This window comes from Mytilus trossulus, chromosome 14, assembly GCF_036588685.1.
Source record: "Mytilus trossulus isolate FHL-02 chromosome 14, PNRI_Mtr1.1.1.hap1, whole genome shotgun sequence".
NCBI classification, from domain to species: domain Eukaryota; kingdom Metazoa; phylum Mollusca; class Bivalvia; order Mytilida; family Mytilidae; genus Mytilus; species Mytilus trossulus.
The window spans coordinates 69,117,570-69,261,748 of record NC_086386.1 but is presented as its reverse complement, the minus strand read 5'-3'; the positions used below and the strand labels follow the sequence as shown (position 1 = coordinate 69,261,748).

General features: G+C 31.8%; 4 protein-coding genes across 4 annotated transcripts; 2 read left to right on the top strand and 2 right to left on the bottom strand.

Annotated features, from left to right (window-relative positions):
• Positions 1-20,197: 20,197 nt before the first annotated feature.
• On the top strand, positions 20,198-24,677 carry LOC134698015 (collectin-12-like). The gene is made up of 2 exons (XM_063560303.1): positions 20,198-20,390; positions 24,427-24,677. Exons 1-2 carry the CDS (start codon positions 20,198-20,200, stop codon positions 24,675-24,677), a joined length of 444 nt encoding a protein of 147 aa, XP_063416373.1.
• Positions 24,678-34,475: 9,798 nt separating this feature from the next.
• LOC134697427 (RB-associated KRAB zinc finger protein-like) lies at positions 34,476-48,786 on the top strand. Its single transcript, XM_063559705.1, has 3 exons — positions 34,476-34,584; positions 39,852-39,955; positions 45,270-48,786. The coding sequence occupies exons 2-3, from the start codon at positions 39,881-39,883 to the stop codon at positions 48,561-48,563; spliced, it is 3,369 nt and encodes a 1,122-aa protein (XP_063415775.1). The 5' UTR covers positions 34,476-34,584; positions 39,852-39,880; the 3' UTR covers positions 48,564-48,786.
• Positions 48,787-67,423: 18,637 nt separating this feature from the next.
• LOC134698013 (uncharacterized) lies at positions 67,424-69,102 on the bottom strand. The gene is made up of 2 exons (XM_063560302.1): positions 69,081-69,102; positions 67,424-68,097 (listed from the first exon to the last, which is right to left on the bottom strand). The coding sequence occupies exons 1-2, from the start codon at positions 69,100-69,102 to the stop codon at positions 67,424-67,426; spliced, it is 696 nt and encodes a 231-aa protein (XP_063416372.1).
• LOC134696313 (cyclic nucleotide-gated cation channel alpha-3-like) lies at positions 68,037-134,164 on the bottom strand. The gene is made up of 5 exons (XM_063558037.1): positions 133,851-134,164; positions 110,324-110,560; positions 80,294-80,439; positions 75,709-75,920; positions 68,037-70,627 (listed from the first exon to the last, which is right to left on the bottom strand). Exons 2-5 carry the CDS (start codon positions 110,534-110,536, stop codon positions 69,243-69,245), a joined length of 1,956 nt encoding a protein of 651 aa, XP_063414107.1. The 5' UTR covers positions 110,537-110,560; positions 133,851-134,164; the 3' UTR covers positions 68,037-69,242.
• Between the last annotated feature and the right edge of the window lie 10,015 nt (positions 134,165-144,179).

Sequence of the window (144,179 nt, the reverse complement as noted above, 5' to 3'; positions counted from 1 at the left end):
CAAAACTCCAAAACATATGACTGAACTTAAATATGAAATCATAAGAGACTAACGAGGGCAATCTTGCCAAAGTAGAAAAACTAACACCTAGCTACACTCACTTTAAAATTCGTATTGTTCTACACAAATTGTATTGCCCTCGGACGCTGTAGAAAAAGACAAATGGTATAGACAACATTTCAGTAGAATTTAGACTATTTAAAAATGCACATTGGACATAAGAAATAAATTGATAACGTGCTATATTCATTATGATTTATCGATTTCATATTGACTATATTTGTTGTTGCAGGTTGCTGTCTCATTTGACATTAACCTGTATATTTTTATTAATTGTTAATACATTAGTAAATAGTTATCAGAGGTACCAGGATTATAATTTAGTACGCCAGGCACACGTTTCGTCTACATAAGACTCATCAGTGACGTGCATATCAAAATATGTATTAAGCCAAACAAGTAAAAAGTTTGGTCTTTTGTGGACAGTTGGTAAACCAAAGTGTTGACTACTGGGCTTGTAAGCCTCCACATATTTTTTCTTGTCCAATCATTAAGATTTACAACTACTAATTTATAATTTATAACTGCTATAAAAAAAAAGATACGTTATGAAAGCCAATAAAACAACTGTCTACAAAAGACCAAATGACACAGACATTTACAACTATAGGTCACCATACGGCCTTCAACATACCGCATATTCAGCTATTAAAGGCCCCGATTGACATTGTTCAACAATTCAAAGGAGAAAACTTACGGCCTTATTTATATATAAAAAAATGAACGAAAAACAAATATGTTATACATAAACAAACGACAACTACTGAATTACAGTCTTCTGACTGGGGACAGGCACATACATACATAATGTGACTCGGTTCAACATATTAGCGTGATCCCAACCCATCCCCTAACCTGGGACAGTGGTTTAACAGTACAACATAAGAACGAACTATTAAAATTCAGTTGAAAAAGTCTTAACTCATCAGATAGACAAACATACAAATGGACGTGGTGGTGATCATTTGTTCAAAGAAATTTTAAGTACATGTAATTAACTCGTCATGTCATCGATGAACCTTTCTTATCTTATTGTAGAAATGTCTATGTGCTATCCTAATGTTTCATTTTATTTTTATTCTAAATTTGCTTTGCTTTATGTTTGGTTTTCTTTTAAGAAAGGTTTGTTTTTGGCTTTTTATATATATGTTACAGTGAATTTGTATAATCAGGGATTATGTAGAATCCCTGATTTTTCAGGGAATATGTAGAATCACTAAAATCATTAGTAATTATATATAATCCTTGAAAATGACCAGTGATTTTACATAATCACTGAACATTTTAATAATTATTCTACAAATTCCCTAATATGATTACAGGGATTATGAATAATTTAATGGTCGCTTGTTTGATAAACAAAATGAATATAGACAAATAATAATTTAAAGTTTCTTTCATTCTTTGCCAGATGAAATATTATCGTCAAATTGATATTCATGCTCTATTTGTAAATCCACAAGCATGTTATTTGTGATACAAGTAAAGCAAATGGTGAAGTAGATTATGGAACAACTGTTTTGTGTGTTTCTTTTTTGTTCAAAGGACAGTTTGCATGAAATTTAAACTGTGAGAACTTAGGCATCTAAATGTATAGAAAAACAGGCAGAACTTGGGATTGACAAATAGAACAAACTTTAAGAGGAAGCTTGCATATTCTCATAGCAATTCGGCAGGATAAAAAGAAAAGGAAAACCCAAAAAAACATAATGGCAATTCTTAAAAAAGGTATAAAAAAAGGATATTGCCTGACCACAAAACAATGGTATCTTTATCTTTCTTTTCGAACCAGTTCAAGGTTGCAAAATCCCATTTATTTATTTATTTATTTACAAGATTGATCGTTTATATAAATATACAGCGTTAATTTCCATTGTTAACGGGAGCGTACATTTCAAATGAATAAAATGAATGAAAACTACGGTTCCTAGTTTGTGCATTGTGATAAAAAGCTCGTATGTATAATTACTTTCATTTGTTTCTTACTCTTTCTTCTATTGTTCTCATCGTACTTTTGCAAATATTCAATTTCATGACTGTATCAAGTGTTTCTATCAGTTTACCATAGTGATATCACATGGTAAGGTTAGAAATTAATCAAGTTAACAAATTCTATCATTTTTATTTTAGACTCCCATACCACCTTAAGTGTTTTAATGTCTTATCTTACCGTTTTAGTTTATTGACATAACTACGGTGCGCCGAATGGGACTCTTATGGTTTTGTACAAAATTCAATTTTGTCTTACAAAACTATGTGCTACAGACTTGTTTTGTGAGAACTTCAATTTTGTGATGACAAAATTCATTTGTGTAGAAAAAAATCATTTTTGTCATGGCAAAAGTCAATTTAGTCCAGTCATTCTAGCCAAAATATGACCAAACCTCAAACTAATTGCAACAGAATGTTCTTCTAGTTTTTCTAGCTGAATTAGGTCTACTGTTGAACATAAAAAAAATCGAAAATGGTTGGATGAAGGGAAATTGTTAATTTTGGGTGAAAACCTTGATTTTTGGTGAAAAATCGCTCAAAACTGGTAATTTGCCGTGACTCAAAAACAAAAATAGCAACTTGCACAATTTTTAATCAAGTCGATAGATCTTATAACAGTAATGATTTTTAAAAACTATGATGAACTTCAAAGTACAGGAAGTTGAAAATTTTGGGTGAAAACCTTGGATTTTGATGAAAAATCGCCGAAAACTGGAGATTTGCCGTGACTAAAAAATTAAAACAGCAATGTACACAGTTTTTAAGCAAGTCAATAGATCTTATAACAGTCATTATTTTTTTAAACTTTGATGAACTGCAAAGTTCTGGAAATCGAAAATTTTGGGTTAAAACCTTGGATTTTTATGAAAAAAATTGCTGAAAACTGGAAATTTGTTGTGAATAAAAAACGAAGATAGCAACATACATAATTTTTGATCAAGTCAATAGATCTTATAACAGTAATGATTTTTTAAAACTATGATAAATTTTAAAGTTTAGGAAGTGAAAATTTTGGGTGAAAATGTTAGTATTTTAGTAAAAAATCATGAAAAACTGGGAATTTATGTTTTCTTAATAAATATCAAATTACTAGTATATCATGGGTCTTCAAATTAATTTTATATTTGTTTTAAGTGTTTAGATGGATCAAATAATGATCAATTCGTTATTTAAATAGATCTTATAACAACAATAAAAACCGATTGACAGATATGATGCTTTTTTTTTAAACCAAAATATTTACTCTATAGGATAACCAAAAAAAATGCAATAGTTTGACTAAAACCCCTTAATTGTGCTTTTAATGTTTTTTGCGTATTCTTCATAAATCTTTTGAAGTTGATTATCACTTAATCGTCCATGTTTTGCTCGAATTTGTACAACCAGTTCCTTTACATTCCCCACAAGCTACTGAACATTCAAGTCCGTTTTTCCTACAAGTACATCATTTAGATTTGAAAAGAGTTCTATCTGTGAATGAAACTTTTGTGCCTATGATTCCTTTGGTGCGCCGCTGGTGAGTGGCATCTTTATTATCTTGACCCGAAGTATATCCATCAAATACAACTATTGTATTACTGTATTTCCGTTCAACGCTGTCAACGTACCTTTGACAAATTTCACCGAAAGAAAGCCCGCTTTGCCAGTGTATACGACGGAGAAGAGAGCCGCCATCAATAACATACTGAGTTTCGTCGTTTTCGTTCATTTCAAATGCGCAACAATCGCCCTTTCCCCAAATAGCATCTGCAAGACTAGACTTTTGTGCTGTTCGCATGAGAACATTTGGATCAAACATTGAGCTGGGATGACTACAGAGTTCAAAGGTGAATATTTCGGACTGCTCTTCATATATACCATTTGATGCAGCAAGAAAGCGTCAACAATAATGACAGCATCATCAACTTTGATTGTGCACTCAAGATAATTGCCTGTTCTTTCCTTTTAAATGAAAATTCATCTATTTTTTTTCCGTCCATGGACTTCAATATTTGAATACCTAATTCCTTCGAATTATCGACATTGACAAATTTTGTCCGCCGAGACCCCCGTTTCTATGTTTCGCAAACTCATTTCCTGTTCAAAAGGATTTCTGCTAATAAGAAACTATAAAAATGTTTTCAAATCTTGACAGTCTCTTGACGTGCCCTCAAATGTGACTGGGGAATAGAAATATGGTCACTTGGTCTTCTCCCGACTGGCTACAAAACGCTTGCCGAAGTGGGGCGTCCGTTTGGCTGTGCGGGATGCATTAAGTTCACAGTCACTTTTCGGTCCGAATTGGGACGTTAAATCCGACGTCTCGTGTAAAGAGAGTGCCACGCTCTTTGCACGTTAAGAATCCTTACAACAACTCTTTGAGGGCCCATAGGTGGTCTGTTGTAAGGCAAAATTGTCCCTATCCAATATACTCTCATTTTCCAGTGGCAGTCGAAATTTCCCCGACTATCATCCCTTATGACCTCTATTATGACAAGACCTACCTAATTTATTGTGAACTTGTTCTTGTTCTAAATATACATGAAATATTTGCCACTGGACGTTAAACAACCAACAATCAATCAATCAATCTTGACGTAAGAGCTGTAATTATCAGAAAATGTGCCCTATTGCTCGTGCAATAGCCTTTCCGCTAGTCATATGAGTTACTGTATTTGGTGCATACACTGTTTCAAGTAGCTCAATAATTCCTGATCCTTCCCTCAAGTGACCAATGGCGCCTACAAAACTCATTTCTAAATGAAAGCCTTCAAGTCGTAAGATAACTGACTTTGAAGGAATGTTCGATGGTTCATCTTTAATAATGGTCATTGTCTTCCAATAGAGGGGTTGATCAAATGTCAAAATAGGAACACAATGTTGAGCCTTTGCTTGCTTGCCTATGAAGGTAAGTGTTGAATTTATCAGTACATGTGAGATCACTAGGATTCATGTCTATCATTGGCAAAAAATACAACAGATGATTTTCCTGGGTAGTCACGGACCATCACTTTGTGCATAATTGCTGACCAACTGGGTCGGTTGCATGTCAAAGGCAAGCATACTTTTGACAGAAGGTCTTACTTCCACCGTCGTTGTATCTATCATATTTGGCTCATAATTCATGGTTGCGAACTTTGACTGTAACGATTGTTTAGATTGCATCTTATGACATTCTATGTTAATTTTTGCAAGGTCACAGACTTCCTTTAGTGTGCGAGACAGCCTAGGGACAGCTTTGTCAAGTCTGAATCCCGGAGTGACAGCTGCAATAATACCCATACCAGGAAATGTTCCATGACCACCATCTTGAGTTCGCAGATTATGGTCTATATTATCAGCTATGTACTGGACGAAAGTGCCATTCCCAAACTGCGTGTCGGTTCTGTCATGAGCAGCAGCAGCATTAAGTTCAAAACGTTGAACCTCTGTGTAGGAAGAAGCCAAACCAAGAGTGTTCAAAGTGTCCAATAAAAATCTTGATCCAAAGTGATGTTGCGTTTGTACACTGAGGGTAATTTGAAGCGGTGCATTAAGTGTTCTAGGTCGGGAAGCCTGAATAATAGCCTGGCCAACAGATGCATCTTTAACAGTCGAGTCGTTTTGACTAAATAATGCACGTAGTAATGTTTGTAACGAATCCGGGACAAAGGCAATGTTTTGCTCTGAGTTTATATCAACAAAAGACGGATACACAGCTTTTGAATCGATTGGTTTGGCTGGCCCTATTAACAGTGTTGCATCCTTTTTCTCTTAGTTGTGTTATTTCTTCACAGTTTTTTAGAGACACCCAACAAAAAACACAAGCATCCATCAGTACCTAAAAAATGATCAAACTGTTAAGTTGAGATTAAATTATTTTGATTTTGCTTTCATATTTTTTTTATCATATAAAATTTGTTTTGAATACAATATTAAAAAAGATATATGTTGATTTATAAACAATAAATTATTCCGATGTAGTGTCTTTTCTCAGTTGAATTGTATAATGGTATTTTTGTTGAATTTTAATTCCCCCCTATTGGTTGATTAATAATATTCAATTTTTATTATTTGATTTTTATGGAAATTGTCTCATTCTGTCCTCCCTATTTTTATTTTATTTTATCCCAGCCTCCATACAAATATGAAAAATTAAAAAGCAGCTCCCTAACACAATTTGTCTGCATCTATTTTGTATCTAACTATCGGTACAACTTCATTTTTCAATGAATTAATTTAGTTAGATTGTAACCTTTTTGGTAGTAACGGCGTTCCATACTTTTTTTTCGTCAGCAATAAGAATAAAATTTCCTTTTTACGGGGCTATTGAATTTGTGTAATGTATATACTGAAGTTCAAATATAAAAAAAAAAACAGAGCTGTTTTATATGTAATTTCTGGTTTAGAGACCTCGGCAAACCGAAATGAACTCATTTTTGTCGTGTACTACATTTTGACGTTTCCCGTGTATCTGCACCTTTCAAAAAACATCCAAAATTCCTTGCATGGTAGCTTTCACTCTGAAGAATGTTAAATGCGTATAAAACTTTAATATATAAGTTTTATATTAACTTACCGGAATGAAAAGGATGAAACATAGATGCGTCGTCTGCAGTTGACCATTACGAGTTGTCTCCCATATCGTCATTCTCAATCTACGAGCGCCATATCTTTCCATAATATTTGAGGTAAAATCTAGATTTTTTGGGGGGCAAAATTGACGACTTTCCCCTATTTCGATTTTTCTCGATTTTTGATATGTTTCTTACACGTTGTGTTTCTCACGAATTCCGCAAAAAACATTTCTGTTGCAATTAGTTTGAGGTATAACCATAGAATGACTGGACTAATTTTGTCTAAAAGGTATGCAAATATAAACATATTTGTATGCATATATAAACATATTTGCCAAAAAAGATTGACTTTTGTTACCTGATATGGAAATTAAATCACAAAAGTCAATTGTGTGAGGTAAGATTCAATTTTGTGAGACAAAATTAACTATTGTGAGACATAATTCAATTTTGTCAATTTTGTTGAGGCAAAAGTGAATTTTGTCAATTTTGTTGAGACAAAAGTCAATTTTGTTAATTTTGTTGAGACAAAAGTTAATTTTGTTAATTTTGTTGAGACAAAAATCAATTTTGTCAATTTTGTTGAGACAAAAGTCAATTTTGTTAATTTTGTTGAGACAAAAGTCAATTTTGTCAATTTTGTTGAGACAAAAGTCAATTTTGTGACGACAAAATTAATTTTTGTGACGACAAAGTTCAATTTTGTGTAACAAAATTGACTTTTATGAGACAAAATTGACTTTCGTGAGACAAAAAATCAATTTTGTCAATTTTGTTAAGACAAAATTCAATTTTGTCAATTTTGTTGAGACAAAAGTCAATTTTGTCTCACATTGGTCAATTTTGTCTCACAAAAGTCAATTTTGTTGAGACAAAAGTCAATTTTGTCAATTTTGTTGAGCCAAAAGGCAATATTTGTCAATTTTGTTGAGACAAAAGTCAATTTTGTGTAACAAAAGTCAATTTTGTGTAACAAAAGTCAATTTTGTGTAACAAAAGTCAATTTTGTGTAACAAAAGTCAATTTTGTGTAACAAAAGTCAATTTTGTGTAACAAAAGTCAATTTTGTATGCAAATTAGTTCACATAAACCAAACTTAAATAATTTGAATACAAAATTCATTTTTGTCGCCCAATTTTCAAATTAGGTAACAAAATTCAAGTCTGTGTAACAAAAATGAATTTTGTCATTACAAAAGTGACTTTTGTCCGCTGATAGATAATTTTGTATGCCAAAATTTTAAATAAGTAGTAGTATACAAATTTTGTTAAACTGAACTCATTTTTGTTGAACAAAAGTCACTTTTGTCCGGAAAAAATTGAATTTTGAGTACAAAACCACAAGAGTCCCATTCGGCGCCCCGTAATAACTGCACGATCCGATTTTCAATTAACAGAGGCAAGGTAAACGTTGCAAAAAATCCTGCTCAAACTTTTGTGAAAGACGGTTTTAACTTTGAATTGTTGCGAGAATTTATGTTCTATGTTGAAGGAACTTGCATATAGTGACCTGAAATACAAGTACTGTTCCATTGAGTTTAGATACATGTCTTCTGTTTCTGTCCCTAACCCATGTTTTCTGTATTCGGCATGTGTAGTGCATCATGCCACGAGACATTGGTGACCTTTGACTGCTTTTTGCTTTTTTGTCATGTTACTGTCTCTTAAATACATTTCACATTTCCATTCTCAATTTTTGATATGAAGAATGTTTTGATCAAATGAAAACTAAATCTTTTAATTGCCGTGAAAATTAGAAAGAATATTTACTGCTCTAGTAGCACCATGTACTGCAAGTTGTGTTAGAGTGATAATTCAAAATGGTTCAATCATTTTACCTTGGATTTCATTTGATGGACATGTTGATATGGATAGTCTGTTTAAGCATCTTAAAACTTACATGAAGGTAATACGCATATCAATAAACTGAACTCAGTGCGAAGAACCTTTAAAGTACACTTAGACAAAGAGCTCAATCTAGTGAAACACTTTTTTATGCTGGTCACTGTCTGTTATCAAACTGCACCGCAATCCTAAAAAAATATGCAAGTTAATTCTAATAGAAGAAGAATCCAAAGGAAGTAAATAAACCGTTTACATATTAATGAAATAAATGTACAATATGTCTATGGGCCACAGATGCCCCTGCTTGTGAAAAGAAAACACAAGTAAACTACACATATAGAAACAGGATTCACGTAATTTTGACTGTTAAGTGACCATAATCATTGTGTATAAGTTTCAAAACATTTGGTTGAGGCAAACTAAAGTTAAAGAACAGAAACAACAGATTAAGCATCTTTCCTATCTTTAGTCTACGTGTTGATATTTGTATCATTAGTACTAGTACCAACTTCTTATATCTAATAACTCTTGAACAGAAACACCACCAAATATCGAACTTGATAGACCTGTGTTATGTGGTAATACGCATTACGTATAAGGTTTATAAAATTTGAATGAGTCAAACTTATTTAAATTACGAAAACGCAAATTCAGCATTTTCTATGTTTTTAAAGGAACATGATAACTCTTGAACGGTAAAAGTGACGCTACCAAATTTTAAGTTCATTTTTTTGTATGTGAAAGTAACCATTGTCCCAGGTTAGGGAGATGGTGAAGACCCCGCTAACATGTTCAACCCCGCCCTATTTAGTATGCAGGTGCCTGTCGCAAGTCAGTGGCCTATACATTTGTCCATTTCTTTCCTCGTTTGAATTTCGTTTTATCGTGTGTTTTTTTCTATGTTGTGATGTTATAATATTGTTTCATCTGGCTGCAAATGTTTGCACCTGTCATAAGTCAGGAATCTGATGTACAGTAGTTATCGTGTGTTTGTGTAATTTATACGTTTTTCTCGTTTCTCGTTTTTTTATTTAGATTGGACCGTTGGTTTTCTCGATTGAATTGTTTTACACTAGTACATTTTTTAGTTTTGGGGCCCTTTATAGCCTGTGGTTCGGTGAAAGCCAAGGCTCCGTATGAAGGCCGTACATTGACCCATAATGGTTTACTTTTATAAATTGTTATTTGGATAGAGATTTGTCTCATTGGCACTCATACAACATCTTCTATACCTATTTGCTCAATGTTGAAGGCCGTATGGTGACATAAAGTTTTAATTTCTGTGTTACCTGGTCTCTTGTGGATAGTTCTTCTTTGGCGCTCATGCCGCATGAGGTGGAGGGTTGGGATACTGCTAGCATGTTTAATCCGCCGCATTCTGTTTGTATGTACCTGTCCCAAATCAGGAGACTCTAATTCATGAATTGTCGTTTGTTTATGTGTTACATATTTGTTTTTGTTCATTTTTTGTACATAATTTGTCCGTTTCTTTTCTCGGTGCTTTTTATAACTGACTATGCGGTACGGACTTTGCTCATTGTCGAAGGCCGTAGGGTAACTTATAGCTGTTAATTTCTGTGTCATTTAGTCTTTTGTTGAGTGTTCTTATTGGCACTCATGACACATCTTCTTTTTATTATGTGTAAGTTTTGTAGTATTTGGTTGAGGCAACTTAAGTTAAAACAACGGAACCCTTTTTTTTTTTACATTCGGGACGAACGGACTAGAGTAACTCCGAAGTTTATGCCCCTTTTCTATGGTACCAACACAGAAGTTCTGACTAGTGTGCTGGTGCTACGCATTCCACCAGCACTGTCATTAACGCACACACACGCAATTTTATTATAAAAATATTCAATCTTCATTTTGATTTGATTCTTTATGACCTATAATGATTATATGCATGCCTTAATTTCACAAGTAGTATAAAATTTGACAAATTTATTGTACATATACATTTTTGTTATATTTTATAACTTATTTTTCAATTAAACTTAAATTGATCATCACTTTCTTTTTATATGTCTTTTAAGATTCCGTTTTGAACAAAACGATTTGTTACATATATACTTCACACGTATTTCTATCAAATCTGACATTATTACAAAGCAGCTATTAAATAAAATGCATTCGAACTTTAAATGTGCATTTAAATATATATGCAAGTCGTCAACTGGTGAAGTGGCTACATGCATATATCGTTGGCCAATTGAACGACAGGTCTCCAAATTTTGTTGTTTTAAAAAGTCTAGAAATATTAACGGAAATAAATAAAACAGAACGACTGAATTAAATAAAATAATGTTCGATATAATGTACCATTTCGATTTATTTTTAAAATCTAAGCGATGCTTTATTTTTATCTAGTTTCCTAATCATAAGAATGAGAAAATAAATACCTTACAGCTTCTTTTACCGTCGATCCTGAAATGTTTAATGTTATAAAACAATTTTAGCGTCTTTGACATACTTTACCTTTTTATTCGGATACTTGTGGTTATCTTCTTCAAGTTCAACGGGAACATTAGAATAATCTAGAAAAGAACCCAGATGGAACCAGGAATTCGGGTTGCTATAACCAAACAACCCGGATGTTGAACCAGTTACTATGGTTTCGAACCAAAGAACCAAGGTTCAGAACCAAACAACCCAGATGGAACCAGGGTTTAGAACCAGAGTGCCCGGATAGAACCTTATTGCATTCGGAATTCTCATGACTTTTTATACCTTCAACGTATTTTCCAAATCATTTATTTATTTAGTATATTTATATATAATTTTTTTATTTATTTTATTTTTTTTTGGGGGGGGGGGGGGGGGTACCTTCTAATGTTTTTACTGAACTTTTTATTTCTCTTAGGCGTGTTGTTATGTAGAATCCCCGATGTTTTTTCTAGTGATTATACATAATCTCTGAAAATTTCAGGGATTCTACATAATCACTAAACTAGCTAGTGATTCTACATAATCCCTGAAAATTTTAGGGATTCTACATAATCACTGATTATACAAATTCACTGTAACATATATATACATTTGTATTATTTATTTGTTGACTGATCTGAGCGTCACTGATGAATCTTATGTAGACTAAACGCACGTTCAGCATATCAAATTATAAGCTTGGTATCTTTGATAGGTATTAACATCAATGGGTCGATGCCACTGCCTGTGGGCGTTTCGTCCCCGAAGGTATCAGCCAGTAGTCATCAATTCGGTTTTGAAATGAATATCAATTATAAGGTCCATTTTTTTATACATTTATTGTTCGCAAAAGCGCGCGTCTGGCATATCAAATTATAAACTTGGAACTTTTAATAATTATTTATACTGTTATATTTACTATTATGAATAAAAACAAGTTTCGTTTTACAAATGGGAATCGAAATGATGAAAATCTGTACAGTTTCTATGCAAATACGCTGTTCTCTTTATTCAAACTTGTATGTGTGTTTACATGAGGTCGACGTCATGCCGCATGTTGATCGGCATCTGTAAACCCTTCTGGAGTACCTGAGATTACCCCCAGTTTTTGGTGAGGCTCGTGTTAAGTAGTCTTAGGTTTTTCAGGTTGTGTCTTTTGTACATATATTAGTCTTTTTCATTTTTAGCCATTGTCAGTTTATTTTCGATGTATAAGTTTGACTGTCCATCTGGTATCTTTTACCTTTCTTTCGTGCATGCACACCCCAACAAAAAGGTAACTCTATTTATCCATTATTCTTGCAAGGACGCTATTAAACTATTACTTTCTAGTGTAAAACTTGAATTAATCACGTCGAATGTTTCACGGAAATATTCCTTACTAGTATTTAGTTTTTTTCCAAGGTGGTCTAGTGGTCTAAGAAGTCGAAATGATGTTTCACTAGAATGTCAACACTGGTGTTGTGAGTTTGAACTCCGCACGTGGAACATTTAATTCTTAAATGTCATGTGTACTATTGCTTTTCTGTTTTTCTTTTTCATTATTACCCATGGCGTTGTCAGCTGGTTTTAGATTTATGAGTTTGACTGTCCCTTTGGTATTTTTCGTCCCTCTTTTTTTAATTCTTAAACTCGAATACTAGTATAACCGCTACCAAATAGCACAATACTAATTAAATATATAAACACTAATAAATCATTGTTTGTTTAAACATGTTAAACATAGTTATGTTACAAAATATTGCAAAAAAACACGTTTAATAAATAATTGTATGCGTCAAAGGCGCTTTTCTGGATTTTTTATTTATCAGGAACGCTCAAAGCCATTAATATTAAAAGCCGAGTATGTAAAAGTTCCGAGAGATTTAAAGAGCTATAAGACAAAACATACCTGAATAATCTTTTATTTCATTATGAAATTACCGAATTAGACTTATCACAAAATTTACAGTTAAAATGACATTAAAGCTAATGACAGTTGTAACATGATGGTAATGACGGGTTTTTTTTCTTTGCTGGTATTCTATAGATAAATCCCAGTTTATGGTATTGCATTGGAACTTCTTCGATCTGTAGAGTGATTTTGACTGTTCCTTTTTATATTGTTCGAGTTCATTTTGCAAAATAATGCTTGAAAAAAAATATCAAAACAAATGCAAAATGTAAGTCGAACATGTTATTTCTCAATAAACATATCATTAAACGTTACAAAAACATTTTGTTTTCGCATATGAATGCCAAATGTATGCTACAACCAGTATCAAACCATTTTGCTTTAGGGTAAAAGCCATATCTCATGCAGTCAGCGCCTGGTATCACGTTGTTCATCAGATTATCTGGCTGATTATAACCCCAGTTGGTGTATGTAACATGTGCTCCGTCCATCCAATGAAAAATTCCCTCTTGGTATACATCAGTTCCACCTATCCACCACCCAATTAATCCTGTTATTTCTGTTAATTACAATACTTTGCTTTAAAAAATAATGATTAAGATAACTATTTTGATCTGACTTCACTGATGAGTCTTATGTAGACGAAACGCGCGTCTGGCGTATTAAATTATAACCCTGGTACCTTTGATAACTAATTATAGAAAAAATATTGTTGGTCGTATCCCAAATTGTGACATTTGTAACATTTTTGTCTGTATGTTTTGTACAAACATTACTGTCAATATAATCAGATGCGACTTTCAAGTGAGACTATTGGCTAGCTATAAAACTAGGTTTTATCAATCATTTTGTGATTTGCCTGTACCAATAATAATGTGTTACCCCACATGTGTTTCGGCTACAAAATACTCATCAGAGACACTCAAATGAAAAATGATTTCAAAGCCAAACAACTTCAAGGCAGATGAGAATTGAGGACCCTAAATTTCAAAACGTTGTGCCAAATAGAGCTAAGGTAATCTATGATAGGGATAGGAAAATCCTTTGTATAAGAGTTATCATACTTTGGCAAACTGTAAATTTATCAAAGACAATGACCATGTAATTAAAATTCATGTCAACACCGAAGTGCTGATTATAGGGCTGTTTATACTCTCGAATACAACACGTCCGACAGCAGTGGCATCGAGTTATGGATATGACAGCTGTTTTCCATTCATTTTCACTGTTTGAGCTTTTGATTTGTCAATTGATATTTTTTTTGTTTTAAATTAAACTTAGTACTCGGTATCTTTGTTATTTTTTTTTTTTTAGACACCATCTAACAAAATGCTTATTTTGATAGTTTCTAACTAAACTGTAACTCTTAGTTTCACTTTAAATTTTCACTGCCATAAATGTTTGAACAAAACAAATCATGACGATATGTATGGACATTAGAGTGAAAACCTACCAGTTTTTGCCAACAAATATGGTAAAAAGAAATATTCTTTTCTTTCGTTTTGTATACCTAGCAGATTCCCGCCATCATCAGCGCATCTTTGCTGTGACGCATTCCATGATAATTTTGTGGCGTGAAATGTGATACAAATGTCCAACTGCCATATGTATATATAACTAGAATCAAGGCAATCTACAAAAAGATGAAGAATATCAATTTTCAATTACCTAATCTGGTATGCAGAACTTATCACAAGAAAGGCATGAATGAGTTACACTAAGTATTAAAAATAATTAAATGTCAAGAATATAAAAAAAAACAATTACAAGCGTTCTGAATCTGACATTCATGCTCATAAGGATATCAATCATATGTATCTCTTATATAACAAGTTTTTATTATATAACAGTAGGTAAATGATACCATATCAGTCTTTAGTCGGAATATACATGTGTATTATACACTGGAGAAGTTATAAACTTTTCTTGATCATATATTGGGTTTATACATTGTAACAGTGTTACATAATTTAGCTTGTATATCAAACTTCTTGAACTCGATAAACTGATATTAACCTGAGTACTGAAGGATTGTATTTTTGTAAACTGTTTTTAACGTCATTTTTAAGCACTGCATTTGACTATTTCGTGATGGCCAGTTTTTATTGGTGAAGGGAGCAGGAGTGCTAGTAGAAACCAACCGAACTTCGAGAGGAAAACTAACAGTCCTAGTCAATTAAAATTGAAGTCGAGTGCACCCGCACGAGCGGGGATCTAACTCACAACCTCAGTGTTGACTGGCTATCACTTAAACCACTTGGCAAGGACTGAAAGATAAGGATTGTTATCTATTGACACCTGTTCCATTCGATGTATCGTTCATTCTATGAAAACATAAAGATTATGATAATGAGTTTATATCATTTCCTAAACAAGTGTCAAAATCAATATCTCAAAAAGTAAAATCACAAAAATAACTCTGAGGAACATTTAAAAAAGTCACTAATCAAATGGCAAAATTAAATGGTAAAACACATCAAACGAAAAGAAAATAACTGTCATTTACATTTTTTTTTGGTCTCCTTTTATATTTGATGTGTTTCCCTCAGTTTTAGTTTTTAACCCGGATTTATTTTGTATTTTCTCAATCGATTTGTGAGTTTCGAACAACGGTATACTACTGTTGCCATTACTTATAGCACTTAACCTCTCAATTGTACGACAATCGCATCAACTTTTATTATATTGACATCGATGAGTGAAAAAAAAAAAACACACAATAGGGATACAACAGCAAAACGAACCCCACTAAAAACTGGGAGTGCTCCGGAAGTGCCAAACGACTACTTGACACAATATTCTGGTGATTCGAATTTCTTTCAGAATACAAGCTTACGAACAATCTCACATATACACGCTTAACCTAAAAGTATGTAGTATATATTAGTATGTGTTAATGCTATTTAAAAGCTATAATCAGGCAAACAATTTAATGTACGTGTTATATGTTTTATGTATAACCAACACACATTTACCTTTCTTCCTATAAAAGAAGTTGCCCAGTGTGTTTTCATATATTATGATGCCATCCTCTATGTTAAAGGTCACACACTGTCCATTAGTATTATCATAGAAAAAACCGTCGCATGTTTTATTTTGATGACTACATCTTGAACATTCAAGCGATGTACTGACTTTTATTGATGTGTTTATTCTTCCTTGGACATTAGTTGTATCCCAGTTTGGAATTGATACAAAGGTTTGCATGGTACTCACTAAAACATATTTTAAATAATAATTTGCAGTTACATTATGTTCACAAATTACAATATATATGACAAATATAACCCATTTTGCCAAATCAAACCATTCAAAATCACGCAGAAATCTTGTATCGTAAACTCATTAATTACAATGTATGTTCAGTACCTTATTCTCTACATGCTTTAATATTGTTAAAACTAATCTATACCGTTATTGACCTACCGGACGACGCTTTCGCTTTAAGAAAGTAACAAAAGAATGCATTAATTTTCGAAGACTTTATATTTAGCGATTTTCTTTCATCCGACAAAATAAGCAAATATAAACACCCCTCGAAAGTAACCCGTTCATACGGTGTGTTACGAATTTTGAATAAAATAGGTTTCACTACTATTCCTTCCCTAAAGGCGTCATGTTAGAAATAAGTTGATGTCGCGAAATATTCGCATTGCTAGCACATCAAGGGAAAATTTACGTAGTGTTTATTAGGTTGTTAAAATCATACGAGTAATCTTACCAGAATCTGTTTTGCGCTTTTTCCAAATAACCATAAAATTTCTCATCATTCTCATGTATAATTTGCCTAACTTTTGAATCCCCGATGGTGAAAATGTCTTACCGTTATAATTTTAGAAGTCTATAGTTGCAATATTTTCTATGTGTTCTAAAAGTTTAATCTCTGTCTACATATTATTGCTATGTCTATCATTTAACGCAATGTTAAACAGTTTGTTATAATTAAAATCGATGGAAAGATGATATGGGCAAAAATTCGAGATATCATTTGTCTTTTTTTACCAAATATACGCCAGCGCCATCAGTTTAATTTAATTTTCTTCAATAATTTTTCAGATCGAATGTTTTCTCTCATCTCATTTCATTACATTCAGCTGTATACTACTGTTGCCTTTATTCATACAAACACTTGTTGGAAACTTTTTTTAATTATTACACATATAAATACATGTTAACTCTCGTATAAAAATTTGCATCAGGAATAGTTTACCGAATGTACATATGTCAGAAAACAAAGCTTATTTCTTATATTAATAACTTTTAAATATTTCAGGCAATAGTTAAATGCGTAGACAATTCCGTATTGCCAGGATTAAAGCTTATTGCATATTTTCAGTTATTGCTGCTAACATGTACTTACCAAAAACAACTTGAATTAAAAGAATGACACATAATGATATAGTTCCGAACAAAGTAATAGTCATCATTATTGTAAATTATAGCATTTTAATTCTGCAGATGTGGAAAATATCGAAATATTTCAAGCACTTCAAAACTAAAGTAATATGTCAAAAATTCAGTTTGTATTGTCAACACATTAACACATATCAAATAATTATTTTAAAGCTTGTTATATTGATTTGACTGTGAACTATTTTCATATTAGTACCAATTAATGTTTATTGTGAAGTAACGTAAACAATAAAGAAAAGTTTCATTTCAAAAACACATAGAACATTAGTCGGTCAGCGTTATAAAAGTACAACATCTTTTAGTTTGTTCAGTTTTTCTTTAATATATTTAATGACTGTTAAATGGAAATCAATATTGGAAAAGCTGCTAAAGAATTTATGTAAATATACTTTTGGTCAGTGGATTGTTTACTTATGGTTGATGATAAGATATCTAAATATAATATGCGTTCATATAGACTTTGATATAAACTAAGGAAAATGGTTGAATACATTGTATACAAGACAATCGAACACAGTCATACCACATCTTTCAATTTTGGATACAGTTAAACCATGAAAATCACTACCTTTTTAAATGCAAAGCCTGGCATCAAGATACAATTGATAAGATAAAAACTAAATACATTCAATTTAAGTACGCTGATAGTATAGGCATTACCACCTTGTTGTCGTTTACATTCCGATCCTCGTCCCCTTTATATTATTTAAACTGGTTTATTTTCCTTTAATATCTAAATGTATGTTGTTAATCATTTTTTCAGATGACATACTTTATTAAAAAAAAGTATGCATCAACAGAAATTAAGCATGACTGTAATAATGAATAAACCTAAGGTTTTAAATCAATTGGTATTGCTGAAAAGTCCATAACTAAAAGAACCGTGCTTGTCAAACCCCAATAAGATGCAGAAAAATGTGTATCGTTAATCTTAAAACTACCACTATATCGGTACGTCTTCTGTTGAACATTGGTTTCCGAGGCTATCGCAAGCCAGGTACATTAAACGGCCATGATACTATTACTGTTTTATAAAAAAATAATTGTTCTAAATCTGCAAAATCTTTTAAGAATAAGTAATGTATCTACAACATCTTAAGCTTTTATTCTTTTCCGGGGTTTGATTATACGTTTAGGACTATTTGGAATACATCAGCTTTTCAAAGTTTATAATTACAAAATATCTTACGACCATTACTGAAGAGATTATTTTCATTCAACATATGTTTCGTCTTCATTTGTTCTTTTAACACATTTGTTATAAAGGTAATGTTATAAATATCGGGTTTAATAAACAGTTAAATTACATGCGACTGCATTTTAAATAAAAAAAAAACTGGTTTATATTACATGTAAATGTTAAAATAATAACAACACATCGACTATCGAATCATTTTACATTAATTATTGTATTCCACTAAAGAAATTTTCTGATTATCGCGAGTTGGACTTGTTTTTTTGTTTTTTATGTTACCTGAGCTGTGCAATGTTTAAAGCTTTTTGAATTATTGTTTGCTTTTATATATAGCTAGCATCATTCAAGGGTTATAGTTTGTCGAAACGCGCATATGGTACATTCAAAATGGTATCGATAATACTTTTGGAATAAAACTTATCAGTACGATACTCCTCAAGACAGGAAACTTCAAGTGCTAATTATTGATTATAAAATGTACATTAGTTTTCTATATCTTAAGTGTAATTGAAATTTTATTTACAATAGTTAAATATCGGTTGTTACGAATTTTAATTAACGCTGAGCATTTTTTTTAATTTCTCTCTTTGTTCGAAACTCAATAAAAGATCAACATTATTACTATTGAGACAGACGATAAAAAAAACCATCAATATGCCTGCATTGTATAGCAATTGTTAGGCTTTCTTTATAAGAAAAACCTCCCAATTTACATAAATAACCGTTAAGATACTTTGATAATTGCATCTAGTTCATTTGGAACACCGCCTGAATCATAGTAGCTGTACAGTTATTAGGAACATGCATTTTTTCTGTGCAATGGAATTGTGTCTGTTGATGGCTGTTGGTGTTTTAACGGGTGAGAAGACTATTTCGGGGATAAAAAAAAATGACAGTTAGACAATCTTATCATTCAATTTGATGTTTAAGAATCATAAGGTATTTCAATGATTGTACACCATTGTATAGGACGTTGGTTACGTATCCCAACGTTGTAGTGTATGCCTTTGGAAATGTTACTAAGAATCTATTTTAGAAAATAACAGATAACAGATAACAAAACACTAGTTTATGCATAATTACATTGTATAAGGACATCTTAAAACAATGTGCATGGTTTAAACTGGAATCAGAAAAATCTATACATTGTATACAGCTCTATATATTTTTGATAAGCTTTAGATTTTCAAATATTTTGGTCACGAGCAACAGTGATTGTCAATTTGCACATCTGGTACAGAAAAATTGGAACTGTAACAGTTTATCTTTATTACTATTTTTAAAAATACGACGTTCTTTTGTGTAATTTTGAAAATAAACAACACTGGTGGCTGTTATCATATTTCAAATTACATTCAACATTAAAACAGCTAGTTACTTGCATTTGTCATTTAAAACAACTCCTTTAACTACAATTTGTCTTGAGTGACATATTGTTAATTCTAAAAAACGATATACTTTTGCAGGCATATTTCAAAAGGTTTGAAAAAATTTTAGATACAAGAAGATGTGGTATGAGTGCAATTAGACAACTGTCCATAAAAATAAAAATTTGTAAAAGTAAACCGTTATATGTCAAAGTACGGTCTTCAAAACTGAGCATTTGCTCATACCGAACAGCAATCTATAACGGGCCTAAAAATTGACTAGTGTAAACCCATTCAAATGGGAAAACCAACGATCTAATCTATAAAAAAAAACGAGAAACGAAAAACATAAATGAACAACACCAAAAATCGACAACAGTTTCTCCTGAATATCAGATTGTGTGCATTTACAAACTTTATATCCCACAGGCAATAGTCTGCGGGTCATGGAAGGGATTCAAAAGTGGGATAGCATGGATGTTCAAGGGAATATAGAAAGTGTAATAACTGTTGATACGTATCTAGAGTGTGCCAGGTATTGTATACAGTCTGATGTTTGTGATGGTATTTTCTATAACAGCACCAATGGATATTGTGTTATTATTGCAATTGCTGATGGATTAATCAGTAATGTTTCTCTCGGGACATTTTTTCGTTTAAAGAAAAGTAAGTTGTAATAAAGGGTGCTGATCAAACTGAGAATGGAAATGGGGAATATCTTAAAGAGACAACAACCCGACCAAAGAGCTGATAACTACCGATTGCCACCAATGGGTCTTCAATGTAGCGAGAAAATACCACACCCGGAGGTGGGCATCAGCTGGCCCCTAAAAAATGTGCAAAAGTAACTCGAATTAGCAGCTTTATGCCATAACTTTGCCAAACGAAACGGAACAAAAGTTTTTGGATCACCAATGCTCTTCAACCTTGTACTTGTTTGGCTTTATAGTTAGTTGGTATTTAGTAGTTAGTTTTATAAGTATTTATATAGGAGCGACACTGATGAGTCTTGTGTAGACGAAATGTGCATCTGGCGTACTAGATTATTATCCTGGTACCTTTGTTAATTATTTATGTATTTGCAAAAAAAAGTTTTGAGGGAGGTCTGATATAAAAGCATTAATATATGTCAAGGATTATTCTTTTTTAAATTTCTTCTATTAATAAAGTTGCAATTCGATGTTCCTTGTTAATTTATATCGATTTACATTCCAATCTTTACATGTAATACAGCTGTTATTTACATGTAATACAGCTGTTATTCACGAATGCTTTTGTATTTATAGCATAGTTTTGAATAGACAAATAACATCTATATCGACATTTTGAATATAGTGCAGCTGTATTTTCTTTCACTTTAAATACATCAAATACGACTCATGAACTTATTTCCAATGGCTACATGTATGTTCAACCCTAAGAAAAAAGAAACAATTCACAAAAATACTGAGCTCAATTTCAAAATTGAAAACAGAAATTTCCCCATCAAATGGCAAATTCAAAAGCTTAAAAACATCAAACGAATGGATAACTGTCATAGTACTGACTTGGTACAGGCATTGTGTTATGTAGAAAATGGTGGATTAAACCTGATTAATATGTCACAAATAGGGTTACAGCAGTCATGATTGTCTTATAATCCTAAACACTATAAAAAAAAAAACATAGGACTTTACGAGCACATAATTTAATTTGCACAATCGTTTTTCGTTTAATCACTTTTAGAACTATTTTACATGTTTAAGTGGTTGTTTTCCCCCCAAGGGTTTGTGGTTTTTACATGTATTTGTATGTATTGTTTTGTGTATCCTTCTCCTTTCTAAAGTCCTTATCATCTTTAAATAAATTTGAAAAATTTGGAGAGAAAAAATATGAACCAAAAAATATGTCTTATGTTGTTAGAAACAATTAGTAACCTTTGTATAATAAAGATATGAAAATAAGAAAGGAGTAAGTTCGGTTAGTGCTAAATTTGGCCCCGATTACAAAGTTCATGGTTTCAAACAATAATTGTTTTTAAGTTGCCTTAAAGACATGTAAGAAAATTAAACAGAGCTGTTGTTGTCAAAGTTTAATTTAACACGTTCATTTTTACATCCCAAAAAGGTCAAGATAAGGGATTTTGGTGAAATTTGACAAAATCAGCTGGCTTTCCACCAAATAAAGGACCAGGAAACATAGAGCGCAGGCGTCGACAAGCTTAATATTCAAACAATACATGTTAAATGGCTTCCCAAACGTTATTTTAAAAGATCTTTGTTGTCGGCGCATGGTATATTGTGTACACGCATATCATTTTTTTCACATTGTGTTGGTACAAATGTACCACGCTGTCATTTGTACATAAAGTGGACTATTTCTGGAGCAGTTATTTAAAAGTGTAAGTCAATGTGAGAATATACATCTTGCATGCATATGGATTCAGGGCAAATGTTAAATAAGCTATTAAATGTGATTCGTATTTTGCAGCTTGTCTTTATCCAGGATATGTATATATATGGCAGTTAGATTCTTGTGTAATGTTTTATTATTCGCATCTAACATGGAACAATTCAAAACTGAGATGCCTCAACGACCATGGTAATCTTTTAACCATTGACACAGCAAGAAAAGAATATTTTATTTTACCATTTGTGATTGAAATGTATGGTATGTACAATATGACCGTTACCAATTAATTTATAGAAATTGTAGGTAACATTTTTTTACACACAAAGAAAAACGTATTTAATTAGCACAATCAGTAAACGCTTAGTTTAAATAAATATCTAAATTTTCCTGTTTGAATGGTTTTACACTAGCCAAGGCTCCGTGTTGAAGGTCGTACTTTAACCTTTAGTGGTTTACTTTTTAAATTGTTATTTGGATGGAGAGTTGTCTCATTGGCACTCACACCACATCTTCCTATATCTATCTAATGAAACAAACAAAAACTAGAAGCATTTTTTCCAACTAATTGTCAAAGGGAATCCGTATGTATTGCTATAACATAACTGACACACGTAAGAGGGGGTTTAGCGTTCACAAACATGTATGACCCTGTCATATTTGTTTTGTTCCTTTCAGAAGCATGTAATTTAGTGGTTTTTGTTACATTAACAAACCAATACAATGGCACAAACAGATGTAAATTTATAAAACTATGAAGCACTCCATACCTTTTTGGAAATGTTAAACTTATATCCTTTAGATTATACTTTTGATTTATTAATAAATGAAGAATCTTACTCTGTCGGCAGTTCCAGTCAATTCCTACAGTTCCTTCAGTATTTGTTTATAATCTTGAGTTTCTTGTTATATGAGACTTGAGCATCGTTAAAAAAGTTGTAACCTAAATTTTTCCTGTTTTAATCCAATTTGTTATAATTTCTCGACGTGTTATCAATAGATGAAAACTGTATGTATGTCCTCTTGTATATTCACACTTTATGGACTTCATATAAAGGAGTGTGCTCCTTACGCAGAAACATTGAAAATTACACTCTGTAAATGTTATGGACACAATCCCAAATTTTCTATACAATTTGTCTGTATCTGAACTAACTAAGGTGATTTTACCCCGTTTTACATTTGTTGTTTCTGATTTACGTCAGGTCTTTTAAAAGACGTGTCTCCGTATTTGTACATCCATAATTCATGTATTTAGTCAGATGTAGGTTAATGTCTTATCGTTAGTAGTTTTAATTATTATTTTTTTTATTCGCATGTAAAAGTAAAGATATTTAATCGCCCAGTTCATTTGTACGATTTAAGATTAAAGTAACTACAAAATTAATGTATATGCACATGATTTATTTGTTTAACATAGTTTGATTTAGAGGGAAAATGATTTAGTTAGATCATATACAGTTATTTCACAATTATTAAGTAAACACAACAGTCTTCTAATTCTTATAAAATACATAAAAATATAATTACATACCTTATCTCGATTTATATCTATTTTTTAGAAACTTACCATTCGTATGACGCACAGTTCATAATTCATATAATGCTGTCGTAAATTAATTCTAAGTTTTTGTTCGTATTCCATGGTACTACTATATTATTTCTTTATGTATTTTTACGTCCTGAGTGGTCTTGCACTTATAAATACTATATTTTTTTCATGAATTGTTGTCACCTTAGCGGTTTTAACATTACAGCTCGAGGTTTCACTGGCCACAAAAGCAGGTTCAATCCACCATTTTGTCTGCAAATGTCCTGTACAATGTCATGAATACGGTAGTTGTTATCTAGTATTTTGTTTCTATGTATTTTGCCTTGTCGTTTGTATTTGTTGCACTTCAGTGTTCTGTTGTTTCGTTGTTTTTCTCATATGGTTGATGGGTTTCTCTCGGTTCAGTTTTTAACCCGGACCTGTTATCTCACAATCAGTGTGTGGCTTTTGAAGAGCGGTATACTACTGTTGCATCTATTTTAACTGCTTTTGTGACTATACACATATACACACTATTTATGTGTACTTCAGTGGACAACTTTGGGGTCCAAAGATTATAAGGGTACTTCTTGTTCCTAGCATCCTGAATGTTAATTATTTACTTGCATATTGTTTTTGTATTTCTACATAATGTGTTATTATGTTAAAAATTTCAATATGTTTTCTTTTTATACTTTGATTTGTTATTCGTATTCTATAAAACATCTGTCAAACAAGTGTACCTCCTGTTAATCAGGGTTATTGGTTATATTTACATTTCAGTACAACAGGGACTAAGGTTCTGGTGGATAGGTGGGACGGATGCAGCACAGGAGGGAATTTTCCGTTGGATAAATGGAGAAAATGTAACCTACAGTAACTGGGCCCAGGGCCAACCTGATGATTGGTCTGAGGGCATACATGGAGCAGACTGTATCAGATATGTTATTAATTCCAAGACTGAAGCAGTATGGGTGGATAAACACTGTCACGATGAATTGCGATCCATATGTGAAAACAAAATGTTTTTGTGATTAAAGAAGACATAAATACATGTAATGATTGCAAGTCATCAAGTTAGATTTATGTTTTATGTGTTTTGCTATTGTTTATGTGATAGAAAAATGGGGCACAATTCCGTATTCCCGATTCTTAATTTTATTCTAGATGTTCCCTTTATCATAGTTTAACGACAAAGACGAATATGCATTAACCTTAGACAAGTGTGCCGTCTTTGAAATCGGAAAATTCGTTTTGAAATAGTTATGCATAATTATATAGTTTATCGACGTTCTATGTCCGCTTATATGAAACTGGAAAGTTTATAGAAACAAATTATATTGTAAGGTTCAGTGATACAAGTTAAGGATACCGTATTCTAGTAGAATATTTGATTATGTCCTTTTTTTTATTTAGATTGTTCTCATTAATCATGTTTCAATTCAAATGTATTTATAGTAAATGAAGGTATAACTTAGATAATAAATTAAAAGATATGTATGCTAAAATGTGCACATAAGATATAAGGCAGTTGACATGTATTCTTCAGAAGAATAGAGTTTTAGATATACGTATAGTTGTCAATAACATAACAAAGTTTTTCCGCTTAACATCTTTGCATTATAGGATTAAACGCCTTTTTTTTTTTATAAATATCACTTTTTGTGAGTAAATTAGTCGAGTTTATACACCAATAAATTCCTTTAAAAAGGCGTTGAATCCTCGTAATTCTTTAAAATTAGAGATATATTTTTCAACACTCGCTACCTCTATCACACGTAAACTGTATAGTTATGTCATTGAGTAGGCCTGGCGCATGAATATATTTGTTGGTTCACGCAAAATATGTACTCAACGAAATTTGCTATCTGATAAAAAGTTAAGTGCAAAAACTCTCAATAACATTCGAACGAGAGTTTTAATGTATCATTTTATTTAACGATTAACGTGCAGTAAAAATAAATTTGGTAATGTCGGTGTTATTTTCGCAGTCATTTTGTTTACATTGGCAAAGTTCGGTCAACGTCGTCGATCGAACAATAATTAACGTCAAGATCACCACCAGAAGTTCCCTTGACCAGTCATATCAACGTATTCCCTTATATATGCAAATCATATAAGAATTATGATTTATAAGCTGAAGTAAGCTCCATTCAAAAGGCGAACCCTTTACTTTTTGTGCAAGACATGTATACTGATTAATAGTCATATATGTACTGTAATAAAAATATTAAGAGAACAATAAAATATTTGCATTTTTATTCTTAGACTTCCAATATCAATTTCCTATTTCTCACCAGTAACATACACTATGCCCAACTGTATGGTGTTTACATAATACTGATCAGTTGATACAATATGCTCGTGTATGTACACACTATACTGCTCCATGAGAGTAATGAGGAGGAAAGTTTAAAAATTACAATCCGTACATTTTATGAACACCATCACGAATTGGGTGATATATATTACGTGTCTGTGTCTGTTACCACGTCCTAAATTTCGGTTTACTATCTACATCATCTGGCTAAATACCAAATGCTCCCAAATTTGGCTGTTTTCCCAAAGAGTGTTTTTGTCTTGTGTTCTTTGTTTTCAATTGTTTTTACTGTTTGGTCTTACATGATCATGCCATATAAAACAGATTTTTTTCTATATGTATGTTAAAGTTAAGATAATTAATCAGCTATTTCTTTCTTAGACATTGACCTGTGAAAAAATACACGTCACACAAATACTTCACCTTTGAAGGCTTTGGTTTCTTTGTGTCATTAAAAGTTTATAATCCGTTTGTCGATATCATGGTGTACTGACGTAAATGCATGGAAGGTATCCGTTGTTATTCTGTGGTTTACATGTTGTAATGTTCTATTATATTGATTACTTAATATTTACTAGGACACATCCGTGTAATAATTATTTGATTTGTCATTTTTACCCCATGACGGCTGACAAATTGGACCTCGTTATTTTTATTACTCATTATTCTATTTATTCTTCCATGTAATGTTACCCGTTTTGTTGACTGTTCTTTGTCTGTTCCTTTGGCCATGGTTTGTTGGTCTTGTCCATTGTTTTAAATTGTTCCTGGTATAGTCTCCGTACTTGTGTCACTGCATGGTGAGTGAACGTAAAAGACGTCTGTTTATTTCACGCATCATTGTAAATATAACGGAATTTGATGAGACTGTCATCAAAGTGAGAGGTTCAGCGCTATAAAACCAGGTTTAATCAATCATGTTTTACATTTCAAGTGAAAATTCCTGTACCAAGTCAGGAATATGACAGTTCTTGTCCATTCATTTTTTTGTTTTGTCATTTGATTTTGCCATGTGATTATGGACTTTCCGACTAGATTTTCTCCTGAGTTCAGTATTTTTGTGATTTTGTGATTTTTTGGATCTAGAAACATTAGTTTTTTTTAAATATGTGTTTATCTTTACTTTATCTACCATTGATATATAAAAGAAACAAACACTAGATGGGTTTTTTTTACAAATTTTCAAGAATTCTGACATTTAAAAGTCATTTATACAAAATAATAATAATTGCATATGAAATGAAATGAATCTACAAAAAGACAATAAAAGATTTTAAAGTAGACAATAGCAGTTTTAGAAAAACATTATAAGGGAAATAAGAAATTGTCTATTAAGACAATTATTATTGTCTATGACTTTTATATCTTGAGATTCAATAGTTAATTAAAGTCTCACCACACACATATAAGTATAACCAAGTAAACAATATAAAAATGTAGAATGCTTGTGCCATTTTTAAAAGAACTATGTGAGACTGTTAATTACAATTATAAAACATCAGAATTAAAACATAGTTTTGTTATTAAAACAAATTAAACATAAAAGTGCAATATCGCCATGCACATTCAATGATAAAACTTGATACATGTACATAAAAAATAACAATGATTGTTTTAACAGTATAAGATACTACATCCATCAATTATATCCCATTTTCTATGACTTTTCGTTTACCCTACCATATCGTTTGACGCATGCCCATCAGTCTATTTCTTCGCAATAAAATAAGATGGCAGGTTTTGGCAAAAGAACTGCTAACATTTTCATTTTTAAACAAAAATATAATGTTTTTTTTTTCATTTGACAAAGTTAAAAACATAGTATGATGTTGAATTGTATCAATAAATAAAGGCTGCCTTAAATCTTTATATAATGAACATGTTAACAGCATATGTTTTTCGTCTTCTATATCATCACAATTGAAACCATAATCTTTTATCTTACATCGTTCGGCTTACCGTTTATTTCCAATCTCAGACAGTTTTTCGGTACGTTTTGTTTCCGTTTTTCTAATAAAATTCTTCAATCTATTGCATTGTCCGCTCTGTGGTCGGGTTGTTGTCGCTTTGACACATTCCCCATCTCCTTTCTCAATTTTATCTTCAAATATTTTAATCTAATAAACAAATGTCATCTACTTCTGTTACAAAATTCAAGATAAATTGCATTAAATTACTAGGGAAATTTACAGTGTCAAAGTTTACGTGTATCAATAGTTTATATACTTTTAAGAAAGCAAAAAGAACACCTAGCTGGCAATCATTGCTTTTCATACTAGCCTTGACCGTGGGTCTCATTTTGGTCTAAGCGTGACGCGTGATTGCCGATTGTTTTTGTAAGCGTGTAGAAATTACAAAAAATGAGAATTGCTTACGTACATAGTGTAAGCGGGATACGGGAATCTCAGTGACAAAAAAAGTATAAGCGGGATCCGGGATTAGACCCCCCTTTTTTTCAGTGAGATGCCCTTGACCATCGCAAACCATAACATGACAACCCATATACCACTATGTTAATTGATATACTGTGGATTCATTATTGGTTGTGGAAAAAGAAATCAAATATTCAACAAAGTAGACCTTTTTATAAGCTAGTATGGTCCGAGACCACAATTATTTCGTAGTGCATTTCTTTTAGAACATAAATGAAAACAAAACAAAATCCCACCGGCGCTTTCTCAAAGAAATTTTTACAGTGTGTTGTACTACTTTTGGGACAAAGTATATTAAATTTTATAAAACTTCATCAGCTCTAACTCAAAATATGGACAATTGACAGCTTCCGAGGTGTTAATTTTTAACCTTTTTCAGCTGGACCAAATTACCACATTCCTTTAAAATTCAAGACCCAAATTTTTTACGGTTTTACCGACCGTGCAAGGGCTGTATAGCCAGTCAAGGTCGTTAAAAACTTCCTTTTGTTGTTTACGGTGTAATTTCATCCCCCTACTTACAATTTGAGGCATTAAACATGGAGAAATAAATTTGGAAGTGCAAGTAACCCACTGTCAACACTAGGGACTCAGATATTCGATAATTGTGGTCTCGGACTGAGAAGTTTGGTTTTCTATGATACGAAAATATAATATGTTCCCTCAATTTTCGAAAATTCGTACTGATTATGATAAATAAAGGGTTTAGCAGTATACCGCTGTTCAAAACTCGTAAATCTATGGACAAAAAAATAATATAAAAAAAATCATAACATACGCAACTATTATCAGCACCCGCAGTACGCATGCGCTAAATTTGATAGCAGTCGATATCGATAAATTTACTATAGATTGTTAAAGGAAATAGCTGATAGTAAACAAAAATAAATATCTTTTTCATTGGCATCACATTAGAAAATATATTTTCTTGGCTTTCTAATGACATAATTTTTAATTGAATCGGGATTGCAGAAGTTACGGCCATTTTTATTTTTAAAAAAGTGGGTCATTCCCTATTACTTCTTACAATTCAAAACCAAAAACGTATGCAAAGGAGTTTTCATTCATGAATACATCTTTCACTATTCTTAGAAATAAATTCATTATCATAAATATATGTTCTTTGCTCTATAATCTTTCCAATGGTATATATTTGATATTTTAGAAAATTTAATGAATCGGGGCCTTTTTTTATCCAAAACTGGAGTTGTTGTCATTGTTTGAAGATTGCGAGAAAAATTCTAAGTCCATGGAAGTATTATATTGATATATATAGTTAATATAGTACTTCCATGGTCCTACCAAGTAAATCGCTCACAGATCACAAAACAAAGATTAATTTATCTGTACATAAAATATTTACACATTTAATCAAATGTTTTACATCATGAGTTTAAAAATTCAGTAAAGTAAAAGAAGTGTAACTTTTTATTTAAAATAATATTTTTGTCCAGCTGTCAGTTTTCTTTATTTTTGATAATATACAATCTTTCACTATTACATTAACTCAGACTTTTGGATGTTTTTCGTGAAGCGTATTCAAAAAATTTGAAATCCCATCTAAAATGGATTTTTTTTTTTCAATTTTCTTACATATCTTTTTAAAAGTTTTTTTTAATAATAAGGCGGCCGTAACTAAACAATTTTGATACTTTAACATGTTAATCTGATTTACATAGAAGTAATAGATATATATTTTATAAATATTTTTCTCATGTTTTAAAAAGACCAATTAGTTTTGATGAAACAGGAAAAGTGTCATTATCTTAAATTTTCCAGATGCAGAAACTCTTTCAGAAGATCTTTTGTAGTAGATGGATTTGGAATGAAATCTTATACGTCAAATTTTCTTTCATCAATTTGATAACTTTTCACTGCTTTTGATTGGCAATATGAATCGCTGTACTATCTTACATGTACATGTGATATATACTAGACTATTTCTTGTTTGATGCACATTCTCATTTTATTCACTTAACTTTTAGAAAAATAAATCGCGTAGAACAAAATAAATATTATTTTTCATTTGTCTCCGTCCTTTCAGAAGTTTCTATCTTGAAATATATTTATTTTTTTATACTTGTACATTCATGTTTAATTTGTATTAAAAAGGAAATTTATTTTAATTATTGTTGCATTTATATTGTACATGTATTTGCAGAATTTTTTATATATCGACTGAATGAGATAATTTGAATTGTTAAAACATGAAAACAGATGCCTGTGACCCCTGTTGTTTCAATTAGCATGTTTGAAAGTTTCTGCGTGAAGTTCACAAATTTCATCAAGTATTTGATCACCTGTTGTGAATTTCAGATAACACTGTATCCGTGGTTAAGACTTTCCTTTACATATCAGTAATAGATATATATATATTCCCCCTTTTTTATATAATATTCGGAGCATTATTGTATACACTTTTCTGCGGGACTTTCTTTACGGTGTTAAGCCCCAGTCCCACTAGACCACGATCGTACCACGCTCACCGCGATCTAAAATAAATTTAGATCGTGGTGAGGTCGCGGTATGAGCGGCATGAAAATGTTAATTTTCGTTGCTTTCACGATGCTACTATACGTCCTAATTACGCTTCTACAACGATCCCGCTACTATTAAACCATGTTCTAACCGCGCTTATTCTACGACCTCACTACGCTTATAAAGATCTTTCTACGCTCTTCACATTCTCACTACGACCATACCACGAGTTATCCGATTGCAACACGAGCTTACTGCGATTATAGCACGTTCTTACCACGATTTTACTACGTTCATACCGCGATCTTACTACGTTCTCAGCAATACCGTCAATATCGTGTTTCATATCAATATAGTTCCATTCCTTCTATTTCTGATCAAAACTGAGATTTCTCGGAAATAATACAGTCATGCCACCCAAATCTACTAGAACACGTGGGCGTGGTGGTAGGGGTTGATGTAGAGGCAGAGGTAGCAAAGTATGAACGCCATACTAAACTCCAAAAAGTACACAAAAAACTAATATTAAAAAAAGTACAAGACTAACAAAAGCCAGAGGCTCCTGACTTTGGACAGGCGCAAAAATAGTGGGGTTAAACATGTTTGTGAGGTCTCAACACTCCCCCTATACCTCTAGCCAATGATGAAAAGTAAACGCATAACAATACGCACATTAAAATTCAGTTAAAGAGAAGTCCGAGTCTGATGTCAGAAGATGTGACAAAAGAAAATAAACAAAATGACAATAATACATAAATAACAACAGACTACTAGCAGTAAACTGACATGCCAGCTCCAGACTTCAATTAAACTGATACTTTACACATAAGTAGTATAATACTTAGTCATCAAGAGATGTCGGAACGACCAATCAAACCTAAATTACAACCAATTGCTGGTCCGTATTTCCATAAAGCTCAAATGACGATATTTTAGTGCACGATAGCAGAGATGACACAGATGTGTCAATATATATAGGAAGATGTGGTATGAGTGCCAATGAGACAACTCTCAATCAACGTAAAAATCTATAAAAGTAAACCATTATAGGCCAAGGTACGGCCTTCAATACGGAGCCTTGACTCACATCGAACAGCGCGCTATAAAGGGCCCAAAAATACTAATGTTAAACCATGTAAACGGGAAAACCCACGGTCTAATCTGTATAAAAACGAGAAGCATGGTTGAGTCGTGAGAGCAAATGGATAAATACATTCAGACACAAAATCTAGGGAGTTTTTTTTTATATATTTTATGTGAAAATGACAATTAAAAATGATGGTCGTAGTGTGAACGTAGTAAGGTCGTGAAAAGAGCGTGATGAGGACGGCAAGGGCGTGCTAAAATCGTACCATGGTCGTGAACAGCGTGGTAAAGTCGTAGTGGAAGCGTAGTTGGGTCGCGGTGAGAACGTGGTGGTCGTAGTAAGGTCGTGATAACGTCGATGTGAGATCATAGCGCAATCTCTCCGAATAGAATCACGCTTTCGCTAGCCTACGCTCTCGCTACGATTGTACAGCGACCTTTGCGATCTTACTACGATCTTAGTGCGCTTTCAGTACGCTTCTACCACGACCTTATTTCGCCACGACCGCACCACGATTGTTTTGAACATGTTCAAAGTTGGCCACGCTCTTCACGATCTTGAAGACCTCACCACGACCGTGGTACGACCTTACTGCCACCTACACGATCGTACCACGATCATCAAAATTTGCATTTTTTTCACAGATCGTAGTGCGAACGTGGCCTAGTGGGACTGGGGTATTAGGCGGCATGCAATTAAATTTTGGGAAAATTTGCTGATTAGTTTGAGAATATCAGAACATAATTTCATTAGTATCATAAGTATGTGCGGCTCGATTGGCTTATATCTATAAAAATAAAACAAGTAATCTACGACTATATCATTTTTGTTAGTGAGAGACCTATCCTTCCATCAACGAACATGTGAAGCGTGTATAAATATTGTTGAAAATGAGAAACATGTATTGATAGAGTGTCCATTATAAGATGACCTGCAAACTGATATTTTTCAGAAAAAAACTTTGTCACTCCGGAACAAAAAAAACCCAATCTAATTTGAGAAATTGTCTATTGTTCTATAGGTAGCTACTGAATGTGATAGAAGTGTAAAAATGTTAGTAGGTCGAAAATACAATACACGAGGATATATTGGCCTTTCCAATATTTTTAACTTTTTACATACCTGCCAACTTTCACGATTTAGGCGTGTACTACACGATTTTGACCCTTTGTCACGATTGCACGATCGTGTTCCTGAAAAACCCTCTAAAACACGATTTGGTGAAAATCTACACGAAAATTTTGTTGTTCCCGATTTTGAACTGTGTCCAATGGAGGAAAATTGTGTTCAGCCAATCAAATTGTGTGTTTCTCATGATCAAATTAATCAGCCAATCAAAAACGTTTTCTCTCAAGATTATTTTAACATGCTAGATATTGAACTTGTGTTGTTAAAAAAAATTGTTACTTCCCTTTGAATTATTCTGTTTTAAGTTATTTTACTCTTAAAAGTGTAAATTGTAAAAAGACTATAAATGAATAATATTTTAATCAAATTATCATAAAAGGATGGTAATTAAATGAATTCAAATGTTTTGGGACAAATAAAAAAGTATAAATTTATAAATTATTTTAGCAATCTAGACTTCTTTTCAAGGACTAGGTTTATATAGTAAGTCTCTCTACATTTTTGAGATTGTCATTCTTATCAAGTACAATTCAGGTTAGACTGAACATAATAAAGATAAAAAAAAAAGTTTAGACTGCATAAAAGTCCCAGTAAGGTTTAAATCTAGTAAACACTGAGACTGAGATTTGTTTAAGTCAGAATAGAAGATTTAATTAATTTAGTGAACAAAACATAGCAAAACATTTTACACTGTCTGAGTCTTTTTTTTAAAGTTTTCTAGAAATATCATATGACTTTCATAAAGCTTAAAAACCTTGCAATACTGTTGTTAGTGTTTGTTATTTTTCTTATTAATTTATTTATCATGTTGCAAATATACATCATACATGTATAGCATATTTCTTTCTTATTTGTCTATACAGTTACCAATGATAAGGAGATGAAGACATATATAAAGATAAATAAATATAATGATTTATTTGCAAGCAGTGAATACTCAATTATCAAAAACAAAACCAAACAAGAAACAGATTCTTCTTTATAATATTTTATTTTCATTCAAATAGAAAGGCAATAAGGGTACTATAAACATATTACAATTTTTCTAGACTACAAAACAGCACGCGCAAAACAGTCGTCGCGAAGAATTGTAACCATTGAAATTGTTGTCGCGCGCTAAAACCCCCATGGGCATTTTCAAAAGTTGGCAGGTATGTTTTTAACCCCAATCAGAGACATATATATATGTCTCTGCCCCAATACAGTTTATTTTACAGAAGAGTTATATTTCGAATGGCTTATAAAAATCAAAAAATCAATTTTCAACTGAGACTCAGATTTTCGACAAAATAAGCAATAAAACGGCAAGCTATTTAGAAAAGCTATTTGTTTGTTAAATTACTATTTTGCGGATAATCAAGTCTTTTTCCGTCTCAAATCTAAAACTAATGTGTCTCCGGAAACTTCCGCTAGTTGATTGACAATGAATTTCATCATGTTCATAAAATCTCAATTTTAAAGCTCCCAAACCACACTAAGTTGTATCAGAAACTTTGGTAAGTCGAATATTCGTTTGGAGTCTAAATTTAGAGCTGTATTGCACAATTTAATCTAGTTCGAATAATTATCGCTATTTTTCTGGAACGTTTTATTTTTTGTTGGGACGCCTTCTAAAAATGTATATGTACATATGTAGTAAGGCGTCCCAGAAAAAAAAAGCCTTGTAATTATTTGGACTAAATTCAATTTGATATAAAAAATGAACTGGCAAATCCAGAAATCTTTATAACATGTATAACTTATAATGGGGCCTATAGACTGAATAGACGTATTTACACTTGTATGCAAATTTGTCTGCCATTACGTAAAATCACACAGCATGCACAGGTTCCCACAAACTTTGACATCATAATTTAAAATATTTGACTTCACAATTTAAGAGTGATTGTTGCTTGACGCTAAAAGGTGATTCGGAGTCGATCTAAGGTCATGATCATTCGGAGACAAGATACAAAACATGTACAGCTAAATACCAAAAGTGTAAATTCGTTTATTCTCCTGTCTGACACCATAAAGTATATATCCTTATTTATATTTGCTTTTCACATTTCAATTCTGAGGGATCACCCGGGTCACCCGCCGGGTCATTGTAATAACCCGGGAATTCCAAAAATGACCCGATTTCACCCGTATTACTTAGCCTTAAGATTGATTTCATAAGTAATATTCCTTTGAAATACCGGCAAATTCGTAATTCTTCCATGAACAGGAAGTTCATCTTGCTATGTAAACTGTCAAATTAAGTGATCCATTAAGTGCATGGCTTCACTTGACAGCTTTGGTGTCAAACACACTGTTAATTAACACCAATTACCTTAGCTTTAGGTCGTAGGTTTACAAAAATATTTCAACTTAGTAGAGTTACTTCCCCTTATTTGTCACCATTCAAAATTATTCCTAATAGTTACGTTTTATGGGTGAAAAAGATAAAATCATTGAAAATATAAAATTCAAATACATATTGGAAAATAACTTTGCATTATTTTTATACCTTTATACAATTTTTTTTTAAAAGTTCAAAATTATTTTTCATATTTATACCTCCTTTAACTGTATTACTATCATGACTATATTTTATCACAGTCTAATTTCCTTCTTAACTATGTGATGGAAATTTTAAAAGCTACATAGTCTTTTTAAAATTACATATGTAAAATAAATTTTAGTATAATCACAAAAAGTAAAAAACATAAGACAGTGTTACATAAATTTATAAAAATCTTTTAAGGTGGCTCGTGGGTACAAAAATTTTAGCAAAAAATTAAACCTTTATATTTTCATTACAAATTTTATTTATGACACTATTAGTTGTTACTTTATGATATGGTACAAAAAACAACCCAAAAAATTGATTTGGTTTGGCCCTAGATGACTTTAAAAATTGAAAAAGCTCCAAATTATCTCCCTTTGGTGCAAAAATGTCATTTTTTGGCTTAAATTTGAAATATTTTTTTTAACTCATCGGTGACCTATATTTTTTATTATTGTTTTCAAATAAGCTGTACATAAACTAAATAATTGTAAAATTTAAACAATTTCTTATATTAGGTTATTTTTTTATTTCGATATTTCCTCTTTTTCTCCTACAATGTATTAGTTCAACAGAAAAAAAGGACATTAACAAAAATGTATGCTTCTTCCAGAGGCCGATTTTAGCTTAAATGAACGGTGACCCCAATTTTTTATTTCATTTTTCTTTTAAGTATATGATAAAGTTCATTTATTAAAAAATATATCGAAATCCTATAAAAGGGAAAAAAAATCATTTATACCCAGGAGCCTCCTTAAAATGCAATGAATTAATAAAATTTAAAATGACTTAAGGATGATTGCTGCTCAGTTTCATAATAAATAACTTTCCTTAAAACTAGTATATATTGATAGGGGATTAATTGAAGAATTAAAAAAGCAAAAAAAATATAGGGGTCAATGTGCTTGTTTTTGAGATATAAGCCATTGAAATTTTGGCGGGAAAATGTTTTCTCTTGATTTTTCATAGCTTTATCATTGACCAGTTAAAGTCCTCAAAAACTATTTAAAAATAAATAAAATTTTATAAGGCTTTTACAAATGAATTATAATTATACATGGAAAAGATTTATAAAAAGAAATATGGGGGTTCATGGGCAAAAAATGTTAAGACATTTAAATGGATAAAACCAGAGGATTTCGAAAATCTGGCAAAAAGTCCAAAACATGACAAGCAAACATCCTTAACCAAGTGAACATCCATTGATGTTTTGGTATCTTTGATATACATTATAAGAAAATGTACCATAAATACTGAAATTCAGCTCGAAAAAGTTTGTACGCGTCATGACCTGCATTTTCATAGTCACAGGTTGACAGGTATGACAGTGTAATGCTTTTTCAGATTCATCATTCAACAACTACCTGTGTAGGTCAAATAAAATACTATGTGTGGTTCCAGTTACATGTAAAAAAAAAGTTAGGGTACATGTAGGTAGGTATTGATTTTTTTATTTTCTGTTTTTTTTTTTACATTGAGTCTGTCTATGGGAGCAGCATTCTGACTTTAACAATGCTTTATAAAAAAATGGCAAGAAAAAGTTTAGGATAGGCTATTGTTAAGACTAAAAAGAAGGGTAACTGGAACCACACATATATTTTTATTTGGCCTTACCATGTTTATAGAACACTTGTATCATTTTACACTATTAAAATTATCCACTTGTGGTGTGGTATCTATCATTGTCCGATCAGTGGGCAGTAGCTCACAGTTTTTCTTGTTAAATATATTTGATTATATAAAAAAGAAGATATGGTATGATTGCCAATGAGACAACTATCCACAAAAGACCAAAATGATAAAGTTTGGAAATAGATTATTACATCATATCTAATTTAAGAGAACTTTGATTTACTAAGTCATGTGAGTGGTTAAATCATAGCTGATTTTTAAAAGAGCACTAATTTGCTGATTTCTTACTGGTTCATGGAAATAAGTTAGAGTTATTTCGTTTTAAACAAAAAAAGTATTTCATCAAAAATTGAATTCTTTGGACTCAGAATTGTTAATGAGAATTTGATCGATTGAAGATTTGAAGGACAGTATACATTTTTGTAGATAAAGTTAATTAAACACATTGAAGATAATTACAGATAAGTTTTAAAGATTTTTAATGGTTATTCACAGTATTGATGATAATCATTTATAGTCATAGAGAATAACTATCAAATGGAAGAATTCAAATAGAAAAAAATATTCAACTAGTGACTAAACAACACATAAATTCACAAATGTGGGTAGTGCATGAGTTAGATGTTGTTTGGTTACAAGTTGAATGTTTTTAAATAGTTTTAATAGGGTAAAGAAATTAATGTAAAACATGTAAGGAACTATAAATTTTTACTACACATTCAAAATTTGTTTTTATCTGCCATTATCGACATCTTGATCATGTGTTAATAACGCCTATTGTTGTATGATGACATAAAGTGAAATAACCACATTTATTTCACATGTGAAATTATCAGTTTTTATTTCACTGGCAAATCAATGTATTTCATCATTTGTTCATTGCAACCATGCAATGTACATGATGTAATGGTAATGATTTGAATTATTTTTTCCTTTTTTGATTTTTTAGCTCACCTGGCCCAAAGGGCCAAGTGAGCTTTTCTCATCACTTTGAGTCCGTCGTCTTCGTTAACTTTTTCGAAAACTTCTCCTCTGAAACTACTGAGCCAAATTAAACCAAACTTAGACACAATCATCATTGGGATATCTAGTTTAAAATTTGTCTCCTGTGACCTGGTCAACTAACCAAGATGGCTGCCATGGCTAAAAATAGAACATAGGGTTAAATGCAGTTTTTGGCTTATAACTCAAAAACCAAAGCATTTAGAGCAAATCTGACTGAGATAAAATTGTTAATCAGGTCAAGACCTATCTGCCCTGAAAATTTAAGATGAATTGAACAACCCGTTGTTGGGTTGCTGCCCCTGAATTGGTATTTTTAAGGAAATTTTGCTGTTTTTGGTAATAATCTTGAATATTATTATAGATAAGGATAAACTGTAAACAGTAATAATGTTCAACAAAATAAGATTTACAAATAAGTCAACATGACCGATATGGAGATTTTTAGAAAATATTTTCCACTGTAATTACTGGGCCAAGTTCATTATAGACATGATAGATAGAGATAATTGTAGCAACAAGAATATTTAGTATACATATAATCTAATGTGAGGTGTTTTGAAATGCTGAATCTAAATTAAAACTGTATCTATTTCATTGTTAATAAGTTAATACCACATTGCGGTCAAAAAGGTGTTAAATGATAGTGCGAGTTGGGCATCTGTGTATGGACAATTTCTAGTTCTTCGTGCATGAAGATCTATAGTATAATAATTTAATTTGGATGTAATGTTTCTTCTGATTGGCTGTTGATATTTTGTTATGAGCCCATAGACATAATTTAGTCGTGTGACCGTGACGTCATCAACGTTTTTTCATGGTTTTCTATGGTTTAAAAAAGGAATTTAGAATTAAATTATAAGAAATGGCTGTAATATTTTTTCTGTCTATTTGAAATAACATAAAACTTTTGGTGCACTCTGTTAAATAAGCCGCTACACGTGTTATTCAGTGTGCACCAATTTTTTATGTTATTTCTTGAAAGACAGAAAAAACATTACAGTCATTCCTTAATCAATTTCAGAATTTTTCTGTTCACTTGATTTCAGATATGAGTTGTCAAAAATTCTGCAAAGCTATTTTTTCCCTTTAATTTATAAATGGAAAAAAATGCTGAATTTTTCGTTTTTTTTTACAAATGACAAAATTATTTCTTTTTTAGCAATTTCAGTGGAGTTCAAATATAAAATCTTGATTCATCAAGTCACTTATAGGAGTAGCAAATTAAAATTTTTCGTCACAAATCAGAAGAAATTAGGGTTGAAAATTAAACTTTGTTTGATTAACAAAAATGTATTTAATTATGGGGTTATTTGAAATGATGAATCAAATTACTATTATTTAGATTTTGGATTTTGTGCCGTTTTCAGTTTTTATACACATTGGCATTGTGGTAGGGACAGTCTTAAATTAAACTTTTTTTTCTGATTTCATCAAAAATTAATATAACATAACCTTGATATAACTATTGTACAATGTACACAATGTACAAATGTATTTGTTTACACATGCACAGTCATGACTGTTTTGTATATATATATCATGTATCTATATAACATGTATAACTTTCAATAAGATTTTTAAATTTTTGTTTGTTAGATATATGCAACATTGATGTGTGAAAAAACATGCCTAGACTGAAGAAAAAATCATGGAATCAAAAAAGATTGGAAAGAAAGCTACAGATGAGACTTCAAAGTCCAGTATGTATTTATTCACAAATAGTCTTTCAAAAGCTAATTGGTGAAAACAAGACTAGTCTACTTTGATTTATAAGTTCCCAATTTAAGTTTTACCAGCTATTTCTTCCGTTAGTCCCAAGTTGGTTTCAGTTCTTCCACTTTAGTCTGCCTCAACCAAATGTTATGAAACTTATACATCATGCTTATGACAACAAAATACAGATTAAGATTACCTTTGGATTTATGTATATGGGCAGGAATTCACTTATGTTTAACCTAAGTGTGACGTTGTCAGAAAAAAATTAAAAGCCACATATACATGTAGGCAGCAGGCCTAGGCCTGTATTCAACTTAATTTGGCCTTTTTAACTTTTTTTATTTGTACCTGTCAGCGAAGAGTTTTTAAAAAATGAAATGTGTGTCTGTCGGACTCTGTCCTATTAATTTCAATTCTGGTATCCATGATGAGTTTATTATTATTGTTTTGAAATAATTCAAAAGAAATTCTGGAATGTCAATTATTGGCTTAACATGCTTAACAAATAAAAAAAAATGTTACAAATTGAACTTCTCATGATTTCTATAACACTGCTTGACGTTTGTTTATGTGTAACATATTTGTTTTATACAAATAACATGTAAGGCAGTTAGTTTTCAAATTTGAATTGTTTTACATTGTCATATCCTGCATATCACATGTATCGGGCCTTTTATAGCTGACTATGGGCTTTGTTCATTGTTGAAGGCCGTAGTTCGACGGACTACCAGAGCCAATCATCCTGCAATCACACCAAAAAACTATTGGAAAGTCTCATTATATTTTGCGTTTATAGACCATATGATAATGGAACTGGAGAGTGGAGTGGGGTCTGGTATTATCAGAAAATCTCTTCTTTGTGCCTTATCGTCTTCCTTGAAATCAATTGTACGATCAACAATGAACAATGACAGGTTATCATCGCTAGCATTACTGCATATTCATCAGGATTTCGGTGTGAATATTGCCAAATAAATAGAGAAGCTCGTTTCTGCTTAGACCCGAAGAGCAAATTTTGGACAATTTTGAGTAAATTCTGTATCAGAAAAATGTGTAGTTTATGTTTTCAATTAACCATGATTTACTCTATTCAGAAGATTTACAAATAGTTTTACATTCATAAATTGTTTATAAGTCCTATCTACATGTAGCTCCTCTTTCAACTGTCCTATGACCAAAAACCGGAGAAAAAAAATTTCCTGCTTAAAAGGTCCCAAATTTTTAGCTCACCGGGTCCGAAGGACCAAGTGAGCTTTTCCCATCACTTTGCGGTCGTCGTCCTGCGTCCGTCGTTGTTTACTTTTACAAAAATCTTCTCCTCTGAAACTACTGAACCAATTCAAACCAAACTTCATCTGATTGATTCCTAGGGTATCTAGAATAAAGTTTGTGTTTTAATTCCCATGTCATAAAATAACATGGCCGCCATGGCTAAAAATAGAACATAGGGGTGAAATGCAGTTTTTGGCTTATAACTCAAAAACCAAAGCATTTAGAGCAAATTTAACAAAGGGGTAAAATTGTTTATCAGGTCAAGATCTATCTGCCCTGAAATTTTTAGATGAATCGGACAACCTGTTGTTGGGTTGCTGCCCCTGAATTGGTAATTTTAAGGAAATTTTACTGTTTCTGGTTATTATCTTGAATATTATTATAGATGGAGATAAACTGTAAACAGCAATAATGTTCAGCAAAGTAAGATTTACAAATAAGTCAACATGACCAAAATGGTCAGTTGACCCCTTTAGGAGTTATTGCCCTTTATAGTCAATTTTTAACCTTTTTCGTAAATCTCCATGATCTTTTACAAAAATCTTCTTCTCTGAAACTACCGGGCCAAATTAATCCAAACTTGGCCACAATCATCATTAGATTATTTAGTTTAAAAAAGGTGTCCGGTGACCCGGCCAACTAACCAAGATGGCCGCCATGGCTAAAAATAGAACATAGGGGTAAAATGCAGTTTTTGGCTTATAACTCAAAAACCAAAGCATTTAGAGCAAATCTCAAATTTGGGTAAAATTGTTTATCGGGTCAAGACCTATCTGCCCTGAAATTTTCAGATGAATCAGACAACCTGTTGTTGGGCTGCTGTCCCTGAATTGGTAGTTTTAAGGAAATTTTGCTGTTTTTGGTTATTATCGTGAATATTATTATAGATAGAGATAAACTGTAAAAAGCAATAATGTACAGCAAAGTAAGACCTAAAGAAGTCAACATGACCAAAATGGTCAATTGACCCCTAAGGAGTTATTGCCCTTTATATAGTCATTTTTTAAACAATTTTCACAAAATTTGTAAAATTTTACTTACATTTTCCACTGTAACTACTGGGCCAAGTTCATTATAGATAGAGATAATTGTAAGCAGCAAGAATGTTCAGTAAAGTAAGATCTACAAACACATCACCATCACCAAACCACAATTTTGTCATGAATCCATCATGCGTCCTTTGTTTAATATTCACATAGACCAAGGTGAGCGACACAGGCTCTTTAGAGCCTCTAGTTTGTAATGTTAAATTCTCTCTTATTATAAGTAATTGGATAACTTTATTTGGTATGTGTGTACCTTTTAAGGTCATTATGCCTGTCAGACAGTTTTCACTTGACCTCGACCTCATTTCATGGATCAGTTAACAAGGTTAAGTTTCGTGGTCAAGTCCATATCTCAGATACTATAAGTAATAGGTCTAGTATATTCGATGTATGGAAGGACTGTAAGGTGTACATGTCCAACTGGCAGGTGTCATCTGACCTTGACCTCATTTTCATGGTAATCAGTGGTCAAAGTTAAGTTTTTATACGACCGCAAATTTTGAAAAAATTTTCATCGTATATTGCTAACACGTTGGCGTTGTCGTCTGCGTCGTCGTCGTCGTCATCGTTGTCGTCGTCGTCTTCGTCCGAATACTTTTAGTTTTCGCACTCTAACTTTAGGAAAAGTGAATATCAATCTATGAAATTTTATAACAAGGTTTATGACCACAAAAGGAAGGTTGGTATTGATTTTGGGAGTTTTGGTCCCAACATTTTAGGAATTAGGGGCCAAAAAAGGGCCCAAATAAGCATTATTCTTGGTTTTCCCACAATAACTTTAGTTTAAGTAAATAGAAAATAATGAAATTTAAACACAATGTTTATGACCACAAAAGGAAGGTTGGTATTGATTTTGGGAGTTTAGGTCCCAACAGTTTAGGAATAAGGGGCCAAAAAGGGACCCAAATAAGCATTTTTCTTGGTTTTCGCACCATAACTTTAGTATAAGTAAATAGAAATCTATGAAATTTAAACACAAGGTTTATGACCATAAAAGGAAGGTTGGTAATGATTTTGGGAGTTTTGGTCCCAACAGTTTAGGAATAAGGGGCCCAAAGGGTCCAAAATTAAACTTTGTTTGATTTCATCAAAATTGAATAATTGGGGTTCTTTGATATGCTGAATCTAACTGTGTATGTAGATTTTTAACTTTTGGTCCCGTTTTCAAATTGGTCTACATTAAGGTCCAAAGGGTCCAAAATTAAACTTCGTTTGATTTTGACAAAAAATTAATGGGTTGGGTTCTTTGATATGCTGAATCTTAAAATGTACTTAGATTCTTGATTATCGGCCCAGTTTTCAAGTTGGTACAAATCGGGGTCCAAAATTAAACTTTGTTTGATTTCATCAAAAATTGAATAAATGGGGTTCTTTGATATGCCAAATCTAACTGTGTATGTAGATTCCTCATTGTTGGTCTTGTTTTCAAATTGGTCTACATTAAAGTCCAAAGGGTCCAAAATTAAACTTAGTTTGATTTTAACAAAAATTGAAATCTTGGGGTTCTTTGATATGCTGAATCCAAACATGTACTTAGATTTTTGATTATGGGCCCAGTTTTCAAGTTGGTCCAAATCAGGATCTAAAATTATTATATTAAGTTTTGTGCAATAGCAAGTCTTTTCAATTGCACAGTATTGCGCAATGGCAAGAAATATCTTATTGCAAAATATTGTGAAATAGCAATTTTGTTTTTAATTAGAGTTATCTTTCTTTGTCCAGAATAGTAAGCAAGAAATATCTAATTGTAAGAATTTTTTTTATTTGGAGTTATCTTTCTTTGTCCAGAATCAACTTAAATCCTTGTTATATATACAATATACAATGTATATTCACTTTTTACTACCAACTGATAAATTAAAATAATCTTTACCATTCAGTGATAACAAGTAGTTTTTTTACATCTTAATATTTTATGATGCATTTAAATGAGTAGTTATTGTTACAAACTTCATCAGAAATTTTAATTGAGATTAGTTTTGGAATAAGGGAAAGGGGGATGTGATTAAAAAAATTGGGTTCAATTTTCTCATTTGAAATTTCATAAATAAAAAGAAAATTTCTTCAAACATTTTTTTGAGAGGAATAATATTCAACAGCATAGTGAATTGCTCTAAGAGAAAACAAAAATTTTAATTTCATTAGAACACATTCATTCTGTGTCAGAAACCTATGCTGTGTCAACTATTTAATCACAATCCAAATTTAGAGTTGAATCCAGCTTGAATGTTATGTCCATACTTGCCCCAACCGTTCAGGGTTCAACCTCTGCAGTTGTATCTGGTTTAGTTTTGGTCTATTTTTCTTATACTTTATGCATTAGGTCAACTATATTTGGTGTATGGAAATATTCTATGATCTATACGTCGATTACGCAGGTTTTATTTGACCTTGACCTCATTTTCACGGTCCATTGCTAAGTTTTTAAGTGTTTGTGTTTTGGTCTGTTTTTCTTTATTTATAAGCAATAAGTCAACTATATTTGTTGTATTGAAGAATTGTTAGCTGTACATGTCTGCCTGACATGGTTCATCTGACCTTGACCTCATTTTCATGGTTCATTGATCAATGTTTCATTTTCTTGGTTAATGTTGAGTTTATGTGACAGTTGAAATAAAGCTTTATATTTAGGTCTATCAAGATAGTATCAAGGTTTAGTAAAGAAGGCGAGACGTTTCAGTGTGTGCACTATTGTCTAAGGAAGGTCCAGGATGTCTCATGTGCCCTCCAGCTTCATCGGCTTCCAATAAGAACTGACCTCCATTTAATACTAGTAGCATAATATATAGTGTTATAATTAAGCGGTGTTTAACACCACTCCATTTGTCATTTGTCTATTCTGACATTTGACTGTGTATTAACTTGGCTAGACATAATGATCAATTGCAATGTTTTGAGTACATAGGGTAAAAAAATATAGTTTATATTCTTAGAAAAAATATATAAAGATATGACTGTGAACATTGTCTTTTTTTTTTAGGCAAAGTTTGCAAAGTTAGCATTACTGTCAAAACAGACCACTGAATTAGGAACCCAAACACAAATATTTGACAGAAATGAAATAGTTACATCTCCTGATCATACAAATAACCAGCCAACACCGATTCATAGCAATGATAACAGTCAAAGTGAAAACCAGCCATCACTGAATCATAGCAATGATAACTGTCAAAGTGAAAACAGCCCATCACTGAATCAAAGCAATGATAACTGTCAAAGTGAATACCAGCCAACACTGATTCATAGCAATGATAACAGTCAAAGTGAAAACCAGCCAACACTGAATCAAAGCAATGATAACTGTCAAAGTGAATACCAGCCAACACTGATTCATAGCAATGATAACAGTCAAAGTGAAAACCAGCCATCACTGAATCATAGCAATGAAAACAGTAAAAGTGAAAACAGCCCATCACTGAATCAAAGCAATGATAACTGTCAAAGTGAATACCAGCCAACACTGATTCATAGCAATGATAACAGTCAAAGTGAAAACCAGCCATCACTGAATCATAGCAATGAAAACAGTAAAAGTGAAAACAGCCCATCACTGAATCAAAGCAATGATAACTGTCAAAGTGAATACCAGCCAACACTGATTCATAGCAATGATAACCATAACAGTCAAAGTGAATACCAGTCAACACTGGTTCATAGCAATGATAACAGTAAAAGTGAAAACAAGACATCACTGAATCAAAGCAATAATAACAGTCAAAGTGAATACCAGCCAACACTGATTCATAGCAATGATAACAGTCAAAGTGAATACCAGTCAACACTGGTTCATACATGTAGCAATGATAACAATCAAAGTGAATACCAGCCAACACTGATTCATAACAAATATAGCAGTCAAAGTGAATATCAGCCAACACTGATTCATAGCAAATATAATGGTCAAAGTGAATACCAGCCAATATTGAATTATAGAAATGAAAGCAGCCAAAGTGAATACCAGCAAACACTGGTTCATAGCAATGATAATAGTCAAAGTGAATACCAGCCAACATTGAATTATAGAAATGAAAGCAGCCAAAGTGAATACCAGCCAACACTGATTCTTAGGAATGATAACAGTCAAAATGAATCATCACAAACACCTATATATTTAGATGAACCTTTATTATGTGGCATTTGTTGTAAAGAGTTTAATCAAATGAGTTTATTACGGGTACACATGAGAACACACAATGAAGAACAACCCTATAAATGTGATATTTGTTCTAAAGGGTTTAAGGGAAAGAAAAAATTCCAGTTACATATGAGAATACACACTGAAGAACAAATATATCAATGTGATAATTGTTCCAAAGCTTTTTGTCGTAAAAATTCCTTAACTAGACATAAGAAAACACATCATGGTCATCTACAGAGCCATATAGCAAACAGTGATGAAAAACTTGCAACATTAAAAGACAAACTAAGGGAATTTTTCCAAAAAAATACAGGAAAAAAACAGGATGAATCTGGTGAGGTTACATCCCCTGATCATAAAAATAACCAGCCAACACCGATTCATAGCAATGATAACAGTCAAAGTGAAAACCAGCCATCACCGAATCATAGCAATGAAAACAGTAAAAGTGAAAACAAGCCATCACTGAATCAAAGCAATGATAACAGTCAAAGTGAATACCAGCAAACACTGATTCATAGCAATGATAACAGTCAAAGTGAATATCAGCCAACACTGATTCATAACAATGATAACAGTCAGAGTGAATACCAGCCAACACTGATTCATAGCAAATATAACAGTCTAAGTGAATATCAGCCAACACTGATTCATAGTAAATATAGCAGTCAAAGTGAATACCAGCCAACATTGAATTATAGAAATAAAAGCAGCCAAAGTCAATACCAGCCAACACTGGTTCATAGCAATGATAACAGTCAGAGTGAATACCAGTCAACACTGGTTCAAAGCAATGATTACAGTCAAAGTGAATACCAGCCAACATTGAATTATAGAAATGAAAGCAGCCAAAGTGAATACCAGCCAACACTGGTTCATATCAATGAAAGCAGCCAAAGTGAATACCAGTCAACACTGGTTCATAGCAATGATTACAGTCAAAGTGAATACCAGCCAACATTGAATTATAGAAATGAAAGCAGCCTAAGTGAATACCAGCCAACACTGATTCTTAGCAATGATAACAGTCAGAATGAATACCAGCCAACACTGGTTCATAACAATGATAACAGTCAGAGTGAATACCAGCCAACACTGGTTCATAGCAATGATAACAGTCAAAATGAATCCTCACCAACACCTATATATTTAGATGAACCTTTATTATGTGGCATTTGTTGTAAAGAGTTTAATCAAATGATTTTATTACAGGTACACATGAGAACACACAATGAGGAACAACCCTATAAATGTGATATTTGTTCTAAAGGGTTTAACGGAAAGAAAAAACTCCAGTTGCATATGAGAATACACACTAAAGAACAAATTTATCAATGTGATAATTGTTCCAAAGCTTTTTGTCATAAAAGATCCTTATATAGACATAAGAAAATACATCATGGTCATCTACAGAGCCATATAGCAAACAGTGATGAAAAACTTGCAACATTAAAAGACAAACTAAGGGAATTTTTCCAAAAAAATACAGGAGAAAAACCGGATGAATCTGGTGAAGTTAACACGATGGTTAATGTCAGACATGTTTTTAACAATGGCCAGGATCCCACAGGAACTAAAACTGCAAATGAACAATTTATATGTGGTGTATGTGGTGAAATCTTTAGTGGGGATATACCATTAGTACTACACATGAAAAAACACGCTTGTGAAGTAACTAACACCATGGTCAATGAAAAACATGATATAAGCATTGATCATGATCACACAATATTAAAAACTGATCAAGATAATTATGATACCACAATATTAAATACTGATCAAGATAATTATGATACCACAATATTAAATACTGATCAAGATAATCATGATACCACAATATTAAATACTGATCAAGAGTTCATAATATCAGAGAATGATCAAGATCACCATGATCACACAACATTAAATAATGATCAAAAGTTCACAATATCATATAATGGTCACACAACATTAAATACTGATCAAGATCACACAATATTAAATAATGACAAAGAGTTCACGATATCATATAATGGTCACACAACATTAAAAACTGATCAAGATCACACAATATTAAATACTGATCAAGAGTTCATAATATCAGAGAATGATCATCATCACCATGATCACACGATATCAAATATTAAAATTGAATAGTTTGTGTGTGGTGTTCGTGGTAAAAGCTTTAGTGTAGAGAATAAATTACGACTAAACACAAATCATAATTTTCTGTGATCACGTGATGCGCCTGTTAAACTATGTAATGAACATATAAGAGCATGTGATAAACCTTTTAGATCATGTGATGAACCTTTTAGATCATGTGATGAACCTTTAAGATCATGTGATAAACCTTTTAAATCATGTGAAGAACCTTTTAAATCATGTGATGAAACTTTAAGATATGATATATGATGTAAATGAAAGGTTAAATAGGAAGTACAACTTACAGCTACGTATAATTCCAGAACCTGACGAAAATGACTGTTTGATAATCAAATGTAAACTGGTATTTATTGGATGTACACTAAAATAGTTAAAAGTATTATTTTTTACCTTTCGAAATTGTAAATTTATCAATTAAAAAATCTTGTACAATAGTATTTCTCTTTATGATCCCGCCTGCAATAAAAGTAAAATTATGCCAGACAGAGATATTACACAAAACTAAAACAAACAATTTATATGCAGAGTTTGTTGAAAATCTTTAGTGACGAAAAATAGTTACTACATGACATGCAAAAACACAATTGTCAGTTAATCATTTTTCAAGTGATTTCTATAGCTAGTTCTTATGATGTAATGTTACACAACCGTTCCAGATTAGGGGAGGGTTGGGATCCCGATAACTTGTTTAACCCCGCCACATTCTGTATGTATGTAGTTATCAAAGGTACCAGGATTATAATTTAGTACGCCAGACGCGCGTTTCGTCTACATAAGACTCGTCAGTGACGCTCATATCAAAATATTTATAAAGCCAAATAAGTACAAAGTTGAAGAGCATTGAAGATCCAAAATTCCAAAAAGTTGTGCCAAACACGGCTAAGGCAATCTATGCCTGGGATAAGAAAATCCTTAGTTTTTCGAAAAAATCCAAGTTTTGTAACAGGAAATTTATTAAAATGATCACATAATGGATATTCATGTCAACACCGAAGTGTTGATTCCTGGGCTATTGATACCAGGGTTTCCGCTGGCGGTCGCCATTTTCGCAATTTGCGAAAAAATAATGATTATGGCGATTAAAATTCGTCATTGGCGAAAGAATTTGGCGAAAGAAATATATAACGATTTATTTTCAGCCATCTTGTTTATTTACCTTTTTTGGATTTCTCTGACTTTACCGATCAGACAATACTCGGAATTCACCTTGAACTCGTTAAGTTTTTGACAGAAAATCAATAATCAGCTGATTGCATTCATAGCTATCGACCTCAAAGGACTAATTAATAAAGGTGTTGTCTTTGATTGTATGATATGACAAAATGATATTTTTAAATGGCTTCTGTCACATGTCACAAAAGGGATTTATTAACCACTTTGCGACGCACGTTTTTGAAGCAAAATTTTTACGCTTTCTCTCGAGTCCTTCTTTTAATGATAGTCCAGAAAAGAAAATTGTTGTTATGACGAAAAATGTTCAAAAGCAAGAAAGTTCTCTGTTTTAAAACTTTATCATTTAACTTTCATATAGATCATTGTTTGATTGGCAATGGGTACTTCAAAGTCGTTTCAGTGACACGTGCTTCACATGTTTCAAGCATATAGTTTTACTTATTTACGATGGTCTAGAAAAGAAAACTGTCGTTATGAAGAAATCTATTCAAAAGGTTGGCATGAGAGTAACCCTTCAATGTTGAATGACTACACCTTACACGAGGGATCAATTCTAAGTGATAAGATGATTCGTTTTGTTGTAAAAACCACTTCTTATTTAGTAAGGGAGGGGGGGGGGGGTTGCTGGAAATAAAAGGAAAATTTTAAAAGAAAAATCTATTTGTGTTAATTACTTGGCGAAAAAAATAATAAAGTGGCGAAAAATATATTGTTTTGGCGAAAGAGGTGGCGAAAAAAATAATTGACCCAGGGGAAACCCTGATTGATACCCTCGGGGACGAAACGTCCACCAGCAGCGGCATCGACCCAGTGGTGTAAACAGTTATCAAAGGTACCAGGATTATAATTTAGTACACCATACGCGCGTTTCGTCTACATAAGACTCACCAGTGACACTCATCAAAATAATGTACCTATTCTAAGAACCTGTAATTCAATGGTTGTCGTTTGTTGATGTGTTACATATTTGTTTGTCGTTCAATTTTGGAGCATAAATTAGTCAAATTAAGAACCTGTAATTAATCATCTTTCAAGTGATTTAAATAGTTCGTTCTTATGTTGTAATGGCACACCACCGTTTCAGAATTGTTTTACATTTGTCATTTTGGGGTCTTATGTGTCACTATGCGGCATGGGCTTTGCACATTAAATGCACCAAAGCCGTTAGCCACTGCTGTCAGGAACACTATAAATACATGAAATAAGTATATATGAATGGTATTATACAATTATATACTTTTGATTACATCAATATTTATTGATCTTCTGAAAATTTCCTAATCGAAGATAAGTAGTCTACATTCTTAATCGATTGATTGAATATTTAGTGCTATGATATACTATCAGCACCGTTAATGTTTTATATATATATGTAATTTGCAAATTGTGTTTTTGCATGTCATGTTATAACTATTTATCGTCACTAAAGAATTTACAACAAACACCGCATATAATTGTTTGTTTTAGATTTTGTGTAATATCTTTGACATAATTTGACTTTTAGCATTAATCTGCATCTGGTGCAAGAAAATTGGTACCGTTAATTTTATTAGGCCGTTCGTTTTCGCGGTTAAATTGATTTACATTTGTCATTTTGGGGTCTTATGTGTCACTATGCGGTATGGGCTTTGCTAATTGTTGAAGGCCGTACAGTGACCTATAAATGTTAATTTATGTGTCATTTTGTTTCTTGTGGAGAGTTGTCTCAATGGCAATCATACCACATCTCTTTTTTGTACTAAACCTAAGATAATAAAGGGGCATTATGTTTTCTGGTGTATACGTCCGTCTGTCACGCTCCATGTTAAAGTTTTTGGTTAAGGTAGTTTTTAATGAAGTTGAAGTCAATTCAACTTGAAACATACTTAACATGTTACCTATGATACAATCTTTCTTATTTGTATGTCAAATTAGAGTTTTTATCCCAATTTCACGGTCTACTGAACATAGAAATGCTAGTTCGTTTGGAGCACCCGTGTACTATGGACAAATTCTTGTTTTGTATTGTCAGAATTTTTTCAAATGTGACATATGTTACAAGATACGACTTACTAGTACATGCATGACAAATGAGAATACATACTGGAGAAAAACTTGGAACATGTGAGATATGTTTTAAAAAGACTGAGGAGGGGAAAGCTTCAATGGGCATATGAGAACACATACTGGTGATTTAACCCATATATGTGATAAAAAGTTTTGCTGTTGTGAGAGCTTCAATGGGCATATGTGAACACATCATACCGGTGATTAAACACATAAATGTCACAAAGAGTAGCTATTGTGAGAGTTTCAATGGGAATATGAGAACACATACTGGCGATTAAACACATAAATGTCATAAAGAGTTTACCTATTGTGAGAGTTTCAATGGGCATATGAGAACACATACTGGTGATTAAACTCATAAATGTGATAAAGAGTAGCTATTGTTAGAGCTTCAATGGGCATTATGAGAACACATACTAGTGATTAAACCCATAACTGTGATAAAGAGTTTTGCTATTGTGAGAACTTCAATGGGCATATGACAACACACATACTGGTTATTTAACCCATAAATGTGATTCAGAGTAGCTATTGTGATAGCTCCAATTGGCATATGATACACATACTTGTGATAAAACCCATAAACGTGATTCATGTAAAAACGAGTTAAGCTTATTTGAGGGCTTTAATTGGCGTATATGATAACAATAAAATACTAAATTGATATAACCCATAACTGTTGTGTCCGACTTTAATTATAAAAATAGAAATTAAAAACAAAATGTTAATTTTGTTGCCTTAGAAAAAACAAATACTACATGTATTTTCTCAATAACATTTTGACACTGAAACCCGTATTATATACTTGATTAAATACGTTTGAAGGGTAAAATATAAAAATTAGTATGTCTTTTAGCTGAATGAAGTAAAGACATTATTAGTCTGAAATATAACCCACGACTTTACTACCTTGTCTTAACGTATTGACGTTGCAGTAATGACGAAGAATATAATAATCTAATTCAGTCTATTGTTTTCATGATATTTCATGATGAGAGAATTAATTGTTTGACAAATAATCAAATCATATCAAATATATTTTATTGTCAATAAAAAATGCCCATAACAGGCAGAATAATCACAAGTTAAATTTGGTACAATGATTACAAAATGATTACAATTATTTGAATACAATTAAAAATATGTAAAGCATTTACAACCATGATTTGAAGGACAAGTACGATAAGGACCTTATTTGACACACAACATTAAACGATGTACTACAGTTTCATAGCGTGTGTGGTAAAAATTGTTGATTATAATATACAAGGCTCTTCTGAAAAAAATAATCTACAAATCGAGAACACGTTTCACTTTCATCAGCTCAGAGACAGCTAGCTTTTTTTGAAAAGCTATCAATTGTTGTTACAAAGTTCTAGCTTGTCTGAGTACTACCTGCGACGTGAGTACTTATATTAAATTCCAGCAGTAGACTGGTAAACGATTAATTATTTCCTATAAACTATTCTTTTACAGGTATTCACAATGAAGCGTTATAAAATTATTTAAACAATGACTTTTTTTTTACTCTTATTAACATATTTCATCTATAATTTGCAACGACAAAAACAAAAAATGCATATGGATTTGACCGAAAGTAAAATTTTAAATATTTCCAAACTTATACACCTTCAGTACTTATAATTGGTTGACACATGTATTTCAGGTATATGCATATTTATAGCAGACACCTAAAGATCAAGTAATTCAAGTTTTGTAAACAAGGGGAAGGCGGCACTTGCTAAACAAAATGGAAAAGGTTAACAGAAATAATGTTACAAAATGTGCAGTTCAAAATAATGTTCACACAGAAATATTGATTTCTGTTGCAGGTTATCACAAACTATAAATTATATCCATATGCATAGTTGATTGTTTTCTTCAGTTGAATTGGTAAGTTCTAGGTTGTTACAATGATTAAATGTCAGTTGTTCCAGTTATTACAATTTACCAAAAGAGCGAGCGGGGAGTTGCTTTAACAAACAAATCAATCAATCAATTAGTTAATTAGATGATTTCGATTATGTTATGTGCTTAAAAAAACTACCTAATTAGGACTATTGATAAAGAGGATTGATCATAAACATGAAATTTGGGAATGTTATAATACCCTTTGTTAGCTCTATTAACTGTTATTATATCATTTTCAAGTAAATTCGTTGCGGCACTTGCAACTCCCGTGTATGAGAAACCCGTATTACCGTTTGTTGTATATCCACGCGAAAGCATCCCATTATTTTTTCTTATTTCGAAGTATCCATTTTTATCATTTGATGAAATTGATACAGTTATAAGATACAATCCCCCGACATGACACGTAAAAGTTCCGTCCCTTTTAAATCTGTCTATATCTGGGATTCCACTAGAAGTGGTGATAACTTCAAAGTTGATACGTTGTTCTGGCACATTGAATGCACCATGGCCGTTAGCCACTGCTGTCAGGAACACTATAGATACATGAAATAAGTATATATGAATGGTATTATACAATTCTGTACTTTTGATTACACCAATATTTATTGACATTCTGAAAAGTTCTTCATCGAAGATAAGTATTCCACATACTTAATCGATTGATTGAATATATAGTGCTATATACTATCAGTACCGTTAATGTTTAAAGCACATAGAAATATATATTTTTTTATTATTATACAACCTTCAAATTTTTTATTCAAATATTATCATGAAGTCGTAGGACGTCACAAAACATTATTTATACGGCACACTCGAGCATGTTCATGTTTTACGGACTTCGTTCGCAGGGATATACTCCCGTTACAAAAACTGCTCTTACAGAGTAATAAGGCTGACCGACAGAAATTATTACTACGTTAATTTTCCGCAACGTTTACATATACATTGTCGTGCTAAATAAATCCGTAGTGTAATGGTCACTTACACAAAAACGTTGACTAATAAAACAGTATATCTCTCATTAAGAGAAATAAATGTCCTGCTATTAATTAGAAGTGTACGGTTGGATATCTTAAGTTCAGTGTATTATAGGTATCTGTATCTGTATAACTTTCCAGCGACATATTTTGGCAGTCTTAGATATTTATACACAAGAATAAAGTCGTCTAAATAAATATGAAATTTACTATTTTTATGTATGTCCTGTTCGCAATCATGATCGAACTTTTGACTGAGTGACCGGCGATACATGGATTGCCTGAAACACTGCCTGTTCCGATTGTCTTAGAGTTTATGCGATTCACTCACTATTTTATGGTTGCTTTGATTTGTCTTCTTAATGAGTTTAAGTATTTAAACATTTGTAAACGATTGTTTCTTACACTTATATTTAGAGGTAAGAAATGAGTTGCGACATAATGTTTTAATTCCGCAAGTATTTTTAAATATATATAAATACACTGTGTAAATGAATACGTACCGAAAGTATTATAAACGTTTTCCTGAATATTCAGCAGCGTAGCATTCATGGCAACTAAAGCATCTGTGCAAGTTTTTCTGTCTGTAAAACAAAAATACAAACGGCATGTGAAATAAGCAGAAGCACACGTTCATGTTATATTACTAAACATTATCATACGACGAGAATTCTGAAAACCATGTGAAATTTGTTGAAGAAAGAAATATAAGAATTTTCTAGCATCTCATTTCAAATAAAAGCAGAGACATTGCAGTCAGCAGTTATAGAAATTACGTTGTTTTGTTGTGTTATTCACATGATTTCTTTGTAAAAGTTTTCGCTAGACGGAAGTAACTGAACGAAACGTTATAAATGGTTATACACTGTTTTGGTGTTGGTTCTTTTCTAGTTGTCTTTTCCTAGTTTATATGAATTTTCTTTAAATAAGACTCTTCACTAGATTATGATCAATTCACGTCTCCATCATGGTAATGCATAGGAACAATAACTAATTCATTTTTTTAAAACTTTTTTTTATAATATATAATATGAATATGATAACTCCACAACTCACGAATTAGTTGATTCACTATAATTACTTTATATCCGCTTCTAAATAAGCATGTGAACACTAGATCAAAAATCCAACATATTATATTGTTCCATTTTTTTATTAACTAGTTCGTCATATTTAATGCCAATATATCTATCCCAGTGTATCGCTATTTTACAAAATTTGCATTTTATTTTACTGACTGATAATTTCCTTTCTCAGCACAGTAGAGAAGAGTGTTATGAAAACTTATTGATAGAAACTAAGAGCGCACGAGCCGTTGTCAATGAAATTAGCAATGTTGTCGTAGATAAAATAGCGATAAGTTAATCAGAAGATACAAAGTCCTTGTTGATAATTTTTTTGCTCTAATTCTTCGTCAATTTATCCCTTTCTGCGCCCATTTTATATATATAAAAAAGAATAATCAACGTGTGGTTCGTTTGATCTCAGTACTTCATTGGTTAAAATCCGATTGTGAAGTCGAATTTTCTTGCTTTCCACTGAATTTCCTATTGTGACGGCATTTCAAAAGGCGACCATGTCTGACGACGTCACATAGAAAGAATACATCTTTTTGCAGATCATTCGAAAAGAAGGAATAAGGTTGCCTGCATAATGTTAGAAAATCATTAGAGAAACAGATTACACCACCAAATCTCGTGTAATACAATATGAACCCACTCTCGACAGTTAAATTATCAATTTTAAAGTCCTCGACGAGGCGGCTCGGACTTTAAATTTGAAAATTTGATTGTCTCGAGTGGATGAATATCGTATTAGTGGTAGAATCTATATGTATTCACGTCACACAAGTAATACATCTTGGTCTTGGCACATATATATTGCAGTTACTGACGTTTTCATTGTCTTAGATACAATTAAAGTGTTAATTTTATTTGTCTTTGTTTATTTCTTCCCGAACTGTTTAGTCCATCTTTCTTAGTAATATCCTTTTGTCTAGGCTTGATATTCATACTTCCCGTCATTATTGTATTGCGATCTTTTCTATTTTTTGTATTGCAAATGTGGTTTGTATATTGAGAGCTTCTACATGTATAAGGTATTCTTTGTTGCTGTTGATATCATATTTTTTATAGTGATTAAGAATTAAATTTTGACTACTGAACCCAAAATTGTGACGTTTTTGCCTATCATGCATGTTTGTTATGCTCACACATCGTTGTCAAAATAATGAAATGTTATGTGACCGTCATAAAAGAGGGAGTTTGAGCTAGCTATAAACTCATTGACTACGTTAAAAATGCTTTTGCCAAGTCAGAAATATGACACTTGTTTTCCTTTCGTTTGGTGAGTTTTTAAAAAACTTTTGATTTCGCCATTTAATATTTTTTAAGGGAATTTTTGTTTTAAATTTCCAAGATGTTCTATATTTTTCTTATTTTACTTTATACTATGTTTTCTACTACAGCTAATTGATTAGGTTGTATCTAAAATCATGTGGAGTTTCACCGAAGGTTTAAGTGACCCGAATGAATATCATTCATGAAAATAAGATGTAATCACTTACCATCTTGTGAGGTGTTCTCTACTCCACGAATCTGATTGTGCAATGCTATTAAATCTTGGTTGCGTGCTTGCTGTTTTGAATTCAAAGCCCTGATATCATTTTCATTGGTCTGCACTTGGTGCAATATTTTATTTGTGGTTGTCATGATATTGCTCGTATCCTGAATTTGAGTGATAATTTTTAAATGGGACAATACGTCTAATCTGTTTTCTTGCTGGTTAGTTACATTTTTAGACCATGCTAATTCCTTTTGAATTGAAGTGTAATCTCTTTTAAGGTGGTCAAAATCCTGGTTCAAGTTGATGTATTTATTTTCAACTTTTGTAAGTTCTATTTTCAACATGTCAGTCTCATTTGAAATAAGGTGGTCAAACTTGTTAGTGAATTCTGTGCGCATTTGCGTAACGGATTCCTCAAGACGTTGACGAAGCTGTCTTTCTTCAACCAGAATATTAAGTACGTGAGAGTACTGTTGTAATAGTATTGTATAATGTCTTTCGGATAAACCATTTGATGGTTTTGTTGTCGTTCCTTCCAATAAAAAAGACTCGCAAAACCGAATATAAATCAAAATAAGCAAACAAGTAGGTCCACCCATATTGTAAAAGATGAAAGATTTTTATGTCAACGTAATATACATGATATATTAGATACAACAGTGTCTTAATTCTAGTGCAGTGTTATAAATGTTTGTTTAAATGGCTGATAACATTATTTTGATAGATAACTTATTTGCATTGTGTTGAAACTAAATCATTTTTATTATTCACAAAAATATAAATTAGGATGTAAATTCTTCATGAATAATAGTCCCATTTACTAAACAATGTAGACAATCATTCGGCGTGTGGTGAAATTCCAGAAATTTAATTTAGTCTATATTGCATGATATGAAGCAATTTTTACACTTTTATTCACAAGTACATGATTCAGGAAAACATTAGATGTATTTGAATGAACTCTAGAAACAGAGAGAAAATCGTGGCTGGCTAAGTTCTAGAAACAGAAAGAAATTCGTTGCTGGCTAGGCTTTAGAAACAAGGCGATATTCGTGGCTGGTCAAGCTCTAGAAACAGGGACAAAATCGTGGCTGGCTTTGCTCTAGAAACAGAATGATAATCATGGCTGGTCAAGATCAAGAAACAGAGTGATAATCTTTGATGGCCAAGCTCTAGAAACAGAGAAAGAATGGCCTGTCCAAACTCTAGAAACAAAGAGAAAATCGTGCCTTGCCAAGCTCTAGGAAAAAAGGGAAAATCGTGGTTTGTCAAGCTCTAGAAAAAGAGAGAAAATCGTGTCTTGCCAAGCTGTAGAAAAAGAGACAAAATGTTGGCTTGCCAAACTCTTCAAATAGAGAAAAAAATCGAGGTTCTCCAAGTTCTATAAATAGAGAGAAATTTCCACTTTTTCGTAGGGAGTAAAACGAATGGTTCAGAATATAGATTTCCTGTGAATTAAATAATGCAACAACATCTTCATTATAAATATATCTCCTATGATTGTGTAAGGAAAAAGTATATATAATGCCCAGTTGATAAAGCGACAAGTGAGAAAGCTATTTGTGTAATTTTGTATATGTTTTTGGTGTTTTTATTTTTAAGGTGTAACGACGATTATACAGGTCTACTTTTTTATTGTTATTGATTTCATATTCCTGAAACGGTTTTTTCCTGATCAGAAAGTGATCAACTTTGGTTGAATATTTAAAAGTCATCAGCGCTTTACGTTTCAGTAAAGTTAGAGAAAATATAACGTAAGCATGTTATAGGCATTTTTACTTGTTTCTAAGTGTATAATTATTACAATCATTGTCATACATTGTATCTGAAATAGTAAAATAGATTAAACATAATTCAGAAATGGAAATCTGAAAAAATCTTTAAAAACACATTATATGGGTCTGAATTTTTTTTACCACATATGATAATAGAAAATGAAGAGTAACTGGTCTTGGACACATATTTCCATATCAAAAGAATAAGAGGGTAGCCATTCCTGCTCAATATTTACTTCCTTATTGATAAACAATGTAAACAATAGAAACAAGCTGATGAAGTGTTTTTAGTATGGCTTTGAACCTTCCTGATGATGGTAAATATAACAAAAAAGCGCGTCGAAAGCATGAAATGTATAGTGTTGTTTTCATTTTTTGTTATAACGGTGCATACATAATGGAACATATGTTAACACATGTTCGAATGTAGTATTTTTGTAGGGATTTCTCTTTTGGTTTTATGCCTATGATGAAAGCGGGTTTTAAACATATATCTAAGCAACAATATAAAGACAGAAAATGCCTTTAGACACGATAAGACATGATATCAATTTTCATTTCATTTCAAAATATTGTTAAATGTGAAAATATTATAAAATATTTACATTTTAAACAATTTGAAAAAGACGCTGTTTGGATAACTGATACATTAAAATGTAAACAAATTTTTGATACTTAAACAAATTTCATTCATTATTCGAGCACTGTTATGTATCTCTATGAAAGTTGCCCTTATTTAGCAGTCATGGTATAAGAACCGTAACTCAATACTAAATGGAATGTAACAGTTACTGTCTCTTTCAAATACGTTTTACTTGCGATACCATACAACATGACTAAAATACATGCCTGATGGCATATCTGATATAATTCTATCTTTGTAGAGGACTGGTAAATAATTCACTAGTTATTCAAAATGTGTTTGTTTGCCTGACAAAACAAATATTTGATTACAATTTTGCTTTTAACATGCCTTTCTGAACTACGAGTTGTTTTGCATGTTAAATTTGGCTGTTGTTAATGTTTTGTGTGTTTTCACTTATTACCGATAGCTAGGCTGATTGTCTTTTGCTTTCAAAATGATTGCATTGATTTTTTAACTACCTGTATGTTGTTTAATTTCCCTTCTGTTTCATGTCATTTAGCTGAAAAATTGTTGAATCACCCAAATCGTCCAAAATTATGAATCTGCAATCCAGTGGTTGTCGTTGGAAGTTTTTATGTCATTAATGTTGACGCTGACTAATGTAGTACAAATGAATTTTGAACTGTTTCACCGTTAATATTCCGGGACATTTTATGCTTACCATGCAGTTTGCTTTTAGTTCATAAACAAGGGCCTATATGGCGACCTGTAAATAAAGTCATCATAGATACCATGACTTAATTTTGTATATACGTCAGACGCGCGTTTCGTCTACAAAACACCCATCAGTGACGCTCGAATCCAAAATGTTAAAAAGGCCAAATAAAGTACGAAGTTGAAGAGCATTGAGGACCAAAATTCCTAAAAGTTTTCCCAAATACAGCATAAATAAACATTATTTTTTCACATCTATACCATTAGTTGTAGGATTGACCATTATCACTTCTCTCTTTATTGTTCTTGTCATCGCTTAGTCCCGATCAGGCTGACAGCTCATGTGCCTTTTACTTTAAAAATGATTGCTATAATTATTCTAATATTTTATTCTTATTTTAAAAATCATATTGAACTGAAATATTTATGACTGTGATATACGCATAAATTGGGAGTGTTTAGATGTTTTTCGCAAACTTTTATTAATCCAACATTTTTGTGCCGGTGGATTCTATAAAAACAAACGTTTATTGTGTCAAATATAAACACACTGTATGATGTTATTCGTTAAAACTTAATGATTGATAATATCAACACTAGATTTATCCTTTTAAGAAAAACACTTACTACACATACAAACAACAAAATGAAAAACTTCAAGTTTATCAAAACACAACAGGTTGGAAGGGGTATAAAAACATGGTGTTCTATTGGTCTCCTTCCGACCGACAGTACAATACCTAAGAAATTTGGTCGACCGTCTGTCTGTAAAAGGCATATACATTCGAAGCCACGTCCAGGCAGAATGAGATCGTAAACTCCAATGTTTCGTGTAGAGAAAACTCCACGCTTGCTGTACATCAAAAACCTTTATAACAACTCATCGGTGTTGCAATGTTGAATTTTTATTGTTGTCTAATAGTCATTCGTTTCGTAATTTGCCGCTCTCCACCCAGTTGAATCATATTACAAGACAAAACTATTGTATTAACTAATAATGTGTGTCGACTTGACCATACATGAAATACCAATACTTTAAGATCTTTCTATGGATACTAGAGTATATGACAATTGTGAACCAAAAATCAATACTAACAGACTGTCAAAAAAAAGATCGACAAACCAACGAAGAAACAGACCGAGACAGTTACTTTTTCTAAAAGACACCATCACTCCATAGACTTTTGATGAAGTATCACAAAGACAAACATATAAACAGAAGACACATATGAAAATGAGACAAAGACAAACTCTTGTTTATCACCACATGCACAACATGTGCTCCCGAAAAAAAACATGTAAAACCTACCGTGTTATACTAATAAAAATCATCTCATACGGATTTTTTATAATGTTTGAATGTTGTCTTCAGTTTTCTGTGTTTTCTTTTGTATAATGATGTTTGTCTTGATCGTTAAATAAGAGCAACAGTAGTATGCCGCTGTTTACAACTCATACATCGATAGCGAAAAAAACCAATCCGGGTTACAAACTGAAGGAAACGCATTAAATATACCGTTAAACCATGCATTGACATTTTCTATTATATTTTGACAATGAGTTTAAATATCAGCCGGGTGTCTTCTGCCTCTCATTTTGATAAAATGTATAGAGCCGCTACGAATTCGCCTAGTCAAAGCATTGTTGTTTACATTCCAAATTAGATCATTGCCATTACTTTTTTTAGAATCTTTCAAACGTGTGTTGCAATATAATGGCAACTTTAAAAACCTGACTAAGTGCATGGTTATTCTTTTTTAGAAAATTAGGTCAAACTGGTTCTGTATCATGTGTATAACTTACAACAAATATCTATTTTACAGCATATCATAAGCCAAAATAAACATTGGTGTGAAACAATTTTATTATCATATATTTACAATTTAACAAAACAATAGTAATAACAATATCATACAGTGTTGTTTTTTATGAATATACAAACTAACACAGAATTATGAGTCTTTGATGCAAAGATGGTCACGTGTCAATCACGTGGTTATATCTACTAGAAGCTTGTAACTCTAAATAAGCTGAGTTTTGAAATAAATGTAATCCAAACTATATATAGTTTATGAGACTATGGTTGAATTTTGAACTGGTACATCTTTGTTCTGTCCCTGTCCTTTCTTAATTCTCTTGAAAGGAGATAGTTTTCTAAACATGTTTTTTCTAGCAATTTGATTATGTTATAGCCTTGGTGATGGTTATTTACTTTCAACTTTCAAACTATTTTATTAAGATTAGAGTAACAAGCTTCGAAGATAGACACATGGTTTATACTAAGTTTACATTCATTTTTGTTATGTACTATTTGCATTTATAGTCACATGAGTTTTCATAACTATTTACACGTCTGCATCATTAATAAAGATTTGATTATCATATAATAACATTTACAATATTACATAGTTATATAATAAGTGTCTCTTGCGACTTGTTTAAAGTGTGTGTTACGACACACGTGTAAAAGTTAGATGCAGTAATGAAGTGGTTTATTTAAGTGTTACACAATGTGTGCAGGTCCCAGTATGATCAAACTGAAGCTAGATATGTATACATGGAAATATTATTAACATAAATAAATACATACACAGTTGGTATATAATGATAAAAGATATTGTAATTTAAAAAAATGGTTTTTAAATATAAAGCAAGTTTGTACCATCTATAGTTTCAATGCAATATCCATTGTTTCAACGTTAACACATAAATTAGAAGAGTTTTGCGGTTTCAATATAACTTGTAGATATAAAAATAAGCCTCTGCAAACTTTAACTGAGACAAGATGTAAACCAACCTGTATTGTTTTTTTTTTTATTTAATTGCAGTTACTTTTTACTGCTGGAAATAAAATCAAGATCTTGGCATCTAACAAAATGTTCATGTTATGTAACGAAAATGGGTTTCAGTGAAATTTGTTAAAGACCTTCATTTAAATTCCTAGAATTTGTCCAATGATTGTGCCGAAATGACAACAAAAAAATATATGGTTAACCTGAACAAATCGCATACAGATGCAAATTAAGACTGAGCCCCATGACTTATAGGTAAAATTCTGGTAATATTTAGTCAAAATAGGCCCTAATCCTCAAATGGGTTTACTTATCACGAATGTGAGCAATGCTTTTGTATTTGTTTAAATCATGTCAAATTGAACATAAAAAAAACCTGACATTTGAATCATTATAAACAAAAAAAAATATATAAACAAAACAAATACTATCGTCCTAAATCACACCATGGTGCATCAAATCCCCCATCCACATAGTAAAAGCACTAATATCACAGACCATATGCGTGCATATATAATGTATATTTCTTCAATTTAAATGCATAAATATATGCATATAAATCCGGCAGTAGGCTATTTGAAGAAATAATTGTAGCTTTACACAAAATAAACAGGTTTTCATCTTCTGTAAAATGTAAAGGACTGTTTAGAAATTGCTTTAGTTTATAACCTTGATAATGTGAATTCCAATCAAAAAAGTATTTCTGAATATTATTTTTACTATACGAAATATTACAGTATCTATTTCTAATGTGATAAAGATACTAGGAAGGTATATTATAATGAGTATTTTTAACAATGTGTTTTTATGAACTTCTGTTACAAAGAACAGATGTAGTCAGCACTTCTATGTTGGCATGCATTATCATTGATATGGTCATAAACCTTTTTCAAAACTTTGATTTTTTTAAATACTGGGGCTGTTCTACACAAGGAATAGATTACCTAAGCCGTTCCTGGCGAAACTTTACTTCCTCGTTGCTCTTCAACTTTGTTCCCTCTTTGGCTTTTTTTAAAACTTTTTTCTATTCGAGCGTCATTGGTGAGTTTTTTGTAGACGAAATGCACGTCTAGCGCAAATACAAAGTTCCGCTCATGCTATCTTTGATAAGTTTATGCAACTTTATTTTATAAGTAATTGATTTTAGTCTCAAACAGTCATTGTGATCCCAAAATCTTATGAAAAGTGTACACAAGCAATTAGGCAATCATTCTTACACTTGGATTATTTCAGCACAATTCGCATGCATTCAATTCAGCACGGTTGAGTAGCTTGTCATACAATTCAGTATGATGTTGATTTGACCAGGTACATTTATGAAAATAACTATTACTGAACAGTCTAAGATTAAACTGAACATATCTCATAAAACTGCAAGCGAATTGTCTTAACAGCACTGCATTTACCGCAGAAGAAACAATTGAAAAAAATAATAAAAGACTGAACATAACGAAACTATTATTATTCAAGCTTTTAACAGCTGTTCAGATCAAAAATCAGTTAACTTTTTATGTTTCTAAGTATTATATATATTGTTTTTATTTTTATTTTTTTATGAACGTCAATGACGTAGTTGTATCACATTATTTTAGCTTTAATCCATATATAACTTCTAAACTAACTTCAAAAATATATTGTCGTTATTAGAAAAAATATCTTTTAAGTTACCAATATCAGAACAATTTCGTCATATAAATCAAAAATACAATTAATGACCCACGTTTCATTTTCAATGATGAAAAGCTATCAATCAAACCATGTAACTTACCGATGAAATATTATCTCTAAAGTAATTTTTTATTTGTCGTTCTCAGAAAACAAGTTTTAATTTATGCCCTTTTCTAAACATTTAATCTCGTTCCGAGTTTCTATTTCCGGTCCTTGCTGTTTAATCAGCATTGAGAAAACTTCTTACGCAAATTTTCCATTATATCCTACATGTAATACAGAAGAAAATTGTTTTATAATCGACAAAAAAAGTACAGAAAATCCTTCGTTGTGTACCACTTTGATTTCAAGAACCTCAGTTTTTTTTATGACACTCTTTTCATAAATATTAGCGAGATGTTTTATCAAGAATGACCACATTATTGATATTCATGTCAACACTGAAGTGTTGACTACTGGGCTGGTGATACCCTCGGGGACCAAGTGGTGTAAAGGTACCAGGATTATATTTTTTGTTAATATAGTCTGTGTATATTACATTATTTGAATTACTGTGTATGATATAAATATATTAAGAAGATTATATGCAATGAGACTACTCTTCCCTAATGACCAAAAGAAATTGATAAGAAATTGTAATAAAAAAATTTACTTAAAAGACCAGCCGTACATTGTAAGGTATAAACACAGATTATCAAGACTTCAAACTTAAAGCTTGACGTCATGCGCACTTGTGTTGAATTGAAGTTGCGTCATAAATTCTCTCTATAGACTTTTAAAACGTGACGACTAATAAGTTGCAATAGCACTCACTTTACACTGATATTTCTGAGAAATAAATGCATTATTTGTTCAATGACATAAAAAAGAATTTCGAATTTTAAATGGAATTTTTCTACAACTATTTTTATGTCGTTCGTCATAAATATTTCACAGCAACGGGTTTAACGTTACACTATCTAAATAAATTATATATTTTGTGAGAGTTTTTGGTTTCTATTACTGTAGATATTTCTGAATAGACATATAAAATATGTTCTTACTTATTCTACATATTCGTGTACTTACAGACTTAGAAACGACGTGTAAATTATTCATTATAAATGAAAAGGGTATATTTAAAAAAAAATACATCTAGATTCAACAACAAACATGTAAAAAGAATTTTTCAAAAAGTATTAAACGCCACTGACATGTGGATATGACGTAGGCTTTATAGATATTCAGATGTAATGACTCTTTTAGTTCCATGTTTTGCTTATAATCAAATCAATCTTTTTTCATCGTCGGAAAACTACGCATATTACTGAAACTGTCAAAATTCATCAACCATTTCCGCAACAATATAACATAAAATTCAATAAATGTTGTCATATTCTATCTTTGAGGATTTGTTTATTAATTGGTAATTTCCCGCTTGATTTTCATTTGACCGAAAACATTTCTCTACATACTTGACTATAAACCGAACAAAATATGGAACGGAACATATTTTTGACCATCTTTTATGAGTGTGGGATAAGGGGGAGAGGGCTATTTCAGCTTTTAACATATTTTGTTTCTATGAATGCAAACATGTGACATAAAGGATTGAACAACATTTTCCTTAAAAAAAACTCAGCGTTCAATTCTGTTAATTTTTATCTATAAAATATAGAATAACTCTTGTCTGATACTGTTTTGCTTTTCACATATAATCATAATAATTCAAAAAATAAAGAATCAATAATTAACTTACACCCCCTTAAGTAAATTAAAATTATAAATTAGGATCATCCAGATCTCTTCTATATGAACTATCATGTTAGTTTTAACAGATAAGTTTGTTTTCTTATTAGTCTTTTTATATTAAAATGTTACACATTGCCTGCAATAAAACAGAGTTACTAACATGTTCACCAGAAAATGCATTACATTTTGGAATTTTTAATTAGATATACTTAGCAACATTCTGTCATTGTTTCAGAGAAAAGTTTACAAAAATAGACATACTAATCTTAAGATTAAGTAAGTGACATGGATTATTGAAATTAAATAAATGGTGTGGGATGCAGGATTAAGGTTACATCTGACTATCCTATTGCAAGGTCATATGGGAGAAACTTAAATAGTTGTGACGTCACAGAATCCACAAACTTTAGCAATATCACGTGTCTGGGAGGTTACAAAAGAATTGTTTGAAAATAGCAAACAGTACATAGAAAAAACATATATTTGTTAAGTAATAGTAATTGGAAAATTGATTAAAAAACAAATGTATAACTCAAAAGAGGAACACAAAAATAATCCATCGACCACTCTGGTTAATTTGATGAAATACGCACTGATAACACCAATATATAGAATGGTTATCTGTTTACCACGATCCAGTGCAATTAAGATTTTGATAACCAAAAATACACCCCAAAAAGTTTACAATCGCAGTATCACATTGTTAAAGACACTAAAAAAGAACGATCTAGTCAGCATCGTTTGAGTATAAATAATGTTACCCTTTTGCAAAGGGCATAAAAAAAACATCAGCACTAATGATAGACAAAAAAGTTCCTTGTTTTCAATAAATCATATGTGATATTGTGCACAAAATTACAAAATATTTATTGACATAACAAATCACGCCTAAAAAGGGTACAAACTAAAAACTTTCAATTTTATTTTTTATATGTCTATTATATTTGCGTTTAAACTCGTCAATGGATTTTTTGGCAAAACAGTTATATATATAAAAAAAAACATTTACTAAAGCATGTATAATTTCACAGGTATTACAATGTACACTATTATAATCAATTTGATTTGATGAAAAGAAACAAAATTTATAAAAGACAATTAGTTCGTAAAGTAAATGTTTTTCTTGTGTTGTCAGTAAAGGTTTTTCTTGTGTTGTCAGTAAAGGTTTTTCTTGTGTTGTCAGTAAAGGTTTTTCTTGTGTTGTCAGTAAATGTGTTTCTTGTGTTGTCAGTAAATGTTTTTCTTGTGTTGTCAGTAAAGGTTTTTCTTGTGTTGTCAGTAAAGGTTTTTCTTGTGTTGTCAGTAAAGGTTTTTCTTGTGTTGTCAGTAAATGTTTTTCTTGTGTTGTCAGTAAATGTTTTTCTTGTGTTGTCAGTAAAGGTTTTTCTTGTGTTGTCAGTAAATGTTTTTCTTGTGTTGTCAGTAAAGGTTTTTCTTGTGTTGTCAGTAAATGTTTTTCTTGTGTTGTCAGTAAAGGTTTTTCTTGTGTTGTCAGTAAAGGTTTTTCTTGTGTTGTCAGTAAATGTTTTTCTTGTGTTGTCAGTAAAGGTTTTTCTTGTGTTGTCAGTAAAGGTTTTTCTTGGTTTTAGGTTTAGAAGGTTCAAACGGTTAAAAAGGATAATATTGTCCTTCACAATGGTTTAAATTGGTTTCAGGTAGTTAATTCATTTGTTTTCATATTTTTTACATCATATTTTCTAAATTATTATACATAAATATAAATAGCTTGGTTTCCATATCATGTGAAACATATTATAGATATACAGTTTAAAAAGCTAACAATAAAACTTAATAAACGAATCATAACTTAATTTATATTATTCATTATACATGTTAGATACATAAATTAATGTTATTTGCTATATGAAGAATTATATTCTTTCATTTGAAATTTCTTAATTTTCAGTTTAAGGTACTGGCGTTTCATCCCTTTTTAACCCTTAATATTGTTCTGTTCATACTTTACGAGTTGTTTAAATCAAACGGTTTTTACATTTTTAAATAAACTACATTTTGCTTAATAGACCATGCAGCTGAGCAATAGCAAAATATTATTATTATGAAGCATTTTATGAAAGCATCAATAATCATCTGCACATGGATTAAATAAAAAACGCATAATGTAAAAACAATGTAATGTGATGCAATGTTATATTATGTAATAATGTAATGCAATGTTATGTCATATCATGTAAATGTACACATTTACATTCTAAAACACCAAATGGCTATAATAACAATATCACAAAAAACGTTTAACCCTGATATTAACCATATCATATCCCAGAGGTAATTAAAGCCAATCATTGGTCAATTAGTACTAGATTGAAATGTCCGGGCTTATCCTGCAATTTGATTGGTTAACTCAAAAGGGGATATGAGACCTATCTCCTGTGAATAAAAAAGAATGTTAAGAATGTAATCGATGATTGTAATTACTACTGGCGTATACCAATATTGTTATTGGGCTTCAAATGGGATACGGGTTCATAGCTTTTGTGGAGTCCCGAATATGAATATTGTGAAATATACTGCACTAGGATATGAACAAAATGTATCACGTTTTATATGGTTTAGTGGCATATTAAATTTATCTTCAGTTGAAAAATGACCGTTTGATCAGTTGATTGTTATTGTAATAATTACATAGTGTCATACAGTCATATTAATAATTTTTAAAATTAGCACGCGCACATATTTTAGTTTATCTACCTATAGTCCTATCAACTATCAAACGCAGAAAAGTTTGAGATAGTATCTTCATCTTTTCGTAAGACTTTCTCTATTTTTGTGATTCGTTGCTTTAGTTTTTGTTGTGTTGTGTTAAAATCGGCAAGCAGACGTGCAAAACGAGTTTGAAGTGTATCTAGACTGCCGTCTATGCGTTGTAACTTTTGGTCCGTTGTTTCTTCTTGAGCTTCCATTTGCTGCATAAGTTCTTCGTCCAAAAGGTTGTCTTTTCTTAATATTTTCTTTCCTTTGTCTATCAAGATTTGTTTTGCATCAGGGTATTGGGTTAATACTTCCCAAAGATCATCTTTTGATAAACAAAATAAATCACTATATCCAATACTCCGGATATTTGCGGTTCGTCTGTTACCGTGCTTGTTCCCTGCAATGTTTAAAATGCTTATTTCTCCGAACACGCTACCTTCTCTTAACGTAGCGAAAATCTGTTTCCCGTCATCGGAAACAACACCTAGTTGTCCTCTTTTGACAATGTACATTTCTTTGCCTATATCCCCTTTTCGACAAATATAATCACCAGGACTAAACACTTGCAGTTTTAATTTTAGCACTAATTCTACTAAAAGTCCTGGTTCACAGTCTTGAAATAGCGCTACCCGTTTCAACGTATCTAAATGCACATGGATTGCAATTTCCGCTTTTAGTTTGTCCGGAAGTGACATAAGCACTTCCTCCTCGTTTAATGATTTCTTATTGGTCCACAAATAGTCAAACCATTTAATGACACGTTGTTCTAATTCTTTCGTAACTTTTCGAAATTCCATGTATTGCTTAACCCCGTCCATTTTTGATTGAAACTCCGCACGCGCTGCGTTCATGTTAGTTATCATGCTACCAACATTACCAACAATTGTGGCGAATATTAAAACACCAATGAGAAAATCCACAACAACGAACAAAAACTCGATGTCTCTTTCTGGCGTCGGGGTTTCCCCGATTGTTGTCAAGGTCAAAGTAGACCAATAAAAACTATATATGTATTTTCTAGTCAATCGTGCATTGATCGGGTTTGTAATATTTGGATACACCCAACCATCACTTCCAAATCCTATTGCATTGCTCATAGCAAAGTATATACATGCGTTCCAATGAATGATTATCAATATGTACAAAACAAGGTTCAGAATACGCACCATATTTGTAAAGCTTGTACGAGTGGCTGTGCGGTCAAAAAATTCTAAAAGTCTACTGAATCTTAAAATTCTGTTAAACCGCAACTCTGGTACACTTGTACCAGTTATTAGATAGAAAAAGTCGGTAGGTACAATGCTGAGTAAATCTGTTTTGAAGTTTGTTGAACTTAAGTAATTTTTTCGAAGTTTTGTAAAATCTCTGACGAGAAGACCCTCTTCAAGATAACCTAAAATAGACAAAAACAAAATTATTTAAAAACTGCACTGGACTACAAATGCCAGATAACAAATCATCATCTTATTAAGTAAAGATATACATAAAAAAAATTGCAGCATTTGTATGGTCGTTTTAAAGAACATACTCGCAAATTGTGTCCAGTGAGAACCGAATATTAAGTCAATGAAATTTTCTCACAGAACCGGGGATCGAACCAGAAACCGTTGTGTTTGTGCTAACCACTACATCAAGGCTCTTTGGGTTGAAGGATCTCACTGTGTTAGTCTTTCTATTCTTATGATCTTTTAATTTTATTTGCCTCTTTGTCTTTTTCTTTTTTAGTCATAGCGTTGTCAGTTTATTTAAAATTTATGAGTCTGACAGTCCAACAGTAGTATATTGCTGTTCAAAACTCATAAATCCATGGTAAAAAAAAAAAATTGGGGTTACAAACTAAAACCGAGGGAAATGCATTAAATATAAGAGGAGAAAAACGACACTGAAATGTAGCACACTCTTTTTTTGAAAAAAATGTGCATGCTTTTATTGGATATAAACATTTCATTTGATGACGAAATATCTATCAAAACAGAAAGACAAACAGAGTATTGGCATGGTGAGTAACATATCGTGTTACAAATATGACCTAAAGTTGCTACACACAAATAACAAAACCTAGTGAGTCTGGCCGGAGATTTTGTAATGTTTTATCTCAAATTGTGAAAGAGGCCGTTGATATGGAGCAACCAAGTCATCAGACTACAAGTTCAAAAGCAATTGCCGATTTCTTTTCATAAAATTTCAATTTACACACTAGCCTTAAGAGAGAAAATGATATTACATTCATAATACATGTAACAGTAACCTTCCAAATATATTAGCAATGACTTTATCTGATTGATTGATGTCATGTTAATTGGAATAAATTGTTGAGTTTTCCTTTAACGAAAGGTCCTTTTAGGAAAACATGATTTACTATACCAAAAAAAATATATTTCAAATTGTTCACTTTTATATTAATGTCTTTTTGTTGGAATGCGTTTTTATCCAAATGTTATTTGAATAGAAAACTATAATGTGCATACAAAGAGGGACGAAAGATACCAAAGGGAAAGTCAAACTCAGAAATCTAAAACAAACTGACAACGCCATGGTTAAAAATGAAAAAGGCAAACAGACAAACAATAGTACACATGACACAACATAGAAAAACTAAATAATAAACAAAAAACGAACCCCACCAAAAACTAGGAGTGATCTCAGTTGCTTCGGAAGGGTAAGCAGATCCTGCTCCACATGTTGCAAAGACACACGTTAAATGAGACAATATGGTCATAAGACTGCACGGGGTAACATACAAATACACAGATAATTGTCCTAACAATGCGTAAAGCCATATACCGCTAAGAATATACAAAACATCATGTCACAATGGTAAATAAACTACCAAAGATTAGAGTTTAATGTATTCTTTCAAAAAAAATTACTAAATATAAGATCATACAAAAGGCAACCCTTGGTTAATTCCTGTCTTAAGTATGACATATAAACTAGATTTTAAAATGTTTCAATAAAAAATAAGAGCCAAAGAAGGCTAGTACTTGTTAGATTGACATGGTTGCTTTCTACATGTTTGTGGAGCGGTCGTAATGGTCAATATCCTTCATTTTAATTTTTTCTTCGTATGTTTGAATTGAAGTATAACAGCAGAAAAATGCCAATCCTTTTGTCAGCTTTGTGTAGGAACAGATAATTGTACCGATCCCAACCTGACTGAATAAACATAAATGTCACAGAAGACAGACATATACAGATTTGCACGCTGTACATTTCTTTTAACATATGTTTTATCTATTCAATTATGTGTAAAACTAATTCACGTCACATGCGTGAGAAAGAAAAATTTTAGGCTGTATAAGAACGACAGTGAGTCTTAATTCCTTTATTTTGTTGAAAATTGTTTCCTATTAAAAGCTTTTTCACCCATAGGAGAGAAGCAATAAATCTTCGGTCGTCAATATATCTGTTGATTCTAGCAAACAATATCTAAAAGCCATTAAACCTTAAAAGATTCTGAATTATAGTCTTAAAATGATCTCATTATCTTAAAATGTTACTTTTCGGATGTAACATCAAAAATTTATTAACTGAGCTGATAATTTATACGTAACTAACACGTGAACACGTGTCGTCTGTAAAGTGTTCATACCTGTATGACGTCAAGAGATAACGGGAGCTGGAGAAGAAAATGGTGGTTGATTGCTTCGAATAGCTTTTTATTAATTAATGTATTCTAAAAATAACAAAAACAAACTGACAATACGTCATCCACATTTCTCATAAATATTCGCCAATTCTCATTCAACATAATATATAGGTCTAGAGTATATGTTTCCACAGTAAACATGGTAAAGGTAAACATCGTCTTTTCTCGCAGACGGCGTTTTTCCTCTATCAAATACAAATATTTAACTAGATTTTGAATACAGAAACTTATTGTCGCTATTAGGAAACCATTATTTATCTTGCACCCGGATGTTTACTTCCGAATGCATTACTTCCGAATGACGGAGCAATTAATCAGGGTTGACATTAAGCCATTTTTTCTCGACTCGCAGTTGAATTTGTCTCTATTAAATATACATATTTGATTATTTATTGAATACACACAAAAATTTGTCACAATTTTCCAGCATAAATATATGCTCCCGGATGTCATTACTTCCGAATGGTGGTATATTTGCTCGTGTAATCAGTCAAGGTTGACAAAAAGACATTTTCTTTCTCGCAGACGACATTTTTCTCTATCAAATGTAAATATTTGACTTTGTTTTGAATACCATAAAAGTTGTAACAATTAGCGTGCACAAATCTATTCTCCCGGATGTCATTACTTCAGTATGGCGGTTAATTTGCCCTCGAAATGTCATTTATTTAGTACTTGTATATATACATGACTTTGTTTAAACAGTTAATTGACTTGTTTAGGATAATATTGGAAAATAAAAGAACATTTCGGAGATATTGGATTAAATAACTAAGCACAAAAACAATTTTCTGATTTCGTGACCAAGACGCATTAAAAAGTTATGTCTTTTTGTAATTAAATCAAATAAATAAAAAAAAATCCTAACTGGAAATCTACATGGCATTAGTACATCAAACAGCTTGTATGACTAGTTTGGAATGCTGATTCTTCAACGTAATTGAAAGTATAAAACACCCATATAATTAAATTGCATGTATGTTCCTTTAAAATACGCTGTTTTAATTAGCTAACAGTTATCTCGCGTCATTCTGAAATAAACCTTCATTTCAAAATGAAATGTAACATCCATGCTGACACGTGTTTCCCCACTAAACTGCACAAGTAAATAAACAGCTGCACCATGAGCACATCATACGCCCGTCGTCCTGTGTTGAAGTTTTTTGCAATAATCATAAATAGTTTCTGAGAGAGTTTTAAGCAATAACCATATATTGTTTTTGAGATACGGTAGGACATGTAACAAAAAACTACATATCACTAAAATTAAATTTTAAATCAAAACCAAAAACTATATACTATTAGATGTTTAGATTAATATAACAAAGAAGGGTGTAAATCTTTAAGCAATAATCATAAATCGTTTTTTGAGATACGGCGCGACATGTAAAAAAAGACCTCCCCCTTTTTTACAAAATATTCAATAACTCAAAAATAAAATTTTGAATCATCACCCAAATGAAAATAGAAGTGTGTAAAGTTTTAAGCAATAACTAAAAATCATTTTTTGAGATACGATGCGACATGTGAAAAAACACACACCTGTTTTAGTTACAAAGTGCCGTAACTCAAAAATGTTTAATCTTATTTTCACTAAAAAGTATACAGATCATTTGACCGTCACAAGAAACACCTATCTTAGGTTTCATGAAATTTGGATAAGTAGTTCTTAAGTTAAGGTGCGACATGTTTACGCCGGAAATGATAAATGATAAAACATATCAAACGAATGGACAACAACTGTTATATTTCTGACTTGGTACAGTCATTCTCAAATGTAAAAAATGGTGGATTGAACCTGGTTTTATAGTGCTAAACCTCTCACTTGTATGACAGTCGTATCAAATGCCATTATATTTACAACGATGCATAGATTTATCTCGGTCATCTTTATTACACCCCAATAAATTTACCAAAAGAAGCATGCATACCATTTTAGTGATTTATATAATAAGGTTGGGTCTGGTTTTCTATTTCTCATTTCTATTAACTTGATAGTTTGTGCGTACGCTTCCATTAACAATAATGAAATAGCGAAGTAAGAATATATATAGGGTATAATTATAAGATCATTCAAGATGTCTGAACGATAAAACAGTTGTAAAGAGAAAACTGTACCGAAATAAATACAAGTTTTGGAAACAGAAAAAAGATTAGCTGATCTATGACGTTAGTCAATGAATCAGACGACTCATACTGAGTGCAAACGTCCACACATCAAACTCGTCGAGACTGCACATCAAGATCAACGTAGTTATCAGATCTTTCTACTAGATTTTAGACTTTTAAATCTGATGGCCTCGAGCATCACTGAACAGACATTATTAAGGTAATCGTGTAATAATATGTGGTATGATTGCGCCGAGACAAAATCATAGTAGAGACCAAATTATGTAGAAGTTATAACTATATAGGTCAACGTACGGCCTTCGCCAATGAGACAAGCCCATAAACCAACTTGAAAATTAAATTAAAATTGAATCAATTTAACGGAGAATAATAAGAAAAACTGTAAATACAAAACGAATATGATGAACAGCAACAAACGGCAAACACTGAATAACATGTTCCTAAATTGGAACGGATTCCCACAGAATGTTGCAATTTAAAAATGCTTGTGGGAACTTCAATTCCCCCTTACACGAAATCGTGGTTTAAATGTTCAGATTATCAAAAGAACTAACTATAAAAATCGGTTGATATTTAGCAGTGAGTATGTTTTATGTATATACATGCGAGTATATTGCATGTATATATCAACAGTGCAAACGCAGACCTGAACACCCCTTTTAAGAATGGTAGCTTCCTACATATATTTTAAATACCTGTTTTAAGGGAGACAATCATATCTAATATGTACAAGAAATCACTAAAGTAGTCCAGAGTGAACCATAAAGCTTGATACTCCTGCTGCATCTCTATAAACGTTGCTCGAGCGATGATGAAAATAATATTGTAAAGGACGGCAATAGATATAACAAATAACCAACGATAGTAGTAAGACTGCGACGGATCCACAACAAACCCTTTCCAATATCTGAAAAGAAAAACATAAAAATATTATTTTTTTAGTCACTTACGTTCAGGCCAAAATCGATTCGTCCCTAAGTCGATCCGGCCCAATTTCGATCTGTCCCAAGTCGATCCGGCCCACATTAAAGGGAAAATAAAATAAAATTGAATAATAATGATTTGATTCTTTTCTTTTTTTTTGTGTTTGTATACATTGTGTATGTGGCCATGTGTGTGGTTTAGTTGCAGCTGTTTTTAATTCTGCAATTATTCATTGCACACACAACTGTTGCTAACATATAAAAATAAAATCTTATTACAATATAACACTTCAGTAGTATAAATGTACCTATCCTCCTTCAAAGAAAGAACGAGAGTGAAACATGATAGCCTTTATTTCAACAAATGTATCAATATTGAAAATACAAATCAAGAAAGTAACACGTCTTTGGTCATAAATGCGTTCTTATATATCAAAGCCAGCTGGTTTCTTTAAAACCTTCTGACCTTATTTGAGTTGAGAATTCAATTTAATTAAATGCAAAGCAATCCATTATTTACTGTTTCAATATTAAAATGGAAAAACAATGTTTGCCGTTCAGCTCAAATGATGAAGCCAGCTATTAATGATATTATTTATCACACTTATGGAAATTTCCTGCCTTGCTCTTGATAAACGATATTCATTAAAGCTCGGTGGAATTAAAATGGATTTATTTGAAAAAGTTCGCGTCAAAGTATGGGACCATATAACCTTGATTAAATCTATTACTTATATTTCAGTCAAAACTATAGACAAGAACTAAACCGAGAAAAATCAGTTTCTTCTTTTACATATGGGTACAATGTAACTTTATTGTTCAAGGTTCCACCTTTGGTTGCAATGAAGTGTGAGACTTCACCTGTGTTGAAGTTTTGAAGACTTCGTTGTGACTTTGAGATGAAGAACATAGCAATTGTTGTAAATAGTTAAAATGTCTTTTTCTTAAGGTATTGTAATGTACATGTACTGAATTTATGTCCTGAATTGATATAGCATGTCGCTTTTTGTCAATATGTTTACTAGTAATAAGTTAGACAATCTTTCATTCGGAAAAGCATTTTCAGTTCCATTCACTAAATAAGTACCATGTATCCCATAGAAATTTCTTTGTCATATCTTTTTTCAGCATCCACCATATTCTGCATAAGAAATTTCTTTTACCAAGTCAGAATCATGACAGTTTGTTTGCCATTCGTTGGATGTGTTTGTGCTTATCATTTTGCAGTTTGATAAGACTTTGCCTTGGAGTTTGATGTTTTTGCTATTTTCCTTTTTTCCTTTTAAGTATGGTAGTGTTTGTGAAAAATTGCTGTGATGTCTATCATTCAGAAATATTTTGTTCTCATTCATTGATTCCGTCTCGAATACCATCGATGTTTCTTTTTATTCCATGAGTAGATGGCTTCTTAGTATAAAAGACATTCATCAAAGAACTCGAGATGGGAAAACGATATTTTACAGGCTTCATTTACAGGAGATATTCATTGATAATTTCTTTGAAAGTATAATTAGACACGTGATGAGGGCACATTGAAACTACATATATCACATGATAACACCATGGCAATCACATGCCATGAATTTTTTACGTGTGTCAGGGACTTGAAAATGATTGATAGATATTCATCAAGATATTAAAGAACGCTATTTGACGATTTCCAATTTATGTTTTTTTCAACTTTTGTGATAAAATAATAATAATCAGCCAATGTATAGATGTAGAAGTCAATTCAAACGTCAGATGAATTCGTTATATATAGAATTGGTACGTTCTTATAGTACAATTTGTTTGGGCGATAGCTTAAGGCATTGAGAAAAAAATATACATTTGTCAGACCATTCTGCTGCCGATAACAAGAAAAGTCCAGATGCAGATATATTAATTAAGATATTTTCTTTCCCTAGATTACTACGACAGCAGAATAATAACTCATTCTTGATCAAGATAAAGAAATAGATTATTATGAAATAGAAATGTCTACCAGTATTTATTTTGATGCTTTTTTCGTTGAGGAAACGCATTCATATATATAAACATATCCCATAATTCATTGCGAGATTGACGGAGAAATTGACAAATGTTAGTGTACAGACTTCCAATTAATTTCAGTCAGACATATACGAATTGTTTATTTTTTTTATTATTGATTTGTGTTTCCGTGCAAGGACATTTTCTATTAAGTGGACACTGTCCGTTCGGAAAAATAACTCACTTGATTTAGTTACCGAATTACAATTACTTATGTTAAATGGACAATCGACACTGAGCATGTAGGTTTCCAAACATTAATCAGAAACTGTAAACAACATTCTCTGATAACGTTGAAAAATGAAGGACAAAATAAATTGTGTCTATATAGGCATAAAAAATGTCATTAAAATAAGCTAATCAAATATAGAAAAACATCGATATGCTGCAATAAGACAGTAATTTGAGGGGTTTCAGACATTTCTTATAGCTAGCTACTTGATGGTTATTAAACGCTTACAATCTTGTTTGTTTCTTTCTATATTAACAGTATACAACTCTTTCTTAACGCAAATCTACATGTATACTCAGAAAATTACAGTTAAGTGGTCTTATTTATTTTTAATATTATGTGTGCAAGAATACTTGAACCAGATTTATCTTTTTAATAAATTTTAAAGGATCCTTAAACCAGATTTTATTTGATAAAAAAATAAAACACAAAAGAAATGTGTGATTTTCAAAGAGAGTAAACACGACCGTCGTCCTGAATATGATTGAAATTTATTGATTTATTGTTGTCCAGTGGCAAATATTTCATGCATGTGAGATTTATTACTATAGACGTCAATGTAAGGCAACACAATGTTTTGAATAAAAATCCTACAACGTACTAGGAAATTGCAATTTATCGAAGAAATAAAAACCGTGCGGTTAATTGTCTATTTGTTGGCTCTTACTGGACAAGTTTAGATTTTGCCGTGGTGACATTTGTCTATATCTATAGTCAGCAATAATCTACTAGACTTTTATAGGAACGTAGTAATTGTTACATGACTGTAATGGCTAAGTATTTACCATATAGTACATCCTTGTGTCTGCTATTCTGACAGTATGGTATTTATTTATTTGTTATTTGATGGCTCTGTACAAAACTTGGAAAGTTTAATAGATAACAACGATATGTTTAATTGGTATTTTATAGTTTACATTTAATGTGGTTTAAAGCATGTCTGAAAAGAGCATTAATTGCCAAAACAGGCATGTTGATATCAAGTTATTGGTTCTTAACATGCCTAATTTACACATTTGTCATTCATTCTTCTGAAGTATGACATAATTTATACGCGCGTCTGGCGTTTTAAATTATAATCCTGGTACCTTTGATAACTATTTAAACCACTGGGTCGATGCCACTGCTGGTGGACGTTTCGTCCCCGAGGGTATCACCAGCCCAGTAGTTAGCACTTCGTTGCTGACATGAATATCAGTTATATGGTAATTTTTATAAATTTCCTGCTTCAAAACTTTGAATTTTTCGAAAATCTAAGGATGTTCTTATCCCCGGAATAGATTACCTTAGCCGCATTTGGCACAACGTTGTTTTGGAATTTCGGGTCCTCAATGCTCTTCCACTTTGTACTTGTTTGGCTTTTTTAACTATTTTGATCTGAGTGTCACTGATGAGTCTTATCTAGACGAAACGCGTGTCTGGCGTATTAAATTATAATCCTGGTACCTTTGATAACTAATTTTACATTTAAACAGCATTATATAAAAACTGAACTTTTGGATGTATGTGAAGTTGAAGCCGGTCTGTTAACTTTGGGCTCACTGATATACTAGTAATCTAACTTATAATAAAAGGTGACGCAAAACGGAAGTCCGTTAAATGTTAAGATCATTTAACACCTATTGAAAAAAGCACCTCCTTTTCTAAATTCACCTTTTGTGTATGTTTATTTTTTTATGGGGGGAGGATTTCGTTTTTGCCGAAAATGGTGTTAAGCACTAACAACCAATTAATCATATTTACCTGATATCTGAGATTAATCATATTTACCTGATTTCTGAGATTAATCATATTTACCTGATATCCGAGATTAATCATATTTACCTGATATCTGAGATTAATCATATTTACCTGATATCCGACATTAATCATATTTACCTGATATCCGAGATTAATCATATTTACCTGATATCCGAGATTAATCATATTTACCTGATATCTGAGATTAATCATATTTACCTGATATCCGAGATTAATCATATTTACCTGATATCTGAGATTAATCATATTTATCTGATATTTGAGATTAATCATATTTACCTGATATCCGAGATTAATCATATTTACCTGATATCCGAGATTAATCATATTTACCTGATATCTGAGATTTTTCTCGTCCGCCGATCTCCTGGCGTCAGTTTTGCCTCTGTACCACCCATCGCGACTCTTTCCAAAAAGGAATCTGGTCGCTGTGGTAACGTTCGTGCCTTCCATCTCCCTGATGCCCATGCTTTTATCACCTTTAAGTAAATATTGAAAAGTTATAGATATGAAAAAAAATGATTATATATATTTAAAGAATAATATTGTCTTTTCTGATTTAATCATATACTGTTACATTCATGAAACGAGTAGCAAAATGTCAGCAATGGCACAGGATGCTTTCTTTTTCAGTTTCGGACTGCCTGAAAAGAGCTCGATCTTCGCTAGATTATGTAGATATAATTATATTTATAAACATAAATTGCCTCAAATCGATACAAAGATGGAAAAATGTGATATGACAACTGTCCATCAAAATGACGTGGAGTTAAGCATTCATAGGTAATCGTATAACCTCCAACAATGAGCAAACCCAATACCGTATAACCGGTCAACTTTAAATGTCTCCCCGACAATACAGAATGTGAAACATTGCAATCAAGAAAGCCAACTACCTGGTTTATGACAGAACGAAACACATCTGTGATCAGGATTTTGTCGTTATATACTTAATGTATTATACTTTATTGGGGGTCGAGGAACTCTGGATATTAGAGCTATCAGATATCAGTGACATGAAACTATTATTTTGTAATGTAAATTACTCTTCTCTGGTTCCAAGTGCTCTTTTATTAGTTTCATTAGATTCATATGACGTGTTCCTATTCAATTCTTTGATGATTCGCTCTTTTCATTCCAATATAATTTTAGTTACTTAAAAAAATGACATGGTTCCGTATAATGATGCAATCGATGAATAATTAATGTCACTGTCTGAATGACATTACAAGACAAAAGACATCTTTATTCTTTCTGACGACTATTTTAAAGCTCCTTTAATTCCCCCGACATTTTTCTGTTATCTTAATAATCCAGAAAACTATTAAATAACAATATTTTACACGATTTTAAAATCCAACGTAATCTTTGTAATTCATGATACAGAGAATTCTAGATTGAATTTATCGAACTTTTAGATGATACAATAATTCCATGTACATTTTTTTTATTTCTTCAAAGTAAAGATTTTTTACAAATTAAATTGAATCTTATGTTTCGTGTCCATAATTTAATGGCATTTGATGTAATCACGTGATTTGCTTGGATTAACTTCCTGTTTCTAAATGTCGGAACTAAGGCTTTAGATGTTAAATAATAATAATAACAATAATAATAATAATAATAATAATATTGATAGTGCCCCCACTGCATCGAGTCTTCACAGTTGAATAAAAAGAGAAGCTGAAAACTGTTTCCCCTTAAATTTGATGAGATCTCTTCTGGTGTTGGTAGGCAGTTATGTTTCATAAATACACACAGAAGCGTCTCTCTAAACAACATAATTAAATCCTTTATAAATAGCAAAAAGGGTGGTGGTGGCGGCGGCACTCTTTCTGTCTTAAAAAACTGTATCTCTTTATTAGAAAATATATTTCTAAACGAATTACAATCTATCTATCGTTGTAGAACATCTAATCAAAACATCAAACACATATGACATGCTTGTCCAAACAGAAAATTCTATTGTTTGACAAGATATCACAGTCAACGTTCACAAATTGTACAATTAATCAGTTTCAAAGCTTCAATTTTGCCAAAATCAATACAATTACAATACTATCAAACAAATCTCAAGAGTAATTTCTAGGATTGATGTAAGGAAAAAATAATCGTGACACCCATATTGATTCTAGATCCTATTGGATGTGACAGCTTTATCTGAACAAATAAGACACTTCGATAAAATAACATGTTAGGTCAGTAATACCAGCTATTTTACTTGTCTTCCTGAGAGTATCCCCAACGGATAAACAGAATAACTAAATATATATAAAGATGCAACATAAGTTACGTAGCGTTTAAAAAGATCGTTGAAAGTTTATTTTCTGATCAAATTTGTTTTGATAAGACAACATTTTAGGTCAGTTATACGAGCTATTTTACTCGTCTTCAAGATAGTATCCCCTATGGATATAAAGGAAAATTAGATATATGAAAGTTTCGCAGCGTTTAAAAAGATCATTGAATGTTTAAAATGTATTTGTCTTCAAGTGAGTATACCCTTTGGATATAAAGGATACTTAGATATACGTATACATGTTTATAGTATAAAGATGTATCAAAATTTACGATGTGTTTAAATATACCATTGAAAGTTGCAGTTCGTTCGACCCTATAACTAGAGAGCACTATATTGATAAGAAAGCTGAATTTGCCTTAATGTTAGCTATTTACGAACATTTCATGTGTTGCTCAGGTTGGTGCTCGATTCGATGCCAAAAAGTAACATCAACGGTTAGAACGTTACCTAGACAATGTTTTATGATATAATTTATATTCAATGTTCAGCCTTTGAAATTTAAAGGTTATTGTCGATGTATATTTCATCGGTCAAATACATGCAATCAATCAGTCATTTTTCAAGATTCTCTTTCATTTTTAATGCTTTTTGGGGGTTCATCTTCTCACATAATATAATTGATTCTTACTTCCGTAACGTCCAGTAGCAAATATTTCATGCATACTAAGTACAACATTGCGACATTTACACTCTGGTATACAATGAAAATTGACATTGACACATTCAAACTAACGCCATGTTATAGATGCCATTATTGCATGATAATTCAAAAAAAAAACACTCCCACTCAAAAACCATGAAATCAGCACTCTTTCAAACAAAACAAGATAAACGCATCGTGACTTTTTGTTCTTGCTTTCTGGCATATTTAAATTCCTGCAGTAAAATAAATTGCATAACTTGTTTCCGTTGTTTTCGTTGTTTTCCGTGTAAATCCATCTATTTATACAGTTGTTTTATCTAGACCTGATTAAAATCCAACAGAGCAGAAAGAACACGTAAAGGCAGACTTTCTTTTAAGAATATCAATAAAATGCTGTAAAGAAAGTTTATTCTCTAAGATTGTTTGCTATGTTTATCGTATATATGAGTCAATTATTAAAGGATAATAATGGTACAGTTTCAATTCAATATTTTCTAGGGCTTTCGCTGTTTACGCATAGACTGGAACAATGTGACTTGTACACATATATAATATATTATAATTGTTACAAAACAATTGGTTGACAAGAACACACACACACGAATCATTTTTTGAATTTGACAGTCGTAGAAAATCCATTACAGTAAAAAAAGTCTATAGAATATTTCGGAAACTTGAGGTTACATGGTTACTAAAGCTTGTACACAGTTAGAAAACGGGTTAAACTCTGATTGTTCAACTTCCAGTGATGGTTATTATAAGCAATGAAACATTATGCGAATTTGATTCTATAATATTGGTCAGGATGAAACTTTACCATGTTTACTCATAACAAGTATTTCTTTATTCAAAACAAAGATACATTGACACTTTTTTAAAGAGCAAATTTAACAAAGACTAATAGGGGAAATCGGTGGTGATATTATACCAAAAGTACAAAATAGTTGAGAGTAAAATAAACATTAAACAATCATACTATATCCAAACGATGCATAACGATAGATGGCGCTAATGTGGTATTTCTTATATACACATTTTTGTTCGTGGAATGTGTTTTTTCCATTTTTTATGTTCAACATAAAAAATGGAAAAAACACATTGAATTGTTGATCAGTGTCAATATAAATGGAGAAATTGATAGCGTTCCATCAATCCGTACACAAGGAAATACTGCATAGAAATTTTATAAATATTGCACTGTGAAAAATATTAAATTATTTTGCTTTTTTTTATTTTCTCCAATACGTTTCTTTGATGATTTATAATGCATGGAATTGAAAGTTGTAATTTTCTTTAAGACAGTCTCGAGGTGGTCCAATCACTTTCTGTAAAACGGATTTTTATTTGAACATTTTATAGCTGTAACAGATTGTGGGCTACTAAACAAACATGATTTAACGCTTACATTGATAAGGCAGTTTTGGTCTGGAACACATGTACTGCATCATAAACTATACTATATAAATACTATTTATATCGAAATATTGATATAGATGGTAGCTATAGAAAAGCTTTTAACGGGTAACACTTTCAAGAAAAATGTCATAAAATGGTATGAGATGGTTGGACGTGAACATGTCATATTCGAGACATAGAAATACATTCTGTAAATGATTTGATATGAATCATAAAAGGCAACAATGCAGATATCCAAAAAGGAGCACTTAAAAATTAAGATATTGCCAAATATAATTTCTTTAACAGAGTTGACTACTGAGTATTCTAATTTGGTTTCATTCCATTCAGTGGTTCTCTAGAAGAAGTCATTTGTATGCATTTCCCATAGGGTCCTATGTTAAACTAAGTCCCCCCGCTGGCGGCCATCTTGGATGATGGATCGGCTATAAAGTAACAACACTTGGTCAGCAGCCCATTAGGAACATTCATGGTATGTTTGGTATCATTCCATTCAGTGGTTCTCTAGTAGAAGTCATTTGTATGCATTTCCTAAAGGATCCTATGTTAAACTAAATCCCCCGCTGGCGGCCATCTTGGATGATTGATTGGCTACAAAGTAACACTACTTGGTCAACACCTCATAAGGAACATTCATGCCATGTTTGGTTTTATTCCATTCAGTGGTTCCCTGGAAGAAGTCATTTGTATTCATTTCCCATAGGGTCCTATGTTAAACTAAGTCCCCCTGGCGGCCATCTTGGATGATGGATCGGCTACAAAGTAACAACACTTGGTCAGCACCTCATAAGGAACATTCATGCCATGTTTGGTTTCATTCCATTCAGTGGTTCTCTAGAAGAAGTTCAAAATGTAAAATGTTAACGACGACGACGGAGGACAACGGACGACGGACGACGGACGCCAAGTGGTGAGAAAAGCTCACTTGGCCCTTTGGACCAGGTAAGCTAAAAATGACTATTCATTTCTGCAAATAGTTTAAGAAGTATGCTGTCTTAGTGACGAGCAATGTATATGCGTCAAATTTATGTTTTACGTGTTCCTATTTGCATTGGTATTCGAATTTGGAAATACTTTTAGTTACATAGTGTGCTAGTGACCTAATACGGTATCTATGGGGTCAGTAAATTCCATATGGGGTGAAAGCGAAGCTCGAATCCCTATATGGAATTTACTGACCCCATGTATACCGTATTAGGTCACTAGCACACTATGCAACGAATTTATCTTACCGACTATTTTAACGTGTGAAATTTAGACCTATCAAAATGAGCAAGTCTTCAATACTGTTAGCATTAAGAAACTACTTCCATTGATCCTACAAAAACAGATACCAACAATAACAACTTGTGAGGGTTAAATGTGTTCTATCAATTTACTTCAATCTGAATCATCAATTTCTTCGTCTGTTGAAACCTTTTCGGGTTTTTTTTTCTTTCTCAGTAACGTTTTGTTTTTATAAAGGGACGTAACACCACTACTAACCATGTATGAAATAAGCCCCGCCTCCCTACTACCTTATATGGAATATAACGGGACGTAACTCCACTACTAACCGTGTATGAGATAAGCCCCGCCTCCCTACTAACCTAATATCAAATATACACGGTCTCCACGAGGGCGCTATTAACAAATCACATTCCTAGAAATGTATAGGAGGTAAGATAAATAGCTGTCTATCCTATGACGAGAACAACCTCCTGTTTTCTTTTCATATATGTTTTACACGACTGGGTCTATGCCACTGCTGGTGAAGTTTTTGTTCCCGAGGATCTGTGTTGAAAATTTTTCACATTTTCGAATTGTTGGTTCTTAATACATATGTGAGCCAAAATTTGTTCCTGTGAAAAAAGTTTCAGTGGACCTAATTTCACAGGTAATATGTTCTGGAAGAACTTTTTACACAGACAATTTCTATATAATTTGTTCCATCTATATGAAATAAGTTCCACATTATACCTGGTGATATAAGTTCTCGTTGGTGAAATTTGTTCCTTATCTAGTGAAATAAGTTCCATGTTTGTGAGATTTGTTCCTTACCTGGTGAAATAAGTTCTGGATTTGTGAGATGTGTTCCTCACCTGGTGAAATAAGTTCCTTGTCTATGAAATATGTTTCACTGGTTAAACAAGTTATCTTATATACTGAGCACTTGTCATCAGTCAGTTTAAAGTCATTATAAAAAACATGTATTTAGTCTGTATTATATTGATAATGTAATAAAAGGGTGGAGTTCAGCAAAAGTTAAATAACATACTCAATTAATAATACTTAAAACATGACAATTATAACCCGGAAAGAGTAGAATAAGAAATAATAATAAAATTCATTCCCCCAAAAAGGTATCATAGTTAAAGCCATGATTTAAAAAAGGACAAAGTGACTGATCAATTTTTTTAAAAGACAAAGAAACAAAAGACACACTCTTTAAAAACTGTGCAATGACCATAGCTAAGTACATGTATGATAAGAACACCCATGACAGATCAATAAGAAACAATGAGGTCAAATACCACATAAAGGATGAAACACAGATACAAATTATGATACATTATCATCGCTTTTATTTCTTATTTTCATCCTACAGTCATGCATTCAATTGCAAATGTACCCCATGCAAGCACAGTACTTATTTTCTGTGAAATAGGTTCGAGCAGAACATTTTCATTGATTTCTATAAAATACCTTTGTTCAAAACTAATATCACAGGAACTTATTTCACCTTTTCTTTTAAATTTTAGTATTAGAACAAAACTCATGGTGCTGTGATTTTTGTTCCGGAACTTATTTCACACTTGTTTAAAAAATTAGTTCCGGAACAAATTGTATAGTGCTGGAACATATTTTCTGTGACATAAGGAACAAATGTCACGCCGGAACAAATTTTTTTTTACACATACTCTTCACACTTCGAACTTTTTTACCTTTAATATTTTTTATCTGAGCTAAGCCGTAAGTCTTTGTAGACGAATCGTGCGTCTTGCGTACAGAATTGATGCCGATGCTGGTGAAGGTTTCATCCTAAATTGTATTCTCATCCAAATAGTTAGCACTTCAGTGTTGACAAGAATTATCATTGTTATCGTCATATATACAAAAATAAGTTTACAAAGCTGTAATGTTTGGTGGACGTTTCGTCCCCGAGGGTATCACCAGCCAAGTAGTCAACACTTCGGTGTTGACATGAATATCAATAATGTGGTCATTTTAAAAAAATCCTGTTACAAAACTTTGATTTTTTTCTAAAAACTAAGGATTTTCTTATCCCAGGCATAGATTACCTTAGCCGTATTTGGCACAACTTTTTGGAATTTTGGATCCTCAATGCTCTTCAACTTTGTTTAAATTGTTTGGCTTTATAAATATTTTGATATGAGTGTCACTGATGAGTCTAATATAGACGAAACGCGCGTCTGGCGTACTAAATTATAGTCCTGGTAGCTTTGATAACTATTTAAAATACTAAGAGTTTCCCGCCGTATAAATAGATCACATTAGCCGTATTTTGAAAAACATTTAATGAATGGCTATTATTTATTTTGAATTTACAAGTTTGATCGTTTATATCAATATACAATGTTATGTCCATTGTTTTATGCAATGAAGGTCTACATATAATAGTAATGCTGCAGCTGATTTAATAAGTTTATGTAAATAAATCGAAAAAAAACACTTCGGTTTCTTTATAGTACAATCTGAATAAAATTTGGATCTATTATTCGTATAGTTTTGTACATAATATTCAATTTCATGATGCTTGATGTATAGGGAAAACGGAAGCATTAGATTTTCCCAGCATTAGGTTGGCCTTTTGTGTACCCAAGACAGGGCGAAGGAAGTCAACTTAAGAACGCTGTGATTGGATGTATTAAAGGGAACAAGTTATTATGTTATTTATCTATTAATAACTGCAGTGTGTATATTTACAATATAAATTTTAGAACCTATTGAAATATTTTCTAGTGAATTATTCGAAAATGTTGCATAATTAGTAAAGGTTGAATCAAGTGCATTTGGTTACTATGCAATTATTCTAAAAATAGTAAAATCACGTGAAGGCCGCGTGGAGTCTGCATGCACAAAGCGTGATAGATATTGTTCGGAACCAAATTGCGTTCTGAAATTCTCTTGACTTTTTATTACTTTAACGTATTCCCAATCATTTATTTATTTAGTATATTGATATATAATTGAACCATAAAACCATCAAAATTGACAACATTGAAAATAAAACTAATAATTTTAACCAATCAGAAGACAGTAAATTCACAAAATTTATTTATTTAGAAATGGATGGCCCTTAATTCTCTTCAACTTCGTTATTTATTTGGCCGTTTTGAATTATCCGCGTAGTTCGGAAATTTTATTCAAATCAAATCAATTTGAAATTAAACTTTTTATTGCCATATTAACCAACTAATACGATTTGTGACAAAAATAATATTAACATAATGACAAGAAAAAATGCATTTATAATCTTATTAAAAATAATTCATTTTCTGAAGAAAAAAAGTACTTTTTATGGTAGACTAAGCGCCATTCTGGCGAACTAAATTATAAGCCTTTTATTTTTGATGAGTTTTTTATTTGAAATAAGTTCATCTTTTAATTGGTTTAATATGAGTTGGTTTCTATACATGTAAATGTATGAAAAGTCCTGCATATACTTGTACACGTTATTTTCAATTTCTCAACCTGAAGTGAATAATTGATCAACATGCTTCCTCAATTTATATTTATCAAGTTGAATGTAAACTGAATCTCACATTAAGAATTAAGAATGACATTATTTTCGTTTATCGTTCAAATGTTATGCATGATGTGCATTGATTTGCGATAAGGAAGTCGATCTGTTTTTAACTTTTCTTTGTAGTTATTTTTATTGGACTAAACATAAACTGAAAATGCCTCAATTAAGACTTTGCATGCCAAAAGATTGTCCTTAAAATCAACAGAGTGCATTTTATTTGGTCTTAAAATAATTTACAGTGCGTTTTAGTTGGTCTTAAAATAATTTACAGTGCATTTTATTTGGTCTTAAAATAATTTTCAGTGCATTTTATTTGGTCTAACTCTAGATAGGAAGTTCCCGAGCAGAGACAATCAAACATGTTCAGTATCCATTTTCAAGTTCAGTAATCATGTTAAAGTAACGACGGCTGACCTACAGATCATGTATAAAAAAATAACAATAAAATACCAAGTATTCGTTTTCTTTTTAGTGTAAATGAATCAGATTTTGATACAAATTCGTGTACATTTACAATATGTACATTTATGCTAAACATATGACCCAAGTCAGTGGCGGATCCAGAAATTTTCAAAAGTGGGGGCCCACTGGCTGCCCGATTACGTCACGCTTCAGTGATTCCGTATATAAACAATCCAAAAAAAAATCTCAAAAGAGGGGCTTGGTCCCCCAGCCCCCCCCCCCCTTAAATCCGCCTCTTCAAATAACAAAAGACTGTGATTTTGGACCCCTTGAAAATAAGCCAAACACATTTTTAAAAAGAAGTAAAATAATAGCTGAATATTCAAATTTTCATTGAGACATAATTTATCCGAGTGTTGAGAATAGTTCGTCAACTACATCGAATTTTCTTTAACTCCGTACTACTTAATTTGACCTTTTTAACATTCTTGATTCCAGCGTCACTGGTGGGTCTTTCGAAGATGAAACGCGCGTCTGGCGTACACATTCTCAATACTGGTATCTATGATGAGTTTATTTATAAACAAGTTTTGAGTCACGGAAGTAACGAGAAAATTAATTACTGTGCACGAGATTTCAAGAGGTTAATAAGAATCTGATATATGCAAATGCAGGCATGCAATTTTGTAATTACTTTGTTGTAAAGTATAAAATAACTAATATTTATGCAAATAACTTCTACTTAAGGAACCACAAAATTAAAGTACAGAAAGTTTCAATTGTGAATATTAAATTGTAGTCTGGAATTTCTCGAGAGAACTCAAATTCTACCGCATTTTCATATTCATTTTCTACAGACTTGATCATAGACATTGATTCTTATGATTTAATTCGAAGTCTGCGTCGCATTTGAAAACCAATAGTTTGTAACTGATAAATATTAGCACGCAATTTTCATGTTTGTCATACTTATTTGATATGAAATTACACGTCAACGTCTTTGGAAACCAAATGAAGAATTCTAGAAGTCGTAAACATTCCGAATTTAAGAATCCGTTTACAGATTCCAGAATATTTTTCCCGAGATTTGAATTCGTTGTATTGGATTATATTCGTTATACATGTATAATTTACATAGTTTATATTACAAATGTTCATATACTTTACAAAGAATTTAATTGCCCAATTATTTAAATGATTTGCTTCTAATACCTTAACCATCAAATTTTCTACTCTGTTTAGTGTTGCGACAAAGAACAAAAACACTGCATAAGCATAATGTGGCCTACTCTTAGAGCTATAGAACTCATGTTGAAGTTTTACTGAGAAAGAAAATTAAATGCATTTTCTAACGAACAAAAAGGTTTCTTCTTCATCATACTGACATACAACCCACCAAAACCAGATGCAAACAAGAAGGTTCGGACGGGGTCTACATGCAATTGCTCGTAATGACCAATCAGGAAACTAATAGACAGCACAATACAAAATATCGTAGCATGAGTCTTCTTGGTGTGAAAACTCTTTGATGAAGTCATAATTTAATGTGCGTGTTCGTACAAAAGTTCTTATACGTTTAGTTATGTGTTACTGATTTGGTTAGCTCTCTGAGTTTAATCATTTGTTTTTGTGTTCCTAATACCCCCTTTCAAATTTTAGTACTGTCAGTATTAGCGCTTTTAATCAGTCTAATGTAAAGAACACACCACCAATTCACCAGTAGATTTTTAAACAATTAATATTTAATTCAAGAATGATGCACTTTTGATCAGATTATCAGATCCTGGAAAATAATTACATAAATGTTCAAACTAATACGGATCTTTCCATAATTGCAAACGTAACACTTTTATGTTATTCATTTGTATGAATTATGGAAACAAAATATTTGCATTAAAAGAAACACGAGAACAGAATTAAAAACCAATTATTCAGAGAACAATTGAGGGTCTTTCCACCTCGATAATAAGAATGAAATTTGAAAAAGGTTGTTATAAAATGTCAATCCTTGTTGATGTAATTTGGTACTTCAAACTAATAAAAAAATAAGATTAATACTGTAGGTATATGCAGAAGACTTTTAAAAATTGTTTTATAATGAACAAGAAATAATTTTTTAGCAAAGGTCAAAGTCTAGAACAACAAATTGACCTTTGACCTTGACCTCAATTTAACGGTCATGGGTCAGTGATCTCAAATCAAAAGACCCCATGCCAATCACTTGTATAGTTGAGGAGAAATACCGATTTCAAATACAAAAGGGGAGAAAACTCCTATAAGGGTTGACCAAAACACTTCGACTTAAATGGGTTGAAGTTGCGCCTTATCGTAAACAGTTATGTAGAAAACACACATATCATTACATGTAACAGTTTCTTTTGAATGACGATAACAAGCAAAATTCAAAATTTATAACATGACCTTGACATTTGACCTTGACCCCAATTTCCTTCAAATGAACCAAGGACTTCATATAAAAAGAAGGTAGGCATCTACGACTTATATCGTATAAATTTAACCAAATCATTCGTAAGGGTAGACGAACAATTTGGTGAAAACAGTTTGTTAAAATCTTTTACGGTTTTAGAGATATAGCGATAGCAAAAAAAAGTGGTCGCAGGGAGATAACTCCTATAAAAATAAGTGTTAGGTTACCCAGGGCGAGTTTTGAAATCCCCATCACTGTACCACATCATCGTCCAAAAAAAAACTTTTGATATGTTGTAAAACCAAAAAGCATCTCAGACGGCAGAAGAAAAAAAAATAATCAGAAGAAAAAAAAATTCTTTCACGAAAAGTAATTTATTGAATAGAAACATTGTTGATATCAGATATGAAGGCATTTTTTTCTTTCTTCGTCATATTTTTTGTTATTCTTGGAAAGATAATTTTGTCTTAATATTTGCACAATTCATTTCAATTTAAAATAATGGTCTCGTCACCAATTTTCTTCCGTGTATCTTTATCTTGATCGAATTTCTATAGCCACTGCGATACGCGAACTCATTATGGTAGTGTTTCGAACCAATACTGGTCGTGGCTCGGAACTGTACAAGTTGTGTCTCGAACCCACAGCGGTAGTCAGTAGTGTTTCAAACACTTACACTTAAGGTTAAGGTAATGGTGATTGGCTAAAGTGAATGGAAATTATAAGTCGACCAAATGTTTTGACCTCTTGGAATATAATTCAATTCCTTTTCAATATCTTTCAAATTGATGTAAAAGTCACATTTCAAACACTGAATCAGAGACTGAAGTGAACTTACGGACTGTTGAAGAATGATTTATTGATTAGTGTTTGATTAAATTAGAATGGGGACTGTTTCATTCACATTAAGGACAATGCTCATTTAACAACAAGTCCAATAGGTATAGTTTATCCAAAGTTCTTTTCTCTTTCTCTATATATGTTTGATAGATAAAAAAAGACAACAATGCTCATGAGCAACAATGTGTTGTACTGTTGTTATTTTGGCCTTGGAGTCAAACACCCATATACACATTTAACTCAGTAAATACTGGGCAACACAAACCTAACCCGAACTCAGATAAGTTAACAATGTGTATACAGTTAATTTATCTCTGACAAAAATATAAATATGATTACAATTTCTGGACACACAAGAAGTTCAATTACTTATACGAGTATAGTATGGACATATCCCAATTGGTACTTGCTTGAACATCAAACAAGTTGAAGAGAACGATAACGATTCAACTAGCTAACGGTTTCACTTTAACGTGAGAAGCAGTTCTATATACTTATTGGAAGTGTAAATTAATTTTTATTGCTGATAAATCTTCCGTGTAACCGGATTGTTTGCATAATCAATGATACAAAACTCGTTTGTTTAATCAGTTTCATAATACCTGTTTTAGTATGTTCTCCAATTACAGCTATTGGAATGAAACCGATCGTACAATTGCAATTTGTTGCCTAATAAACCATTATAGAATTTGCACCTATTTACACGCCATTTTATCTATAATCATGTGATTCAATATTGAACTTCCGGATGATTTATCGGTTATCTATTGCCATGGTGGTGTTAATTCTCGCATTAATGACACCACGAGTCATTGAACCGCCATAGGGTTACCCTTTGTGTCAGGGGAGCTGTAACGTAGATATAGGATTAGCATGTTTGTCACAGGAAGAATTCCAATAGAATTGTTTAACAATGATTGGCGACAGCTGGTAGCGAATCAATTTGCAGATTACAATGTTTGTTTATTTGTTTTATATTTCCCTTTTTTAATGCTATTCAAGATGTGAATTACAAATATCTTTACGTTGCTATTTTCATTGTCGTAAATGCAGATACATTTCCTTTACGACATAATGTGGTGAAATAAATAAAAAGATATATAAAAAAAGTTAACTTTGTACTTTAAATATTACAAATCTTGTTTCACTGTAATCAATAGAAATAAACACGGTTTTGTTTGACTTTTTGTTTGTTAAACACATAAGAAAGTAAAAGTGGAAGGCAGAAGAAACCAAAGTGAGACAGAGAAAACAGGAGTCAAATTTTAAGAGACCCAAGTAAAACACACCAGATACCAAAGTGTAACATAATACAAAACCAAAGTGATATACAAAAAAAAAAAAGTGAAACACATGAGATACCAAAGTGAAACACATGCGAAACCGAATTGAAACACATTAGAAATCAAAGTGAAACACATAAGAAACCAAAGTGAAACACATGAAACCAAAGTGAAACACATGAAACCAAAGTGAAACAAATACGAAACCATAGTGAAACAGATACGATACCGGCAAAGTGAAACACATGAGAAATCATCGTGAAACACATATACGATACCAAAGTGAAACACAAAAGAAACAAAAGTGAAACACATAACAAATCAAAGTGAAACAAATAAGATACCATAGTAAAAAACAAAAGAAACAACAGTGAAACACACAAAAATCAAGTGAAACTCATAAGAAACCAAAGGAAAACACATAAGAAACCAATACGAAACACATAAGAAACACAAGTGAAACACATAAGAAACCAAAGGGAAACCGAAACAAAAGTGTAACACATAAGAAACCAAAGTCAAACACATTAGAAATCAAAGTGAAACAAACAAAAAAACAAAGTGAAACACATGAAAAACAAAAGTGAAACACATGATAAACAAAAGTGAAACACATGATAAACAAAAGTGAAACACATTCAAAATCACAGTGAAAGACAAATGAAACCAAAGCAAAACACATACATGTATAGAAAAAGAGTTGAAGCACATGAGATATCATAGTGTGAAAGTCATAAGAAACCCTGCATCATATATAGCTTCTGATGTGTTTTCGAACTTTTCAATTATAAAATTACTCCTACAAATACGAACTATCTTTGTGGTTTCCTTATAGCGCACTGGACGAAGTTAGATGACATAGTAAATTTGGCCCTTGACCACTTCATCCAAAGACTTAAAAATTGGTATATGTTGCTCTTACATCAAGCCCTTTGTATAAGAGAGTAGGAACTATGTCTTCATGTGCTGTCACGTTTTTAAGGTGCATGTTAACCAATCATGTTCAAAGATGTCATGTTTACGTCTTATTCATTGACCTGTTTTGGTGCTGACATCATATTTATATTTCTCGCTACTTTCGGTAGGACAAATCTTACCATCTGTCCCACCAATATCCAGTTATAACTTAAACTGTATTTCCAAGTTACGCCGCTGTTAATTTATCGTATGTAAGCGCACGATGACTGTTGATATAATGTATTGATAGATGACACAATTCACCATAGGCAATCGTTTGATTGATCATTGCAAAGTTGGTAAATATATTTCAAGGATATTCAGGACGACAACTAACTAAGCAATACATCAAAATTAGATTCTACATTAGGGTGGAGAATGGCAAATTTGTAAAGTTGCTTCAAAAGAGGATATGCGATATATGGACATAAATTGATCACTGCGGTATTCCATCAACGAACCAATAATCCGCTGTAACTTGTCATGGTCTTTAACGTGAAGAGATCGTGCTGCTATCCCTACACGCGGTATCGCTTTGATTGACCTCGTACAACCGGAAGTGCAAGCGTATTCATACACTGCGCATCCTTCCGGACATATATTGGGACCATATTTCTATATCCCAGTCAACCCTATATGCATATCAGAAAATTCAGTAACAACCAATGGTAGCGGGTAACCCCTACACTAATGATTTTTCATGATTTCGATAAAAAAGAAAAAAAAAGAAAAAAAAAAAGAAAGAAAAAAAAAAAAACTACTGCCATTGATTGAAATGGATAAACAAGATTTTAAAAAAGTATAGTTCTATCTTGAAAAGTGCAAGACTTATGCGTTCTTACTAGATTTTTAATAAATTGTAGTTGTGCAATAGCTGCAGGATTTTGTAATTCGTGACTATATCTTAAAATCTAATAAGCCTTATTCCAGGAATCAATCAGGTTCAACCTGTTGCTCAGAATATTTGTTTTGATCTTTGATGAACTGGTTTTTGTCTATTAACTTCAAAATTCGATTTAGAGTTTGACATTATAAAATATGTCTTTTATTATTATTAATTGAGCTTTTGGATAGCTGTGTCATTAATGTGTTCTTCTGATGTATTTAAAGGACGCGGAAGTAAACTGACTTTGTGAAATTCAATATAGTTTGAAATGAATATCATAACGGCATTTAAGATTTACGGCCTGTTAGCTTTTACAATGCGGAAAACAGACAAAGAAATCCCCTTGGAATAGCAGTTACAATTTTGATGAAGTTTCAATACTTAATATTTATAAGTTATAACCACAAAGAATTTTTCAATATGTTGCGTTTTTTTACGCACTGACTCTTTGAAACAAGTAATTGAATTCTAACAGATTTTTAAGAATGAATTGCACCAGAAAATTCAGAAAAAATCTCTTTTATTGGAAAATAACATTGCAATCTTCGCAATTTCGTAACAATTTTCAATTTGTAGTTTTGACATTTATTGGATGCCTGGGACAAGTTATTCTAAGTCGAAATTGTTCTTTGAAAACGGTCTTTATAAATGAGATAATATAAACGTAATGAAATTTGACAGATATAGAAACCAAAATTTAAAAACATGACAAACCCGATATATGTCAGTTAAAAAACTAAACTCAATTGAACATGCAGATTTTCCATCGTTAAAACACATTGGAGAACTTAAATAAAATTACGATTATATCCAGTTCAGACTTTATTGTTTTCGAATAAATCGTTTTCTTAAAGTCTATTATTTTTGGGATTTTTTTAAAGGAAAATGGCTATAATGTTGCCCAAAAAACACAACCACACAGATTATTTGGTCATCAAATAACAAACTTTCAATTACTAATATAGTACTTTAAATAACGGTTTGTTATGTTTTGATTATTCTTTAGTTATATGATTTGCATATCTTCAAATCGTACTTGAATGTGATTGGTCCGTTTGAGTTTTTTCCCCTGATTTACTCTTCGATTCACCATGTTGTTAGAATTACTTGCATCTAGACAATATGTTCGTGTTGCTCACTCTTTAGTTTTCTATGTTGTGTTTTGTGTACTTTTGTTTGTTTGTTTGTCTGTCTGTCAGAATGAACTCCTTTGGTTCCCATAGAAGTTGAAAAGAAGAAAAAAATGGATTGTGAATTATTGTATGAGGGTGAAACAAATGAGTTCATAAACTTTACAAGAAATCATTCGGACTTTTATTCAATTAGTGAGTAAATCGGCCGAGTTCATACATGAATAAACTCTAAACAAAAATGTTTGTAATCCGCTACTAACCTACATAAAACATATAATACATTATAATTAAAAAATCTAAGGCTTTCGACTGAATTACGATTAAGAAGTATTTCTTGTTAAAACCCTTAAAACTGAATAACCATGCGGATATTTTTTTCCACTTGACGGATTTTCTTCCTACAAACAACATAATCGAATAACACTAATTGCAATTACATCTTAAATCGTTGTAAAGGTACGCTGACATATTGATCTAATGAGTAAACAGCACATTGTAATTGACAGATACGTTACACACAAATGAACTTCGTTGTAATGACATTCATTTCTACTTTCTTTAAAGTTTTTGTCATTAAGGGTGTCTGTGTTCTTTATAAAAAAGAACATTTTTCAAATTTGATCACCTATTGTTTTTCTATGTTTTTCATTTTTTTTACCCTTTTGTTCTGCAGTATAAGCACATTATTTTCTTTTCTTTAACCCCCATCCAGACCATGATATAAGGGTGAAATGCTAATCAAAAATCGTAATTCAAACAATATTGATTTAAGAAGATTAAAAAAACTTAATTAACGTAAACTTATTTTCTAACGATTTGCAATGAAGGAAGATATAAGTTAAAAATCGGTTTCGGGCTAGAAACGATACGTTTTGTAAAGGAAACATTATTTAATTTCTTTTAGCAAACTAATAAAGAATGTCACTTTAGACATTGTTAAGAACTGACAAATGTCCACCAGAGGGAAGTCTTAATATGAAAGGAAGTTAAATGATTGAAGGTCTTCATTCTTTTCAATTATAAGCAGAGTGCACTGTAAATGTAAAAGCTAAAAACACATTGTATGAGTTGTCATTTGATATCTTACAGACTTCAGATTGTCTATAGTATGCAAAATGTGTAACTTACACTCAGGATTATAACTTGAAATAATCTGGTCCTTGGTTATTTAGTTTACAAAAGAATAAATCACTATAAATATAATATACTTATTAATAATCTAGTAATCAATTTTGGTTTCTTATTCATATTTTTAATATTTTACATATATTGATTGCTAACTAAAGAATATAATTTTAAATTACTGTTCAAAGCAAACTTCGATTTTTATAAATGCAATTTACTGTCGATATGTCTGTAGATGGAATGCAGATGGGCAAAATTACTAGAATACGACGAATTTAAAAATTCCATTGAAATGTCAATATTGATATTTTTTTCTTATCTAATTTAGACATTATTCTCTATATTGACGAATGTCAATACATTCCAAGACACACACGATTCTTACGGTAGCAAAATGGATGTGTAGGTTTTTGACACTAGAGGAAAACCTCCCTTACCTTCATGCATGTATCGTGTATTTTCGTGTGAAGTAATCGTATACAGACAATCAAACTCGTTCAAACTTCATCTTGCAAATGCATAGAACATTCTATTGTTAATTTTCATTTCTTGTCTGATTATGAACTTGCAGTGGTATTTGTAATCGCACAGTAGAATTTTATCACAAATATGAAAATCTTATCACAAGTATGAATTTTAATGGCGAAAGGTTCAACATAAGTCTTAATTAAATGGGGGGGGGGGGGGGGGGGGGTCGTAATGTGATGCACATTTCCTAATAATAGTGTTTCAACTTTGACTTTCTTAATTGATTTTAAAACTATTAGTTCGATAAAAATATTAAACTTCATCTACATGTATATCATAGTTAGTCCTGATATATTAGTAACACTAAATACGAAACTTTGGTTTAAAAATTCACCCCTATCTGCTCAGGATTTTTGGAAGTAATAAAACCCAAAAATGTACGAAATCGCATTGTTTCAGATGCAATGAAATAAAGGAAGGTCCAATGATTCATTGTATCAGACTTCATAAATTGTATATTCTAGATAAATTTAGAATGCCTACACTTGGGGAAACTAAATCAAGACTAAAAGCGATAAACCAACAATTGAATTATCTGATACGGATATTTGTTTCTATATTTAGATCGCACTTGGTGCCCGTTTCGATAAAAAATAAATCTGACAACATAAATTGAGAAAGGAAATTTGGAATGTGTCAAAGCGACAACAACCCGACCATACAGCAGACAACAGCTGAAGGCCACCAATGGGTCTTCAATGTAGCGAGAAACTCCCGCACAACTAATTCTACAAAAATCATGATTTAAAAGCAGTATGGATATAGCATTGAAAGTTCATTATCTGCTTATAATTCTGACACACTTTAAAGTAGATCACGTGTAGAGGCGATTTGCTGATATATTTAACCTGTGAGGCATATTATTTGCTTTCGTGTCGTCATATATCTCAAAGCAGCAGATTAACTTTGTTGATGCACATGTACAATGTGTAAAATGAAAATTTAAATTAATGGTAAAAGGGGTTCACAAATTATTAGACACCCTTTTATTTGTTTATCCTGTTAAGATGTCTTTAACTTATTATTGTCGTCTGTTTCTTTTCTGATTACCATACCCCTTCATATGTTTTTTTCATATTTTCAAAGGCTATATAATTTTTATGTCTGCAAGCGCATTTTCAAACTTTAACTGATGTTGATTTAGTGTTATAATCTTAATTTGCTTGCATTTAATTCAAACATCATATAACTTAATATCATACATAACACAGAATAAGCTCGACTGAGTGGTATCCGGAATGATTCAGACGTTCCTAGTGATTGGCTTACCCTACTTGAAAGATTAGAAGCCAACGTCTAGAGGGCAGCTAGCAAAATATAAGCACTGCATTATTCGCTCAGTCTGGTTTGTATATTGCGGTTGTCTGAAGATGGCCGAAATAAACACACTTCAACGTCCTTGACACTCAGGAACGAAATGTATACTCTACAGTTCTTAATCCTGACCTTTCCGATGAAATATGGATACAACATCAATTTCATACTAAAATCCATTTATCAATGGGATTTATAGTTTACTTGATTTGATAAGTTAAAACGATAGTTTTCATTCCGATAGCTTTTGTCTGATGCTTTTAGAAATCAGATATATATCATTTGTAATATTCATCCGACCTTTTATATTTTCGACGTTTAATCAGAGATTGGTTCAATTAATTATTAAGCAAAAATCCCTTTGAGGGTCAATATTTTAGTACAATTTCTCATTTGTATAGCTTCTTGATTAATACAGCATATAACAATATCCATTCTACCTGTTAATGAATATATCAATGATTAATGACGAGCAAGCACGTTTTTGCGCATGAATCTTCTTAATCCGAAACGAAATAGTGCTTCAGACTTTCTTTTGAAATTATGGAAATCATCCCAGTGGGAATCAATGATATAATTAATGACCAGATGAAATGTCGTTCTCTGATATATATGTAAATTAAAAAGAACAAAAAAAACTAGATATATCTGATCTTTCTAAAGAGCTTTTAAAAGATTTTACCGTATATAATCTAAAATCAGTAGGTGCTACGTTACAGTTGGCAAAACAAAGTTATGTAAGCTTTGTTGAATTATTTAGATCGAATACATTTCACTATTGGTAGATGGACTTGCGTAATTAATATGACTTATTTAATCAGAGAGATAAAAAGGAAAGGAAATTGATATTATCGGAATATGTAGAACGGCTCTAAGCACTACAGTTGGTTTTAAGTAAACAAAATAGTAGACACTGCAAAATATATTGTAGAAATAAGGAAATTAAAGAAAATTAAAAAATTAAAAAATTCGAGCAAGGGTTTCACAGTGATTTCTATTCCTTCACTTTTCAAATTGTTGTTAACATTAGCCGCATACTTTCAAATTACTTATATAATTGACATAGTGAACTATTTTGTTTACAATATGTAATACGTTCTTTTGTGTTCTTTCTGAACGATCCCGAATTAGTTGTTTCTACATCTCATCGCCCCTTTGTTACTCTCTTTCAATGTTTGCTTATCTTATTATTTGAACAAGAAACAAAAATAACAACCTAACAATCGAATATGTAATGGACTATCAATGGTATTTTTAATCCAGTTGTACTAATGAAATGAAATCATGCAAGGATCAGATACCGTTGTTCTATCCTTTCATTGTAAACTATGGCATATGGTTGGCTAATTGACTATCTGTAAATACTGTATTTTTTATGTATTTCAGATATGTAATGAACTATCAATGGTATATTTAATCCAGTTGTACTTATGAAAGGAAATACTGCAAGGATCAGATACCGTTGTTCTATCCTTTCATTGTAGACTATTCCATAGTTTTGGCTAATTGACTATCTGTTTATACTGTATTTTTGTTGTGGTATTTTTAATCCACTTGTACTAATGAAATGAAATACTGCAAGGATCAGAAACCGTTGTTCTATCCTTTCATCGTAGACTATGTCATATTGTTGGCTAATTGACTATCTGTATATACTGTATTTTTATGTATTTCAAGACAATTAATTGATTTCTGGGGGAAATCTGAGAAAATTAATTGAGGGGATGACAGAACTTTGATATTACTTGAATTATCATCTTTGAGAGAAATCCGACTAATGGCCAGGTGTCACGTATCAAATGGATAAAAATAAGTCATTACATATAATAACAAAATGCACTAAAGGACCAAATATATCATACATTGCCATGGAAATGTATGTATCGTGATATCGATTGTATTAGGAAAATACATTGTACAAATATCTCACCAACTAATAACGAAAAAGAACGTGTATTATTTGTAGATGTATACGTCTGAGTTTTTATTTGCTCTCTCCAATAATCAGTTGGTCTGATAAATTCTGAAATTTTAATAGTATAAGTATTGAGTGAAAACGATTGTCAATGAGTGGATCCCAAAATGAGGTTCGAGAGTTATGAGTGGATTCCAAAATTGAAGTACGAGAGTTGAAACAATTGTTTAACCTACATGTACGTTATATAAAAAATCGACGAAATTGGACCATTTTTCGAGGAACCTAATCGTAAGACTCCACTCTGAGCCCCTTTGATACATATCTTATCCTAATTTTTTATGTATTTTTCAGAAATTTGTAAACAAAGTTGTTTTTCCCTTTTTCTTCAGTACTTCTTCGTTCTCACTCTTCATATGTTTGACTAACTGCTATTTTTTTTTTATACATGTACATTTTATAAAGGCCTATAAAGTATTTGAAATGTCATTTTTGTAATACCATGTCTATTTATAATATGTATATAGGACTTGAAGGACATATAAATATCTATATTGAGTTATTTCAAGCATATTTGATAGTATTGTTACGGGCAAAGCAGCATTTTTTAAAAATACACATACAATTCAAAAATAGATTTAAATACTCATCAAAATCTTTTAATATCTCGTTATGGGTTCGAAATTAGATCATAAACATTAGTTTTTACAAATATTCTTCGTACATTTTATTGGGCTTTTTCAACCCAATTAATACAGTACAAAGTTCTTTTAAAAAAGAAAATGTCATAATTATGTTGACCAAGAAACGTAAATTAATTATACTGTTCCCGTCATGCATTAAAATCAATGCTACGGTGAGGGCCATATTGTTAAAGGAGTAGGTTCGGTGAGACCCCTTTTTGGCCCCAAAAAATAACAGTTTTACAAAATTTTAAAATGTAAACTTTTCGTTATTAATTGGACAGTTAAATGGTTCTGCTACATAATTATGGGCAGTTTTTGACAATACAATGCACATATATCGGGTTGTAGCACTATTAAGTCATGCTAAATTATGGAAATCTTTAAAATTCTATCATTTTAGTTAAATTTTAGACGGTTTCCGTGTAAAACGAAAGTGGCCGCATTCGTGTTCATCCTTGATATTGAAATGTAAGTTGTATTTCATGATAATACATAACATATATAAAGGTTGTGGATGAACACGGATGCGGCCACTTTCGTTTTTGACAAAAACCATCTGAAAAGTGTCGTTTTTTGGCATATTTGAGAGATTTTTCATATTTGAGCTTGAATCGGATCGTTTTTAATGACTAAATCAGTTAAAATCTTTCATATAAATTAATTGAATCAATTGAAATAGACACTTAAGTGTTTAAAAAGTTGTCAAAATCTTTCGTCAGATGAAACTGAAATTTGAGGCTAAAATGAGTCCTTACCGGACCTACTCCTTTACATCCGGTCGGAAATGCAACATTATCCCCGATGTGGCACGATTTCTTGTTTGTTAAAGAATTCTAACAACTATTTGAGCGTCTTAATTCGAAGCAACATTTCTAACTTTACCTTTATAAGTAAAAGTTAAAATGTCTAGGAATTCTTCGCAGCTGAACTATTTTGCAGAACCAAACTTTGGATATGCATGAAATAATTGCCAAACGATTGTGACGTTCAGTGGCAAGCTTCTTCCATATCCTATAAAACAAGGATGAACTATTTGCCACTGGACGTCAAGCAAACAACAATCTCTAAGACTTGATTGGTGCATATTTATATATGAAAAAGGTAAGATGTTTAACAAGCAATGAAGAAATACAACCAATCACAAAAAAGCAATAATTGGACATGACAACTATATAGAATCATCGATCAACGTAACAAAGAGCAGAAGGCAAAAGTTCACGTGATTTGATCAAACCAATTTCACTTTACGATCACATGGACAACTTGATATTAATATAACCAAATAAAGTCAACAAAGAATTACTGGATTAGTGTTATCATTGCAATTATCATAAAAACGTATTCAAGCAAATTTGTAATTAAATACCACATACAGCAAACACTCGAGACCGGACAAATCAAGACGCTTGTGAAGGGGCCTTCTCAATATATACTTTCTAACAGAACTTAATTCTAAAGTTTCAGCACAACTACTTATGGATGCGAGCCTTCCCAGTGCGTTTAATGAAATTATCGAGAGATAGATTAAAACACAAAGAGATACAATACTACACATATTTAGTTTCACGATGACACGGTTAAATTATTGAATACTGTGGAAAATTTAAAACAAAAGGCAAATATTTGAAAGATATTTACAATTTCTTCAATACTTCTGAATTCCTTTGATCATTTACAAAATGATATTATTTTTCTCGTGTCATTTTTGTTTAAGTTTATTTAGTTCGCTGTCTGGTTTGTGTTCGTTTGTATGTCTACGTATATATGTGACATTTGTATTTAGGGAAGCGGGTATTAGATGCTTAGAGAAGACGTAGGTACATGTAAGAAAAGGGATTGAGAAATTGACTAGAATGCAAGATATTATATATATATTATTTTTAAAATGTCTTTCTATATTGACTTAGAGGATCTAAACTACAATTATCTGCAATAATTTATGTGACTTATAATTTAGTATAAAAACGGATGACATGCTGATATATAATAAACCAATGATTCAATAGTCTATCTTTCATTTTATTATATTTGTCTTCGTCTAATAAAGTTTTATAATTTCAAAGATTTAACTAATTCTTATTAATCTTGTAAATGTTGGAAGGATATTTATTTCCTCCTCTTACAGAATTTACTTCTTAATTTTTATATTCTAGTTAATAAATGAAATTGAGAATGGAAATGGTGAATGTGTCAAAGAGAACAACCTGACCATAGAACAGACAACAGCAGAAGATCACCAATAGGTCTTCAATGCAGCAAGAAATTCACGTACCCGGGGGCGTCATTCAGCTGGCCCCTAAACATCTATATATTATACTATATTTACTTTTTGAATACAAATAAAAATCCATTCGGAGAAAGAAGCATTCTGAGACTTTCCCTTAACTCCCAATGATTGTATCGACTTTCAATAAACTCCATCACTGAAACAATTACAACAAGTCGAGTACACCGCAGGGACATGCTAACCGGAGTATTAGTACTGTCATGTTTGAACAATGCGAAAATAATGTCTCCCTGCGTACTACTTATAAGATTGATGTCCGTTTGTAAATAGACCATTTATTGAAACATCAAATGTTTACTGGGTTCGTTAATGGCAACACAAATCAAAGCTCATTCTCGTGACAGCATAGATTTAAATATACACATGGGAAACATTGCTATAAAAGTTGTTGACGTTTTGGTTTTTATGTAACCTGGCATTTTCGTATCTAAGCATTTTTTTTTCATTTACTCTTCCTTTTTCTCGACAAATATTAACAACAAGAACACGACTTGTTGTTAAATTATTATTACAATCGTTGTCGTCGGACCGTTTCCTACACACATTTACAGACGTACGAAATTGTATGACAAAGCGAGTTTTTAATAAGACAAAGAAGGAGACTATTATAAAGGCACTCATATGACAACATTGCATGTGAAATTTTAATTTTCACAATTCGTAAACTCAATGATTTGTTGTGAAACATTTTACCAATTTAGGTGTTTAATAAGAAAAATCTGTTAAACCATTCAATACTTATCGATTTATCACAATAGGAAACGGAATACAAAAAAAAAGTATATTGAAGTTCATATTGATTTTGTTTTTTTAAATGAATTTTAACTTTTATTAAGATAATCGCTATCAAATTATCAACTGTGTGCAGCGTAGTTGTTTAAGAATATCCTGTAGTAAATGATAAGCAATGCGCAAGGCCTGGACTTCCATGTAATATACTTCATAAGTAAGCCTCGTCGTTCTGACTTCTTCATAATTAACACAGTTTGACAAAATTGTGTCAAAATTGTAGTGTGTTCAACTTTTGAAATGACGCAAGGTTATTTCTTATTAACTATTGAAAAAATGAAATGTCGGCAAAACTTTATTAAATGTTCGCATTGTATTTGAATATAAATATAACTATGTTTTGCCTCTTACTGGTTACAATTTCCCTTTTCTAAAGATTCGATTAAGTATCCTTACACATCTTGGAAGAGAGTTAATTAAAAGCGGGGAAAATCATACATTTATGCATTTTCTTAGAGCCAAATATTTCCGGATTATGATTCATGTCTTCACCGATATTTTATTCACTTTTATTTAATAGATATTCAGTGATCCATGTTGATCTCTCAAGTGCATTTGTGATACTTTCCTCTTTTTTTTTATATGTTATAACCTACTTGTTTCTTCAGGAGTATACTATCGGAAGAATGATCATGACTCATCAAGTACAAATTAGGCGGATTATCTGCAACAGACTGATAACGTTCTGATTAAGGTTTTCCTTTTCTCCTTTAGGGAGCTACCATTTGATTTTTATTGGGGGGGGGGGGGGGGGGGGCTAGGATAAAATTTGAAAAAAATAGGCAGGACAGGAGTTTACAGTAAAAAAAATAACTCGGAACCCCGTAACCGAACTAAATTATTCGGATTACCTTCAGCGTTATTGACAATCAAAAGTATGTGTTATTCACATCAATAAACCTTATTTGTCATTAATTCATTTCTAAAAATATACTAACATTGTTCTTCATTATCACTGAACTAGTATATATTTGTTTAGGGGCCAGCTGAAAGACGCCTCCGGGTGCGGGAATGTCTCGCTACATTGAAGACCTGTTGGTGACCTTCTACTGTTGTTTTTTCTTTGGTTGGGTTGTTGTCTCTTTGACACATTCCCCATTTCCATTCTCAATTTTATTCCTCTTGATACAAATAATGGAAATAAATTATACGTCAAGTATAGGTAACGGAATGTATTCCTCCTCATCTAAAATTGAATGGCACATGTATGATTGCCGATGAGACAAATATCCACCAAAGTTCATATGAAGGTCATGGAACTATAAACGTTAACATACACGTATAATTGAGAAAATTTAAAAAATCACAGAAGACTAACAAAGGCTACATATTCATTCCTAGGAAAAGGCGCAAAAATGGAGTGGGTTTTAACATGTCTTTTTCTTATATCCTATCCCTCCCCTTACAGTTATAGCTAATGTGAAATAAACAAACACACATTAGAACGCATGAAGTAAAACTCATAACAGAATTGTCAGCATATTGTCCTTGAATTCAAAGATACTATAACATATTTTCTATCAAAGGTCACTAACAACATCGCGCAAGCAAAACGAAACAATATTTGAACAAAAACTGTTCTCTAATAAAGCATGTGTGTTTGAAAAGTTTGCCCTGTGGGTTAGGTCAAGAGAGTTTAATAGTTATAAAGTCTTTGTAAATGTTTCTGCTGCTTTTCACAGCGTTCATTATTAACGTTTCAGCGCATATTGCTTTGTTTAAGGATTATAGAAAAGGGTAATATTAAATTAGTTTCTGACTTTTGTTTAAACACTTGAGGATTTCCATACCAAATAAAATTCCTTAAGCAAATGAATATTTGTTATGCAGGATTATAGTGAGGTGTATTCTTGGAAATATTTATCTATAATTTACTACTTGCTTACGAGTGACCTCGAAAGAGAAAATCCCAGCTTAGCATGTATCTGGTTTCACTTTACTAAACATTATCTATTAAATATGATCTGACCTGGTTGATAAATGCATATGCTTTAATGTTATTAAAGTTATGTCCATCAAAGACATTTTAACTTCAATTCTCTCCCCCTTCATTAGGTCTTTCCACCTTTCCGTGAAAAGATAGACCTTTTAATTTTGTTCAGATTATTATTTTTTTTCTTCCTTCTAATTTTTTTGCTTGCGTAGTTTTGTTGTTTCATAAGATGTCACTTAGATATTTGGAATATGATATCGTATATTATCATATACTTGTATACAATATTACTAAAATTTTACAGTTCAATAACATTTGAAAATATCAAAAGGCTATGAAAGGATTACTAGGTTTATTGACCAGATTCTTAAGAATTTCCATAGCGGGCTGATAAAGGTACCTTTATTGACTGCTTCCGGAATGTTATCACATGCCTTTCCGTTAATTTCCGTGACGTTTATCACATGCAACTTCGTGCATTTCCGGAAATTTGATTGAAAACGACAACAGAACGCGGAAAACGGCAAGTGATCAGACTTTTCCCAAAATAGTTGAGCAGCATAAATGAATTAAGTTAAAGTTGTTTTGAAAGATTTAAATGAGGTGACAATATTAATAAAGAACATGACAAAACAAATAAAATGCTTGTTATATCAACAAAACAATTAAAGAAAAGAATTTGCTTTGGTTGTCTGAAAATATTTTTTGAAAGTGCAAAGACAAACAAAATTAAGTTTTAATAGTTCTTGTCTGAATATCTTCTGCTGAAGTATAAGATAAAAAGATAATAACATGTCATTTTTCATATCAGACCCTTTATCGGCCCTCGTTCATGATATCAGCCCTCGAGCCTTCGGCTCTTGGGCTGATATCACAACCATGGGCCGATAAAGGGTTTGATATGAAAAATGCCATGTAATAATCTATACATAGTTTATACGCTTAAAAAACTGACAACCGCGTAACCAAATACTTTATGTTGTAAGAGTTATTTCCCCAAACACTGTTTGTTTTGTGGCCAGTACTCCTTCGTGTATGTTGCGGAACTAATTTCCATCAGTGTATATTAGTATGCGGATCGGAGCTGGAACTGCCGGGAGTTTGTGCTATATTAGGAAATCAAACAGACGTTACTGACTGTGAAGTTTTGACAAAGACAAATATAATGACACAAGAAAGAAAATTGACGTCAGTACGTAAAGTGTCGCGAAATCTCTGTCCTGCGTTGCGAAATATATAGTCTCTCGTGGTCAAGTGTCATGAAAAAAAAAGCAAATTGGATTGTTATGGGGGGGGGGGGGAGGGGAATGAATTGTGTGATAGTTGTTATCTTTCTGAATTCTGTTATTTTTCCGAAATTACAAAATTTTAATGCCAAAATTTGGTAGTTGTATGAAACACTTTTGATGTATATCATATTTTGCCAACATTACAATGAAGATTTCCTTTACGAAGTCAATGTTGTTGGAATATCTAGAATTAAACTAATACAAGTTCGTAATTCTCTCTATGAAGTCAACCATCATTTGACACGATTTTATGTGCAGCAGATCTTTTAAAGTGAACAGGTAGATTAGCATAAGTCAAATTAGCATAAAGTGAACAGCTAAATTAGCATGAAGTCAACTTTCTTCTATATACAAAGGTAATCCGTTAACATATTCTTATAATTGCATGGTAGACTTCAACAAAGAATCGAAACCTTTGTATTTTAGTGCACTAGGTTTTGATATTATTAACTGCTTAAGGAGGGTCGGAATAGGGTTAACAGAAAAAGTTATAAATAATTAAACAGAAAAATACAGTAACTACAAAAATATTGGACAAAAAATTAAGATTACAGTAAAATATGCCTTCAATATAAAGAAAAGAGAATACAAGGGTGTTTAAATATAAAAAAAAGAGAAAAACAATGGTCAATAATACATAAAGATTAAAAACAAAAACCCAAAACAACCTCTCCTTGCGCACAATGTTATGGTTTCATTGTATTTCATGTTTTCTCATATTTTAGCAGTCGTATTTAATTCACATGTTGTTTTTTAAGCAAACGGCAGTAAAGAGGACACGTGACTGCACTAGCACGACACTTTATTATCCCGTTTAATGCACGAATGATCTTAAGGACATGAAACCAAGTGCACTTCAGAATTCATGGATTTAATACGCACAAATATAAACCCAAATGCCTCTTTACATGACGCGTACATCTAACATGTCTAAATAAACAAAGTCAGATTGGCTTTTCACTAAAATACAGCTCTGAATACCAAAATGACTAAATTATGTTGTTCTTTTAACATTCATTGGTCGTGCACTATGCAGTTTACATTCAATTTACATAAAACAAATGAAATAAACTCTAAGTTGTATACAAAGCAAATATTTGTAACAATTTGAAACCATGTGCCACATACGTAAAGGGACTTATGCGACTTCTGGCGCGGAGAGAAGTAAGGTTCAGGTAAGGAAGGCAACACATCATATATTGTAAAACAAACAAAAAATATAATCAGTTAACTAGTGTCTGTATTGAGGTTTTCAGTTTATAAACAACTATCATTTGGGATATCCTTCATAAATAGGGACAGTTGGTAGATCTTCACTTAATATGTATGCGTATGTCTAAACTGCAACCCTGTTAAAATTAATCCGACAGACTTGCGCTTGAAGGCCGGAATAACGGTTGTAAATCCAAGTATGTGCCGTTCTATGTAGTTAGACCAACACAACATAAACGACTTACCTGAAGGGTCTGAACAAATCTTCCTAAAGCCGTAGGTCTCTCGTCTGGCGTTTGAGGATCAATCCGAATGATTTCCGAACATGCGTCATCTTCTGTTCGTATTGATAACTGAGGACTTATACCTCCGTTTTCTATCACATCTAAATCCGTTTCTACCACTGGCTTTGGTATCTGAATTGTCAGGTTTTCATTCGGTTTACTCGATGATGTCATTCTAAATAGTCACAAAATACATATCTGAAAAAAATGGAAGGTAAGCTTAAAAATGTTATGAATTATAAATACCATCTGTCTATATCATATGCATGAGTATTGTTGATCGTGTTATAAATTGACCTATTGCATAGTTTTCCTGAAATATATCCCTTATGTTATTTTGAAAAAATGTACATAAAGTACGCAACAATGACTTCGAGGTCAACGTTGTATATTGATTGATTGATATTTATAAGCTTGAAATCCAATAATTGAATTACAAAATGAAATGCATATTCCGGATAAAACAAATCAAAAACAGAGTTATGCAAAGTAAAAGTTAGTTGACCGGAAGTAAGTAACTAAAAATCACAAGTAAGAATATATGCAAGTTGAATGAAGTAGGGTATTTACTCCTAATCGAATACTGAAAGTTTTCAGTGGTATTTTTAAGCTCATATACATGTATCATATATTTTATCCAGGGAATTTTGTTACATGCAAACTAACAGAATAACATGAGAACATGACATGCTTTATTTTTAGAGATTTGACAATAACATATATTTTAGCAAAAATAGAAATAATCTTTATCTACTGTAACACTTCAGAGAAAATCATTGCATTACTATTAATCTACCTAAAAGTATTGTAGTTAAAGTTCAAAATAAACGGTTGATGTGTTGTCAACTTGTATCTCTCTTTATGCACAATACACATGTTCAGGGCTCGTTTTCGTGATTGAATGTATTTTCGATTTTGGTTTCAGGCAGTTTATCCTTTTCAATGAATATTATATTAGATGTTTTAGTCAACAAAACTTTATCAAAGTGGATTTTTTTTGCACTTCTATTTCTATATTCTCCTAACAAAAATAGTTCCGTGGTTTTTCAAATTCCGCCTGTCAAAGTAAACATTTGACCTGTTCACACCATGAACCTTTTTATTGACACAATACCAGACAATTTAGTTCCAGAAATATTTGAATATATTAATTGATATTTGCCATTTATCTTTTTTTTTTATTGTATACTCGCAGATACAACCCCGCGAACGTTTATCTATGGTCCAAAAGACACAGTTTAACGACTGGTTTACGTTATCCTATTAACGTATTAAGCGATAACAGCATTTGAAATTGAAACATATCAGAACAAATCAGTTACTAAACAAATAATTGCCAACGCACATGACTTATAATGCTAGTTCCACGACTTTTACAATATTACGTAATAAAATAAAAAGTTTCATTTTCATATTTAATTGCCATTTTCAATATAATGTAATTTCAGCCTACAAGTTGTTCTATCATTGACAGATACAAAGGAGGGGAATTGCAAATGTCAAGAGATACATTTTTTAACTTTTCACTTCCATTTGATATTCTGTCGAAACATGTTTATTAACAACTGTCCTTACAAACCTCTTTAATCTTTTAAAAGTGCATGCAATTTCTAGATTAGAAAAGGTCTATTGATTGTGTCAAATGCCGATTATGGTATTGACAAAAGTATGATATTAAGTTTTGTAAAACAACTTATACAACGTGAAGCAATATATATATTGTAAAAAAATGTGATAACAAACCTACCGAACTTCAAGATAATTTAAATAGAGTAAGTTCATGAAATCTGACAGAACCAACCGCTTGACTCAACCAACTAACAGAACAACTGAAAATGTAATAACAAAGCTACCAAAGTCTAAGCAAAACCAAATGACGGTATGTCTGAAAAAAGGATTAACAAAGGTACCCAACTCCAAGGAAAACAAAATGACGGTATGGCTGAAAAACATTATAAACAAACGTACCGAACTCTACAGAAAACCAAATGACGGTATGGCCGAAAAAACTTTAAACAAACGAAGCGAACTCCAAGGAAAACCAAATGACGGTATGGCTGAAAAAAAGTATTAACAAACGTACCAAAATTTAAGGAAAACCAAATGACGGTATGGCTGAAAAAAAGTATTAACAAACGTACCAAAATCTAAGGAAAACCAAATGACGGTATGGCTTAAAAAAGTATTAACAAACGTACCAAAATTTAAGGAAAACCAAGTGACGGTATGACTGAAAAAACTATTAACAAACGTACCAAACTCCAAGGAAAACCAAATGACGGTATGTCTGAAAAATGTACTAACAAACGTACCGAACTCTAAAAAAAAATAAAAAAAATACCGTATGGCTGAAAAAAGTAGTTACAAACGTACCGAACTCCAATGAAAACTAAATGACGGTATGGCTGAAAAATGTAAACAAACGTACCGAACTCAAAGGAAAGCTAAAAAAAAAAGTGAAGTCCATTCATAAAAAAAAATCATTTAACCACACAACTCTTGCATGCACATGTAAAGAACCTCGTCCATAACGAAGTACGGTGATTCTCTCCGGACACTTCGGTTTCCTCCAAACAAACCAGACGGCAATGAAATAACAAAACAGTACTGAAAGTCGCGTTAAACACCAATCAATTAATCAATTAACTAATATTTTATGATAGTTCAACAGCCCTGTCAATTTGTATGATTGATGGAGGATGTCTCAAAAGAGACTAATTGACAAAACACATGAAATTTTGCATTTTATAAACGGATTTCCCAAAAAACAAACCCATGACATTTAAGGTGGTACATAACATTACTCTTAGCCTAGATGTTTTGAATATTAGTATCTCTTATTCATTTTGCGCAAATAATTTTGATTACAAATTACGCAATAGTTATAGTTTATGCAATTACAAATCATGTTGTATTCCATAGAATTCAAGACACACTTGCATATATAAAACAATTTAGAACAGTTTTGTTTTGATTTAAGTCATGTGTGTAGATTTTCATTGCCGACGCTGTCCTTGTAATAACTTCCGGTTCCGTTTCCGGTCTGTCTGCACTGTTTCATAAATCGTATAAAAATTATATATCGTATATATATCAAGATTAGAATCCTGTTTCCATCTTTGTGTCAGTAAATCAAATTATTCAGACCAATAGAAAATAAAATTAAACAACGGAAGTTGTATTCAATTGACTCATAGAAGCACTGAATTGAGCAATTCGTCTTCGTGCTACAGATTGGTCGGGCTTTTGATTATGGAATTGCCATCAAATATTTTTAACTCATTGAAAAGTTTTATAACAAAACATCAAAATCGGATTTTGTTTAATGAATAAACTACTTGGATAAAACAGTTACTGATCATTTGAAGCAAATGATAAAATCCTGTTACAGTCATGACAGTTATATAATTTTAATTTGGTAACATTCAAAATTTTATGGAGTTTGTGTTGCTATGTCTTTAGTCTTTAGTCTTTTTTCGTTGTGTCTTGTATTCTATTCTCTGTTTGTCTTTTTCTTTTTTAGCCATGGTGTTTTAAGTTTCTTTTCGATCTATGAGTTTAAATGTCCCTCTGGTATCTTTCGCCCCTCTTTTACCTAAATACGTTGGTTGAGTAAATGTCAAACTCGTGTGCTTATATCCCGAAAAAACAGTCATCGTTGTGTTAAATCTATAATTAATGATCGGTTGAATATTTTTTTCAAACAAAATATGGCCAAGTGAAATCGTGATGCCCAGAAGCCCTTTCACAGTGAAATACTTTTCTGATTTTCCACAATTAAATAATATTAGACTGCCTTTTCCCTTTTCAGTATTTAAAACTACTAATTTCAGTTGTGTCAATTCCAACCTGTTTTACACAATGTGATATAATTTCTACATCGTCATCGTAGACTATATAAAATATAACAACTATACATAGAGCGGATACTAAGATATCAGTTATAGATACATACGATTCCAGTAATCCAGATTTTAATTAACATTTATGTTTCAAAATTGACACCTTCTGATATGATTGCTACAATATTGACAAAACGCAATCATCATAGAAAATCTTATCTATAATCATAATGATATCAGACAAAATTAAATGTCAACGGATATAATCAAAACAATACAATGGAATGATAAATGTTAGCAGTAGTTGTTTATATTACTGGTGTTCAAATTTCATATATCGGTTAAGAAGATTCAAATAAAGGGAATACACAAAAACTTGGGGAATCGACTTTACTCCAAAAGAAGCGAATATATAACAGGGGGAATCAACAGGTTAAGCGTTCTTGTTATGCATCATTTGTCATACGTGTCGAAATACAATTGTTGTGGTTAACAGAGTAACAATCAGACATTATCATTCGGTGAAGAACGTATGTGTGAAATACAATTATGGCTTAATCACAAAATACAGAACTCCGAGGTAAAATTCAAAACGGAAAGTAACTTATCAAATTGCAAACTCAAAAGCTCTTATGCAGAAAAAGGTGGATCAACCCTAGTTGTTTATCGAGCTTAACATCTCATCTTTCACAAAAACAACAAACTGATCGTAAAAAGCTGCATTTGTTTATTGGTATCGTTTGTATGAATCTTATTGAAATATATATATCTTCTATTTTGTTCAAATAATATGATTATAAATTACGCAATAATTATCATAAATCCATAACAAAATAATATTTGACTACCATTTTTCGGAATTACGAACAAATCACTCTATTTTCTAGTGGGAAAAATGTATTTTCTAAAAGTTGAAATAATCATGAAACTAAACGTTTCAACCTGTTTTAAAAGTTGTATCTAATATCAACATCTTCATCAAAAATACTTAAAGTTGACCGATTACTTAGATTTCAATTACATTTCTTAAGTAATCCAGATTTTAATTAACATTTATGTTTCAAAATTGACACCTTCTGATATGATTGCTACAATATTGACAAAAATCAATCATCATAGAAAATCTTATCTACAATCATAATGATATCAGACAAAATTGAATGTCAACGGATACAATCAAAACAATACAATACGATGAACAATCTTGGCAGTAGTAATTCATTTTACTGGTGTTTAAATTTCATGAATCGGTTAAGAAGACCCTTATAAATGTAGAACACAAAAACTGGAGAAATTGACTTAACTCCAAAAGAAGCGAATAACTGGGGGTATCGACAGATTAAGCGTTCCCGTTATGCATGCATCTTCTGTCATGCGAGCTCGAATACAATTGATGCGGATAACAGAGTTACAATAAAATATCATCAATCGGAGAAGAACTTATTTTTTGTGAAATACACTTATGGCGATATCACAAAAAAAACAGAACCCCGAGGTAAATTCAAATCGAAACGTACCTTATCAAATGGCAGACACAAAAGTTCAAACACATCAAACGAGTGGAAAGCAACTGTCACACTCATGACGTGGTGCAGGCATTTTTTATGTCGAAAAATGGTTGATTAACCCTGGTTCTAAGACCTGGTTTTATAACGAGCAAAACATTTCCCAAAGACAGCACCACGACTGGGAAAAAAATACTTTTGATTAATGATATCGTTTGCATGTTCTCTTATTGAAGAGTATTCCCTTTCTCCTTTAGCCAAAATTACTTAGATTATGAATTACACAATAGTAATCAATAATGCATACTATACTATTTAACAAAAACTACGGTACTCAAGTTTGAAGTCCAATTTATCCTCAAATATATTTAATAAGAAAAACCTTTGAAATATCAAACGAAAAACATTTATGTATTTGCAAAGTAAATGCAAAAGATTGAAAACTCTTACCAAATTGGAAATTTATTTGGTGGAAAACGACAAAGTTTGAATTATCATGAAACCGTACTTTTTGACCTGTTTCACCAAATTGAATCATCAAAGATATTTTAACCCAAGGCTTACTTAAATATTATCAATTTAATGATGATATATATATATCAGACGTACTTATGAATATAATTATTTTCTGTGACTGTATCTTACATTAATTTGTAGGATCCTTTACTATAGATAATTTAGCTGATCTGTAACAATAACATCTTCATGCCTTATATACAATGTACAGTAGTACGCCGCTAGATAAAAACTGACGTGGAAAGGTAACACATGCCCACCGAAAGCTCTTTTTTTGAGAGCCCAGGTGGTCTTGTGGTCTAACGGGACGGCTGCAGTGCAGGCGATTTGGTGTCACGATATCACAGTACCATGGGTTCGAATCCCGGCGAGGGAAGAACCAAAAATTTGCGAAAGCAAATTAACAGATCTAACATTGTTGGGTTGATGTTTAGACGAGTTGTATGTACACCGCCATATATCACCATCATTGATGGCGATCCGATGGATACATCTGTTGTAGGGTTGTCACTGACTCAGACGTACTTATGAATATAATTATTTTCTGTGACTGTATCTTACATTAATTTGTAGGATCCTTTACTATAGATAATTTAGCTGATCTGTAACAATAACATCTTCATGCCTTATATATCATGTACTGTAGTATGCCGCTAGATTAAAACTGACGTGGAAAGGTAACACATGCCCACCGATAGCTCTTTTTTTGAGAGCCCCGGTGGTCGTGTGGTCTAGCGGGACGGCTGCAGTGCAGGCGATTTGGTGTCACGATATCACAGTAGCATGGGTTCGAATCCCGGCGAGGGAAGAACCAAAAATTTGCGAAAGCAAATTTACAGATCTAACATTGTTGGGTTGATGTTTAGACGAGTTATATATATATATATATATATAAATTACTAACAAAACCGGAAATGATTTTCTTATGATAAAATGCAGGGCTTGCTGAATAGTTTTAATTCGCTTATATATATATATATTCGGTAATTCAGATTTTGATAAACAGTTATGTTTGATAATTGACACCTTCTGATATTACTGTTGCAATATTAACGAAAAGCAATCATAATAGAAAATCTTCGCAATCTTAATAACAGACAAATATCTATGGATACAATCAAGACTATATATACATTGGAAGGCTTAATTGAGGCAGCAGTAGTTTACTGAGGTTCAAATCTCATATATCGGTTAGGAAGGTCAAAAAGTCTGGTAATATACATTTGTACAAAGACATCCTAGCATCACCCGTTACGTGAATTCAAACTATCATCTGCCACATATGATTGTGCAGATGTTGTATGTTGAGGTCAAAGACAGCACCATGTATTGCATATATATAAGAAGCACACAGCATTACAGAAAAAACTAAATATCAGGTAACATGAAACAACAAATAATGATAAGTGCTATCAAATTAGTATAATGAGGGAAGTGACGGGAATATGTTTACTTGAAAGCAAAACACTTTCCCAATTTTAAAGCCTTTAAGCAAATATATTTTTTGTTAAATTTCTGGTGAATTTCCGGAACTGTGTAGCCTTTTGCAAAATAATAAATTGATTACTAGTGTTTTAAAACACAGGTATAGATACAACAAGGGAGTCGTGTGGAACTTTAAATACATCTTTTTTAATTGGAAGGTCACCTACATTTGTTCTTTTAACTGCTTTTGATTTTGGTATCAAACACCATCTGATATTGACAATTAAAATTTGTACTTGTTTTCGAAGATTTAATTTTGACTTTCTTGACCTTCGAACCGTATAATGAACATTCAACCGTGCATTTATATTGTATTGATATTTCTCCGAAACTAATAATTCTTTGCCCTTAATGAATCTCGTTACGAATGATGTATTGATGTAGTAATCCTTTTATGTTATAAATCCCAAGAGATAAGTAATTGCTATAAACACGTTGTAAATAATATTTCTTTCATAACATGCATTTAAACCGCAGACATCACCAATAAATGTGTCTCCAAGGTTAAATTATGGAACAACTGATTCTATCACAAAAGAACTAGTCTATTAGTTTTAATATCTGTGGATTTAAGGAAATGTATTGCGTTTTTAAATTCATTTGTTTCATGCCATCAAACATGCATAAATATTAATGTTGGTACTGTTTTACGAATCTTCTTCTGAAATAAAAGGAGATCATAAAAATTGCTCCAACGTCATTATTCAGTTTATTAGCACTAATGAACAAGCCTAGTCATTTATTATAAATATATAAGCTTGATGTTAAAAATTTCAATAACAGCAAAATGACGTCATGGACAAAAACGGACATGATTTTCTTATGATAAAATGCAGGATTTGCTGGAAAGATCTATAGGGATAACTTTATATCTTTTAAGAACCTCTATCAGTTGCTACTACATAATTTGTAGGGTATCACCAGCCCAGTAGCCAGTACTTCGGTACTGGCATGAAAATAAGGATTTTTTGTGTTATTAAAATTTGCTGCTACAAAATATTAAATTTTTTTTATAAATTAAGGAATGTATCTCCCTCGTGCAAAGCTCTGATTCCTTTCACGAATTTGGCTATACTTTTTGGACCTTTTGGATTATAGCTCTTCATCTTTTATATAAGCTTTGGATTTCAAATATTTTGGCCACGAGCATCACTGAAGAGACATGTATTGTCGAAATGCGCATCTGGTGCAACAAAATTGGTACCGTTGATTTTATTGTACACCCCGTGACGTCGTTTTGTTATAGCATCCATAAATAAATGTGATGAAGGGTGATGACTGTTAACCTCTGCCACTACATTCGACATACAGTTACCACGATAAGATATATTTACCCGAGTACTCAGACAATATTAGCACTACTGTTATTCCACTATCACACACTTTTAATGTAAAATAACTTCCTTGTTATATAACAGTTTGATACATGAATTAAAATAACTGCTTCTTTTTTCAATAACATATATCAGGAGAAGATCATATATGAACACTGACTCTCTTTATAAACATTCATGATCATGAATTTAATTTGCTTTCTTCAAGTCCGGCATGGCGTTAGTGAACTGTCGTAGGATTAATATTTCTGTTTTTCAATTTTTGTTTATGGTATTTTTGTCTAAGTTTTAAATGGTTATGAATATAATTTTCTATTTTTGAATTTTGCGCACGTCATTAACTAATCGTAGCATGCTTATTTTTTTTTTTAAATCTTCATAACCATAATAATATTCATGATTTAAAGTCTAATAAAATGTTTACGAATTTAATTTGCTACTTATGAGTCCTATGTATGGTGTTAATCAGCTGTTGTAGGTTATTCTGTTTTAAGTTTGGTTATCATGATAATTAACACATACTGCTTCAAATGACATTTGAAAGGTGTGCATAGAACCGTCATCTTTGTGGTTTTATTTCTCATTTACAAGTTGTTAATAACTTAAACATCATACTAAATTACGTAAACCAACGTGCTTTCAATTGTAGAAATAAAGATAGCAGCTTCTTAATCTTTTAATATCGTTCTTAAACATGTACATACGATTGATCAAAGTCTGTGTTGTCTCATGTTTTATCTGAATATTTTGTGATTTTATTATTTAATGTTGATTGTAGATTTTAAATAGTTTGATAGCACTAAAGAACCATAAACGAAATCAATAACAAAATGTAATCTTCACACTGAACAATTAATGGTACAAGTTATTTAATACCACGTATCACTCAGTGCAATATCAATATATGATACTAGTCTAGGCAAATGGCTAAGCACGGTGATAGTAACTAATTCTTCATAAAATTTTGATTCAATAAAACATTGCAATTTTGTTCATATCATATATTTATTTTATATTGTTATCAACTTGACATAATTCAACTTTTGCGGAAAAAGTTTATATACCTGATACATAACATTATTATGATCGTTTTACTTATCTTTACAAAAAAAAGAAGATCATAAAAATTGCTCCATTATTGCCATCATTACATTGCTAAGCACGGTGAGAATAACTGATTTTTCATTACAAAAGAAATTAAGGTTCATATAATATCTTGACTTAATATTATGATCAAATTTTCATAATTCAACTTGTTTGGAAATTGCATATATATTTTTATTTGGAAATTGCATATATATATTGACGTGGAAAGGTAACACCCAGCTACCAAAAGCTTCATTTTAATGGAGCCCAGGTGGTCGTGTGGTCTAGCGGGACGGCTACAGTTCAGGCGATTTAGTGTCACGATATCTCAGTAGCATGGGTTTGAATCCCGGCGAGGGAAGAACTTAAAATTTGCGAAAGCAAATTTACATAACTAACATTGTTGGGTTGATGTTTAGACGAGTTGTATATACATAGCCATGCATCACCATCACTAGTAGTGATCCGATGGATAAATCTGTTGTAGAGTTGTCACTGAATCAGACGTACATTTATTTGAAGGATCCTTTACAATAGATAATTTAGCTGATCTGATCTGTAAAAATAATATCTCTATGCCCTATATATCATGTACTATAGTACGACGCTAGATTAAAACTGACGTGGAAAGGTAACATCCAGCCACAGAAAACTTTATTTTGATGAAGCCCAGATGGTCGTGTGGTCTAGCGGGACGGCTACATTATAGGCGATTTGGTTTCACGATATCTCAGTAGCATGAGTTTGAATCCCGGCGAGGAAAGAACCAAAATTTTGCGAAAGCAAATTTATTTGGTGACTATGTGGATCGCATCTATCCCATCGAATTGGAGATAAAGGATACTACAGATACAGTTAAGTCGACTTCATATCTTGACTTACATCTAGAAATTGACAATGAGGGTCGGTTGAAGACAAAACTTTACGACAAAAGAGATGATTTCAGCTTTCCAATTGTGAACTTTCCATTTCTAAGTAGCAACATTCCAGCAGCACCTGCATACGGGGTATATATCTCCCAATTGATACGATATTCCCGTGCTTGCATTTCCTATCATGATTTTCTTGATAGAGGGTTACTGCTCACAAGGAAGCTATTAAACCAAGAGTTCCAAATGGTGAAGTTGAAATCATCCCTTCGTAAATTTTACGGACGCCATCACGAGTTGGTTGACCGTTATGGAATAACCGTTTCACAAATGATATCGGATATGTTCCTTACGTCGTAACTACAATCCCCTTCCCTTTCATGAATTTGACCTACCGAATGAGACTATTTACCGGATTTGTAATCACATAAGCAACACGACGGGTGCCGCATGTGGAGCAGGATCTGCTTACCCTTCCGGAGCACCTGAGATCACCCCTAGTTTTTGGTGGGGTTCGTGTTGTTTATTTTTTAGTTTTCTATGTTGTGTCATGTGTACTATTGTTTTTCTGTTTGTGTTTTTCATTTTTAGCCATGGCGTTGTCAGTTTGTTTTAGATTTACGAGTTTGACTGTCCCTTTGGTGTCTTTCGTCCCTCTTTTACAGCTCTTACATTGTTGGGTTGATGTTTAGACGAGTTATATATATATATATCTGAAACGCTAATATGGTCAAGCGTTTTATTCAGTGTCATCAGTCATGATAACCTATTATCTATTGGGATTTAATATGTTAGATAGGAGATTAATCGACTGTTCTGATTTAACCTGCATTAGTATTGATAAAAAGCTTAGAATAAGATTTAACGAGTGTCGTCAAAACCGTAGTGTAAGAACAGAATGCAATATTTTTCAACTAAGGAAATATCCAAAATAAAGATATAGTCTATCACGTCGGCTAAATGCAGAACTGTGCTTCATTTTTTTTTTATAATCAACACTCCTAACAAACAAAAACACAAGAAAAGAACCAACATTCATTCATGGCGTCTCCTTCACTTCGATATAATGACCAAGTAGCGGACATGAGTGATTATAAGTTTTACGAAGTGGTTTTATATAGATTCTTACATTGATACCAGTGGATTATCGGATTTATCCAATCGAGATAGTTAAATTATCAATTTTAAAGTTCGAGCCGCCTCGGCGAGTACTTTAAAATTTATAATTGAACTATCGAGATTGGATAAATCCGATAATCCACGAGTAACTATGTAAGAATCTGTTTCTCTAATGATTAAAAAGACATTTTCTTTTTTTGTTTACCGAAAATCCCCTTCGAGTGCCTTTCACATTGCACGAAGTTGTCAATTTCATTAACACCTGTTATCATATTTTGGTTCATCCAGTCAGCCAAAAAGGTCATGACCCTTAAAATCATCCAATGATCTTCTGAGATCACCAGCAACCACACGTTGATTAAATTTTTTTATACAATGGGTTCGAAAAGGGATAAATTTCCATAGAATTAGAGAAACAATTTTATTACCTTGCATGACCTTGGACATAAAATAGAAGAAAATTATCAGAAATTGTTGCTTTTATAATGAAAAAACTCGTGATTTTTGATCGGCAAATATGAGACATATGTTGTGAAATATCCAATGGTATAGCAATTCATTTTCACTGAATAAATCAATATTTGTCAACATCTGGTAGACTAGGGACTTGATTAGTCAAATTAATCATCTAGGAAAATTCATTACTCTGTTGTTTGTCTAAGAATTAACGTGAATTATAATGACCGCCCACTGAGATATTTGTAAGTCTTTAGTGATTACTATTGGGCATTAACTTTAGTAGCTGTGTTTAAATTTACAAACAAAACCATAAAAAAATGCAAGGATTGTCGTTGATCTTTACTGTTGTTTCCTTGCATGGTATGGGTGAGGCAATGAGGTCATGAAGGAGACAACTGTAAGATTATTAGTGTAAATCAAATGGTTAATATACAAATACATTATTTTAAGACCTGGAAAAGTCAAATTGAACAATAATTAGATATTTTAACATTGACAGGTAAAGGGCAGACTCAGTACCGATATGATGTGTAAGCTTTAATAAACAGAACGCTGATGTAAGACGATCTGCTGATTGGGTGAGAAGAACAATGTGAAACTTTTATTGGTTGGTTACTGAGATCGGCTTGACCAAATTTCTCTTTCAATGTCACTGATTATAGATACTTTGATATTTTCGTCTTTAAGTTTAATTACAAAGTTAACCGGTTGCCGTTTGTCATTGATAATGGAGTATTATACTAGGGCTTTTCTACCTCAGGAATAGATTACCTTAGCTGTATTTGGCAAAACTTTAAGGAAATTGTGGTCCTCAATGCTCTTCAACTTCGTACTTTATTTGGCCTTTTTAGCATTTGTTTTATTCGAGCTTCACTGGTGAGTCTTTTGTAGACGAAAGTCGAGTCTGGCGTAAATATAAAATTCAATCCTGGTATGTTTGATAAATTTATTATGAATATATGTTCATTACACAAACATTGAACGATAGATAAGACAACCACAGGTCAACATGTGATGTATTGCACATCACCAGATTGTATCTGATTGCATTTAATGATCTCTCTAGCCTACCACATTGTATTATACATGTATTCATCTGAATGTTTATGGCATGAGTAAGGCATATTTAGATTCAGTCAGAAATTGTTATAACAAAAGCATCGAACTCCAATGTAAATACAAATAGTTGGAGTCGAAAAAAATGACATCCGTTTGACAGATAGCATAGCTAAAAGTTTTTAAATTGTGTTTTACAATACCAGTGTTAAAGTACTGCTGTTTGTGTGTATACTTCAGAGAGTTATGATCGATAATATAGTCAATATAGGCGCTGAAACGTTAAAACTATACATTGTGACTGAAATTTTCAATTTATCCCTGTAGTTTTTATTATATGAAATTTTCTACAAAAACTAACTCAAAAGGATTTGATTGATTTATAACGGTTCTATTTATATGGTGCAATTGAAAGACGTTATTAGTTCAAGTGCACCCGGTGAAATGTTTTTAGAAAGCAATCTTGAAAATGATTTAATAAAGCAACACACATGTGAACATATATAAATGATCATAAATATGAAAGTATAAATCATAAGGTTTGTTGGTACAGCAACTCAACAATTATTTCAATGTAACCAAATAATGCAAGAGGTAAGGAAGAGGAATGCTCATAAAAGAACATATAGAATGACAACCTTATTACAAAAATTAAAACAACACTACAAATTGTATACGTTGGAATCGTTTTGCTGGTCATAAGTTACGTTCGTCGAAGTCGAGGGTTGGAAAGCCAAAGATATATATTTTTACATACCGCGATTGTCGTTTGTAAAATGGGGTTCATAATCCCTGCGAATTATGTATTGCCGTAGTGAACGATGTACAGATTTACACATAATGACTGCAAAACAGTGTGATTAAAGAATGATGTTTAATTGTTTGGTTGATTGGTTGAATATTGATTTGACATTTATAAATATCCATCGACAAAATGAAACAAATATGCTTTTCAAGTTATACACAGGGACAATACCTTCTCAATAAAGCAACTTATTACAGGAGACACACATTGGAAATGCTTTGTTTGATCGTTTGAGGTATGTACTAATAATAAACAGGTCCTGGGGGATATATTTTCATTTTCAGATTAAACGAATTAAATATCAAACATTTCACGAAAGTATGAAATATTAATAGCAATAATTAGTAGATAGTTTGAAGTATAAAGTCAATTGCAACCAAAGGATCACTTTGAGTATTGACATTTTGAAATCAATGCATAAAGCAGAGATTATTTTCTATTTATAGATATATCAGGAATATTAAATGTTGGTTAAACCATTGTATAATGATAATACACTGATAAATCACATTGTTTCCTCGACTACTTATTTTCAGTGTTTCAACCTCGTCTGTTGTCTGAGCTATGCATTATTTACTATTAGCTGTTCTGTTTTTAGTATTTTACACGGTGGTTGACCATGATGGCATATCTGTTTCACGGATGACGGATATTTTACAAATGACGTACATGTATTCACAATCTCATCATCTTTTCCTCGAATAAGACTTATCACCGCGTTTGTACTAACACGACCACAACGGTTGCTACACGTGTAACAGCATCTACCGAGCCTCCGGAGCATCAGGAGGGCTTTACGTAGTTACACGTCTTATAATAAGATTTCATATTTTTAGAATGACCGTTTCTATTGAAGGTACAACCAACAATGTGATGTGGACGAAACAAACTTATCAAGTGTTATTTCATTTTCTATCACTAGGTCGAACATACTGCTGATGGTCTGTTAGTCTCGTGTGATTCATCATATCAGTATTTGGTGGTCTATGAATTTAATGCGGCGGTCATGCAAATGAGAGGTTGAGCTATAAAACTATGTTTATTCCACTATTTTCTACATCGGGAAATTCCTGTACCAAAGCAGGAAATAATAATAGTTGATTTCCATTTGTTTGATGTTTTTGGAGCTTTTGATTTTTCCAGTTGTAAATGGACTAACTGATCAGAATTTTCCTCTTAGTTTGGTATTTTTGTTAAATTACTTTTTGATAATATTTGATTTTCCAATTATTTCAAGCTACCGCAGGAAAAATTGACAGATGTGTTTCGTTATTCTTTAATGCAAATGTTATCGTATTTTTTCTTAATGTGTCTATACAGTTATACATCCTTTGGTTTCAATTTGTTGGGTATGAGCGTTCCAGTTAAAAATCCCCACACAAATGCGTTTTGTGCTAAAAACAAATGTGTGTTTCCATTCTGGTAACAGATCGATATCACTGCTGGTGGACTTAGAAGGGTTCTTATCAACTCTGTAGTCTGGTCTACACATGATTTATAATACAATGTTGCAATTGAATTTAAACAACATTGATAAATTGATAAGCTAGTATGTTAAAAGAATTATGGTTCGAACTTCCTCAGGCAAAATTTGCCTTAGGTGGATTTGGTCATTCTGATCATAAAGTTCGTAATGTAATAAGGTAGTTACATATCCTTGACATTCATTATGTTTTTGGTATCAGTTTTCTTGATAAAGTTTAGACTAGAAAATCACTTTGGACGTTAGAATCTTTTCTAGTTTTTTTTATTTTAGTTTTAACTAAATCATAAAGAACTAAAGACGTCAATGAAACACAGCTTATGGTAATTTTGCCGACACTATCACCTGCACTACAAATAAATATGTTCAATATTTTATAAATTCTGAGGACATTAGGATATTGACGAAAGTTCATAATATATTACAGTAGTATCTTGCTACCTGTGACGTCATTAGACCCATCACTCGATAGAATCCATTAGGTTATGAGCTATGGTTTAAAAAATGAATGATTGTGTTTTATGCAGATGTAAAATTCAATATTTATCAAAGTAAAAGTTTTTATTATATTTTATAAAACGTATTGAAGTACAGTACATTAAATGAATTTGCTCGCTGAAGATAATTCAAGTGATTTGTTTATATAAACGTAAATATTATTTAAAATTTAGTCTAAAGAACTCTTTGATTTGGATTGATAAAATTGAAAACCATTTTATAAAATCATCGTAGATTATTTCACTGCTTTTAGTTAATGCATCTACGGAAGAATATCCTTTGTCACTGTTCAGTTTGTAAACAAGATTAAATCGAACCACTAGTGCTAAGTAGATTTTATTTCATCTTTTTTGTTATTAATTTCAAATGAATTAAAGATATGAAGAGAAAAAGTCTCAATAAAAAAAAAAATGTCATTTTATATTTTCAATCCATGATAGACATTTTCATCAAGAATATGTCCAAAGAAATCATACGGTGTACCTTGCTCAGGTTTCACATGTTTGGGTCTCCTACCTTGAACACTGCCACAAATCAAAACTGAAACTTGAAGCCGGACAAAAGAAGACGAACTGACAAATTAATGAATGGACGGACGTAAACATGGTCCCATCCATATAAAAAAAAAAATCAGAATGATATTAGCACATGTTTTCGTTTGATAGTCTTGTATATTAAAGCCTTTTGATTATCCCTTTTAAACTAGTTTTAGGTAATATGAGTTGATCTCTAATTAGTTTCTTTTCATTCATGGGTCGAGTTCCTATATTTATATAAATTTTATTTGATGAGAAAATAATGCATGTGTTATGAGTTTTAACCGTCTTCTTTTTTTTTCTTGATACATTATGTTGGAGTCGGGTTACACAGCGGGAAACCGAAGCGCATTTAGGAAACCATCAATCTTACACGCGTTACTTAAAATCTATCTGGATTTTTTTGTAAAGCACATGTCACAATGTGAACATGCAAAAAAACAGGAACAAATATCGATTCCAAATCAAAACATATTTAGTACATGCGTATATATCTTGATTATTCAATTCATACATTCGATGTTCATTCATATCTGTAATAAACATGACAATTGAAAATAGATGAAATAAGTTTTTAGGCGCCGACCACTCATTTGTTGTGGCGGGAAGATGAGCTTTCTATTGACAGAAAATGTTTCCAACTTGTATATGAAAAAAGTCAATAATATACAGGAACAAAAAAATGTTTATTGATACAGAAAGATGTGATATGAGCTTGAGTGCCAACGAGACAACTCTCAATCAAAGTCACAATTTCTAAAAGTAACTTACTTTCTAAGAAACATTTTTTTTTCATTTTCTTTCGGAACCATTTTTTTATTTTTAAACCGACGCCATAAAAAGTTATAGTCGGTGCTTCGAGCGTTCGGAAGAGAAATGACGAGTTGAGACACTGGAATCATATTGCTTAAATTTGCATTCAATTTCCATTCTTTTTGTATTGCACGATTTGCAAGTCGTAGTTGTGACAGATCTAAAATGGTTTTTTTCTTTACTTTCGTATCTTTGACGTAAATTATTGCTTTATTATTGTATTAAAATCAATTGTCAAGCTTTTAATAAAATTGTAACTACAGATTCTTGCCGAGTTATTAACTTATTTAAAGTAAAAATATGTGATAACTTCTCGTAGAATTGATAAAACTATCCATAGATTTGTCAATATTGAATTTGAGTTGGATTCTTCTGACAGTTTTTACATTACATTTCGTCTTGATGATATTTCTTTCACTTGAAAATATATCTACTTAAAAATCAAAGATATTGTCACTTTTTTTTCATTTTAGTTAAGCCTTTCAAGTGCACTTGTAGGAAAGAATTTGAATTTGCAGTTTTGGTTGTACTTACGTTCCAAGGAAAAGGTCTCACTGTAACGTGGTGATGAAGTGTAGCAAAAACAGAGCGACCGTATGGTCTTAATTGTTTTATATTGTCATTTCAGGGCCTTTTAAAGCTGACTATGCGGTATGAGATTTGCTCATTGTTGAAGGTCGTTCGGTGACCAATAATTGTTAATTTGTGTGTCATTTTGGTCTCTCGTGGAGAGTTGTCTCATTTGCAATCATACCACATCTTCTTCTTTTTTATAGTTGGTACACAGTCATCTTAACAATTCATTTTCAATTCTATTTTTCAACGGTCAAAGGCTAATCCATGAAACTAAAAAAAACGATGGGCTGAATGTTCACAATGCCTTACATCTTTAAGTCATAATAAGATATGTGCCCCTTTCGGTAGCAGATCTGTTAGTGTTACCTAGAATAGCAGGCGACAAATTCCGTTACAAACTACATCAAACTTTTTCTCATATGTATCTCTATATTTTATTGATTTGGTACCGTGATTGCTCTACCTCTAATGTGTTAAATGGTAAAATCTACGATATACCCCTTATTTTGTGGATTGGGCGATCTTGCGACCCGACTTTTCAGTTGAAAGAACCTATGACCAATAACGATGTCGTAACTCTGTCAAATCAGAGTTTCCTAATGACATGCGGAATTTGTTAATTAAGTTTAATGTTATCTTGTGACCTAAGAGAACTACCATGTAGAATACTGGAGTCCCTTTTTTCACAACAGTGGTTAAAAACAAGAAAATTTAAAAAGTGTTAAAAATCCTATGCGCAGTAGTCATTCATCGTTGATAAAATAAGCAATATTTTTATATCTAGTAAGCAGCTGAAACAGAATTATCCCCTAGTTATAGCATCCCCTAGCAAGCATTAACGTGCATTTTTATAGGTCAGTAAAAACTAAAACATAATCACAAGATTAAAGAAAGCATGTTAAGGTGACGGATTTAAAACCTAATGCACAAAAGAGCCAATTCACTGCCAAGGACAAGGTAGTAATGTTGCAACATGTAGATTTGTAAACATGACTGGAAGAAGAAAGTTGTATTCGTTAAAGTATGCAAACACATATGACAAACAAATGAAGTAAAGGTATTCAAAGTAACTTATGTGTATGCAATATGAATACGGATCAGATCCGGATACAAAGGATAACATCGGGGCATCGCCGTCTACTTAAAATGATATCGAACCACCTGAGAAATTAATCTACCATGAAAATATATCGATACTTTGACTGGATAGAAATTATCCTAATCCCTAGGGCAGCCAAACATTAAAATTCCATCATATTCTTACATTCAGTAAAAACATCAATGATTATCAAATTGCAATCTTCATTTTATTCAACAAAAACTTCAATGATATTGTTTGGGTATTTTTGTTTCGCAAGATGGTACATAAATATTTTATCAAATCTTTCAAATTCTTGAAGAAAATTACGAGTTTATTTCTGACCAAATTTACGCTAGAATATGTTACGATATCAAAATCATATGCACATGTACATCTTAATTTTCTCATAAATTTTGAGACAAATAAAAAGTTCTGTTTTTCAGTGTTAACAGAGTGCTTATAAAATACAATCACAGGAAAAAGATTTAATTTCAATTTTACGCCTCACTCCAAATTGACAACATTTTCAATTCGTCTAAAAAGAATGCACACAGTCAAGGATTGGCATTATTCTGCTTGTTTGAGGCCGATACAAAGGGACAGGCGTTTGATTTTAAATTCTCTCATTCGAAAAACCGCCCACCCAACTAATAATATTTATAAAGTACACTGATACACATGTCCTTGGATTTCATATGTTAGCTCGAGAACATACACCACAAATCTCTCCTTTTCTTTTTCTGTTGTGAATGTATTTGAAATAGTAGAACATTATTTTCCTGTCGTACATGAAACCATAGATATATTAATTATGATAAAACAATAGGACATATTTTCCCTTATAAATCTCAACTCTAATAGCATGGGAACGAATCTAACTATGGACGTAATTTTTCTTCACGGTCATTTTTCGCCGCTGCTCAATGGAGTCAAAACGGATAGACAATGGTTAGTACTAAGAAACTCGTTGAAACGTCCTTCAACTCCTTTGAAACGCCCTTTAACTCTTGACACTGAATAAATGACAATTTGTCAATTGTTAGTTCAGATCATTTCTATAATTGTAAACATGACTGTTCGTTAGGATAAAAAGATCCTGTAATGTAATTAAAGCTATATGCATAATCGTTACAAACACAAAGTAACTATAATAGCTACAGAGTCGGACATATTGTGAATCGAACTCACATCACCCAGAGACTCTCGCGTGACTAGGGAACTTTAATAATAGTCTAGGTCTGACTTCCGGAGAAAGAATAAAACAGAGTTCCTGCTTGCTTTAGCAAAGTTCAAATATTGTCATTGCAGGTCATGACTATATTAATATACATATAGAACGACAATAATTAGCGAACAATATTAATAATAAACTAAATGCACTTTTGTCATTAAACTAATTGATTTTATTCAATGTTGTTGCATTTAGATTATACAAATGTTTAATCAATTTTGTCTATGGCGATGTTGATAATAAATAAAAGGAGATGTGGAGTAGACGCGCCAAAGAGACAGAAACTCTACGCAACAACCCAAGAGACACATTGGGGGCAAACACACAGTGTCTGATAATTGACAATTGTTTATACAATATTTCAAGCTACATTTCTCGACCCGAGGCCTTTAAATGATGCCATAAAACTGACTGTCCCGCTATGCTCCATTATTTTCAATAACGACCAAATCCAAAAACTGAGACCACATTATCTAATTTGTTACGAAATGTCAAACAATTGGCTGTGTCAAGAAACACGAATAGTCTTAACGTCGTAAATGGTATATATGAACGACAACCGATAGAATTAAGAAGGAATGACATTATTGAGAAATGGGAAGATAAAAATTGCAAACTTTAAGTTGAAATCATCACTTTTGTCATAGATTCTAGTTTGAAGTCGTCAACCAGTGGCAATATCGAGTAAACGACCAATGCACAAAACAGATCTTTTACTTCCGGAAGTATAATTAATCTCAAGGTCAGTGGTATGGTATGTGAAATGTAAACAATCATTGAAATGTTACTCAGTAAAAATTTGTATATATTTATCTTATTGTCATTGAAAACGACAAACGTGTTGCTGAAGTTCTTCGTCTAGTTGTTTGTATAGATAACTGTTTACAAGCTACACCGCATGTAAAGATATCTTTGAAAATTTATAATCTAAATTCAAATTTCTGTTAATGAAGACATGAAGCTCTGTCGTTCAACTTGTTTCAAAGACAACCTTGTAGAATCACACTTGATTGTGTTCTTAAACACCGTGTGCATTAACTATCCCACGTGTATGCTAATCTTGGCTGTGCTAATATACATGTGGCAACAAGCAAGTTGACAATACAATTTTGATTTTAAAAAAGTCTTGCCGAATAAAGCTACAACAAATGAAAGTTTTTAACGACCTTGACTGGCTATACAGCCCTTGCATGGTCGGTAAATAAAGCTGCCAAACAATAGTCAAGAAGATCTACACGTGCATACTTATTCAAAATAGGAAAATAAGTTTATTTTAGGTTCTTCTCTGTGATGAAATTTCGTATGCATGTTTTACATTGGTCTCTTCACTTACGTTTTGAAATAAAGTAATCTTATACATTTACGATTAAACGATTTATACCTTATCCAATCTCTGAAAAGTTAAGCACATTAAGGTTACATTTTTTTTATATTGAAAAAAATTCCACACAATTTTCACATAATTATTCATCAATTGCAGATGAACTGTTTGCGACATCTGGTAAATAATTCCGCTCGAGTTGTCTTGGTTTTGTGGTGATATATAAGCTTACGCAACGTGTTGGAGGCCTTGTTTTGACTTTGAGATTAATAACATAGCAAACAAGCTCTGTGCTATTGTGATGGGTATATATATACCAAGATGGACGATTCATTCAGGAGAGGGTCTTACGACCTTTATATCCTTATGAGTGAAATGTATCTTTTTTAGCATAAGATCGTAAACAAAATTTCGCCTAACAAATTTTATTCGCTTTCCGAATTTGTTATCCCACTTTAAAAAAAAAATCCTAGATCAGCCCCTGTAGATTTTCTCCATATTTAGACACCAAATTTCTTCATTTCATCACATGTCATCATATTGACGATTAATTATATACGCGAAAAGATAACTAACAATCAGTTCGATCAATCGATAACTTAATTTAATCGATCAAAATCTCAATCCATCAGATAGTCGATCAGTCTAGTCTGATGCAATCAAATGTATCGGACAGAGAAAACTTAATGCCTTTTATAATAACCAATAGTCCATTACTTTTGATCTTTTTACTTAAGGTAATTAAGAGATCATGGTATAGTGATGGCTCAACGAATCCAAGATGACATTTATTTTTCAAATTCAAAAGTAAATGATATGACATGCCTCGAATATAGATTAAAAGTATACATTTAAAATCTAAGATGCAAACCTGTCGTGGCGGAACATAAGAAAGTTCCCATCAAATCAAATTTCAAACCCTGCTGGTTTCATGAATAGTTTATTTACATTACCATTTTAAGAAGATAACGTACTGTCATAAATAAAAGACCTGTTGTATGTGCATACGACAATTTTATGCACGCGATGTCAATTTCAACAATACGAGTAATTAAAATCATTACGCACTAATGCTTTTAACATACTTAATATCATGATTTAAGATGAAGGCATAAAATCATGAATGGCTATTTTATGACTATAAGCTTAATTTCTTTCGTTTACTTTTTATTTTCTCTACTTAACCCGTATAATCCTTTAATTTAAATACAAAGTGATGGTCTATAGCGTTTAAAATACATTCAGAAATATATAAATGGGGACATACTATTTTAAGTATTCGTAAATGTAATCCCTTAAAAATGCAACGAACTGTCCATAATAACTTTTATAAAAAAAACGTATCTTGATTTTACACTGTAGGTTACATGTACATCTTTAATGAACATAATAAGTATATAATAAAAAAAAATAATGATCATATCGGTTGTTTCCGATGGTTTTAAAATTCGGGTCCTCGCATTTTTAAATACGATCTCCTAGTTTCTTAGTTCGTGAAAGATTTAAAAGAAAAAAGTCGACGAATGCATACGTGTTATTTCCTTGTTTTTTTTAACCTCAACCTGTTGGTATATATCGTTTTCTTTATGAAAAAAAAAAAAACACCCAACACATGGGTACGGCGTTGACATGCATACAACATCAGCATACCGGCTTTTTTTCTTTTAAATTATCAGTATATTATTTCAAAACGAAAGATCAGATTCATTTGAGACAATACATTTCTAGTTTCAGTATGTCGTAAATGAAAATTTCATTGTTTTATATAATTTATATTTCAATCAGCATATTTTTGTTTGATACTATTTGTAACAAATGATGAAACAAAAAAATATATATCATAAAAGAAAAGAATTACAAAAGAAATACTCACCTAATAAAGAAAATCACAAACTATTTCAATGATAATTTACATCCTCTTAAATTGATTTTTCACTATTCCTTTTCTGTCTTTTTCCGTTAACTTTATATATATGTATATATATATTTCGTAATTCTCACCAAAAAAAGACAATTCTTTATATCAGCTTGAGTTGTAATTAATTAAATTTTCTAGAAATAAAGCCCATTTAATTCCATATTACACATTAACATCACACGGGACTTGACACCATTCAAGTGTAAAATGATTTTTTTCTAAGGTTTATTAATTTTTTTCTCTTGAATACCTGTTGTGTATATATAAAATCTGATCTAACGGACTAAACGCAAAACCACGTGATTTCGGATAAATCATTATGGTTGTCATCTGAATATATTGTTGATTTCATAGTATCCATAGCAACCTGATGGAAATGAAGAAAACACTCCGATAGAAAAATGGAAATTCCGTGTCATTTGTATTTACACACTGTATTGTCTATTTCACATAGGATGAGCGTGGTTTTAAATCAAATATCAGACATTAATGTATCATAAATTAAGCATAAAATTACCAATAATTCATAAATATATTTGTATATAAATTTATACTCTTAAGATAGATGTATCGATCACAAGGTGGTAATTTAAAATCGTTTTAAAAATCTGATAAATAAACGAAGTTACATTTCATATTGTAATTTTCAACTAGAAATCGACAACCGTATAATTTCAGAAATCTACATCTGATTTTTTTCTCTTTATTACAATAGTTCAAAATACAATTCTAGGTGTGAATAGAAGAAACGGCTGTTGATATAATAAGTTTCACTATAAGAAATCAATACAATGAATAGGTATAGTAGTTATTATAACTGAGATTGAAAAAAAAATGTTGTTTGTTTTGTCAGGACGTGGTTAAGTGTTTCACACGTCTCACAATCTAACTGAATTTATTGTACTGAAAGATAACAATTTCAGAGTGCTGTGCTTTGTTCTAGATGCTGACTCGGACAATGTCAAACAAATAGCTGAAACTTATCGCTGTTGTATATCTTAAAAAAATAACTGAAATATTTTATTTTTTTTGGTTAATTGTATTTTGGTTATTAAAAGTACTTTTGAAAAGTGTTGAAAAGGGTTTTTTGTTTGGTTGCAGAGGCGAATTATGGGAGGAGGAGTGTGCCCGCGCATATTTTCGTGAAAAAAAAATTGTTTATTATATAGCTCATCAAACTTTTCATCTACCAACTTGTTTTTTTTTTAAATGTCGTTGTCAGTCTCCTGAATGACAAAAAATAAATAAGATAACGTTCCGTTCCGATACGGTATTATACTGTTTACATAACTTTTGAATTTTTGAAATACTGTAAGGCTTTTCTACCTCAGGAATGGATTGCCTAAGCTGTATTTAGCAAATCTTTTAGGGATTTTGGTCCTCAATAGTCCTTAACTTCGTACTTTATTTGGCCTTTTTATCTTTTTTAACATTTTCACTAGTCTGAATGAGTACAATGAATTTAATGCTCCTTTATTTGATAGAGTTGTATTACTTAAACATAATCGAATTCTCTCATCATCGATCGTTTGATTGAAAAGGGGTTATTTCCCTTTCAAAGCCACTTAACGGTTTGAACATTGTTTTGTTTATATGCAATAAATGATCCATTCCTCACTACGATAGAGTAAGGATTTTTTACCGGATTTTCCCCAGATACAAAATGTTTAAAATCATTTGGTCAATCAACAAGCGCATCCTAAAAATGGCGGCCAAGGACGATAACTCTAAAATCAAATTGCGTCATATCAATAACTATTATAACATATCATAATTACACTATATTGTATAACAATGATATAATTGGAATATTTCTCTTTGAACATTTTTTTAATCCCGTCATGATAGACTGCAGTCAACTGTATACAACTATAAAGACGTATTACTTTACCATATACAAAAGAGGATGTGGTATGATTGCCAATGCCATGTTTACTTGAAAAGCATAACAATTTTAAAATGTTAATACCATAAGGGATTGCCAAAGAACAGTCAAAGCAGACGATAGTCAACTTCTCTTCGGAGTGTGATAGATAGCGCTGCACTTTTAGTTCTTATGTACTATTATACAAAGTGTATATATATCTGAAAATTGATCAAATTATATAAATGACACATGAACGAGGGTCTGGACAGGGTACGTGGTTCTTATAGTTTATGTATTCTTTAATCATTTATGCCATGTTTCTCTATTATTCTTTATACTTTTTGCCCACTATTCTCCATTCTTTATATTTTAAAACCTCATTAGCGCATGACTTTTCTCTATTCCTTACTCTTTTAAACAATTTTTTCTATTCTTTATATTTTTGTCTATTATACTTTTCTATTCTGAAAACACCCATTCACATCCTCATGTAGATAGTACATATCGTAGCAATATCTACTATTTAAATGATACCCCAAACAAAACTACTTGTGTTGCGTGCTAATTGCCTCCCTAATTTCCTTATGTGATAAAATTTTATCTACACCTCATTATAGAAGAATAAAACGGAATACACAGCTATACATAATATAAATATACTATTGAAAGTCTATAATTATCAAAATAAGAAGATTTTACGCGGAGTAATTTCCCATTTTCCAATTTAAGGATTTTTATATGGTGAACAACACATATATGGGACAAACTGTATTCCTCCCTATATACAAGCCTTCTCAAAAGAGCTTGTAAGACGTAACGGTTACTACTTTTTCCTTTGATTTACTATTTTTTTGCCAAGATGAAAGTTATAGATTAACGATTTTTTATCAGAATATTTCGGTGATATGTTTTTTCGCGAGTTAATTCTAATCAAAGCAGAACAGGATTAGTTTTATGATACATATTCTGACCAGAAAATTTCACATAAAATCAATGTAATAATATGTGTAGTCTGGCCAATCATAAAGGCAAATCCTCAGTTACCTTGGTGGCCGTGTATAGTCTAAGAGTGCATCTGCTGATAGGAGAAATGGGGTATCTATATACGCGTTACAAATTCATGCACTGACACAAAAAAAAGCAAAAGCGTTTTAATTGGTATTCAGGATTGACTTAGTGCCTTGGATCCTCAATGCTCTTCCACTTTGTACTTGTTTGGCTTTATAAATATTTTGATATGAGCGTCACTGATGAGTCTTATGTAGACGAAACGCGCGTCTGGCGTACTAAACTATAATTCTGGTAACTTTGATAACTATTGGAATCACGCACGTCACAGCAATGCACACGACTTCTATCTCAATTTACCATGATTCTCGGTTTTCCTGCCAGAAGTCAGTGTTTCTCCTCATGTATTCACATGTTAGTCCGTCAGTAAAAGCTGTCTGTCACGTTATAGCAAAAAATGCCGAAAGTGGCGTTAAATAACAACAATTAATCAATCACTCAATTTAGGGAGATACGGCTGCACTGACATATAAGGTCAGATGAAAACAAAAATCACAATTTCTCTTTATTTCTATGTGCTTTTTAAGATCACATAGTAGATGCAGAAATTGGTTTAAAATTAATCAGTAGTTTTATGGACATCGCTCCGTACGTACTAAACTTTTAGAATTATTTCAATCTCCATCTGTTTTTTATCATTCATCAATAAAATAAATAACACAGCGGGACAAATTGTGGTAATACTTAAACATCAACTCATTTAACCAATAATTGAACACAATCTGTCGCCTCACAGTCAATAATGCTAATATCACCTTATAACATGGCTATGACTTGTTTGTTTGACAGTTTACCCACTTAATTGAGATGTAAATGTCAAAAGTACCATTGGTCGGAAGCAAATTATTTCCGGCTGTATTTCTCAGTTTAATCAAATAAGTGTGATTACCGGTAACATTAGATGAACACGAGATGTTTTAAGTGACACCCTAAAGTGCTGATTTTAGGAATATTATCGCAACATACCATCGCCTCAATTTTAATCATTCAAGGGATCAAACTTAGTTGGACTTATTGATTTTATCATTTTGATTTGAACGAGTAAGTCAACCAAACAATATATATGGCGTATGATTAAGTAAATGTATTTCGGATTACTGATTATATAATAGTCAATGACAGCATGCACAACAAATATCATGATGCAGTTTATATTCGGATCTTATTACAATACAATCAGTTTCACATCAGCAAGCTAATTATATAAATAACACAATTAAGCTTTTAGTACAGATAATTTTGCATAATGAATTATATTGTTTCATATCTGCATTTACGCTTTATATGTAAGGCGAACTGTTGATGCATTCCAACATAAGACTTAGAGTTGGTCTTAATGTTTGTTCGGAAATAAATTCGGTGAATATCAACATTTCATTCCTATGGTCTCTATTAGCTAACACATGTTACAATCGGAATAGTCAAACGCGTAGTTTTTATCCAAACCATTGCCTTAAATTTGCGCTTGTCAATGAAGTATCCAATATTAGAGTATGCTTTTTCTCAATACTTCGTACTTTATTATGCCTTTTCAAAAAACAAATTACCCAAGCGTCACTAATGAGCCTTTTTTTAAGACGCAACGCGCATCTGGCGTACACAACTTTAATCCTAGTTTCTATGATGAGTTTATTTATATGTCAAGACTGAGCATTCGTTTTCTGAGAACCCGCTTGATTCTCGTCTTTATTAATATATTTGTTGTTCATTTTTCAAACTACATTTGTGTTCTGTAATTCCTTCTAATATGGTCTATGTATAAATAACAGAACTAAGTCATAACAAACACGAACTTAACTATGACCACTTCCTAACCAAACCATGACATTGAATTTTCATAATATGATATTTTTAAATGTTTGCAAAAGTTACGATGTTTTTTTAGAATTTCAAAACCTACATGCACGTTATATAAAGACAATAACAATCAAAACCAAGGAGTAAACTAAGACCTAGAAAACAGTTATAATAAATGATAAATAAGACACAACACAAACTCCACTTAAAACCGGGAGTAAAATCAGGTGCTCCGGAAGGGTAAGCATTTAAAATATTGAATTGATGCACGTAGACATTTTTTTTTAATCGAAATGGTGTTGACAATCGCTAACTTATATATGCGTCATATTATTACCTATAGTTTATACTTCATTTGCATTTGCAAATTACAAATACACAAAATTGGTATAGATATTGCAATGTTTACCAGTTAAATGTTATATAAATAACTTCTTTTAAGAATACTTCTAAGTTAAGATTGTTTGTATTAAAGAAATACTGAACTAAATCATTTCCCACTGCGCGAAATCATGACAAAATCATTACACGCTTCTCGGTATGACGGCGTTACCAACTGTGCGTGTAACAGACGGAAAAATAACCAATTATCCACACACACATAAACAAAACAATCCGAAAATAGATGGACAAATGACAAAAGACATATATAGACACACTACATATGACACAAACTGAAAGTACTACTGCAATTGAACCAATGTTATAATCATGATAATGATGTCAAATCAGTATTCAGTCCACGGAAACGTTGGTCTGTTTTCCTACTGGTAAATATAGAGACAATAGACATATCAGGCTAACCCAAGGGAATAAGCTATCTGGAATTGTCAAGAATTTGATGATGTATATAATTAAGTTAAGGTGGCCATGTTATATATATTGTGTGGTGGAGGATGAAATATATTAAAGCTATATGCAGATGTAAATTTAATTAATTTACTTGATACTTTTTAATCAATAGCGTGGGATGTAGAAAAATCATATTCAGTTAAAGGTTATAAATAATGAACGCTAACAAATGAGTGAATATTAAAGAATGATCGAACGCTTATACGTGGATGAACACTAATGCATAATTGAATATTAACGTATGTATGCACTTTAAAAAAAAAAAAGCATGAACACTAAAGCATGCTGTATGAATATTGTCGCATGCGGGAGCATTAATGCACATATGCCACAAAACCAGGTTCAACCCACTATTTTTTCTTTAAAAATGTTATGTACCAAGTCAGGAATATGACCATTGTTATATCGTAGTTCGTTTCTGTGTGCATGTTACATTTTAACGTTGTGTTTCCGTTGTGTCGTTTGTTTTCTCTCATATTTGAGTGTGAATTCACATTACTATAAGACGTGTCACGGTACTTTAATTTCTATCCCAAATTCATGTATTTGGTTCTGATGTTATATTTGTTATTCTCATCGGATTTTGTCTAATGCTCAGTCCGTTTCTGTGTGTTTTACATTTTAATATTGTGTCGTTGTTCTCTTATATTTAATGCGTTTTCCTCAGTTTTAGTTTGTTACCCCGATTTTGTTTTTTGTCTATCAATTTACGAGTTATGAACAGCAGTATACTACTGTTGCCTTTAAATATGAACACTAAGCATGATTGTCTTTTCATTACCGCATGTAGGAACACTGAACATGCTTACATATTAACGCATGTAGTTATACTCTACTAGGCATACCTATACTTTTTTTTACAGATTACACCGTTGGTTTTCCCGTTTGAATGGGCTTACTCTAGTCATTTTGGGGCTCTTTATAATATCTTGCTGTTTTGGTGTTGAAGACCGTGCTTTGACCTATTATAGTTTACTTTTACAAATTGTGACTTGGATGGAGAAAGGTCAAATTGGCATTCATACTACATCTTATATCTATAGATAAAAACATGCACACATTGTAAAAAGTATTCCTTAATATTAAAAAACATGGTGTTGATGATAGATCGCATGATGATCTGTTTTATTCACATTTTTCTAACCTCAAAATTAGTATGTAAACAAAATGTCGTTTTTGTCTATTATGGAATCCAGAACATTGTTTGCCTCTAGAAGTCTGTTATTGTGATTTGGCATTTTATTGGCAGGGTTTCCTAGTTCTATATTTATGTTTCCTTATTATTCTTACTCTTAAATAATTAGGGTATATTTCTTTATTTTTAATATATGAATTGGTTTGTTTTGTTTTGTTTGTCTTCCTTTTTTTTTCGTCTTGTTTCTGTGTCTTGTTTGTTTCTTTTGGATTTATTTATGAAAAAAGTTACTGAAAGAACTTTTCCAATTTAAACGTTAACGAGAATACATATATTCTTCACAGTAGATAGACACAATCGGCGTTTGATTTTTATTCTTTCATTCTAATTCAGAATTAAGTTATCTGTGCTATAGGATTACATGCTCCTAGCTTTTTATTGGGGATTTGTTGATTCTCAATACAGATATGTGTTTTAACTTTAAAATCAAGCAATTTCTAATTGCATTTAAACAAAAGAAAAATACTTTAACATTTTTTTCCATTGTTTTAACCAATCGAAATCGAAATCAATTATTGTTATTACAGCAATAAAAACATAAGTATATTTCTGGTATCACAATCGAAATATTAATCACAAAATTTCCCTTTTCCTTCTGAAGGCATATGAAAACATTAAATCAAGATTTAAAATAAATAGTGTGAACGTCCTTGTGTTTCCGAAGTAATGTTATTTTTTATTTTCTAGAAGTCACAACATTAACCCAATTCCTTTGGTTTTTTTCTCTGTATGAAATATAAATCGCCTCCTCATAAATCATTACATCATTCATTTCAGAGTATATTTACATTAATCTGTTTCATTTTGACGTTAAGACAAATGATCGTTGAATCAATTTTGTACTCATATTAAAAGATAATACTTTTTTTCAAGCGAAGACTGAAATGTGAAACTAGATATTTCATCAATATAATCGCTAAATGTATTTACAGCGTTGTATTTTTTATATGTTATATTTCTTTTGTGCTTCTATCGAGTTACGGAAAACGGTGGTTTGTTTTTCACAACAGGTGACACTACCCGAGGATCTGAATTTGCAACTTTTTATAATAAAAATTAGGACAATTGAGTAAGTTTTGTTTGATAGTTTTAAATTTTTAGTACTTTATCATTTTGTTTTTAAAAAGAAGGTCATATTGTAGCATGACCATCTCCCTTATGAAATTGTTTATAAAAACTGTAACAAAAAGAACTATAACAAACTTCACTTTGATCACATCTATGAAAAATCCGAATCCTTTACGACAAATCTTGAAAACAACATAAAGTGTTTACATGTGCTTCAAAATTGATAACAATAGTCAATATTCTCTAATCATTTAAATAATATATATCATACTCATACACCAATCCGATCACAGCGCTCCAAAATTGGCGCCCGTACCATGAGTAGGATGCGCAAAAAAAAGCAACATAAAGACTGAAAAATTAAATACTTCTATGTTCCTTTAAATCAACTTTTAAAATGTAAAATATCCGATAAGTTTCACTTTCAACAAGGAAACGTGCAGGTTAATGACTATGAAAAAAAACCGCAAAAACATAAAAATTGGAGCGCAAGAAAACAAACTGTGACGATTTCTCAATCAAAACATTAAAGTTTACATCTAGGCCTGCCTAAATTGTGGAAAGTTATTTTCTACCAGATTAATGGTTGCCTAATACAGCTGAAACGAAGATGTTAATGAACGCTAAAATATGTTATCTAGTTTATGCAATGTCATTTATTTGAATACAAGTGAGAGGTTTAGCTACGTTTAATCCAGGTTAAATCTACCATTTTCTACATAAGAAAATGATATGACCATTCGTTTGACGTGTTTGAGGGTTTGGTATTGCAATTCGATAAAGGACTTTTCGGTTTTTTAATTTTCCTTTGAGTTCGCTAAAGGAATAGGTCCAATAAGACCCTCTTTTGGGCTCAAAATATAGCAGTTTTACAAAATTGTTTAAACGTAAACTTTTAGTAATCTATTGGACAGTAGAATGCTTCTGCTTCATAAATATGGGCTGTTTTTGACAATACAAAGCACATATATATATACGGGTAATAGCACCATTAAGTCATGCTAAATTACTGAAATCTTCACAATTCTAACATTTTAGTTAAATTTTAGACGGTTTTCGTGTAAAACAAAAGTGGCCGCATTCATGTTCATCCTTAATATTGAAATGTAAGTTGTATTTGATGATAATACATATCATATATAAATGTTGAGGATGAACACGGATGCGGCCACTTTTTTGTTTGACAATTTTTGTCATTTTTGACAAAAACCATCTGAAAAGTGACATGTTTCGAAATATTTGGTAGATTTTTTTATATTTGAGCTTGAATCGGGTCGTTTTTAAGGACTAAATCAGTTCAAATCTTTCACATAAACTAATTGATTCAAATGAAAAAGACACTTAAGGATTTAAAAGGTGATCAAATCTTTCGTCAGATGAACCTGAAATTTGAGGCCAAAATCGGTCCTTACCGGACCTACTCCTTTGTTATTTTACTTTTTAATATGCAATGTCATTGACTCATTCTTCCAAAACCGGAAGTGATATCGGTTGTTCGAGTCGGTAAAGTATATAGTTGTAACTAATAGTATAAACAAAACAGCCATCTGATTTTGATTCAATGTCATTTACACTGATGACGATATTGGAAGGGAATACAATTAAAGCCGTATGAATGAAGTTGTCTCAAGTGTCTAACACGTTTTAATAACAACACGAGTTTTTCTAACAGAATCAGTATCTGTGGTTTCATTGGCTTGGTTAACTTAATAAGTATATGTTATGTTTTTGAAGTGAATCTATTGAAAAAGCAATAAAGATGAAACCTTAATGTTTTTGTTTGGTTCCATAAATAATTATGACGTCACACTAATGACATGTAAACTAATTATTCCAGTGCATATGCAATTAGGAAATTAAAATGAAGACTCACTGACTTCTATACTGGAATATATATATGATAAAGTGATATGTGTTGAACACTATAAGGAGGGAAACGGATGTTTACAAGTCCTTCTTGTATTTCTATGTTTTATTGTAATTTGTGCACTTTGCAATAATAAAATATTTTAAACTAATGAAAAATAAATTTATATTAGTTAGACGTATTTGTATTATAAATTCAGTTAACGGGTTAACCGTTTTAATCGACTAGCACCATGAATGTAAGTTGGAAGGCATTTGACAATGAAATGCGTATTGTTATGCGTTTACTTTTCTACATTGGCTAGAGGTATAGGGAGAGTGTTGAGATCTCATAAATATGTTTAACCCCGCCACAATTATGCGCCTGTCCCAAGTCAGGAGCCTCTGGCCTTTGTTAGTCTTGTATTATTTTTAATTTAAGTTTCTTGTGTATAATTCGGAGTTCAGTATGACGTTCATTATCACTGTACTAGTATACATATTTTAAGGGGCCAGCTGAAGACCGCCTCCGGGTGCGGGAGTTTCTCGCTTCATTGAAGACCTGTTGGTGGCCTTCGGCTGTTGGTTGCTC

Bases quoted from the DNA above. Each gene is read 5' to 3' on its own strand.
- LOC134696313 (XM_063558037.1), bottom strand. From the start codon at position 110,536: ATGACATCATCGAGTAAACCGAATGAAAACCTGACAATTCAGATACCA. The intron at 75,921-80,293 runs GTAAATATGATT...TTTTCTTTTCAG, and splicing joins AGAAAAATCTCAGATATCAG to ATATTGGAAAGGGTTTGTTG. The intron at 70,628-75,708 runs GTATTTAAAATA...TGTCTATTTTAG, and splicing joins GATTGTCTCCCTTAAAACAG to GTTATCTTGAAGAGGGTCTT.
- LOC134698013 (XM_063560302.1), bottom strand. From the start codon at position 69,102: ATGCCACTAAACCATATAAAAC. The intron at 68,098-69,080 runs GTGATACATTTT...CCTAAAACCAAG, and splicing joins GCCACTAAACCATATAAAAC to AAAAACCTTTACTGACAACA.
- LOC134698015 (XM_063560303.1), top strand. From the start codon at position 20,198: ATGGATGTTCAAGGGAATATAGAAAGTGTAATAACTGTTGATACGTAT. The intron at 20,391-24,426 runs GTAAGTTGTAAT...TTTACATTTCAG, and splicing joins ATTTTTTCGTTTAAAGAAAA to TACAACAGGGACTAAGGTTC.
- LOC134697427 (XM_063559705.1), top strand. From the start codon at position 39,881: ATGCCTAGACTGAAGAAAAAATCATGGAATCAAAAAAGATTGGAAAGA. The intron at 39,956-45,269 runs GTATGTATTTAT...TTTTTTTTTTAG, and splicing joins AGATGAGACTTCAAAGTCCA to GCAAAGTTTGCAAAGTTAGC.